A 121,167-nucleotide genomic window follows, 5' to 3' on the forward strand; every position below is an offset into this window, starting at 1 on the left:
GGAATGTGCAATTTGAGTGCAATCACCGTTTTTTCCCACAATGCAGTGTTTTTCCTAGAATTCTGGCATCACTGCAGCCAAATAGTGGTGATGCTCTTCACACAATTGCATTGTGCCCACCAAAATGGCATCCAATTCACCAAAATTGACACAATTGTGTGTGCGCTTCATTACAAATCAGGCACAGCTGCAGCAAATATTTCCAAAGTCTGTCTGATGTAATTTCTGGTGTTTACACTATGAGCAACACGTGTGTCTTAAGGTGGGCATACACGTTAAGATACGCTCACTTGGTGATAACGGACAAATGTAGGCTAATTTGATTGTTTGGCCCTGGGGCGCAGATTCGACTAAATTTTTAACCTGCCCAATCGATATCTGGGCAATTTCAGGCCAGATATCGGTCGGCAGGCCCCTCGTTGCTGCCCCTACACAGGCCGATAAGCTGCCAAAACGGTCTAAGGGACCGATATCGGCAGCTACAATTGGCCCATGTATGGCCACCTTTACCATTTCAGGGCAACTGAACTGAGGGGCACTGAGGTAACCCAGGAACTACAGCCTGGTCTGGAGTTGGCAGTGGCTCCAGGGTTCCCTGCATCAATAGGCACAGCAGCACTACATTCAGAACAGAAGGCAGGGAGGACTCAGCAATTTGCGGCAAAAACTTTTCAACTTCTGTGTTTACAGATTTTAAGGATTCGGTTCGGAGTGGAGCGTGGATTCAGCCAAATCCTGCTGAAAAAGGCAGAATCTTGGACAAATCCCAAACCTAATCCTGGTGAACTTCTAATATTATGTAAAGCTGGGCTTTTGCCAGTTAAAAGATAAAAAGCCAAATTAAATTTAAGATTTGTTAAAAATACTGCAACTTGCCTCATTGTTTTCACCAAAGTCTTCAGTCCTAGCTTTATTATGGTTGAAAGTTTCAGGAATATCTACAAAGTAAAACAAACATTTTTAATACAGATTATAAACCCTCACAAGCAGATTTTTGGTGTGCTTTGTCATGCACATATTAGTAGCCCCATGTGGACTATTAGTAAAAACATGCAGAAATGTTGTGGTCACCCCTGTACACACAGTACTTATAGATTTTTCAGGGGGTTGCTTAGCCTCCAGGTAGCTTCCTGCTCTATGTCCTGCTCAGAGAGACCACCCTCACGTTCTTATCACAATTAAATACCTTTCCACAGGACAATCTTCTTATGGAAAGTCTGCTCCAATATGTAATCTGGACCAGTGGAAAGGTGTATGGCCTGCCCATTCCATCCACTCTAGCTCCAGGTCCCAAAAGCAAGATTCTCTGAACAGCCAAAACATATTCCCTGTTTAATGACACCTCCCCTGGAGGTTAAATCTCCCTTTATGGAGAAATTAAAGGCAAAACTGACGTTTTCATGTAAGAGTTTTCCATATAAATCGGGGGGGGGGGGGGGGGCACTTTTCTCTGACTTTAGCCCTGCCTACTGCAGAAATGTAGGAAATCTATAAGCCTCCTACATTCAAAAATCATGTTTACCATTACAAAAAGGGATATTTATATACAAAAGTAAACTATGCCATATGAGTTTATACCGTACATATTGTTCTCTTGGTGGCAGATTTATCTAAGGTTGAGTTGTTATCAACAAAAGTCACATTTTTTATATAAACTTTACAGTACTGTCACTTGTTTGGGGCAGGCTCCATCTAGCTGAATAGCATTCTGTGTGCCATTAGCGTATGGATTGTGTGTATAACAGTGAATCATTATTTCTGTGTATGTACATGTCTATGAAGAATAGGTTGTGGTTATTCTATACAATATATAAGCACACCTGGCAAAAATGTAATATGGTGCAGAAATTTAAGTCAAGAATCTACATCCATATCAGTTGCCCTTAGAAGCAACTGATATGGATGTAGCCAAAGAAATGACAGACACACCTTTTTAGTCTGTGACTCCCACAGAGAAACTTATTACTAATGTATAATATGAATAACAGGTAGGTTTCTGCACCCTTTAGACTGATGATAATATATACGTGTGGACTGTTTCACCTCAACACCAGACATTTAAACATGGGACTAGTAGAGTTTATTTTTACAAGATCAGTTTTATACACATACCTGTCATCTGTTCCAAATTCTTTCTTATTAAATCAACAGGCCATTCCTCAAGATGGCACTGCCCATCTAAAGAGCATTGTACCATTTCCTGATCAATGGATGAACCAGCCGAAGGTTGATTTTTTGGCTCCAAGATAGTTGCATGCACATTTGGCCTTAAAAATGAATATAAATATTTCCATTTAACATACATCATAACTGCGCATGAGAAGGATGAGTTTTATTATATTATAGTCTTCACACTATGAAAACATGACTACCAGAATGAATGTGAAATTCTAAACCTCTCAGCTGTCCCTCTTTATATGGAATATGGAACAGCATGTATGTATGGAACAGCATGTATGTATTGAACCATGTCACAGACCTGACAATGGGTAGGGCATGCCTGAAGCATGGAAAGTTTCAGATGACTCAAGGGCCCTGGGTTGATTGGGGTGTTGCTGGTGTTAGCAAACATTATGTTGTAGATGTCTTCACTGCCGACCAACAATAAATTGGAAGCAGTACATTTGAAATCCAATGTTTCATCTGAAGAAAAACTAAATGGACCCTTTTAGATTCAACAATCAAGTATTAAGGAGCCATTTCAGTATAGAAGAAGATGAGACTGAAATGCTAAACAGGGCCCATGAAGAGAAAGAAGGGACGATTCTAATTGATCTTATCTTGAGTAAGGAGGGACTTTTTGAGATGCACTATTTAAGCCTGGTCAATTCATTCTATGCAAAGTGAGTAAGGAGTGAGTTTTTTAACTGATCAAATGCAAAATACCATAACTATATTCCTATCCTCATATGTAATAAAAGGGCACTAAGTTTGCCCAGTAGCAGTAGGCAAAGGAATTTCATTAGTTCCTCAGTACTGGAAAAAAGAGGGTCTGTCAGGTACTCTACAATTAATGTGATAGTCAGGCTTTCAGACCTGGCCTCTTACAATGGGTTTCCCAATCCTTGCCTGTCACAAACCTGATTGGTCATTTAATTGACTATGAAGTAACTTGGCCAGTCAGAAAACTGAATAATTGACTATTTCCTAGTCCTGGTCTCCCAACCCTAACTTACCTTGAGCCATCAGCTAGTTTCCTGGGAAAGAATGGCATTATTAAAACATTACAACATATCCTTCAAGATTTGTTAGGAATTGGATATAAGAAATGAAGAAAAATGTGAAAATAAACATTATTCCAAGGCAGAGTACATTCAGTGAAGAAGAAGTAGTAAACTGGAAATAATTCTTACTTGTGTTTTGTGTCTGCATTAACATCCCGACAAAGTTCTTTTTCCCAAAAAACATCTTCGTCTAGAATAAAACATTGACAACATTTAGAGATGTTTTCTTAGAACAATATTAACTAAACTACAAAATCTTACCCTCCCTATTCAGTCCTGGGGGACTTAACAGATTTTTCAAAGTCAAACTCTGGCACTCTAATTTTTATATTAAAAAACTATAACATCTTCAGTTGTGATTTCTGAATTTGTAGACTGGGGGTGGGGGTTACCAGAATGAGCAAAGTACTGTCTGTTAGTATTTGGGCAGAATTAGCTTAATACAGTTAAGACAGTCTCCCCCATTTTTCAGCATTGCTCAAGACTCGCTACCAAATTCCTAGATGGAGAGAAGACTGGACTGGCAAACAGAAAAAACAAAGACTAGATTTATATATGCTCAACTTTCCCCTTCACACAACATATTCACTCTGCTCACCCCATGTTGCATTCTGGTCTGGAGGATTATACTGTAGAGCTGTCATAATTTTTCCAGCAGTGTCTGACAACGGTTCTTTGTAACTGTAGAATCCAAAATCTTGCCTGTATTTCTCCATTTTCCCTTGTCCTTCACACCAAAGATGACTACAAATGTGTTTAAGTATTAGTAATAAAGCAAGTATTACAATAATTAGTAAATAAGCACTATGCAGGAATTCTGAACTATTAGAATTTTGGCTTGAGATAGCCCTACCAGTCTCAGTCTCACACTGGAAAGTAGAAGAAGAAGAGCTAAGAAAGCAAGAAAAACACAGGCCAAGTTGGAGGACCAAACCATACAGGACTGTTTTGCCCAGAATTAGCAACATGTCTGGATGTAAGAAGCCTACAACCTAGAGGAGATATGACTAAGATTTTTCGAGCAAAGGCTCCTTTTTGCACTTAAGCAAACTTTTGGTCATAAGAAGGGCATATCACTATAGGTAAGTTTGTTCTGTGTTTAGTACTGTCTGTTAGTTAGTACTGAATTGTTTAGTACTACCTCATTTTCAAGCACTGGAATTCATTTACCATTTACTGCAACTCAGCACTGTGTACTTGAGAGATGTGCGAGCCAGGCCAAAACCCGGCCACAGGACCCACGGGTTTACCTAACAGTCAGGTGGGTTTGGGCCGAAAAATTGGTCTGCACATCAGGTCCAGGTCGGGTGTGGGTTAAACTTCCCAGCAGTTTGGTTCCTTCCTCATTGGTGCGTGGTGGTGAAACTGTTAAAACCCGCCACTTGTAATGTCCCGCCACTTCTGATGTCAGCCAAGAGGGCGATAGGCTCGGGTTCAAGTGGAAAATTCTCTTCTAAACCTCAGGCCAGGTCAGGCTCTGGGTTGATAAGAAGCAGGTTGATAAGATAGGGTTCAGGTGGAAAATTATCTTCTAAACCTCAGGCCAGGTCAGGCTTTGGGTTGATAAGAAGCAGGTTCAAGCAGGTGCAAGTCAGAAAATTTGAAAGATGGATGACAGCTGAACAAATTAGGGAATGTTATTGCCACAGTGGAACCACTGTATGCTAATTTTTTTTAAAGGTGTCACCCAAGATCCAAATAAATGATGTGAGAAAATGCAGCCAGAGATATAAATTCCTAATAGTTGTGCAGGCCGGACCAAAACCCGTGGGTCGGATGAGTTTGGGTCAACATGCACAGCAAATATGCGGGTCACAGGCGGATGCAGCTTGAGCTCTTCCTGCCACCCTTCCCGCCCACGACCTGTGCCCCCCCCACCCACTCCGTGATGTCAGAGGTGGGGCTGAGCAGGCACAGTTATATAAATGGACACAGCTCAGTGGGCCAGGTCAGGCGCGGTCGCTAGAGAATGAGTTAGGGTCGGGTGCGGGACGAATTTTTTTCCACCTGCACATCACTGCTACAGTTTGTAAAGAACTTATTTAAATAGTTTTAATTAACTGTCATTTGGCATGTGGTTTGACATTTAAAAGAAAACCCCTGAACAATGTCTATAAAAGTATATTGCATAAAACAGCTCATATACTGTATGTGTTGGGTGGGCCCCTGGGGTGAGATCCTCTGGTAGGCCCCAGGTACCCCAGTCCAACACTGCTTAAGTATTGTTCATGGCACCAAGTGTTGAAAGTAATTATAAGGCCTAACAACAAGATGTATTGTGATATGTAGGAATGGATGGCAAACGGCCAGTTTCTGAGAACAAAACACAAAGTAACAGCAATTCACCACAAATCTAACGCGGTTAGATAAACAATGATACTTAAGTGGGAAGACAAAATGACAAGCAGCTCACATTTGTGTAAGGTCACAAAGAGGGTTCTGTAGTGAAACTGGCAACACTTTACTCTGGTATAGAATCCTACAGCAACCAATCAGCAGTGTGCATTTAGTGCAGCTATAGGTTACTGACGTGGGATGAGCCCTAAATACTTTGACATTATCTCTGCCTTACTCATGACTCATTTATAGAATATTTCAGAAAGGTTGAACTTGAGAGACTGTGTTATTATTTACATTGTTGTATATTTCTGCAGATATATTATTTAGTTCATTGTATATATTTGTTTCTTTCCATGAGGCTTTATTATCAAGTCAATAAGTAAAGTAGCAAAAACAACTGGTAAATTCTATTAGGTTTTTTTAGAGGATGCAAACTGAAAAAATAATATTATGCCTAATAAAACAATAATGTAATTCTTATCAACTTTCCAATATACATTACTTGTTTTTAGTGATTTGTAGTTGTAAAACAGTTCTTCACGGGTCTTTTAATCAGCAAGCTTCTGCTACACTGTTTCAGTAGTCAGGAGCAGCAGTGCAGAGAAAACCAAGGGACCATTTACAACCACTGAAAGTAATTAATGTATGTACTGTGTGTATGGGACCTCTTATGCGGAATGCTTATGACCTGGGGTTTTCCAGATAAGGGATGTTTCTGTAATTGGGATCACCATACCTTACATTTCCTTCAAGGAGAAGGAAAGGTAAAAACTAAGTAAGCTTTATCATAAAGGTCTATATAAATACAGCCATACGCACTCACAGTAATGCTGCACTGAGTCCTCTGTCAAAAGAAACACAGAATTTCTCTCAGAAATATCCTTAATTCCTGTTACATAGTTACATAGGGTTGAAAAAAGACCAGTGTCCATCAAGTTCAACCCATCTAAGTAAACCCAGCAACACCTAACCCACACCTACCAATCTATACACTCACATACATAAACTATATATACAACCAGTAATACTAACTGTAGGTATTAGTATCACAATAGCCTTGGGTATTCTGCTTGTTCAAAAACTCATCCAGGCCCCTCTTATAGGCACTAACAGAATCTGCCATTACCCCATCACTAGGAAGGGCATTCCACAACCTCACTGCCCTCACCGTGAAAAACCACCAACGCTGCTTCAAATGGAAGCTCTGTTCCTCTAATCTAAAGGGGTGACCTTTGGTGCGTTGATTGTTTTTATGGGAAAAAAGAACATCCCCATCTGCCTATAATTCCCTACAGAGTAATCATGTCCCCTCGCAAGCGCCTCTTTTCCAGAGAAAACAACCTCAACCTCGACAGTCTAACCTCATAGTTTAAATCTTCCATCCCCTTTACCAGTTTAGTTGCAGTCTCTGCACTTTCTCCAGCTCATTAATATCCTTCTTAAGGACTGGAGCCCAAAACTGCACTGCATACTCAAGGTGAGGCCTTACCAGGGACCTATAAAGGGGCAAAATTACAGTGGTGTGAAAAACTATTTGCCCCCTTCCTGATTTCTTATTCTTTTGCATGTTTGTCACACAAAATGTTTCTGATCATCAAACACATTTAACTATTAGTCAAAGATAACACAAGTAAACACAAAATGCAGTTTTTAAATGAGGGTTTTTATTATTTAGGGAGAAAAAAATCCAAACCTACATGGCCCTGTGTGAAAAAGTAATTGCCCCCTGAACCTAATAACTGGTTGGGCCACCCTTAGCAGCAATAACTGCAATCAAGCGTTTGCGATAACTTGCAACGAGTCTTTTACAGCGCTCTGGAGGAATTTTGGCCCACTCATCTTTGCAGAATTGTTGTAATTCAGCTTTATTTGAGGGTTTTCTAGCATGAACCGCCTTTTTAAGGTCATGCCACAACATCTCAATAGGATTCAGGTCAGAACTTTGACTAGGCCACTCCAAAGTCTTAATTTTGTTTTTCTTCAGCCATTCAGAGGTGGATTTGCTGGTGTGTTTTGGGTCATTGTCCTGCTGCAACACCCAAGATTGCTTCAGCTTGAGTTGACGAACAGATGGCCGGACATTCTCCTTCAGGATTTTTTGGTAGACAGTAGAATTCATGGTTCCATCTATCACAGCAAGCCTTCCAGGTCCTGAAGCAGCAAAACAACCCCAGACCATCACACTACCACCACCATATTTTACTGTTGGTATGATATTCTTTTTCTGAAATGCTGTGTTACTTTTACGCCAGATGTAACAGGACACGCACCTTCCAAAAAGTTAAACTTTTGTCTCGTCGGTCCACAAGGTATTTTCTCAAAAGTCTTGGCAATCATTGAGATGTTTTTTAGCAAAATTGAGACGAGCCATAATGTTCTTTTTGCTTAAAAGTGGTTTGCGCCTTGGAAATCTGCCATGCAGGCTGTTTTTGCCCAGTCTCTTTCTTATGGTGGAGTCGTGAACACTGACCTTAATTGAGGCAAGTGAGGCCTGCAGTTCTTTAGATGTTGTCCTGGGGTCTTTTGTGGCCTCTCGGATGAGTTGTCTCTGCGTTCTTGGGGTAATTTTGGTCGGCCGGCCACTCCTGGGAAGGTTCACCACTGTTCCATGTTTTTGCCATTTGTGGATAATGGCTCTCACTGTGGTTCGCTGGAGTCCCAAAGCTTTAGAAATGGCTTTATAACCTTTACCAGACTGATAGATCTCAATTACTTTTGTTCTCATTTGTTCCTGAATTTCTTTGGATCTTGGCATGATGTCTAGCTTTTGAGGTGCTTTTGGTCTACTTCTCTGTGTCAGGTAGCTCCTATTTAAGGGATTTCTTGATTGAAACAGGTGTGGCAGTAATCAGGCCTGGGGGTGACTACAGAAATTGATATTGAAATTGAAAATTGAAATTGATAAACCACAGTTAAGTTATTTTTTAACAAGGGGGCAATCACTTTTTCACACAGGGCCATGTAGATTTGGAGTTTTTTTTCTCCCTTAATAACGTAAACCTTCATTTAAAAACTGCATTTTGTGTTCAATTATGTTATCTTCGACTAATAGTTAACGGTTTTTGATGAGCAGAAACATTTAAGTGTGACAAACATGCAAAAGAATAAGAAATCAGGAAGGGGGCAAATATTTTTTCACACCACTGTATGTTCTCATCCCTTGAGTCAATGCCCTTTTTTATACAAGACAGCACTTTATTTGCTTTAGTAGCCACAGAATGACACTGCCTGGAATTAGACAACTTGTTATCAACAAAAACCCCCAGATCCTTCTCCATTAAGGAAACCCCCAACACACTACCATTCAGTAGATAGTTTGCGTTTATATTATTTCTACCAAAATGCATAACTTTGCACTTATCAACATTGAACCTCATTTTCCAGTTTGCTGCCCAGTTTTCTAATTTTGTCAAATCGCTCTGCAAAGTGGCAGCATCCTGCATGGAACTTATAGTTTTGCACAATTTTGTGTTATCAGCAAAAATAGAAACAGTACTGTCTATGCCCCCCTCCAGGGCATTAATAAACAAGTTAAAAAGCAAAGGACCAAGGACTGACCCCTGCGGTACTCCACTAACCACACTGGTCCAATTAGAAAATGTTCCATTTACCACCACTCTTTGTAATCTATCCTTCAGCCAGTTCTCTATCCAATTACAAATATTATGTTCTAGGCCAATATTCCTTAATTTGATCATTAACCTTCTGTGAGGTACTGTATCAAACGCTTTAGCAAAATCTAAGTAGATGACATCAACTGCCATTCCAGCATCGAGGTTCCTACTCACCTCCTCATAAAAGGCGACTAAATTAGTCTGGCAAGATCTGTTACGCATAAAACCATGTGGCACAAACTAATAGTATTGTGAACTGCAATGTATTCAAGTACCCTATCCCTTATTACCCCTTCCAAAAGTTTTCCTACTACTGATGTCAGACTAACAGGCCTATAGTTTTCAGGCTGAGAACGGGATCCCTTTTTAAATAACGGCACCACATTAGCAATCCGCCAGTCTCTCGGCACCATGCCAAACCTCAATGAATCCTGAAAAATTAAGTGAAGAGGTTTGGCAATCACAGCGCTCAGCTCATTTAATACCCTGGGATGAATCCCATCCGGCCCTGGACCTTTGTTTACCTTTACATGTTCAAGTTTCTTTTGAATTTCCTCCCAAGTGACCCATGTGTCAGTAGCTAAATTACTAGAACTGGGCATATCCTTAATTCCTGTGGCCAGAGTCTGCACAGTTCTCTCCTCTCTCCCCTCTCCTGCTCCCCCCTCCCACGAGAATGCTAAGAACTCCCTCCCCCCTCCCTTAAGAATGTGTGATCTGAGCTATAAAGGCTAGAGCTGCAGGAAGGAAGCTACTTAAAATGGCAGCTGCTATCTTGAGCAAACGGAGAAAGCTTCTAAAGCACTAATGTGGCAAATCTATTGGCAGTAAAATGCCAAAATGACTTCCCTTCTTCTTTAAAGTTATTTAAACATTAAATCCACTAATGTGGATTTATGCTGCTTAGTTACCATCAATTACAAGATACTATTTTATTATTACAGAGAGTCTGGAGTGGTGGAGTCTGTGGGAGATGGCCTTCTTGTATTTTGGAGTTTTCTGGATATTGGGTTTAACGTATAAGGGATCCCATAGTAGGCGCCACAGAATGAGATGCAAGCATTTCCTGTATGTTTTAATGAATGCAAGTTTCAGGGCATTTGTGTGCCTAGCAGTACCCACAACAATAGAAAATGTTGTATAAGTTAAATGTAAAACAATATATACTGGTATAAAGCTGCACATTTTCAGGTGTAAATAAAATAATCTGGGATGCTGTTGTCTCATTTTGATACAGCATTTTAAAAACAACTTAAAGGAACAGTAACACCAAAAAATGAAAGTGTTTTAAAGTAATGGAAATATAATGTACTGTGGCCCTGCACTGGTAAAACTGGGGTCTTTGCTTCAGGAACACTACTATAGTTTATATAAATACCCTGCTGTGTAGCCCCGGGGGCAGCCATTCCTGCCCTGGTACAGCTGGGGTGTTTGCTACAGAAACCCTACTATAGTTTATATAAATACCCTGCTGTGTAGCCCCGGGGCAGCCATTCCTGCCCTGGTACAGCTGGGGTGTTTGCTACAGAAACCCTACTATAGTTTATATAAATACCCTGCTGTGTAGCCCCGGGGGCAGCCATTCCTGCACTGGTACAGCTGGGGTGTTTGCTACAGAAACCCTACTATAGTTTATATAAATACCCTGCTGTGTAGCCCCGGGGGCAGCCATTCCTGCCCTGGTACAGCTGGGGTGTTTGCTACAGAAACCCTACTATAGTTTATATAAATACCCTGCTGTGTAGCCCCGGGGCAGCCATTCCTGCCCTGGTACAGCTGGGGTGTTTGCTACAGAAACCCTACTATAGTTTATATAAATACCCTGCTGTGTAGCCCCGGGGGCAGCCATTCCTGCACTGGTACAGCTGGGGTGTTTGCTACAGAAACCCTACTATAGTTTATATAAATACCCTGCTGTGTAGCCCCGGGGGCAGCCATTCCTGCACTGGTACAGCTGGGGTGTTTGCTACAGAAACCCTACTATAGTTTATATAAATACCCTGCTGTGTAGCCCCGGGGGCAGCCATTCCTGCCCTGGTACAGCTGGGGTGTTTGCTACAGAAACCCTACTATAGTTTATATAAATACCCTGCTGTGTAGCCCCGGGGGCAGCCATTCCTGCACTGGTACAGCTTGGGTGTTTGCTACAGAAACCCTACTATAGTTTAAATAAATACCCTGCTGTGTAGCCCCGGGGGCAGCCATTCCTGCACTGGTACAGCTGGGGTGTTTGCTACAGAAACCCTACTATAGTTTATATAAATACCCCGCTGTGTAGCCCCGCGGGCAGCCATTCCTGCACTGGTACAGCTGGGGTGTTTGCTACAGAAACCCTACTATAGTTTATATAAATACCCTGCTGTGTAGCCCCGGGGGCAGCCATTCCTGCACTGGTACAGCTGGGGTGTTTGCTACAGAAACCCTACTATAGTTTATATAAATACCCTGCTGTGTAGCCCCGGGGGCAGCCATTCCTGCACTGGTACAGCTGGGGTGTTTGCTACAGAAACCCTACTATAGTTTATATAAATACCCCGCTGTGTAGCCCCGGGGGCAGCCATTCCTGCACTGGTACAGCTGGGGTATTTGCTGCAGGAACACTACTATAGTTTATATAAATACCCTGCTGTGTAGCCCCGGGGGCAGCCATTCAAGCTGGAAAAAAGGAGAAAAGGCACAGGTTACATAGCAGATAACAGATAAGACACCATTGTATTCTACAGGGTTTATCTGTTAGCTGCTGTATAACCTGTGCCTTTTCTTCTTTTGAATGGCTGCCCCCATGGCTACACACCAGGGTTTATATAAACTCTAGTAATGTTTCTGAAGCAAACACAAAACTTTTACCAGTGCAGGGCAGCAGTACATTATAGTTTAATTTCTTTAAAATATATACATTTTTTTATAAAGTTTATATTTTCAAGGGTCTCTAACTCTGTACAGACGATGGCACATAAGATGAGTCCCATTATTAGGCCACCGGTGTGATTTTTAGTCCAGCAAGTGGTGAACAAATGCTGTAATGGTAATCACCTAGCCCTGTCTGGTCAAGTAATTATTGCTCATAAATACTCATGGCTTCCAATAATAGCCTGACCCCAAGTGCACTGCAGAGTCCAAGTAATTACCACTGTTAAGTTAATTGCTGCTTATCCACCATGTTGGAGACAGGCTGAAAAATACTGGAAATTGCCAAAATCTCTGGTCTTGCCTTTTACAAAGAAAGCTCAAGGTCTACATTAGACAAAGTAATGTCTACAGTAGACAATGTAAACTACCCACACAACTCTCCACAGCTTGGCCTGATAAAGGAGTGTGGGGCTGAGGGGAACACACTGACCTACTTCTGTATAACAAAATGGAGTTGCAAGGCCCTTAATTAGGAGAGAACCAGGAAGTGATTAATTATTGGTTACTGCAACACTAAGGAAAAGCAAAGTAGCCAATCACAAACACAACGTGATGTCACATGTCCTGAGAGTGGGAAAAGCAAAGGCAGCAATGCTTGTGTTTATGAGGGTCTTCTGCAGGAAGTGGCTAAAGGCATTTTGTAATAATATATAATAAATGGTAATATAATATACAATAAATGGCAATATAAAAAATATTTTTATTCTATAACTAAAAATGTTTTTTTCATTCTATAACTAAAAAATATTACAAATTACCTGAAATGCAAACTACCCTGATGCAATGGTGCAATAACCTGTAAAATTAGCTAGACTGAGATCAAAACACACACATATCAATGGGGGTGGAATTATGTCAATTACATATTTATAATCAACCAAAATTGTGCTTATAATTAATAAATAAAGCAAACTGAAAGGTGAGCTCAGTGTGACGCAACAAAAAGGCAACAACACGTTCCAATAAAACACTTGCTACCGAACCTCATGTGCAGCAGGGAAACAATGAGAGAACACGGGCCTTTTGGCCGTTCTGAGCTTCCGTACAGAAGGGGGCGAGTCAGGGCGGAAGTCTCTCCACTGCGGTATGGGCAATCGCGGGAAAGACAAAAAACAAACCAGGTTGGACCGAAAACAGTGGAATACGCCTCATCGACAGCGCTTGGATTTGGTGAGTGTCCTTCTGAATATATATGTTAACTAAACCCTCGGCCTTCCAGTTGTTGCATTTCGTGCTGCTCACTTTACGCTGGTTTTACGACAGGGCAGAGAGGGCTGTGCTTTTGGTTGTCAGTTCTGGTCACTTGGGCGACTGTACATGTTCTGAGCAAAGGACTTACAGCTGTATAAATACAGACTGGACTGTGATTGAATATAGACCCTGGCATTGCAAATATACAGAGGCCCAAACAGCCCCCCCAGCCCAATAAATAGTGAGTGACTATGGCACCTTACAGCAGCCCCTCTGGCATTTGCCAGAACCCACAGATTGCCAGTCCAGGCCTGCATAAATGTATATTGCTTAGGAGTAGTCCATATCTCATTATTTTTGTATTTGCACTTGTATATTAGTATTGTAATAAAACTAAATCCACCTATTTCTTTGTCATTTTCAGACTCCTAATCATGAGTGGCGGGGACCGGTTTGTCCAAACACTAAAAAAACTAAATTATCCCAAAGCAGCCCAGCTCGATGGGGAGGATTTTGATTGGCTGTTTGAAGCTGCTGATTTTAAACCTTTCCTAGACTGGTTTTGTTCTACCACAAGTGAACAGAATGTGATGTCTGAGGAAAAACTGCAAGCTTTTAACACACTGAAGGAGTCAGGAAAACCTATACTGGATGGAAAGGCCTTAGATGAAGTACTAAAGACAGTCTCCAGATCAAAAGCACCTGCTATAGAAGAAGTGGCCATAGAGAAACTGGAGGAAGAACTACAAGCTTTGCAGAATGTAACAAGTCTACATCTTAGGAGACGGAATAAGCTTCAGATGGTGGCGTCCAGCAACAGCCAAACATGCTTGAAATCCAAAGATAAGGAAGAAGAGGATGGCAGAGCTCTCCACGAAGTACTACGTCTCCTTCAGGTCACAAACAAGAAGCTGAATCATGAGCTGCAGAGTGTTGTTGATGGTGTCCAGATGCTAATGTCCTTCTTTGCCGTTCCCGAAGCAGTCGGTGAGCTGTCACATCAGCCCATATTCCTGTCTCAGGTCCTCCTTGATAAGTACCTGTCACTTGAGGAACAAAGCACGGCTGCACTTGCCTCTTTTACCAAGGAACATTTTTTTGAGGGCATGTCTAAATTAGTTGAAGGCTCTGACAAGGACTTCCAGCTGGTTCAACTGAATGTGAATGGCTCAGGGGAAGATGACACACTTGAGGACAAGTGCAAAGAGATGATGAGACTTCAGTTGACGTATATTTGTGCCAAGCACAAGCTGATCGAAATGAAGGCTAAAAGTGGAAGTTTGAAAGTCGGCCTACAGTGGGCGGAAAATAATGCCTGTGCCATGCAGGATAAGGTAAGGCGGCCTTGGGTACAATGGGATAAACCTTATCTGTAAACAGGGCAAATGGAAACATGCAAGATGTAACACCCTGGATACCATATTTATTACTGGAGTTACATGGACTTTAATTTTAGTATATGTCTTGTGTAACAGATGGCATAGGTTATTCCTTGTTTCTGTTTATATTTGTATTTAGTCATTTAGTTGGCAGATGTCATCCAGTTGCTTTGACAGGTGAGTATGTTGCATCTGTACTCTTTAGCAGGGCAAAAAACTTAGATTCACCCCATCTCTGCCCCCCCCCGCCCCCTTCAGTCATCAGGCTGCCCCCTCCACTCCATTCACAGTTTGTAAACCGTGCCCTAATTATGTTAGTATAATGTCCTATTAAAAGACAAGTAAAGGAAATATTACAGGGGTTGCCAACTTGTATCCTTTTACATGATTTGAGTCTGGTGGTGCCACTTTTAATCTGCTCCCAGTGGTCCCATGCAGTGGGCATGGTCCATGTGCAGAGTAGTACTTGGAAGCCATGCTGTGCTGCACATATGCCCAGCTGAAGCTGCCACAAGGGACAAAGTCCCTTAGGGCTCTGGTACACGGGGAGATTAGTCGCCCGCGGCAAAACTCCCTGCTCGCGGGCGACTAATCTCCCCGAGTTGCCTTCCCTCTGCCATCCCACCGGCGAACATGTAAGTCGCCGGCGGGATGGCAGACGCGGCGAGGCGATTTCGGGAAATCGCCGAAAAAGCCTCGCGAGTCTTTTTCGGCGATTTGCGCGAAATCGCGCCGCCGCGTCTGCCATCCCGCCGGCGACTTACATGTTCGCCGGTGGGATGGCAGAGGGAAGGCAACTCGGGGAGATTAGTCGCCCGCGAGCAGGGAGTTTTGCCACGGGCGACTAATCTCCCCGTGTACCAGAGCCCTTAAGAATTCAATACAAATAACCTGGAGAGTACACATGTTCTTCAGTGCAACAGTGTAATTTATTGAGATATCACTGCACTACATGTTTCAGCTAACAGCCTTCCTCTGGTGCACCTGAGGAAGGCTGTTAGCCGAAACATGTAGTGCAGTGATATCTCAATAAATTACACTGTTGCACTGAAGAACATGTGTACTCTCCAGGTTATTTGTATTGAATTTGAAAGGTGTACAGCCAGCACGGGGCCTGTTACCTGTTGACGAGTACTCTCTTTGAATACTGGAACCTACGGCAGGACTTTGAATTTTCAATTACGGACAAAGTCCCTTAAGATCATACTTTAAATTTAAAGATTTAATGTGTATGTTCATCCCTTTTAGTCATCTCGGAAAGAAGAGAACCTCAAAGCAAGAATCACAAGTTTAAAAAATGAGACTTTACAAATTGAGAAGCACATGGATACAATTACCAGCGAGAAGCTTCCTGGCTTGGTGCGGGAGAATGCCCAGCTGTTAAATATGCCTGTTGTGAAGGGAGACTATGACCTACAGATGGCACATCAGACCCTGTGTTCCTCTAGACAAGACCTGGTGTGTGACCACCTTATGAAGCAGAAGGCTGCCTTTGAACTCCTTCAGCTCGGATATGAGCTGGAACTGCAGAAGCACAGAACTGTGTATCGGGAGCTAGGAAGCATCATACAAGGACTACAGGAAAGCAGCAATAAACTGGAGGAAAGGTTAACGATGATATCCAACGTAGACTTGCTGTCCTCCTCCAAACCCCGAAGCAATATTGATTCTAAGGATTTAGCTTCCCATAGGTAGGATCTTTTCTTCTGTAATCTGCAGTGTCCATTCAAGTACATACATAGGTCATGACAAAAGTGTAAAATACAAGTAGTTAAATCTTTTCATCAAGTTTACCCTGTAGTTCTTTCAGTGTAATAATGAATAAATGTGGTCTGTAATAAAAAAAAAAATATCACTTTGAGGTATCCTCAAAAGGGTATTATTTTCTATATAGGCACCCAAAGGCCCATGCCTAGAGCAGCTGCTTCAGGGGTGGTGTCCCCTTCTGTGCATAAAAGAAAATTTCCAGTTATTTTGTAATCCCCTATTCCACCAATGGACACTACTGGCTACTTCCAGCAGTAGAGCTGAGGAGGGTATTCCTCTGCAACCCAACTGGCACAGACACATAGACTGTTGCGCATGCACCAAGTTAGTAGGAGAGGTGGTGAGTAGAGCAGCCTGTGCCCAGTGCAATGCCCAATATAAGGCTACTGCCACACAGGTCTGGACTGGGATACAAAATAGGCCCTGGCATCTCAAGTACACAGAGGCCCAAACAGCCCCCCAGCCCAATAAATAATGACCGTCTGTGGCATCTTACAACAGCCCCCCTGGCATTTGCTATATGCACAGGTACCTCATTTCTCAGTCATTTGTTCGGCATAGGTTCCCATTTTTTTCGAATACTACAGGTTATTTCAGCTGTCTAACCTAATGGTACTGATTATAAATACTGCAGATTGTACCAGCTGCTGGATGGAGACAACACTCAGAAACTGTTCAGAACATACGATGGTTTGGAATCGGTGGCCCAGAAGTTAACCCAAGACATTGCTTGCCTGAGGGATCAGCTGGAGGTTTCTGAGCAAGAGCATTCCCTTCTGTTTTCCACTCTGGACTCAGATCTGAAGGAACTCCACAACTTTATGTATCCTGAAGGAAACGCCCTATTGTTAACCACCCCGGTAAGTGACCAAGCATCCAATTACTGACCTTATTAACTAGTTATTTGACCCCCATTTTGTCTTCGTTCTGATCATAGTCTTTGTCCATAAGACACCAAGTGTCTTGTTGTTATATCCATTTAAATAGAAATTTTAGACTTAAAATAAGGATTTTTTTTGCCTTTATAACCAAAATTCAACTTTTTTTGGTAATAGAACATAGCACATGAGTCTGTTGAGGTCAGACTTATGGATTTGGGCTGTATTTAGGTACATGACCTAGTTATGCCCCTAGGTAATGGAAGTGATGTCACCCATATGGGTGTGCGTTATGTCGCTTTTTTTTATGAGTGATACCACTTTTGATGATGCAAGTGACATCACATGCCCCCGCGATTGTCATTTTTTTTTTTTTAATTATCAATTATATAGGCACCCACCCTAGGCACAGGCCCTCGAGGGGGTTCCTATATATAGATATGGCCCTGAATATGTGGTTAAATCTCTCCTACTTCTGTTCTGCTGGAGTAAGATCCAAGCATTTTCCCATTGTTAACTTGTCATGGGGCCTCTGTATGGCACCACATATGCAGGAGCATTATGTACTGGAAAATACCCTATAAGCCAGTGTGACGTCAGCCTAATGTACATTTCTTGAACTAAACTCTCACATAAGGGAGGAGGGACATTCAAATTGTTTAGAGGGATCGGAACTAATAATAGTTATTCTTTTTCTTATTAGGAGCTTTCAGGTCAGTTTCATGAGTTCGAGTCCCAGTTGGAGAAACTAAACCGCATCACAGTGGAAATCCTGGGAGATGTGCAGCTGAAGAGGAAGATACTGGAGTGCAATAAGCTGCAGCAGATAGAGAAGCAGTTGTATGTGTATTTCTTTCAAAATGAGGAGCATCTCAAGAGCATTGTGGGGAAACTGGAGGCCCAGACAGGCGGCGGTACTTCTGCATAAAGTCCACTAATCAGCAGCTGAAACCCAGTGAACTCTATCAGGTCCCAGATTGATTTTTAATGAAGTTTATAGGTTTTTTTGTTTGTTTTTTTTAACCCTCATATATTTATTGATGTAAATAGGATTGCCCTGTGATACTGGTAATGCGGTATTAGAGGCTCCATAACAATTTTTTTTATAGCATTTTAATCTACACTGCTCACAGTTTATAGAATATTTTATTTTTCAGAAGCTCTGCTAACACGTGGGGTTAGGGTTAACAATGAAAGTGACCTTTTTTTAATTCATTTCTTTTAGTTTAAAAGTAAACATTTTTCTTGGAGAAATGAGATCAGCAGATTAAGTGAATGTGTATTTATCCATTATATCTATAACATGGGCAGTATTTGTACTACTGCCAGTTCCTTCACTGTCTGGTTGCTGTTCCATGCATGCAGCTAAAGAAGTAAGGGATCCAGAAGGTAAGAAAAGATTGCGTGGGTCAGAACTTTTACTCTGCTGACCTGCTGTATATGAGAAAGTGTACAGTAGCCCTATGAAGTAGCAGTAACCAGTACAGATAAAATGAATACAGCTCCACCGAATGCAGGCAATGTTGTATTCATGGGGTATATGCAGCTCTCCAGAGGCCTGTGGTAATTCTGTGTATGAACATGCCAGTTTGCCCCTTTTTTTAAACTTTGCACCCTATGGGTCACTTAGTAAATTACCGCTTAAAATTCGATATAGATATACAAGTAATGTCCAGATCACAAGCCAGCAGCAGCTGTTACAACAGTGAGCTCTGGCTGAGGATGCTGGGAAATGTGTATGCATTTACTATAAATATAGAACAAATGTTTCACGGCACCAAAGGAGCATTTGCTCATAGCTGCTAATAAAATTAAATGTAAGTATAAAATAGGGTTATCTATGTAAATGCACGTTTCTAGGCCACCATGCACTTAGGCGCCAGGTTCCAGGCCTGACCTTATTACGTTCCCAAGCAGTTAATGAGAAACCGATGAAGCAGCGACCGACGACCTCCAGCACTTCCCTGAAATCTTCCAGTATGTGGAACCGTCGGATGGTTTCTCGTAAAACGGGATTCTGTGCTGTGAGGCTTCTTGTAAACCTTCCTCAGCTCATAAAATGGAATCGGCAGGGGGGTCTGAACGTGCAGGGAAAGCGTTATTTAGAAACAAGCATGGAATGGAAAAATCAAGGGTAATTGTCAGGCTTATTCTAATGGGAGAGCCCCGAGGCACAGTGTAACTGCAGCTCCTTCCAATAAATCTTATTATCTGAAATTGTTTCACTTAATTATATGGAGACTTCAGCAGCTGAATCCTTTCTTGTCAAGTCGCATTCTCTGTGTGTTGTGTTACGGGTAAGAGTTGCCTGATGGTGTAGCTAACCAGGATGTAGGCAGAGTAATCTTTATAGGTGGCAGGGCCACGGCCACATCAGGCTTTAAAGGAGAAGGAAAGATAAAAACTAAGCTTTATCAGAAAGGTCTATGTAAATACAGCCATAAGCACTCACAGAAACGCTGCACTGAGTCCTCTATCAAAAGAAACACAGGCTTTCTTGTCTTCTTTTGTGTAAACATGTTCTTAGGGTATCTGACTTAGGGAATCCTTCATTCCTGGTTGTAGTCTGAGCAGCTCTGTCCCTTCTCCTGTTCCCCCTCCCATCAGAATGTGTGATCTGAGCTACCAGCCCCTAGAGCTGCAGCATGGAAGCTATGACCACCACACTAAAATGGCAGCTGCTATCTTAAAACTACAGAGAGAGCTTCTAGGACTGTTACTCAGGTATGGTAAAGCTTTCTGCAGAATAAATATATTGTTCTAGGTGGCACTAATGGCCGGGGTCAAAATGATATAGTTGGTAAATTTGTAATATTCTATAAATCCCTGCCTTCCCTGACCCTCTCTGCTTCTGGATTCCCCCTTATAAGGATTGTCCTGCCTATGTCCTGCCCTATTCCCCCCCCATTCTACCCTCTCCCTGCCCATATCACGGCCCCCATGTGACGTCACCTCTTAATCCTTAATTACAGAAAAGGTGGCAACTTGCAACCCTATTTACAGAGTAAGGGGGGTACAAATACAAGACATAATGGTTACATATACAGACAACATTTCACTAGTTACATCTGTGTATTGTTAGAAGGCAGTGGGGGAGGGCCCTGCTCGCAAGAGCTTACAATCTATGTGGCTTTTAGTCTGCTCTTCATCAGCAGGGATTGGGCATCTTGTTACAGAGGGACGAATGGAAGGTGCAAAATAAAGTGTCATCCGACCAACCTGAATGACATAGAGAGTATCTGCCCAGGAGAATAGGGAAATAATTACTGTATTGTGAGTTGTAGCAAATGATAACCCCCCCCAGCCCAATAATACTGTCTGCTCACCCAATGGGCCTTCAGAATCTGCACCATCATAAAATACTCAGCAATGCAATTTATCTGAAAATCAGGAAAGGAATAAAAAGGTTTGTTAATTTCTTCAGTAAAATTGCATTTCATCCCCCATGTGACTGAAGGTTGCTGTTCCCGTGCAACGCCGCTCGCCAAAATAACGTGGCTGCCCCCTGCTGACAGCAATCAAAAATTTGTGGAATCTAAAAGAAAAACAAAAATATTTATTAGTCTGAGCAGAAATGTGGGAAGATTAACTGGATACAGATCAGTTTTTTGAACAGTCTCGACCCTTAGAGCTTACAGTCTAATTAAAATAAAGACATTTGTGCATTCACTTTTTCTGCATCCTCTGTGCAATTGTATTTAGGGCTGCCTTTAGGGGCCCAGTTATTGTACCTAAAACCATGTTCATTAAGGTTACTTACTGAGGTGTCATAGAGGAAGCAGACCCTGCTGGTGCTTGGGGGGCCCAGGTTGGGGGCGGCGGGGAGTGTGGATTCATATGCAAGTGGGCAGGGGGACTGGTAAGTTTGCTACTCTGTGCTGGGCCCCTTTAAAGTTTTTTTTTTTTTGCAGGGGGCCTGGCACAGAGTAGTTCCGCCACTGGCTTTTCACAATTCCCTGATACGTCGCTCAATCCTTCCTGCTTTCCGTTCCCAATCAGGCACTGCTGAAGGTTAGGAAGGTACCACCACCTCCTGGCCAGACCGTAGCTCCAGGGTACCCTCAGCGCCCTTTGTCAATAGATGCAGCACATTTAGGGCTCTGGCACACAGGGAGATTAGTCGCCCGTGACAAATCTCCCTGTTCGCGGGCGACTAATCTCCCCAAATTGCCATCCCACCAGCAATTTACATTTTCACCGGTGGGATGGCAGTTCGGGGAGATTAGTCGCCCGCGAACAGGGAGATTTGTCCTATAGGATCAGGCACAGATGTCATTTGCCAGACAAAGCACCCATGCAATGGCATCCACTTTGTCAAATCGGATGCAAATACTACACACTTTGCACACTGCGCCCTTATATCTGTACAAGGCAGTTTGAGAATGCAGTGGCACAAGACAGTGGCACCTGGGTCCCCCTTCAAAAAAAAAAATCTTCAGGAGGCCAGGCACTAAGCTCCGCAAATAGCATCAAATTGTATCATGGCGATAAGGGGGGGTTACAATACAGCAGACCCATTGGTTTAGCCCCCCCCCCCAGGTCTGCTGTATTGTAGTTATGCCACTGGCACAAGATACAGACAAACAAGCACCAGTACCCAGAAGGAGATGGAACTTGCAAAGGCTTAAGGTTCTTAGTAGAACGCTACTTTTAGTGGTCTGGTCCTTCAGTGGAAGGCACTTAGGCTACTGTCACATGGGGCAGTTTATACACACGCTAAGAAACAATCCGTCTGCTCCAATTCACTCTCGGGATCAGATTGAGGCGGTGGGGAACTGGTGGGCCCCACGGCCTTCACCATCCCAGACCCACACCTTCCACCAACTGCAGGCACTAGCACATACCCCGCTCCCTATCGTAGCCACAAGGAGTAAATGAGATATGTGCTGAGGTGGGGGGGGTCCCAGGGTGACAGTCCTGGTGGGCTCCAGACACCCCAATCTGACCATGGCTCATTGAGGACTTACCTCCATATTTGTGTATATTTATGTAGTCATAGAACCCTATGTTGATCTCTAATGTTGATCTGTATTATTTAGAAAAAAGGGGGTGCACTGTCTGCATTTACCATTCAGTTTATTGTCATGCAATCCAGCCAGTTATATCCCCCATGTCTGCCTGTGCTCAGAACCAAGGATAATATCAACAGACACATCAGAACCAAATAAGGCTGCTTTTAGAGAAGATCAAGCCTTTAATTATGTCTGGGACACTACAGGCAATCTCCGCTCTTTAGAGACCAGCTCCGAGGCTGCATTTTCCGCTCACATACCATAAAATCCTTTAATCTGCAAGAGCCTTTATAAAGGCTGATGGACCATAAGATTAAGAGACGTGTGGAATGCTGATTGGGAAAAGGCTCGATATCCAGCGATGATGGCTGATAAGTATGAGAGATGTTAACGTGTTCCTATTATAGTCTAGACTGCAGACTGTGGGCTAATGTATGGGAGGGAATACTATCAGCCCCTGGCATCAGTCCCAAGTGCCCCTCCATCAGCTTTTAATTCAACGTCAAGGCCTGACTGTAATCTTTACACACACTCGAAATGACGCTGAGTGACCCTTATATGTAAATGTATGTGAAATGCTATTGTTATTTCAGTTACTGCTGTAGGACAATTGTTGGGTTAAAGGAGAAGGAAAGTAAAAAAATGATATTAATATATTTGGAAAGGGCACCAGCCCCTGTCATGAATCGCTACATTACAAAGTTACCTGCTGCTTTTGGATCGGCGCACCATCCCTAAGAAGATTTGCCCGTGTTTGTTGTTTGGCGCCGACATTTTCAAAACCCTTGACGTCACTTCCCCCTTCGCCTGATCTTACTGCGCATGCGCAGCTTCGTGACCCCTTCGACGTAACGCTTCATACTGGCGCGCTCGTCATATTGGCGCGCTCGTTTGTCAGGTCTCGTCTTGCCATAGTTGCACTGAGTAAGTTTGGGGAAAGAAGGGTTTGAAGCACCCAGATTTTTATGGGGATGTGGGACTGTGGCTGTGGGATGGCTGGTGGCTGTGCGATAGTGGGACTGTGGCTGTGGGATAGTGGGAGTGTGGGAAGGCTGGGCATGTGGAACTGTGGGATAGTGGGAGTGTGGGAAGGCTGGGGATGTGGGACTGTGGCTGTGGGATAGTGGGAGTGTGGGAAGGCTGGCGATGTGGGGCTGTGGGATAGTGGGAGTGTGGGAAGGCTGGGGATGTGGGACTGTGGCTGTGGGATAGTGGGAGTGTGGGAAGGCTGGGGATGTGGGACTGTGGCTGTGGGATAGTGGGAGTGTGGGAAGGCTGGGGATGTGGGGCTGTGGGATAGTGGGAGTGTGGGAAGGCTGGGGATGTGGGACTGTGGCTGTGGGATAGTGGGAGTGTGGTAAGACTGGGGATGTGGGACTGTGGCTGTGGGATAGTGGGAGTGTGGTAAGACTGGGGATGTGGGACTGTGGCTGTGGGATGGCTGTGCGATAGTGGGACTGTGGCTGTGGGATAGTGGGAGTGTGGTAAGACTGGGGATGTGGGACTGTGGCTGTGGGATGGCTGTGGGATAGTGGGGATGTGGGACTGTGGCTGTGGGATAGTGGGAAGGCTGGGGATGTGGGACTGTGGCTGTGGGATGGCTGGTGGCTGTGGGATGGCTGTGCGATAGTTGGACTGTGGCTGTGGGATAGTGGGACTGGCTGTGGGATGAGGGACTGTGGCTGTAGGATGGCTGGTATAGTAGGGAGAGATGGTGCCTATAGTAGCAGTGGGGGATAATAGCCTCTGGGAATGGACTGGGGCTGTGGGATAGCAGGTATAGTAGGGAGAGATGGTGCCTATAGTAGCAGTGGGATAATAGCCTCTGGGAAGGGACTGTGGCTGTGGGATAGCAGGTATAGTAGGGAGAGATGGTGCCTATAGTAGCAGTGGGGGGATAATAGCCTCTGGGAAGGGACTGTGGCTGTGGGATAGCAGGTATTGTAGGGAGAGATGGTGCCTATAGTAGCAGTGGGGGGATAATAGCCTCTGGGAAGGGACTGGGGCTGTGGGATAGCAGGTATAGTAGGGAGAGATGGTGCCTATAGTAGCAGTGGGGGGATAATAGCCTCTGGGAAGGGACTGGGGCTGTGGGATAGTAGGTATAGTAGGGAGAGATGGTGCCTATAGTAGCAGTGGGATAATAGCCTCTGGGAAGGGACTGGGGCTGTGGGATAGCAGGTATAGTAGTGAGAGATGGTGCCTATAGTAGCAGTGGGATAATAGCCTCTAGGAAGGGACTGGGGCTGTGGGATAGCAGGTATAGTAGGGAGAGATGGTGCCTATAGTAGCAGTGGGATAATAGCCTCTGGGAAGGGACTGGGGCTGTGGGATAGCAGGTATATTAGGGAGAGATGGTGCCTATAGTAGCAGTGGGATAATAGCCTCTGGGAAGGGACTGGGGCTGTGGGATAGCAGGTATAGTAGTGAGAGATGGTGCCTATAGTAGCAGTGGGATAATAGCCTCTGGGAAGGGACTGGGGCTGTGGGATAGCAGGTATAGTAGGGAGAGATGGTGCCTATAGTAGCAGTGGGGGGATAATAGCCTCTGGGAAGGGACTGGGGCTGTGGGATAGCAGGTAGCAGCTTTCTGCTCTATCCAGCTCGATTTCAGCACAGCAAATGCAGCCAGAGGCACTGTGCAGGACTAGAAAAAACACAGGAGCATTCCGATTGGACAGTAGAGTGAAGTGGGCGGGGCTAAGGGGGGTCAAACATTTCTTCAGAGACTGCAGATCTTGAAAGGAAAAAAAAAAAAAAAAACAGAGCTCTCTGCTGTGCACTGAGCATGTCTGTGTCCTGGACAATCTGTGTTCAGTGAGACAGGAAGCTGCACAGGCTTAGAGCAGGTACTGCATTTACTGACAAGACTTTTCCATGTCAGAGCCAGATTAAGCAACAGCACGGTGAGTTCAGGAAATATGTTAAGGACTGTGTTAAGGCTAAGTTATTGAGCTCATGTTGTTTTTAGACTTTCCTTGTCCTTTAAAAGCACAGAGTGACTTACACCCCCTTAACTTACTATCCCAGCAGCCACTTGGCCCTGCAAATCTGACCAGTTCCTGGCTCAACACTAAACTAATGGTGACAATTATTATTATTATTATTATTATGTCATATAACCTTACATTCTCTGAACTGATGAAAAGGCAACCAACCCATCCTCCAGGATCCTTTAGAGCTAAGACACACAGAGCTACTTGACACAACTACAAAATAGACAATATAATCATAAAATATAAATGATCATAATTTAATGCTAATTGTCTCTACATGTGTGTTAGCAGAAGTCATTCTCAGTAATGGCAGGGGATTTCCTGGAGTTTTGTAACCACGGGCTACAAGTAGCTCTGTGTGCTTTAGCCCTTAGGGCAGGGGTGGCCAGACTTCTTTCCTTCCCAATCGACTGACGACTGGGGAATGTGGAAGTGCGGCGTCAATGCGTACGTACGTGACGCAGCATACGTACGCATTCACGCAGCACTTTCACATCCCCCGCTTCATCGCGGTCCACCAGAAATCCACAGGGGATCGACTGGTGGACCGCGATCAACGTATTGCCCACCCCTGCCTTAGGGTGAAGACACACGGAGCTACTTAGTAGCAGCTATTTGTCACGGCTACTAAACTCCACAAAATACCCTGCCATAGACAATACTGAGAATTGCCTCTGCTAAAACACACGTAGACACAATTATCAGTAAATGATCAGCATTGTCTATTTTAGTAGCCGCGACAAGTAGCTGCAACTAGTAGCTCCGTGTGTCTTCACCCATAAAGGGGAACTTCAGCTTCCGAACCAGTTGTATTGCCAGTAAATTTGTAATATCGGCCCTAGCGGGGGTCAAAAGAGGGGTCAAATGCCATTCATGGCTCTCTACTGAACTATGGTAGCATTTTTCATGTAAAATAGGACATTTGTCGCCAAGGATAAGTGCTTATTTGTAGGTGCTGGATGAACAGATAAGAGGGTGGCCAAAATATTATGGTCTGTTGCAATGACAATTTGTAAGGAATATCTATCTGGCATTTGTTGTCTGCATTTCCGCCACTTAGCTCCATCTCCTTCCAGCATTTACTTAGTTAATGCCACGACAAGTCATTATTTGCCCCCAGAAACATGGATAGGAGTCTAAATAAGATGCTCATTGGCATCATGTGACCCATATGTCATACAAATATAATTCTTTCCTACTTCTGACTCCTAAATGTTTATACAGACAGGCGAATGCACGGCCATGTAGATCCGTATCCAGCTAATATGAGGCTAATAGGAGGTAAATGCGCTTTTTCCTTTCCCTTATGCAGTTATGAGTCTGAGAGGAAGAAATTGCAGCTTGGAGATCATATGACATAGCCGGTGTTCCCTGCAGACATTGTAGCGAGACTTCCGAATTCCTCCCGGTGGGAATCCTACTTTTGGGACTCCAACCGCCTGCCATCTGGACTCTGGTGCTGTAATTTAGTTCTTTACAGGGGATTAAAGGATTAAAATAACCGAGTAACGTCTTTATTCTTGAGGGGCCCTAAATCATGAATGTGGTTCTAAAAACCCCCTTGTAAGTACCATCGCTTAAATATAAAGCAAATAAAAGAGTCTATGTTATTTTATGAGATGTACATTTGGGTTAAATCGGGAGAAACTGACACATATACAGGTATGGGACCCCTTATCCAGAAACCCATTATCCAAATTACGGAAAGGCCATCTCCCATAGACTTCATTTTAATCAAATAAATCACATTTTTAAAAATGGTTTGCTTTTTCTCTGTAATAATAAAACAGTACCTGTACTTGATCCCAACTAAGATATAATTACCCCTTATTGGGGCAGAACAGCCCTATTGGGTTTATTTAATGGTTAAATGATTCCCTTTTCTCTGTAATAATAAAACAGTACCTGTACTTGATCCCAACTAAGATATAATTACCCCTTATTGGGGCAGAACAGCCCTATTGGGTTTATTTCATGGTTAAATGATTCCCTTTTCTCTGTAATAATAAAACAGTACCTGTACTTGATCCCAACTAAGATATAATTACCCCTTATTGGGGCAGAACAGCCCTATTGGGTTTATTTAATGGTTAAATGATTCCCTTTTCTCTGTAATAATAAAACAGTACCTGTACTTGATCCCAACTAAGATATAATTACCCCTTATTGGGGCAGAACAGCCCTATTGGGTTTATTTCATGGTTAAATGATTCCCTTTTCTCTGTAATAATAAAACAGTACCTGTACTTGATCCCAACTAAGATATAATTACCCCTTATTGGGGGCAGAACAGCCCTATTGGGTTTATTTCATGGTTAAATGATTCCCTTTTCTCTGTAATAATAAAACAGTACCTGTACTTGATCCCAACTAAGATATAATTACCCCTTATTGGGGGCAGAACAATCCTATTGGGTTTAATTACTGTTTAAATAATTTTTTTAGCAGACTTAAGGTAGGAGATCCAAATTACAGAAAGATCCCTTATCCGGAAAACCTCAGGTCCCAAGCATTCTGGATAATGGGTCACATACCTGTATTTCCTTTTAAATTAAAAAAAAAAAATGGAAATCTTGTGTCATGTAGAATACTGGGCATGAATCTGTCGCCGACTGGTTAAGGGGTTACAGGGACACAAGCTGACATTCCAACCTCCAACAAATGGATACCATTTTAGCCCTAATTGAGCTTAATTATGAGGCATAAGGAAGTTCTACAGGGTGCAAGCTCATGTGGCACACCAGGGGTGGTCTACAGGGGGCAGTGTTTTTGGACTACTTAAAAAATAAGCACAAAGCACCCAGAAATTCCCCCAGGTGCCATCTCCCTGCAGGCTGTAATCACAGTGCCAACAACAGATCAGAAGAGGGTGGGAATCCAGCACCCACAGGTCTCAGAGGAAAGGGGGCAGATTTTAAAACAACAACAACAAAATAGGGCAAACTCTGGAAACATACTAATGTCAGTTTTACTTTAGAGCCACTGATCCATGTATAAACAATACTATGAAGCCATATAGGCACAATGTTCATCCTGGCAAACCATCTCGGGAAAAGCCATCTGCTGCTTCTGCTGAAGATCTACTTGGAGAAATGCACTCGTCACTCCCTGTAATCCCACCGCGCAAATCCTTCTCATGGGCAGAAGGCCGCGGAGCTCAGAAAGGAATCCAACACAAAGCTCCTCACATAAACAACATAAATGCTGGCAGTGCCCCAACTGGGCACAGGGATGTCTCTCATTGGGCGATGCTGCTCACGTACTCACTTCTTTATATAACACAATACACACATACAGGGCCGGCCTTTGGGTGCCACAGACTGAGCATTCTACTCCCAAATGGAGCCTTGTAACACTCAGCACTCACAGTAAGCAGCATGGATATTATGTTAGCAAAATAAAACTCTTGAGGGATCAATTAAAACCTCTAAGGCAGTGGGCAGAGTGCAAAAAACAGCCCCCCCCCCCCAATTCAGATGCACAAGTTGGGGGCCCTGTTTTTTTCCCCTGGTCTGAGTAAATCACCTCATTGGTGCTGAGTTATAGAAAGTGTTACTGGAGAAAATATATATTTTTTGTTATAACATAGCAAACTTGTGGCTAAAACACCACACTTGAGTTTATAATTGAGTTATCATGTCTTATATGACTCCCTAGGAGTAAATGGACCCCACAAAACAATATTGGGGTTATGTAATGACAGGGAATAAGTTTGCCCAGGATTAGACATATCACCCAATCAGCAGTTAGTACTTACTGGTCACCTATTTAAAAGCTTACATCTTATTGGTTACTGTGGGATACTGCTCCTGGGCAAACTTTTATTACAAATGGGGGTATATTTCTAAAATACACATTCTGATAAATATAAAATGGGTAAAGTAAAAAAGTAATAGCGCTAGCCATTTTTATATCGGAAAATTAGCACTTGTCCTTCACAGCATGTTCCACATATCCGGGGTTAGACTGGGTTGTACAGGGCCCACAGAGACTGCCACCCCCTTGCCCCCCAACCCCGAATATGCATACATTATACTTATCTTTGACTCAATTGGGGAGGGAGATCTGGCCCAGTCCGTCCCTGCACATATCCTTAGATACAAAGATAGACATTACAGTACTATAGGGCATGTAGAATGCAATAAACAATGCAGAACGCAATAAAATCACTAAAAATGCAATAAAACAAAGCCATTTAAAAAATGATTACACAGTGAGATTGGTGGCCAAACAGAATTCCAGTTTGCACTGTGGAATGAACATTTTATGGGCACAAACAAGCAATCAACAATGTTGCTGACTGAAAATGAAATAAAATCTGTTAACATGCAATAAAACCATCAAATTACAATAAAACAAATAAGCCCCAGTGGGCCCTGCACCCCCCTGTCCGCACTACTTCGGAAAGCTGAATTGATGCGTAGGTCCTTCCACTGCCAACTATTGTTGTAGTGGACAAGACAATGCTGATCATTTACTGATAATTGTCTCTGTGTGTGTTTTAGCAGAGGCAATTCTCAGTATTGTCTATGGCAGGGGATTTTCTGGCATTTAGTAGCCATGAAAAAGTAGCTGCTACTAAGTCTTCACCCTAAGGGCTCTGGCACACGGGGAGATTAGTCGCCCGTGACAAATCTCCCATGTCTCGGGCGACTAATGTCCCCGGATTGCCATCCCACCGGCGAAAGTGTAAATCGCCGGTGGGATGGCATACGCGGCGGCGCGATTTCACTGAAATCGTGCAAGTTGCCTTAAGAGGAAACTTGCGCAATTTCACTGAAATCGCGCCGCCGCGTATGCCATCCCACCGGCGATCTCTATCATGATCTCTATTATTCTTTCATTTTTTTAAATGGTGTTTGAATGGTCTTAATTGAATTATTACCTTTTTTTTCTACACCTCCTCAGCTTGAAATATAAAATATATATTTGCCTTTTTAAGGCACCCTTGTCCTTATCTGCCCTCTATCCTCCCTTTGCTGCTAAAACAAAGTGTACCCTCATGGTTGGACTGGGCCCAGGGGGTGTGTGTGGGGGTCATGGAGGGGGTCCCTTGGGGGGGTGCAGGGCCCCTGGGGTGGCAACTCCGGTGGGCCCTTCACCCCCCAGTATGACCCTGTGTACCCTACTTCTAATCTTCTTGGAAGCCTTTCCCCTAGATGCTGAAACCACGTTGTTGGGATTTGCTTCGATTCATACTATCTGGGCAGTGATGTTGGGGATCAGGTCTGGCTCACAGTCAGCATTCCAGTTCATCCCACAGGGGCTCAGCTGGCTTGAAGGCAGTGTTGGACTGGCCCACAGGGATACCAGGAAAACTCACAGTGGGCCCAGGTGTCAGTGGGTCCTCCTGGCTCTTACCATTTGGCCTAATTTATGGTCATTCCCTATTTCTCTATGGGAACACAGAGACTAAATATAAAAGAAGAATAGATTATAGTATGAAAAGATAAAAGACTAGGAAAATATAGAGGTTGAGTGAGGAGTGGATGAAAAATAGTTTGGAGAGTGGGCCCACGGTCTAGGGTTTTCTGGTGGGCCCCTGGGGTCCCAGTCCGACACTGCTTGAAGGCTCTATGCAACCAATCAACTTCTTCCTGAGACCTCCGCTAGCCAATTTTTCAAGGACCTTACTTCAAACAGTTCCTGCTTCAAACAGGAAGAAAGGGCCGGCACGACGTAGGAATCATGGCACCAAGCATAAAATATCAAAGACCACAGCAGTCAATTAGGATATAAAAATTTATATTTATATTACAACGAAAGGATGTTACAGCACAATGCCTTTAGCGCGCTACAAGCTGTAGCAAGCACCATGTACGCGTGTTCAAAATGAAACTTTACAATATTATACATCTTACAAGCTCTAAAGCATTTTGTTTACAGATTTCCAATTGGATCGGGCACGGAACCCACCCAGTGCAGGTCTACAGTTTCACTAGCCACAAGGGCAACCATTCCTGGTCAGAACGAGCACCGCCGTTATGGGACGTGTTGGCTTCCAACACTAGTGCAGAGTAACAGTGAAGCAGTTGGATAAAGCGGACGCCTCTACCTTACACCACTATACGGATGCCATTTTGTCTTGGTTATACATTCAATTAGGACATGGTGGCGTTTGCAAAACTCAGTTTCAGTGGTTGAAAAAAACAGTGCTATGATCAACATCCGGGCAACATATTTCACGCTGACATCAACCCTTCCTGTCCAGGGTTAATTGGGGCGCCAACGTCCCGTGATATTTTCCTTTTGGGGTGTAGATTTTAGTGCAAAGTAGCATTTTGTCTTGTAATTTAACTGGAAGGACTGGAATGACAACTTCTAGTTCTATAAAGGTGACAGCTGTTTCATTTCCTTTAATGTCCAAACGTGAATTCCAAAATTCTATCTACTAGCCAGCAGCCCAGCTGGTCAACAACTGGCCGAATTGTGCAGATAATCTTTATCTTTAAGGAGGATATGGGTGGTAGGAAGCACACATAGGGCAAGGGTAGGCAAGTTGGCTCAACAACCCCTAAACTGGGCAATATTTGTGCTTGTTGAACCAGCTTTATTCTGATTAAAAGGTTATAGGGCTCATTTACCATTGCGGTTGCAGTCAGGCACAAATGGATGCCGCCATTGAACTAACTGACCCCGTTCATTGCATCCAAAGTTGCTCCCTATAGTTGTATTAAGCACCATTGCATCTGTCCCGCCTCCTGTTCTGAATGGCATGTAAGTGTACCCTGAAGCTACTGCCTCAATCAGGCAATAATTCCATGGTTCCCCTTGGGAGCTTCATCAGGAGGCACAGCTGACTTGCCTGGAAAGAAAATGGCATTTTGATGCCGAGCGACAGAAAAGATGCAATCCAATTACATATAGCGGCTTCCTCTTGTCCCCACAATTACACTTGAATTATGGGAACAAATGCTGCATTCTTGGTAAAAAAAAACAACATGGCGGACCATGTCCAAAATTGCACACTGCATGTGCGTAGGTAAATGAGCCCTTGTATCTGAGGAAAGGAACAAACATTTTGCCACTAACATGGCATAGGATAAAAACGTTAATATATTACTTAAAAACTGGAATTAAATTGGGATAAAGGAACATTATGAGTTAAATGAAAAGTCCGGCAAGTCCCAACTGGGTGGGATTAGGAAGAAAGTTGTAAATGGAGCCGGTAATGTGCACAATAAGACATGAATACATAGATAAGGCAAAGCACTGCATGATGAATTCCTTCCAATGGTCAAACCAATATCCGCTCATGGGATCAGTGTATTCCAATTGGAACCATTACCCTGTACACAACATCCAGCAATCATCTCCAGCACGACTCTCATTGAGGGTTATAATAAAATATATATCGACTCTGTACATGGAAGACTAACATCGTCGTCTCTGTGAAATAAAAATATAGAGATTTATCTCAGTCTGACACTCGTAAGACGGACGCGGGGAATGGCGGGGGCTACAGTACGTTTCTCAAGATGCTTTCCGGTTGTACAAATAGATTTATCTACCGAGATACAAAAGCTGAACTGAACATAAGGGAAATATATGGTCGCTATGCAGTCTGGTGCAGACACATTTGGCAAAAGATACAAACACGAAAAAAAAAACGCAACTCTGACGGCGACAGGGCCAGCAAGTAATGGGGCCAGAGGTTTGGTATCAAGCAGAAGGGTTTTTACTTTTTTAGTTGTAACAACTGCTCATGGATCTTGGCCCTGATGGTCAGGTGTAGCAAGGAAGGTCCTTCCACCTCAACCACAGTCAGGTAGCCCAAATTGGAACTAGGGTTGCCACCTGGCCGGTACTTGACAGGCCCAGCCGGTAAACTTCCAGCCAATGCCGGTGCTGGAATTACTAATTTACTGCTGGATTTCCCCTTATAAGGACAGTCCCACCTATGCCCCACCCATTTCCCCGCCCAGTGTGAGATCACCTCCTACTTCCTCACCCAAAGGCCGGTATTACGTCACAAAACAGGTGGCAACCCCAATTGGAACTCATTTATAAACACTGAGCAAATTTGCACATGGACAGAAGCCCATAGCAACTAATCAGTGATTGTTTTTTATTTTTCAGCCACTTGAACAATCAAACATTTGATTGGTTGCCATGGGTTGCTGGGTAGCTGCATATTTTCCCTATGTTAATAAATGAGCCCTACCAAGTGATCTATGGTGAGCACCAAATGGGCGACTTTCTGACTTCCTGGGGCTCAGTTATACTAACTGCATTTACAGCCTACACATAATCATCTTCTTCATACAAGTGATCCCCAAACTAATCACATATTTTTGCTCTCCCTTGAATAAAAAAACTGACCACATTACTGTGGTTACTAAGATGGTTGAGCCTACTTTATGTAAAGGATACAGTTACTGGAACATATACAACTTATGAGTACTTAGTAAGTAGTAGTTTCAGTACCCAGCACCGAGATCTCTGTTCATAAGTATATCCCAAGTATCGCACCCAGATGGGTGATAAAAATATTTAGTTGGACCCCCCATTGCTTCTAAACCATCTAGACACTTGTCTGTGAATGCCCCCTATACCTAGAGCTGGTTATCTCTGCTGCTGGGCATAATCCAGCCATGGAGACCAGTCAGATGTATTTTTTGGGAAACAGCCTATCACAGTCACTATTACATGTGCTTCCCAAGACCTGCTCACATGTCCTCACCCCTTTCTGCAGCTCTGCCAATTGCTGGTAATGTATCTGCTATTCTGATTACTGCCCAAGGAAACCCAACCAAATATCTGCTAAATGCTCTAACATCTAACTAGGGTGGCAGTCTACATATTATATTCCAGTACCCATAAATATTTACTAAATGAGCGCAGACATTCCTAGGTGAACATAAGAACCAAGGAGAAACGTTGCTAAGGACCAGATTCTTCACATTTGGCAGTTTCCTACTGGTTTTCTTTTGGGTCAAACACAGTAGGTACAATGGCATTATGAAATAACTATAGGATTCTTTAAAAACATTAAAATCTGACTGTTGGTTAGATCAGGTCCACTAGTCTGTGCTTCACTGACCAATTCCAATCATTGTGATACTAAAAATGTTAGATGTTATACTTTTATAACAGAGGCACATCCAACCCAATTTGTATCTATAACAATTCATTCAGTGAAAAGGTGAGAAGTATTTGGGTTGTAGTGGTGGAACCTGGGGCACTACAGACTAACCTCCATATGGAATAAAAGGCACTAAATTTGCCCAGGAGCAGTAACCCATAGCACCAATAAGATGTTTGATTTTAAACAGACGACCAGTAAATTCTACCTGCTGATTGGTTGCTATAGGTTACTGCTCCTGGGCAAACGTACTGCCTTTTATTATCAAGTGCCTATTTTTTGTATAAAGAAGGAGATCTGACCTATGAACCTTTGGCTGCTGATGGAAACCGAGGGGCATTAAAATCTTCAAAATGGAGTTGCTGTCCAATCCCTACTCTACTATACTCGCTTGGTACCTACAACTGATGTTCTGTAGGGCCCCAGCAGTATCATTGGAGTATATTGCAGTTTAGCATAAACCTAACGAAAACACAAGATTCACTGACGTGAGAAATCAAATCCAACTGATGATGAACACTGACTGCCATCTAATGTGGCCTCAATACATGCACAGACAGAAAACAAAGCTCTAGGATGGTATTAATCGGCCATGAGTAAGGGTAACATTAATTTTTATTATATTCGTACATCAAAGCACCATTTCCCCGACAGCAGCGAGTATCTGCCAGCAAAACTGTATTATAGCTATAGGCCTTGTGCACACCAGGGACACGTCACATGATTCAGAGAGACGGCAGTTGCAAATATTGCAAGCAGTTCTTCCCCTGCCATTATAATGGGATCTGCTAAATTCCAACACTTTTCACGCTTTTTTGGACAATTCGAGTGACATCGTTCTAACTTCCTGGCTTGCTTAGTGCATACAATGTAGTACAAAAGTGACATTTTTGTCATATTGCACAGGATTCCTATACAGCTGGCCTTTCACACTTAAGCTTGCCATATACAGGCAGACGTAAAGGAAAACTATACCCCAAACAATGTAGGTCTCTATAAAAATATACTGCATAAACCTAATATATAAAACCCTGCTTCATCTAAATAAACCATTTTCATAAAAATATACTATTTTAGTAGTATGTGCCATTGGGTAATCCTAAATAGAAAACTGCCATTTTAAGAATTAAGGGCCGCCCCCTGGGATCATAGGATTCACAGTGCACACAAACAAGCCAAGGCACACACACATGCTAGGCCCCATCAGCCAATGAATGGGCAGAGTTCTGCCTTTTGCTCCCACACTACTTCCTGTAGTTAGAGCTGCATTACTTCCTGTCAGCTGATCTCTGAGGGAGCACACAGCATATCACTAAATGGCGGCTCAAGGGAAAGGATGTAAAAGGGCAATATTTACTGATATATATATTCCAGTTTGACGAGATTCTTTAATAGGTCACTTAATATGATATAAACTGTCTGCTGGTTAAGTATTCATTCTGGGGGTATAGTTTTCCTTTAAGCCGCTGCCTTTAGACCAAGGGACGTGTTTACTAAGACTGGAGATAAATATCTCCGGTGATGTTGTCCATAGCAAACAATCAGCAATAAGATTTGAACAGTCATCTACAAGTTAGAAATCAAAGCAAATACCTAATTGGTTGCTACAGGCAACATCACCGGTAATATTTATCTCCATTCTTAGTAAACATACCCCCAAATCAGCAGTTTGTCTGCCTATGTACAAGCCCTCCCCCCCAAAAAAATCAGCCATATATCATCCAGCCACATTTTAAAAATCCTGTTGGACGAGGACCACATCGGCATGTTGATGCATTTCCCTCCCAACAGACTTGCATAGGAGTCACTTATAATCTAATTATTGGCCCATCATGTATATGGCCAACTCTAGGTATATTGCCCTGGCCCAGTCAACTGGATTTCTTAGGCCTATGAGCAGATCACTCAGGGAAGCTCGGGAAGTGTGATTGGCTGCAGCCCATGTAAATAAGAATAAAGTAGCAATACCTAGCTAAAATTAAATAGATTCCCAATTTTTTGGTCCAAAAAAAATAAGTCAAGTCTCCCATAACCCATATAGAATTGCATGTAGCTGCAACATAAGGCTGAATGTGATTAATCACCAGTGTACACCAGGCCTTGCAATGGCATTTGCTCATTCAGTGATGATTGATGGTAGCGATATGATTGACACAAACTCAAAACAACTTGCATAGTAATATGTGACAATAAAATGATGCTAGAAGAATGCCATGCTATGTATAAACGTGTCCGACTAAAGTCTTGCACACCCTTGAAGAAATCAGTGCCTGGGTATTCCCGGTTTGGCATCACAAAAACATACATTTTCTCTTGCCGTAGTGCAACAGTGCATTTTTATTCATGACACATTTGATCTCCTACAGATCATATTCAGCTGAAGGAATCCCATTACCCCGTAAGGTAGGTTAGTGCTACTAACAGTCTCCAAGAAAACATTATTGTTCAGTGATCTGGAAAGAAAAAGATATTGCATGCACCAAAAGTGATTCATTTCTGCTTGTCGCGCAGACATTGTTTAAATATTGCTATAGGCCCCCGACACAAGGGCGACTTTTGTAATAATTTAACATAACACCAGGACCTGTATCAAAGACGGTAACGAACCCCTTTAGCATAGCCACTAATGAGGTTGTTGTTCAGCTGCCAAATGTAATGAGCGGGCACCTCGGTTACATAGCTGAGAGGTGAGCCCCAAAATTAGGACATGTGATTATGAAAGGAAAAGGTATTTCCTCGTTGGCAAGTTCCATGCCAAGGTAAGTGCAAACAAGGTCCGTAAGCTGCCACAGAATGGACACAATTCCGTGTGGTTCTAACATTGGCAAGCACCAGCAAGTTGGTAGAGTAACAACTACCTTGAGCATGTATTTAAACAGCTAAACATGGCACTCAAGTACAAACAAAAACGCCCAATCAGAATCCAGGCGGCGGGAGACGAAGACCCAAAAGTAGATACCAGCTATTGGTGAATGGAGATACTTGCAGACCAAGTGATCATTTCTCCATATAGTTTGTACAAGTAATTGGCAGAGGCAATAATAATATTATACCCCAAGAGAGCCCTTCAACATTTATGGTTCCTGTTGGCTGCCAAGTGATATATAAAAGGGTCTGCATTGATCCCCTAAGTTGCAAGATGAGAAAACATTACAGAATGCAAGCCAGCAACATGTTATACAGTGTAAAGGTCACCATACACCTTAAGATTTTGGCCCCGGGGCCAAATGATCGAATCATATAGGCGGCAATGGGGCAGTCAGTTCGGGGACTGCATCAACGAGCCTATGTGGTCCCCGATCCGACTGAATCTTTCAGGCCAGATATCGGTCGGGCAGGTCCCTCGTTTCTGCCCCTACACGGAATCTGTCCAAGGGACCGATATCGGTCCGTGTATGGGGACCTTTAGCCACTGAGAGGAGCAGGATGGGGAGGGGGGAAGCTAACAATGCATTTTGAATAACAAGCTCTTAGGACAAATGCTCTCGGCCCCTTCATTAGACATGGTATCATGCAGACAACTAGTATTGGCTCCTCTCACACAGTCAGGGAAGAACTAGTAAGAGAGATATGGAAAGCTGATATGAGGAACCCAGGAATGCCATCTAGTGAGTTGTGCCCAAAGAGTAACTGGCAACTGCCCTACACCAGTCACAGTTAAATGCTTATTGCTTGTTATAGGCCTAATATTGAAAATATACTGAAAAAGAAAAACAATGACTCTGGCATTGCTGTTACTATTGCTATGGTGGACACTTATAAATAAAAGAGCCAAAGGCTACTCCCATTGGACTGGTCACTCTACCATAGAGGAACATGTACCAACCGGTATTGATTCATCTTTGGACATAGAATATTTAAAAGCCGGTTCGATCCCTATGTATTTGGTTATCGATACTAAGTAAAAGATAATATTGAAGGGCATCTCTTGGGTTTCCATTATAGAACCTGCACTGAAAAACAAACTGCTAATAGGACCAAGGGTGTGACGGAAAAAAAAAAACAACCAAAAATAAAATCATTTGGGGAGGCATATGAAAATGGTACCAAGGCACAATATATGACAAAATAGGAGAGTCCCTGAGACTCTGATTTGGATCTGTTCCATCCCACCCAGTCCCAAGAAAATGAGAACATTTAGGAAAATATAATACAAAATCTTTTACAGGAAATATACACTACACTTGCTAATATCACTTGTCAGAGAGGTGTTAGTAGCTTCTTTTGCCTTCCTTAACGGGGGTTTTTTCTCAAACGTTCTTTGCAAGAGGGGCCTGATGCAGGCTGCCCTAATGAACCAGCCTTAAGTGTTTGAAGGTCATTGCCCTACTGAACCAGCCAGGCCAAAGAATATGAAGATTATTCCTCTAAAGAACCAGCCTGACTGAAGCATCTGAAGGTCATTTCCCTAAAACAATGAGCCTGACTGAGAGATATGAGGGTTATTCCTTTAGAAACGAGCCCAACCAAAGCATCTGAAAGCCATTCTCCCTAAAAAGTGAGCCTCACCAAAGTGTTTGAAGGCCATTATGACACATACGTTCCTCATTACTCCTCTTATCTATCAAGTCTCGCTCTAGCAGACTTCCCAAGAGAAATGAGGCTGTTACACAAAAACTAAACTACGACTTCATAGTATTGCTACAATTATCATAGATACACATATTTAAAGTATACAAAATAAACAGTGCCGTTTCACAGCAATTTTTTTTTCCTACTATTTTTTTTTTTTTCCTTTTTCAAATGTCAAAACGTAGTTTCTAGTGTGCAGAGGAAACAAAATGAAATATGCTGTAAAAACTGCTGCAAGTTGCAAGCCATGCCTTTCGGGAAGATGCAGCGAAAAAAGAAATGAAGCAAAAAAAAAATGAATTCTACTTGTATTCAAGGATCTTAGAGATTTTTCTGGTTTGCAGTTGGAGGTACAATAATTAGATCTTTATGTCCAATCAGCCTTTGGTTACTGGAAGTGCATCTCATGTGATGGAAAGGAGTGGGGGGGGGGGGCTATAATGAAAATGAGCCCTAAGGTTTCCACTTTAACATGGAAAAGAAGCACAGTGAACTCTAGGGTAGGGTAAAGCCGCCCATTGGCAGCTTATAAACCCATGTATGGTGTCCAGCAATCAGCCTGCCAACTGATATCTGGGCTAAAACCTAGCAGGTATCTATCAAGCAGGTTGGAAAATGCCAACAGATCTCCACATGATTTGTGCCTGTGAAATCAGCCCAACTTGTGAGTGGAAACACCTGTTTATTTGGCAACCTCAAAAAACTACCAGATCTATTTGTGTATGGGCAGCTTAACAAAAAGACATCACTATTTAAACTTAGTAAATCCTTATCCCGGAATATAACACTTTGAAGACACACTGGGCTACTAGTAGCAGCTACTTTTTCACGGCTACTACCCTGCCATAGACAATAATGAGAATTGCCTCTACTAAAACACATGTAGAGACAATTATCAGTAAATGATCAGCATTGTCTATTTTAGTAGCCACGACAAGTAGCTGCTACTAGTAGCCCTGTTTGTCTTCTCTCTTATAGCTGCATCATTTAAGTAGCATCTTGCTCATGTTCAAGTGGGCAGAATGACAACACATCACAACAACATTACATTCTATGAGTTCCTGATATTTCCTTTTTTTCCCAAGGCATGCCTCTTTAAAGGAAAAATATACCTACACTTTATTTTGTCTTTAAACAGACATGGAAGCCATGGCTTACATGCATGGAACAATTCACCATCCATGCACGGGCATATATGTGGGACTGTCGTATAACTTGCTTAAAAGACTCTCCCTGGGCAGCAGTAAAGCCATTACAGTCTACTAGAGGTGCTATTATTGCTGTGTATGAATTCTAAGCAAGCTTGTGGCCAGTACCATCTGTAAGTAGGAACACAACTATGAAAAGAATGAATATTCAGCGTGCACTGTAAGCTCCAGATGGCATGACCCTTAATGGAGTGCAGCTGGAGCAATGCGCTTTGCTGCAGGATAGCAACACTCTCAGCGCACTTACAATGTGGGTGCTCTGCACGATTAAAGCTCCATTAAAGGTACCTCCACCTGTCCAGGTATAAAGCTGAATTTAAGTGGACATCATCTCCAAACATGAAATGCACATTCTTTTCCCTTGACCGTCAATGCACAGCAAATGGATGCATCTCTGGTCGCTCAACAGTGGATGGACAATAATTTGAATGGAACAGAATAATATCCCATAAAGTCTCAGAGCAAACACCTTTTTTTTTTTTTACAGTAAAGAGTCTGAAAAATAAAATCTCCTATCAAAGATCACCTTGACATACAAAAGTCATAGAAATTGGACTTCTCTCTTCCTCTCCGAATCCAAGTGCTTAAAATACTGACGCTACAAAATTCATTTACCTGTACTTCAAGAAAATGTAGATTTTTTTTATATAGATATATATATATATCTTTATATATTCTTACGTATAGCTATGAAATTTGACCAGCATTGTACAAATTCTTCTTCATTCTCAAAACTAAATGGTTCTCTGGTAATCAAAAATAATCCGACCTGCGCCTTTTCTCTGTTTCTGTGTAATACTATATAATGGAATGATATGATTGTAGAACAGGGCTTTGTTGAGCTTCTACTTTATATTTCGTTAATGTCCCCCCCCCCCCCCCCCATTACCTCACACCAAAACTCACGGCCCAAGTTAGAGAAGAGGGGAGGGGGCTCCAAGGCAACACTGAGAAGTTGGGGGCTAACAAACATTTTGGGGGCTGATATCCTTGATACATGTGCTGTTAATATCTTACAATGGGGCTCATTTACTTTATGACTGGGAAAAAATTACCTCACTGTAGGACTCACAGCAACCAAAATAACTTGCTTGGATCAGTCTGCTGAACACTGAATGCAAATATCTAATCTGGTTGCTATGGTTTACTGCACTTCGGCAACAGTGCCCAGTGTGGTAAAAGAGCTCCAGTATATATTCCACCCAAGGTCCCCCCCCTTCTCTCCTTGGCAAGTGCCCCTATGCTAAAACTTGGCCGTTCCACAATGTACTTTTTTTCTCCCCTGCAACATAGTGCCTTGTTGCAATCTGTAGTGGTGTGGTTACAATGCAAGGGGCCTCAGCACATAAAAGCTCCTTGTCGGGACTGAGCATGTTCAGCCCTTGCCAAATGGCAGTTGACATATCAGTAACTTTCTTTTTTGAAATTCTTTTTTTTTTTAAGTTTTTTTTCCTTGTTTTCTCTTTATAAGTGCCTTCAGCTTGGTGGTCCTGAATTGGTCCAGTGTTCAGGCCACTATGAAAGTCTGGAATTGAGCCTCAGGGAATGTGTGTATCCACTACTGCTGGAGCCGCTTTGCAAACTGTAGTGGTCATCAACGTCACTGCCAATACTGTCTATTTCCCCTGGCGTGAACTCCATGCCTTCAATATCGACCTCTGAGGAGAGAGGAAATGGAGAGGTTCAGCCATAACATTTGCATGCATCGGTTGTAACATTTGTAAATATTAATTAGGTGTATAACTAAGATAATGATGTGAAATGTACGCTGAGAATGGGGACTGGCATGGCCTCAGAAAGGCTCACTGTGATCAGGGTCGGACTGGACCACCGGGACACCAGGAGAAATCCCAGTGGGCCCCGGCGGCCCAAACCCGACCCGACCCTTGCCAGCGCTCCCATTGTGTGACCGTTCCTCCCCTAATGCGTTAAAGTTATGTGCGCTCAGCGAGGATGCCGGGTTGGGGACCCTGCAGGATCCATGATGCAGGAGGCCCGGTGGGCCTTGCAACCCAAGTCCGACCCTGACTGTGATTGGCTAACTTGCTGCATGCAAATTATGATATACCAAGCTATCATTAAAGGGAACTAAAGCGCAACTAAAGAAGTAGGGCTTCTGGGCTTCTGTACCAGCCCAAGGCAACCATAGGCCTTTAGCAGGGAAGGTCTGTGCCCCCATAGATGCCCCAGTAGCCCCCCATCTTCTTTTCTGCTGATTCCCTGCCCATACTCTGTGCTGCTGTAACTTACCTGAGCTTAGGGGCCCACTCACTATATACTGTATATATACCGAGTATAAATGGCACACTATACTGTATATATAGAATATAAATGTCACACTATACTGTATATATAGAATATAAATGTCACACTATACTGTATATATAGAATATAAATGTCACACTATACTGTGTAGCAGGGAAGGTCTGTGCCCCCAAAGATGCCCCATTAGCCCCCCCCATCTTCTTTTCTGCTGATTCTCTGCCCATACTCTGTGCTGCTGTCACTTACCTGAGCTTAGAGACTCACTCACTATATACTGTATATATAAAATATAAATGTCACACTGTACTGTATATATAGAATATAAATGTCACACTATACTGTATATATAGAATATAAAGGTCACAATATACTGTATATATAAAATATAAATGTCACAATATACTGTATATATAGAATATAAATGTCACTATATACTGTATATATAGAATATAAATGTCACACTACACTGTATATATAGAATATAATGTCACACTACAGTATACTGTAAATATAGAATATAAATGTCACAATATTGTGACATTAGTAATTTATGTGGATTTACATTACATGGCAGCCCAGAAACCAGTGCAGTAAACAGAATTTAATAATCAGCCCTATAGCATCACTTTATATGACAGGCCAACCTCATACTCTGTAATAATTTCCTATGACCCCTAAGCTTAGCTTCTCAGCTGCTGCCCTGAGAACACCAACGGGGTTATGTAAAAAAGGAACCAAGTTTGCCCAAGTGCAGTAACCCATAGCAACCAATCAGCAGGTAGAATTTTCTGGTGACTTGTTTAAAAACACACATGTTGATGGGTCTATGAATAACTGCTCCTGTGTCCTGTATTACATATGGTGGTACGCATGAACCACCTACGGGTGGGCGATATCGGGAGAATCCCTGGGGCCAAACGATCAAATTATAATGGCGGGTATAGGAAAAATCGGTCCGGGAGCTGCATCAATAAGCCGATGCGGTCCCCGATCCGACTAGATTTTTTAACCTGCCCGATCGATATCTGGCAGATTTCAGGACAGGTATCAGTTGGGCAAGCCCGTCGGTAGGGCCCAATTAGCTGCCGAATCGGTCTAAGGGACCGATATCAGCAGCTAGAATCGCCCCGTGTATGGGGACCTTTAAGCAACAGAAACTGTCATCTTAGTATTTCTCAGTGACAAGTATTACTAGGGTAACGAACATGTTACTTAGCAGAAGGCCTTTCGTGATTATTACATAGCCGCACATCTGTGTGCTCTATTTTGAACCGCCGCTTCCCCTATGATTACAATGATGACTGAGTTCATCATCAATGTATTGCAATAAGCAGTAGGGTGCAGGCGTGTAGGGACCCTAGGGCAGGCAGTAAGGACAGGGCTCCCCTGTGCCCCCCGACGCTGCATTCTGTACCTAGTACCGGATTTTCAGTCCAGCTCCAGGTGCAGAGTGCATCATTCCCAGGGCGCAATCGCTTGTTAAATGAGTGTAGCCCAGTGTAGCCCAGCCATAATTAGAATTATATAGAGCCAAAATAGGCAAGGTGACCAATTATTCTCCATTACCTTGCTCCGAATCTGTGGATATAATGGAGCCCATGCTGTCAGTGCGCATTCGTTCCATCCCGTGCACGGAGAGCTGCTCTAAACGGCGCTTGAGGTAGCGATGTTCTCTCTGAAGCTGTTCTTTAACATTGAGAGCTTTTCTGTCCTGTTCTTCTAGTTTCTACCAGAATTACCAACAAAAAAAAAGACAGACTATGATAAGCAGCAGCAGCAGCATATATTGGCCATAGATGAATACCAAACAGATAGACGGGGAGTGGGGGAAATAACCGATTGACAGCTCCAGGTCTAGTAACCCATAGGAATCAATCATATGTTTGTTTTTAATTAGTAGATCAATAGATGCTAACTACCGATTGGTTGTTACTAAACCTAGAGGAAACTCAAATGAATTCCCCAGTTACATGTCCAAGCTAAATTACCCATCATTCTAGCTGAATGCGTGTCTAGCTAAAGTACCTTTATGTGCATTTTGGCTCTTTTCAGAAGGCTTAGAGTAGTATGTCTGTTGCTATCTGGCCCAAGAGGCACGAGTTGCTTTAGCTGCTCCAAATATAATCGTAATTTTGCTCGCCTAAAAAGAAAACAAGAAGAGAATGGTTGGTCAGCAGGGAGTGCAGAGCAACGTTTTCCTAGCCAATAAGATCTCTTGCTGATCGCATGACATAATCAACAGAACAGCATATTCACATAATGACGCAGCACCACTAATAGAGGCGTCAGATTTGGTGCATGGTCTGAAAAACCTGTCAATCAGAAGTGAAAGGATGTCACATGACTAAGTAAGCTGCTAGCCAAGCGACCAATTAGGACTGAATAAGTTCCCTGCCTTATGAGCCAAACTCTAGCACAATGGAACTGTAGGTTTTGTAGTTTGAACCATGGTTACAGCGCTTGGGTCCTGGGTACAATTCCAATACAATTCCAGCCAGGGGACTAATTGCAAGGAGTTTGTTATTCTCTTTACATAGTGGGCTTCCTCCCACACTCCCAATACAGGTTAATTGGCTCCGTGGTATACTGACCATAGTATGTGTGTGTGACAGGGGCCTCAGACTGTAAGCTCCACTGGGGAGGGGGCCAATGGGAATAATGTATCATGTCTGTAAAATCCTATGGAATAGGTTTGTGATATTTTACAAAAGCATATTAATTAGAAAACTTACTATATGTGAGACTTATGCTAAGCAAAGCAGACACTGCCACAACAGCTGCTAATTTAAAGGGGAAGTTTACCTTTCAGTTAATATTTAATATGTTACAGAATGTCCTGTTCTTAGTAACTTTTCAGCTGGTCTTTATTTTTTATTTGTTATAGTTTCAAAATTATTCGCCTTTTTTTCAACCTTTTTACCACTTTCATATGAGGGGGGTCACTGACCCTTTGTGAGACAACGGTTTTATTGTTAATGTTTACTATTTATGATTATTATTTGTATTCAGGCCCAGGGGGCGGCCCTTAATTCTTAAAATGGCAATTTTCTATTTAGGATTACCCAATGGCACATACTACAGGTATGGGACCTGTTATCCAGAATGCTCGGGACCTGAGGTTTTCCAGATAAGGGATCTTTCCGTAATTTGGATCTCCATAACTTAAGCCTGCTAAAAATCATTTAAATACTGAATAAACCCAATGGGGTTGTTTTGCCTCCAATAAGGGGTAATTATATCTTAGTTGGGATCAAGTACAGGTACTGTTTTATTATTACAGAGAAAAGGGAATCATTTAACCATTAAATAAACCCAATAGGGCTGTTCTGCCCCAATAAGGGGTAATTATATCTTAGTTGGGATCAAGTACAGGTATTGTTTTATTATTACAGAGAAAAGGGAATTATTTAACCATGAAATAAGGGAATCATTTAACAATTAAATAAACCCAATAGGGCTGTTCTGCCCCCAATAAGGGGTAATTATATCTTAGTTGGGATCAAGTACAGGTACTGTTTTATTATTACAGAGAAAAGGGAATCATTTAACCATGAAATAAACATATACTATACCATACCTATACTAAAAGTATATTTTTAACAAAATGGTTTATTTAGATAAAGCAGGGTTTTACATATGAGCTTGTTTATGCAATATATTTTTATAGAGATTGTTTGGGAGTATAGTTTTCCTTTAAAAAAAAAAACTATTACAAAATAAATAATGAAGACCAATTGAAAAGTTGCTTAGACTTGGCCATTCTATAACATACTACAAGTTAACCTAGATATAAAACACCATTTGTAGTATCTCCTTCCTTCCCGTGTCCAGTCCAAATGTGCATCTCCTAAGGTCCCTATCCTGCCCACATAAGGATTCACCCCCTGAAAATTAATCATGAAATTTAAGAGATTAAATACTGGTTTTTTTTTTAAAGCCACTCTATTTTTGGGTTTGCTTTCCCAGTTAGCACAAGCCGCTGCAGCTTTTCCTAGACAGATTATACCAGTTGCTGTTTAACCTGTTTGCTGCCAGGCAGCGAGGCAAAATATTGCACTGGAATTCATCATAGCCCTCCGCCCTGCTGTCTGACAGCAAAGGGATTATTTTGTGGCGCTATAATCCTCTAGCCGGGCCTATTCAATGCCTTTCGTCTCTCCAAAGTGAAACACAAGACTGAGTGTGTGCTGCAAAGGGCACATGAGTCACTGGTTACACGCTGGGAGCCCAAAATAGATCTGGGAGCAGGAAGTTCTGCGTGTAGAAATGTCATATATTATAGCCATGGGACTACGGAAACATGTAGCTGTGTCTCTTTACCAGGGGAAAGGGCTGCTGTGCAGATGTTGGACTACAATTCCCAGCATTCCACTGTTGCTAGCTGGGGAGCGCCAATTTCCATCACTCCAGCCGGTTGGGGGGGGGGGGGGCTGGAGTGCTGGAAATTGGTGCTCCCCAGCTAGCCACATTGCAATGCTGGGAATTGTAGCTTTTTCAATTTGCTAGAATCAGTTTGTCTCTCATACTCTGATGTAGTTGTTGGGGTCACTGACCCTAGATGGTAACCAGGCATTGGTTTGAATGACAGAATGGAAACCAGTCTGCGATGAGATCAAGCTGGTAGAAAAGAAACGTACCTGTGTTTTTCTAATTCGTTGTGCGATGACCTGTAGGAAAAGGGAGAAAGAAGTATTATACACTGTAAATTAGGTGGAAAAAATGTATGTATTATAATATATGTGTATTAAATATACCCTATACCCAGGGTAGCCTGAGTCTTCTCATCATTATAAATAAAGGGAGCACATTGGGAAGTGGAAATGAGAAAGGACAGATGCCATGCAGTTAAATAGGATTTGTGACAGCCGGTCTGGCAGGGCTCACAGCTCAGCAGGAATGTGGCGTGCATTCCCGGGCACGGACTGACGGCATGGCATTACAGGGCAGGCACAGGGAACACTATGTTACACGCACAAGGGCCTGCCCCCGGAATCACAGCAAAAGGCTTTCGTGTACTGGTATAGGAGCTGTAGTAAAGATGGAATAATGGATTATTATTATTAACATTTATTTATAAAGCGCCAACATATTCCGCATCGCTGTAATCCTAGACGGTCCAACTACTATCAGCTTAGCTAAGATTCCCTATGTATTATCTGAACTATAGTAACGAGGCTTCCGGGCTTCATCTGCAACCGTCTTGGGGTGAGAGGGGGCCCCTGAACTAATGTTGCAGTTCTCAAAACGTCCAATTGGATAACAGCATGGACCAATCACAAGAGATCTACTTTAACAAGCATTGCACAAACCCAATGCATCACACACAAAGAAACATTTCATAGAGCTTTGAGTCTATAGGTGAGACAGAATTCAAATAGAAATATAAAACACTCTGGCTATGGGAGATATAAGCTCCGTCAGACAGGGGGGTACCCACAAACCAAGTGAACCAAGAAACCTCTAAAAGCTCCGGCATCTTCCACAGGCAGAGCCTCATACAGAAGGCAATGCATTCGCTGAAGACTAGAAAGGCCTCCTCGCTTGCTGTGTTGTTCCCAGAATGGTGGTCAAAACAACTTGTGTGCCTTAATTCCATTGGCTGCTGGGATGTGATTCACCAGAGACCAATTATAATAAGTGGCTAGAATTTCCCATTCACTCCCTATAATGGGGACTCCAATAACTGTAGTTGATATTTAATAAATGAGTTTTACAAATAGTGTTCTGGAAGTAGCATGCTGCATTGTGGGTAGAAAGCTTTGAGATTTGCATCTGTACTTTATACATGGAACTTGTGCTTGTAAATGAGCCTTTAATAAGAATGTTGGTAGAGGATGCAGTTGGCCATTTCCAAACACATTCCCTCAACCTAACAAGTTTGAATTGGTGAAGCCAAGTGCCGAGCTTGTCTGCAGGGGTAAAATAGTGGGCTGAGGGGGCAGCACCCTAATTAATCCTTTAATATCTCAAAAATCATAAGGAAAATAAATAAAATCTGTAAAGCAGAGTTATTAAATATCAGCTACAGTTTGGAAGCAGATGACAGGTATTATCACAGAATATTGCCTCCCCCCGGACAGTGCTCCTGCTAAAATCTGCCCCGCCCAGGGTATTTCTGGAGAAGCTCATTATGGGCAATCTTCTTCTGCTTCTGTCTTCTTTTACCGGGCACCAGATCAAAGAGAAGACAGAATAGGCATTGCATAAGCCCCCCAAGCAACCCATAGGCACCCTGATCTGCCAAGCCACACCCCTGATCCAACCCACTGCCGCTCTGTTTACACCTTCCCTCCAGTTCACATCGCTACCATATTAATAGCAACCCTATTGACTTCCTTTGGGCCTAAATGTAGGAAGCATTGGTATTTAATGAATGATATTACTTCCCTATTACTAAGTCACCCATTCTGTATGGCAGTCTCACCAGAATCCCATTACAGGGGACCTGTCATCCTAGGAAACTATTATAAATCCTTTTCTATTATGTTAGTTAAGCAAAATAAACTTCACTTACACTATATAAGTTATTTAGATTTTATTTTCTTCAGTCTTAGAAGTCACAATTACAGCAAGCAGAGAGGCGCCATTTTGTGGACACTGTTATTAAGGTAAATTTTGTATACCCCAAAATGCCATCTAGGTGACATCTAGGAAGTGCTGAATAGAAAGTTAAAATAATGGTAATTAAAAATCTAAGCTGTCAATCATATATTGCCTGCCCCGCCTCAATAGAGGCGGGGCAGGCAATATATGATTGACAGCTTCGATTTTTAAATACATTTAATATAGGTATGGATGATTTAATAATAAAAAGAGTTTCATGTGACTTTTTCATGTGTAGGTGACAGGTCCCCTTTAAAGCCAGACAGCTTCAAACCATAGCAAAGGGCCACGCTGCACAGGAAATGCCTGCAACCGACCCTATAAGGTAACATGCAAACATTGCGACATTTCCCGTGTTTGCAAGCAAATCCCATTTCCAAGGCAGTTTGTTTGCAAACACACCCAGGGCTCGTATTCGAGAGCTTCCACGCAAACAAACACTACAGTCACAATGTCGCCAAAGATGGCTTGTTTCCCGGAACGCCGTACTATCTGAGCCTGCCCAAATTAGAGTGCATGGAAATGCTCCTGCTGGCGCTGCTGTGTGCAATGGAAATGTACCGAGTTGCTATGAGCCGCACCAAATGCTACACGTCCCCGGCTAATTATTGCCCCAAGGCTTTCACTTCATCTGCAGTAATGGGCCCTTATTATCCACATCTATCCGTTTATTCTCAGATACAGACACGCACACTATATATTCCTTATATCCAGTGATGGAACCACATGTATATATAGAATATATGTTATTCACCAACACTATAAACACCACCACAATGGTTCATAAATAGGTCAGTTCCCCTTTAATAGCTTCCATCTGTACTAATGAGAATGCTATACAGTGGTGTGAAAAACTATTTGCCCCCTTCCTGATTTCTTATTCTTTTGCATGTTTGTCACACAAAATGTTTCTGATCATCAAACACATTTAACTATTAGTCAAAGATAACACAAGTAAACACAAAATGCAGTTTTTAAATGAGGGTTTTTATTATTTAGGGAGAAAAAAAATCCAAACCTACATGGCCCTGTGTGAAAAAGTAATTGCCCCCTGAACCTAATAACTGGTTGGGCCACCCTTAGCAGCAATAACTGCAATCAAGCGTTTGCGATAACTTGCAACGAGTCTTTTACAGCGCTCTGGAGGAATTTTGGCCCACTCATCTTTGCAGAATTGTTGTAATTCAGCTTTATTTGAGGGTTTTCTAGCATGAACCGCCTTTTTAAGGTCATGCCACAACATCTCAATAGGATTCAGGTCAGGACTTTGACTAGGCCACTCCAAAGTCTTCATTTTGTTTTTCTTCAGCCATTCAGAGGTGGATTTGCTGGTGTGTTTTGGGTCATTGTCCTGCTGCAGCACCCAAGATCGCTTCAGCTTGAGTTGACGAACAGATGGCCGGACATTCTCCTTCAGGATTTTTTGGTAGACAGTAGAATTCATGGTTCCATCTATCACAGCAAGCCTTCCAGGTCCTGAAGCAGAAAAACAACTCCAGACCATCACACTACCACCACCATATTTTACTGTTGGTATGATGTTCTTTTTCTGAAATGCTGTGTTACTTTTACGCCAGATGTAACGGGACACGCACCTTCCAAAAAGTTCAACTTTTGTCTCGTCGGCCCACAAGGTATTTTCCCAAAAGTCTTGGCAATCATTGAGATGTTTTTTAGCAAAATTGAGACGAGCCATAATGTTCTTTTTGCTTAAAAGTGGTTTGCGCCTTGGAAATCTGCCATGCAGGCCGTTTTTGCCCAGTCTCTTTCTTATGGTGGAGTCGTGAACACTGCCCTTAATTGAGGCAAGTGAGGCCTGCAGTTCTTTAGATGTTGTCCTGGGGTCTTTTGTGGCCTCTCGGATGAGTTGTCTCTGCACTCTTGGTGTAATTTTGGTCGGCCGGCCACTCCTGGGAAGGTTCACCACTGTTCCATGTTTTTGCCATTTGTGGATAATGGCTCTCACTGTGGTTCGCTGGAGTCCCAAAGCTTTAGAAATGGCTTTATAACCTTTACCAGACTGATAGATCTCAATTACTTTTGTTCTCATTTGTTCCTGAATTTCTTTGGATCTTGGCATGATGTCTAGCTTTTGAGGTGCTTTTGGTCTACTTCTCTGTGTCAGGTAGCTCCTATTTAAGTGATTTCTTGATTGAAACAGGTGTGGCAGTAATCAGGCCTGGGGGTGACTACAGAAATTGATATTGAAATTGAAAATTGAAATTGATAAACCACAGTTAAGTTATTTTTTAACAAGGGGGGCAATCACTTTTTCACACAGGGCCATGTAGATTTGGAGTTTTTTTTCTCCCTTAATAACGTAAACCTTCATTTAAAAACTGCATTTTGTGTTCAATTATGTTATCTTTGACTAATAGTTAACGGTTTTTGATGAGCAGAAACATTTAAGTGTGACAAACATGCAAAAGAATAAGAAATCAGGAAGGGGGCAAATAGTTTTTCACACCACTGTATATATAGTGGGCCCATGGCAGTAAGTTGTAGTTCATATTGTAACATGCAGAAACAATTACAGAATGGGAAGAACCAGGAATAAATCCCTTTATGGACTTTCAGAATTGTTCTGTAGTGAAAAGGCATAGACCTGTAACTAGCAGCTCAAGCGGGATGAGTTTTTTTTTATTCAGTATAAAGACCCTTTAATGTAGGGCAATTCTCAACACGGTTTTACGGCCTAGAATCCATAAGCCCCCCCCCCCCCGATATGATAACTACATTCGAAACATAACAAATTAACAAAAACAACCCCAACTGTAAAAAAAGAAAGGCTGTGTAGGAGTTTAATGGCTTTAGAACGCTACTCTTACACATAGCACATTACTTTACTGACTGACAGCTCTGAGTTCAACCCTCAAACATATCCAACCAATATCCTGCCCACAAAATGTCTGCTCCCGCTAACAAGCCCCCATTAGTCAATTCATCCAAGTCGGCTAACCACAACATCCCACCACTCTCTGAACCTCAACACAGGCTGCCAGCCCCCTCCCAAATGCTAAGGGCTTCCTGGATCTCAAAATACAATGAGGTTTTAAATTTTCCAGACATATCTGTAGATAGAAAGAACTGTTTGAGTTAGTTTTATCTTCTAGCAATGTATAAGGCTTACATTATAACCCAGGTGAGCTAAAGAAGAGCCAGTATTTGGTGTCCATATTGAAACTGAAATGAACCTTCAGTCTTTGGCCCTGTCATGGTGATCCCTCAGCCTTTGCAGTTCTAGATGGATGGTCAACGTGTATATAGACATAGTCATAGTTCAGTTGACCACACAGAGTTGGGGGGGCAACAAAAAGCTTATACAGAGTGCCATTTATTTTTATTCTATTTATGGCTCACTGCACCAGGATTATGTTCAGCACCTCTGTATAATCCGCAGCCTCACGATGGAGCCTATTTATCAAGCACACACATTATTATGCTAACAAGTAGGGCAATGTCTTCAGAGAACCATGGGATTTCCAATAATGTGAAGACGTTTTGAGCCACTTAGCGTTTTCCCCCTCTGAATTATGCCGGTTATTCTCTAGGGTTGTTTCAGCGACACCTTATAATAAATCTAAATTTTATTTATATATATATATATATATATATATATAAAAGAGAGACTTCTACCTTACAAAGCCACCTGTGCCCATGGCAATAATACCCAATTACAGAAACAAAGAGTACTGCATAAAGGTGCAGCTTTCTCTGGGATACTGTATTTCTGGCATATTAATATTTATTTCAAAGACAAGTAATGTCTAAAGTGGACATAACCTTCTTTTAACTAACAGGTCCCCATACCCGGGGGAATACCTGGAGGTAGTGCCCCAGAGCTAGAGGAGGAGAAGTGCTGAACCAAACCAGAAGGTAAGTGAGGCAAGAACAAGGGTCTATACCACATTTCTCTAGATAAGTCACAGAACCACAAATATAGGAGGAAGAAAGTTCCCTATAACTATCTACTGGCTAGAGGCTTGGGCAGGTCTAACTGAGTGACCCCACTCGACTCATTTCAGAATGAGTGAGATAAGGCACACCAGACCCAGATACAGGAAAGTGTAGATGGCAAGAGTTTAGGGCTCTGGCACATGGGAAGATTAGTCGCCCGCGACAAATCTTCCTGTTCGCGGGCGACTAATCTCCCTGAATTGCCATCCCACCGGCAAAAATGTAAGTCGCCGGTGGGATGGCACACGCGGCGGTGCGATTTCGGCAAATCGCCGAAAATGCCTCGCGTGGCAACTTTGGTGATTTGCCGAAATCGCCTGCGCAGCGTGTGCCATCCCATCGGCAAATTACATTATCGTCGGTGGGATGGCAATTCGGGGAGATTAGTCGCCTGCGAACAGGGAGATTTGTCACGGGCGACTAATCTCCCCGTGTGCCAGCGCCCTTAGGGTGAAGACACACTGAGCTACTAGTAGCAGCTACTTTATCATGGCTACTAAACTCCAGAAAATACCCTGCCATAGACAATACTGAGAACTGCCTCTGCTAAAACACACGTAGAGAAAATTATCAGTAAATGATCAGCATTGTCTGTTATAGTAGCCACGACAAGTAGCTGCTACTAGTAGCTTTGTGTGTCTTCATCCTTAAGGTCCCCATACACAGGCCGATAGTAGCTGCCGATAACGGTCCCTTGGCCCCAGGGCCAAACGATCAAATTATTTATTTTTTTTACCTACACGCTCCCCGATATCGCCCACCCGTAGGTGGGGATATCAGGTGAAGATCCGCTCGCTTGGCGCTTGGAGGCCTTAATTCTTTGCCTTGCTTACCTTTCTTATATCTTATCTCTTTGCTTATTAATCCTGATAAGGATCCAGAATCCCACAATATCTCTGACCACTGTTGTCTGAAGGTTCTGCTATAATAAAAGAATCTCTAGAATATCTGCTGCAAAACATGGCAGAACATCTGCTTTATGAGAGACAGGAAGGAAAGGGCTATTGGATTACTGTATTTTTTTCCAAAACAAACTAAATAATGTGGTACATTCTGGTTTTTAGGCACAAACACAATATTTGTATTTTGAAAATAGTGTTTATTTAACCAAAACAAATGATTGTAAGGCTGATGGTTGAAACGTAGGATATTTTTCCCTTTCGAGCAACCCAATCTCTGCTAATGGCCCTTCTGTTGTGCCTTACTGTCCTTCCCAGCCGCTCCGCCGCAAGTCCCCTCTATAAACGGCTCAGCTATTTATAGGCATGGCCACCACTTTAAAGTAGAAGTTAAAGAAAGTAATTGCCCACAGCCTACTTTTAGCCTTGGTTTCAATAATAAATGAAACAGAATGCCTCCAGAAACATCCTGGCACGGGAAAGTGCAAGGCCCCATTTAAAGGCAAACTAGCAGACTGGGGTTTGGGTCACAGAATAAACATTTTTATTAAAGACCACAGTATGCTTGTGCCTATATTTCTATATAGCCCGTGATTCTGCAATGGAAGCTAAATATGTAAAACCACTCTTGTTCAAACCACTGCCTGGTTGCTAGGGTAAATAAGATCCTAACGACCAGATAGCTGCTGAAATACCTAACTGGAGCTGCTGAACAAAGCGCTAAAATAGCTGAAAAACTATAAAGATATGAAGACCAATTGCAATTTATCTCAGAATATCAATGTCTACATTACAATAAAAGTTAATTTAAGGTGAACTACCTTATTAAGATATGTGCTTTAGGTAGTGGCTTTATTACTAATAATGCTGCCATCCTGCCCAGAGAGCCAGCTATTCTCCCACAGGCAGTATAAATCAGGGCAATCAGTCAGAGCAGTCGGCACAAAATGCCTCCAGGCTAAAAGTGAAGCTTATTTCCTGGTAATCATGTGACGTGAAGTTCCTTCCTGTTCCTGTATACGGGCTAAACCACACTTCCCTATGATATACACAGCAAGAGCATAAAGGGCAGCTCAAGCCACTCATCCCAGCAGTAAATCATTGTATCTTACTGCTTATCAGTAAATGAATATATTCTCAGTACAGGTATGGGACCTGTTATCCAGAATGCTCGGGATCTAAGGTTTTCCGGATAAGGGGTCTTTCTGTAATTCTGTTCTCCCACCTTAAGTCTGCTAAAAAAAAATGTTTAAACTGTAATTAAACCCAATAGGGTTGTTTTGGCTTCAATAAGGATTAATTATATCTTAGTTGGGATCAAGTACAGGTACTGTTTCATTATTACAGAGAAAAGGGAATCATTTAAACTAAATAAACCCAATAGGGCTGTTCTGCCCCCAATAAGGGGTAATTATATCTTAGTTGGGATCAAGTACAGGTACTGTTTTATTATTACAGAGAAAAGGGAATCATTTAACCATTAAATAAACCCAATAGGGCTGTTCTGCCCCAATAAGGGGTAATTATATCTTAGTTGGGATCAAGTACAGGTACTGTTTTATTATTACAGAGAAAAGGGAATCATTTAACCATTAAATAAACCCAATAGGGCTGTTCTGCCCCCAATAAGGGGTAATTATATCTTAGTTGGGATCAAGTACAGGTACTGTTTTATTATTACAGAGAAAAGGGAATCATTTAACCATTAAATAAACCCAATAGGGCTGTTCTGCCCCCAATAAGGGGTAATTATATCTTAGTTGGGATCAAGTACAGGTACTGTTTTATTATTACAGAGAAAAGGGAATCATTTAACCATGAAATAAACCCAATAGGGCTGTTCTGCCCCAATAAGGGGTAATTATATCTTAGTTGGGATCAAGTACAGGTACTGTTTTATTATTAAAGAGAAAAGGGAATAATTTAACCATTAAATAACCCCAATAGGGCTGTTCTGCCCCCAATAAGGGGTAATTATATCTTAGTTGGGATCAAGTACAGGTACTGTTTTATTATTACAGAGAAAATTTTTTTTTAAAAATTTGAATTATTTGTTTAAAATGGAGTATATGGGAGATTGTCTTCCCATAATTCGGAGTTTCTGAATAAACAGGTTCGTGTAAAATGGATCCCATACCTGTATACTGTTTAATGGTACAAGGAATATAATTTAGCTTTACAGTCTGATTTTTTCTTCGAGGAAAAGAGGAATCAGATAAACCTTCCGGAAAATAAAAGGCTTTATGAACAACTCCGCTGAACTAGATTCCAACTCCCAGAATGCCGTGTAAAAAGACAGATATTTTGGGAAACTTCTTTATCTGCTGTTTTCTACTGGGGGAACAGCGGGCTGATACAGTCGAACAATAGGCGCATTTTTTCTGTACTCCAAGCCGCGGGCTCTCGGCCAAAAATTTTAACTACAATCTTAGGAGATGTAAATCAAATGGAGCTGGATATTTGGATTAGATGGGACTCCCCCTTTCTGCTTACTCTGCACATTCTGGCTCCCTCCCCGGGCTGGACGTGAAGATGAATTACATTTATCTGGCAAAATGATTTCCATGTGTAAAAATGCTACTCTTTCAAACAAAAAGAGAGAGGGGGCGGTGTTTGATACACAGGAGGAGTTTCCAAGTGAGAGCCAAACACAGAAGCATGGAACATAATGGCAGGAAAAAAGCAAGATGCCCACACAGGGTTTATATGGTGTGAAGGTTCAACCTGCACTCACAGAACTGAATGTTATTAAAGGAACCGAAAATGTGTTAAAGAGCCCCACACAGTACAGACACCCCTAATGTACCTATTACTGTAATCTGTTCCTTCAAATTGTATGAACAAATACCATTTTTATATGCTGAAATCCAGCTGCAAACAGTTCTACCCTTTCTGCATCATTTGAAATCCTGGCAGGGGAGGAGAGACTAAAACATTTATGTTACAAATTGTAACAACTTCTCCACAGCTTACAGACAGCATGCAGGAACTACATAACCCACAATGCATTGCACTGTGATGTTCCTTTCCTTAGTGACATCATGTGTGCAGGGAATTGTGGGATTGGGAGGATGCAGGCTGAAGGCAGGCTGAGGACAGGCGACTACGGTTACATTTTTTTTTTTTCACAAAGTAGTCAGCCAGATCAGCAGGGGAACAGGGGGCGGGGCTTGGGGAACTGTTCCAAACTATATTATTAAAGTTAAAATTCATGAAAAGGCTGAATATTTTTTAAATTATGTTTATCGCAAAGTTGCTTAAAATTATGTTTGCTTTTCAAAAAGCTTAAGGTGTGTTTGGGTGGAGTTCCCCTTTAAATAGCCTTTGAAAATGCACTGAAAAGGCAAGTTTTCCTTTATTAGCATTATTATGTTGGTCTTCTTAGGAACACCCGCTGTAATATTATGTGCTCAGGGAGATTTATGCTGGAATTCATGCTGGGGTCAGCCAGTTACAACCATGGTTGAACTTGGCCAGCAGGACACCGGGAAAAACACAGTGGCCCAGGCCAATTCCCCCCACTGAAAACTTGTTGCTCCTCCTCACCCCCAATCACGGGTTCAAGAAGAAAGTGAAAGGTATGCGGAGGGTGGGGGTACAGGCTGGCGGGTGGGTTTGACAAACAGAGGAGTTAGTGACTGGGGTGGGCCCTAAGGTGGCAGTCCGTTTGGGCCCTGGACACCCCAGTCTGACACTGGTTAGATCCAGGCCTGGACTGGCAATCTGTGGGTTCTGGCAAATGCCAGAGGGGCTGCTGTAAGATGCCATAGACACTCACTATTTATTGGGCTGCTGGGGGGCTGTTTGGGCCTCTGTGTACTTAAATGCCAGAGCCCAGGGTTGCCACCTGTCTGGTTTTGACCCAGACAGTCCGGGGTTGTCCACGTCAAACCTAGCTGCCCACCAGGATTCTCAAAGATTGATGCAGCGATTAACTCCTCTGTTTGTCAACCCCCCCCCCAGTGAAATCTGTCAGTGGCTCACAGGGTTGGTTGTGCCTGGGAAAAAATGTAATGCTTTAAAAGCAAAACTTCTTTGTCTCGTCCCTTAGCCCTCCTGCAGTGCCACCATTCCATGCAGCCAGCAACAGGACAAGGCTTAATAAACGATAAAGCGTGATGCCTTTGGGGGAAAGGCCAGCCTCTGCATGAATGGCTTACACTGGATTGTAAGCTCTTGTGGACAGGTCTGTCACTCCTTCATTTCCCAGTGTGTTTTTCCTACCAGAGCAGTGCACTATAAATACATATGGCAGTACATGGAAAGTCTTCTGATCTGCAGTCTCAGAGCACTTAAAACTTTGCTTAAATCAGCTTTTAGTAGCTCCTGCACCCTAAAGGTGGCCATACACGAGGCGATTTCGCTCGTTGTGCGATGAACGATTATATCGACAAACGATCGTATGGCGATCGAGTTCCCATACGATATGCCATCCACGGGCAACGATAATTCGGGAAAGATTTCGTCGCATCATTATCGTAAAATACGTACGATCGTACATCTACGTACGATCGAATGTCGTTGACTTCCGCTGCTGGCAATCGTGACATGCGCAGAGAACAATCGTTGAAAGACAAATGTCTGACACTCACACCAACTGGCAGATTTTATCGTTAAACGACCAAAATTTTTAAACCTGGCCGATCGATTTTGGGGACGATAATGTCGGCTCGTTTAGTGGGCCGACGATCGTTCGTACACCACCAACTATACGATAACTTAACGATAGCATCGGATTGTTCGGGAATCGGTCGTTTGTAAGTAAAAAATCGGTCCGTGTATGGCCACCTTAAGCAATAGCAGGGCTCTATAAAGCCAATGTTTTCTATTCTTAAAGGGGAACTGCACCAAAGATAATGAAAACATTTCTAATTCTTAGCATCTCTCCAAGTAAACATCTTTCATGTTATTTGTAAATGTGATAAACAGTGAAAGCAGAATCTGTCTGGTTATATTCACTGCTCTGCAGGTACTCACACCTAAAGCTGAACGGACCTGGAGCGGAAAGGACTACTGCTACATCTTTTCACAAATCAGAACCAGAGAACAGAAAGCGATAAACAAAGAAGTGAGAACAAAGAACTGGATTTCTGGTTCATAAGATCACAGGAATCCTCCTGTGCAGTTGGTCAGTATTAACAGCCTTGGATAGAGAGCCAGAACCATGTAGATGGAAATTAGGTGCCATTGGCAACTTTGTAACAGACAAGAGGTTGCAGGCCCGGACTGGCAATCTGTGGGTTCTGGCAAATGCCAGAGGGGCTGCTGTAAGATGCCATAGTCACTATTTATTGGGCTGCTGGGGGGCTGTTTGGGCCTCTGTGTACTGGGAATGCCAGGCACTATTTTGAATCACCTAGTTTAGCTATAGAAGTTATCAAAAAACATTATTATAGATGCAAGAAAATTCACCACAAGCATTCTACTGCCCAAAAACCTCATTATAAGTGTAAGAGAAGTGACCAATGAGAACGCTGATTCCCAGCACTATGTCAGGCATCTTGCTGTTATCTTACATATAGAGATAATTATGTCATTTTCTTACTTCATTATATGGCACAGGAATCAGACATGGGGATAAAGGACAGGTTTGTTTAATGCTGGGAAACTGTGTTTAAAGCTTCCAACTCCAATTGTAGCAACAAAGAACATGGAGCCAGATTTGCACAGATCAGCTGGGATTCTCATTGGAGGATTTCTTGCATTTTAATGCAGCCGCTGGCAGGGTCGGACTGGGCCCGGTTCTAGTGGGCCCCGGCGGCCCAGACCCAACCCTTGCAGCGCTCCCCCTCCCGACTACTCCTTCCCTGACGCGTCAAATTTACGCGCTCGGAGGAGGACATCGGGAGGGGGGCCCTGCGAGGGGGGTTAGGGGGCCCCCTGCAGGGGGGGGTAGGGAACGCGCCTGGCTGGGGGCACCTGCAGGGCCCCTGGGACAGGAGTCCCTGTGGGCCCTTCACCCCCCAGTCCGAACCTGGCCGCTGGAGATTTGGGGAAAAGTCTTGGAAAAGTTTTATTGCTTTAAGAATACAACCCTGATGTCACTGGACTACAGCTCCTAGCATGCCGCAACCTTCATTATATGTTAAATTGTTCTGGGATTTGTAGTCCAGCAACATCAGAGTAACACTTGGTCAAGCAGTGCTGTATAGCAGGGTTTAGTTCCCCTTTAATAGCTGAAATCTGCTTCTGTACAGCCACACACCTCCCTCTCAAAGATAAAATGTGTTGAGGTTTCAGATGAATGTGCCTAAACCACTAGATCAGCCTTTGATGTGGGTGCAGGAGCGCGGCGTGGTACATGGCCCATAAGCAGGTCTGTGTGCAGAGGAGCCCAGATCTACAGCATAACAGTCTGTGTGGCAGTCTCCTATAAACCCTGTATGTATGAGCTATATATTATATAGGACAGGAGAAGCTAATCTCTGGCACTGGCAGTGCTGTACGATTACTTTTAAAGGAACAGTAACACAAAAAAGTGTATCAAAGAAATTAAAATATAATGTACTGTTGCCCTGCACTGGTAAAACTGGTATGTTTTCTACAGAAACCCTACTATAGTTTATATAAATACCCTGCTGTGTAGCCCCGGGGGCAGCCATTCCTGCACTGGTACAGCTGGGGTGTTTGCTACAGAAACCCTACTATAGTTTATATAAATACCCTGCTGTGTAGCCCCGGGGGCAGCCATTCCTGCACTGGTACAGCTGGGGTGTTTGCTACAGAAACCCTTCTATAGTTTATATAAATACCCTGCTGTGTAGCCCCGGGGGCAGCCATTCCTGCACTGGTACAGCTGGGGTGTTTGCTACAGAAACCCTACTATAGTTTATATAAATACCCTGCTTAGTAGCCCCGGGGGCAGCCATTCCTGCACTGGTACAGCTGGGGTGTTTGCTACAGAAACCCTTCTATAGTTTATATAAATACCCCGCTGTGTAGCCCCGGGGGCAGCCATTCCTGCACTGGTACAGCTGGGGTGTTTACTACAGAAACCCTACTATAGTTTATATAAATACCCTGCTGTGTAGCCGCGGGGGCAGCCATTCCTGCACTGGTACAGCTGGGGTGTTTGCTACAGAAACCCTACTATAGTTTATATAAATACCCCGCTGTGTAGCCCGGGGGCAGCCATTCCTGCACTGGTACAGCTGGGGTGTTTGCTACAGAAACCCTACTATAGTTTATATAAATACCCCGCTGTGTAGCCCCGGGGGCAGCCATTCCTGCACTGGTACAACTGGGGTGTTTGCTACAGAAACCCTACTATAGTTTATATAAATACCCTGCTGTGTAGCCCTGGGGGCAGCCATTCCTGCACTGGTACAGCTGGGGTGTTTGCTACAGAAACCCTACTATAGTTTATATAAATACCCTGCTGTGTAGCCGCGGGGGCAGCCATTCCTGCACTGGTACAGCTGGGGTGTTTGCTACAGAAACCCTACTATAGTTTATATAAATACCCCGCTGTGTAGCCCGGGGGCAGCCATTCCTGCACTGGTACAGCTGGGGTGTTTGCTACAGAAACCCTACTATAGTTTATATAAATACCCCGCTGTGTAGCCCCGGGGGCAGCCATTCCTGCACTGGTACAACTGGGGTGTTTGCTACAGAAACCCTACTATAGTTTATATAAATACCCTGCTGTGTAGCCCCGGGGGCAGCCATTCCTGCACTGGTACAGCTGGGGTGTTTGCTACAGAAACCCTACTATAGTTTATATAAATACCCCGCTGTGTAGCCCCGGGGGCAGCCATTCCTGCACTGGTACAGCTGGGGTGTTTGCTACAGAAACCCTACTATAGTTTATATAAATACCCTGCTGTGTAGCCCCGGGGGCAGCCATTCCTGCACTGGTACAGCTGGGGTGTTTGCTACAGAAACCCTACTATAGTTTATATAAATACCCCGCTGTGTAGCCCCGGGGGCAGCCGTTCCTGCACTGGTACAGCTGGGGTGTTTGCTACAGAAACCCTACTATAGTTTATATAAATACCCCGCTGTGTAGCCCCGGGGGCAGCCATTCCTGCACTGGTACAGCTGGGGTGTTTGCTACAGAAACCCTACTATAGTTTATATAAATACCCTGCTGTGTAGCCCCGGGGGCAGCAATTTAAAGGAGAAAAGACACAGGTTACTTAGCAGATAACAGATAAGCTCAGTAGAATATAATGGGGCTTTATCTGTTGTCTGCTTTGTGCCTGTACCTTTTTTCTTCTTTTTCACCTTGAATGGCTTCCCCCGTGGCTACACTGGAATTCATTTATATAAATTATAGTAGGATCTCTAAAGCAACACAAAAAAACTTTCACCAGTCCAGGGCAACAGTACATTACATTTTATTTGCTTTAAAACATTTTCAGTTTTTGGAGTTACTGTTCCTTTAACTTCCATACTTGGCTGCGCAGGGGTTGCTGGGATATGTAGTTCTCCAAAAGCTGTCAGTGCTTTCTACTCTTTTATGCAGAGGCATAGATAGATAGGATAGATAGATCTATCTATCTATCCAGTATAGATAAATATAGTAGTAACGAGTACTGCAGTCAACAAATCAGTGCTAATTAAGCTGCTGCCATAGGCTGGTTTTTAATGACACCACGTAAAATCACACATAACTCTAAAGCTGCGTAAGGAATTCTGGCGAGTGTGTAGCGGAGTGTAAAAATCCTGCTGTAAAATGAGGTGTTAGCTTGGAAATAGCTTTGTAAATACTGGTGTTATGTTGCACCGCTTTCATACAAGAATTCCTTCCCTGCCTCAACATGCGCCATTGACTTTAATGGGGGGCACCAGGTTTCGGGTAGTTTTAAACTAATGGTGTAAATTTCCATAAATTTGCTGTGAGAGAGATGTATGCAGACACAGCAGCTGCCGGCCTCTCGGTGCTACTCAGCCTGTTACTACCAGCTACAGTGAATGTGTATTAGGGAGAGTGAAGCAGTCTGGGAATGGGAACTTAGCATAGGCCTTATACTATATACAGCTCTTTACGTCCCCTTTAAAGTGGAAAACAGTTGGATCCAAACCCAAAATACAAATTGATGTATAGTCACTCACAGTGGTCACTGTTGCAGTTTACATTCATTTTCTGCTTTCAGTGGTTTCTGAGATAATAGCAGTTTTAAGTTTAGACTGCTAATACTAAGGGGCTGATTTACTTACCCACGAACGGGTCGAATGGAGTCCGATTGCGTTTTTTTCGTAATGATCGGTACTTTGCGATTTTTTCGTATGTTTTGCGATTTTTTCGGATTCTTTACTGCCTGCACTGTATTTACATCACTTACAAGATCCATATCTTCAAAGCCATTTATGTTCCAGGCTCCACAGTGGTTTAACTCCCCAGACGGGCCGATGTTTGTGGGAAGGCCAGACATTTCCAGGCTTGTATAACTTCCAAACAAACCCTGAGCATAAAGAATGGTATCTTTTTGTAGCAGCATTTGGGAGGGAATTTTGTGCCCCTTTCTTAACTGCTGGTTCTGCCTTTTGCAACAATGCAGTAGAAGTCTAGCCGTCATGCTTTTTCACAGGTCTGTCAATCAGCTGGCTTTGGCTACATTGCTGCAAAAGTCAGAACCACCAGGGCAGAGAATAGAAAGGGGCAGACAAATACGGCTTTCAGCAGAAGACAGATTTACAAATAGAGCCCAAAAATCTGAAATGAATGCATAATGGAAAGTTTCTTAGAATTACATTTGCTTCTTATAGGGTGAAGACACACAGAACTACTAGTAGCAGCTACTTTTTCATGGCTACTAAACTCTATAAAATCCCCTGCCATAGACAATGCTGAGAATTTCCTCTGCTAAACACACATAGAGACAATTAGCAGTAAACGATCAGCATTGTCTATTTTAGTAGCCACAACAAGTAGCTGCTACTAGTAGCTCTGTGTGTCTTCACCCTTAGGCAAAAATAAATATTTCGGTTTACGTGTCCTTTTAGCATCTCATTATCAAGTTAATCATTAATTTATGATTCTTGGGGTGTTAGAGCTTGGTGGTGCTGCTGCAGAGTTCTAACACATTACGAGGGTAATGTGGCCAAGGTGTGCTGCACAGCACAGAAAGTACAGTGTCGAACAGAGAGGACTGCGAGTATAAGTGCTCCCCTCGTGACAGCCAGGGAATAGGGGGGTGGGACAGGGAAACAATAGGTTCTGGCACTGATCCAGCCTGTGACTCACATTCTACACATCACCTTTGCACGAATATGGGAAATAACTGGCTCCCAGTGTTGCCTTTGCCATTAGACGTTGCTCAGCTGGGAACTAGTTTAAAGGAGAAGTAAAGCCAAAATGAATGTATAAAATACAGCATCTTTAAGAGTAAACTTACTGTAGCAGCCCATCAATTAATCAATTCTGATGCAGAATGCAGTGGTTTCCATAATGCCATGGAATGTGACTTTGAATTAACTATATGAATATATTGTATTGTTCCTTTTAGACAGAATTTGTATGGAGGGCCTGGTCCCAGTGGGTAACTGCAGGGCTGGATCTAGGGGTAGGTAGCAGAAGCATGTGCCTTGGGGCCACAAATGGAAGCCTTTTTTTTTTACATTTTTTTGCATGATACCCTCTGAGTGAGTAGGTGGGTAATTGGGTACCAGCACTTACTTGCCTGGCTCTGAGTAACTGAACCAGGTTCTTGCAAGCAATTCCTATCCAAAGTGATTGGACTGATTTAGAAACATTTTCTTTGCCCCCACCCCACCATACCATGGAGCCATAAAAAGCATAGGCCACAAAATCACTGTGTTCTATTACCCTCACAAGTTCAGAGCATATCCCCTTAATTATGTTAAGTTCTCCACCTCTGTTATAAAACACAGCAGTTTATGGCGGACTTACTAGTTATACATATGGGTCACGTTAAGTGGCAATAAATAATGTAACAACTGAATGGAGATGCAGAAGTGGTCCAAACACTACACTACAATTTTTTAACATTTCCTAAAAGCCAAAGCTGAGACGCTGTAGTTGAACAACAGCGGAAGACCAGTCAACAGTTGGACTGCAAGATGCAACCGGCTCTACAGACTGCAAACACGTCTAAGGCTTAGCTTTATTCTGTGGATTGTTATGTTCTCCTTGAATGGCCAAAATGGGTACAACAGCCCTAGCGCCAATATGTTCCACATGCCAACGACTCTCCAAGTGCTTGGGCTGAATGCGGTCTCAGCGAGACTACAGTGCCGCTGGCATAATTAAGGGGGATGGGTGGGAGTTGTCTAAAAGACATAACGAAGCACTATTTATTTATTATAATCGGCCACAGTTCTTCGTTCCCCCTATGGACACTTTTTTTTTGTTTATAAGTACTTGCTTTTCATTTGACAGCCAAAGCCTGGCCATCAAAGTGAGCCAGCCCCGACTAAAAACAATGGCGCCAAGTGATGTGTGAATGTCCACTATTCATCCCCACGCTGAATTACAATTCAAAGCCTATCTGAGAATTTCTCTATGAGAAAACGATTAAACAGGCAGGCGAAACACAAACCCTCATTCTGAAAGGCAGAGCCGCCACTAGGAACCGCCTCGTAAACAGGACCACAATGTGTCTGTCTGTCTTTCCACTGTGGCAGGGCGAGAAGGAGCGCTCTCTGATAATATGGAATACAGAGATGTGCCGGGGGGAGCCCATATGAAAATAAGCAATAATATTGACACTGTATCATATTAACTTAGGCATATAAATATCACTAACAGCTTTAAAGGAACATGGTGCCTTCTAATTGTGCCCTAAAAATGAAACACAATGTGGGGGTACCACCCCAAAAATGATTTCTCTTAGATCTAAGTCTAAGCAACTTTGCAATATACATATTTTAAAGGTCTGGTTCTTTTACATTATTTGTAAATGTAACTGCACCTAAAAGCATTGTCTGCTTACATTCTCTGCACTGCGGGTTCTGACTTCAGCAGGTTAGCAGACCTGGAGAACTGCCCTCTGTTAGACAGATACGGCTTTCAATAGCAGTGACATTTCCTAATAACTTTAAAACCCCTGAGAATGTGGAATGACTGTAAAATGAAAAGGAGCACATTTTTTCCAGATTTTTATTTAACTTTTTTCAAATTTAATCAATTCGTATTATTTGTGGAGCACTGGGTATTTGGTCAATTCCAAAAAAAAATTACGTATTTCGTACATTCCTAAATCAGAGATGCATGCAGATCCAGGTTGACATGTTGATCGTGGCCACTCCCCCCAGCAATGCCCCTTTTCTGCACAGGTCACACCCACTTTGCCAAGCCACGCCTCCAGCAGGCTTCCTTTGCTACAACTGCTTCTGAGGATTCAGTTGATACGTCATTTAATTTGAATAGGAGGTATAAATTACGATTTGGGAACAAATATATGACAGCAGGTGACTGGACTATTACTGTGGGTAACTGGGTTAGGGGAAGGGTTAAATTAGGGCAACGCCTGAACTAATGCGGGTAAATTACAATGTCTGCTAAACAGAACTATAGCCCTAGATTATGTAAAAGGTGGCCCTGCAGACATTGTTGAACTGCAGCTTCCAGTTAGCTGAAGTGCTTAACACATGGGTATTGTATGGGACTCGTACTCCCTGCACTTCTTTCTAAACTACTATTTCCCATTAAGCATTGGGACTGGGATTCAACACAGAATCTGTACAACGGTCTCACTAAACCCAGAGCCAAGGATTTTAATTAGTTTATATATATACATAGTTTATGTATGACTATTGGTGGGATGCACTTAGCATTAACCCCCTTAATAAAAACAGAGGCAACTGACCTTCAGACTCTAAAATGCAATGTTTTTGCTTTTCTATTTACATGGAAGAAAACTTGCAGACATTCTTCCGTCTCTCTCGTTCTGTACCCATTAAATTCACTCATTAAAGGGGACCTGTCACCCTAAGAAATAACTCCAAATCCTTTTCTATCATGTAAGTTGAGCAAAATAAACTTTACTTACACTAATTAAACTTTTTTTCTTTTTCTACTTTAGTATTGGAATTTACAGTCACAGTAAGCAGGCCGTGCCATTTTATGAATTGTTATTAAGGCAAAGCTTTGTATCCCCCCAAAATCTTATGCATTTGCCATCGAGGTGATGTCTGGGAAGGGCTGAATGGAAAGTGAAAGTAATTGTAATTAAAAATCTGAGCTGTCAATCATATATTGCCTGGCATAGAGGCGGAACAGGCAATATATGATTGACAGCTCAGATTTTTAAATTAATTTATAACAGGTATGGATGATTTAGGATTTCGTTTATCATGTTTAAGTTTTAAAAGGCCTTTTATTATACAGATTTGTATGTGCGGGTGACAGGTCCCCTTTAATGTGACTTTATTCTCTATTAAGGTGTAATAAATAGGGTTGTGTTCATTATACAATGGATATAATTGCACAAACAGCCTGAATATATAATTTACTCTTTACCTGCAGTGACTCTGTAGCGCCTAGAGTCGGGGTAATTAGTTCATGCAGCTTAATACAAATTATATTCTGTAAACTATAGATTTCCTTTTAAAGAGGATATAGGGGGATTAAGAGGATTAAACTTTGCCTAGCAGAAGAAAATGTAACTCTAAACTGCTTTCCGATATACATTCATTACATACAGTCATTGGTCTTGAAAGTTGCAACTACAGTATATCTCCTCCAGGTGGTTCTGACTTTTAAAACAATGTAGCATAAGTTATCTGATTAACATGCCTTCTGCTACATTGTTTCAAGGGTTAGAACCAGCAGTGCAGAAAAGGGACTGGGCCCTCTACATACTGAGTAGCTCTATATGTGAACCACAGTGGATCCATTGAGCGGCAGGGGTGCTCATCACCTACTGGAAGCTGTAACATTTGGCACGTGAGAGAGCGCAGTAGAGGGTTTGGAATCCCGTGTTTAGGTAAAGCTTATTTGTCACAGATGCCGCTCTGAGCAGAGATGGTCTCGGCGGTGCATGTAAATAGCTTCCATACGTACAGGCGCCATACATCTTGTGGTACCAAAAACAGGCTTTATTCTGTATATTTTATACTGTGAGTTCAACGTGTGCTGGCATAAAGTGTAAAATACAATATTTGTTATACAGAAGTACAAGTAAACAAAGGGATCTGAACCATCGCCTCACAGGGCCATATTATGTCACCAAGGCGAAATCGACAATCTGACTCTAAAACAGTGCGGTTGAGAAACATGCCTGATACTAGCAGTCTAAAACAGCTAATATCCCAGAAAACACTAAAATGCAAAATGAATATAAAATCCACTGACTCCAACCCCTAATTTGCATATAGAAATAAAGACAAGAAAAAAAATTGCAGCACGTGAAAAATAATCATTACTTTAAGTGGTCACGTGGACATAACCCATGTGATATTAAGGGTCCAGATTTAGTTTGGCCAGGACCGAGGAGTTGGCCGACTCCTGCACAAAAAGGCTTGGACTTGTCCGAATCCCAAACAGAATCCTGGATTGGGTGCACCCCTAATACAACGACTGCATAACTACACCTGCTTAGTCTTATAGATATAAAAAGACACAAAGTGACATAGTAGCTGAGCTTGAAAGAAGACACATGTAGATCAGTTGAAAAATAGAACTATTCCACTGCCTTATAGCAGGATGCCTACACTCACACATATGCCCCTACACCTGTTCCAAAATGCTCTTTAAAATCCCATACCCCTTCTGCACCATATAAACCAGCCACATGTTGCTCGTTACTCTGGCTGCTATTAAATCACCTAATTAATGTCAGGCTTAGCTCTGTAAGCTCCAATACAGGGGAGTCTATTAGGTATATATTTCTCTGCTGCTCTGCAGCCTACCCCCACCAACCCCTCCTTCCCCTTCATATCAGTATCTGGTGGTCAGCGTCAGCTACACTTGCTTGAAAGCATTAATATCCCCTTTAAACTCAGCACGTCTCCTGTTGGAAATGTCAGCAGCATCTGTGCTTCTCTGTTTGGAGTGGAAAAACTAAGAAAGGGAGAGGAAAAAAAAAAAAAAGCAGATTTTGGCCGGCGTTCTCCTTAATAATACCACAACAATGAGACGGAACAAAATGTCCCAGTTTGTCTGACACTGAATGGATTGCAACGCTGCCCAAAAAGCCCCAGTGCAGAGCCACAAAGAATGCACTCACTGGCTGCGCTCGGGAACCAGTGTATTTGTACTGGGGGGGGGTACATATACAGTATATTGAGGCTGGGGGAGTATACAGTATGTGTCCTGTTCATAGCTATACTCACCTCTGATACTGAGTTACATTAGTACATACAGGGCCAGATCAGTTTATAAATATATTCATCATAGGCCAGACACTGCACATGCCCAGGCACTTGTACCCAGATAATTACCCGATGTACCCCAAACCCCACCCACCTTTAAGCCCTTTTTTAGTGCCCACACATTGGCACTGTGCTGTGTAAATACTGAGGAGCCAACTTGCTAGCATAAGTGCTGAACTGCACCAGTGCAATTGCCCAAATACAAATATACTGCTAAATCAGCTCCTGCTTATGCAAACTGGACACAGGCTCGTTTCCCACTATTACTGGTTTGGGAAAATTCACAATAGATGTGAGAGAATCTGAAACCCATGGAGGCATTAATACATGTGCAATAGTAGTAAATGGGAGAGTTGTGGGCTCAGGATAACCGTATTGGGTATAGGATACAGGCCCTTTGGCTCTAAGGGCTCAGGGCAACCCTGTTAGGTATGGGATATAGGCCCTTTGGCTCTAAGGGCTCAGGGCAACCCTGTTAGATATAGGTCCTTTGGCCGTAAGGGCTCAGGGCAACTCTGTTAGGCATAGGATATAGGCCCATTGGCTGTAAGGGCTCAGGCTAACCCTGATAGGTATAGGCCCTTTGGCTCTTGAGACTAGACTGGGATAGGCCCTGGCATTTCAAGTACACAGAGGCCCAAACAGCCCCCCAGCAGCACAATAAATAGTGAGTGTCTATGTCATCTTACAGCAGCCTCTCTGGCATTTGCCAGAATCCACAGATCAGGCATGCTTGGGGCAACTCTATCAGGTATAGGATACATGCCTTTTGGCTGTTGGAGGATGCTGAGAGTTGTATTATTCTTTCTACCTTGCCCTGTTATATTACTCACTATATGCACTCTCATTCTGCCTACAACTGCTGTTCTGCTTGGCCCAGTTGCAGCCACAGGGTGGGGCAGGCGCCAAGGAAGCTTGAAAGCCCATACAGTAGGGTGAATAGATGGGGGTAAAGCATGAATGCACCACTGCACTAAGGGTGAATGCACAGCAGGAGATGGCATTTAATCATGCCAGTCAGAGTCACAAGGCTTTGCTAAACATGACAATAAGCCTGGATTCTCTAAAGCAGACAGAACAATGGAGAGGCTATATGGACAAACTGAAGAGTCAAAGGAGATAGATAATATATATTTATTATCAGAGTTTAAACAAGAATCCCTACTATAAAAAGCAAACCCAGGACTCCCTGTCTTCAGCTAGCCCCTACATATGCAGAAGATATTCGGTGTCTGTTTGTATAGGGAGTCTGCAGCCAGTGGCAATCATTGGCCCATCCAACATACAGATCACTCAATTTCTTGGACATGCCAAGGTGTGGGGATGGGCAATATGTACGGTCGGCCTAAAACCCAGGGGCAAGGTGGGTGGGTTTGGGGGTGACAAACAAGTCCACCCTCAGTTCCTGGGCAGGTACATTACATTACATTAACATTTATTTATAAAGCGCCAACATATTCCGCAGCGCTGTACAATAAGTGGGTTACATACATTGGACATACAGAGTAACATATAAAGCAATCAGTAACCGATACAAGAGGTGAAGAGGGCCCTGCCCAAAAGAGCTTACAATCTACAAGGAGAAAGGGTTGAGACACCAGGTGTGGGAGTAGTGGGTTAAACCATTTTTCCCGGTGAAATCATTGCACATAATCCAACCCCTTCAGTGGCCATGAATACCGAACCCTAGATGTATATAAAGCAAGGGCAAATACTGGGGACCTCCAATGGACCTTCTATACATCCTCTATAAACAATGGTTTACAGATTTTTGGATTCAGTCCCAAAGACAAGACTAGGCAAACCTGTAGCATTAGAAAAGTCACAAGACTTGACAAACCTCTAGCCAATCAGATTGTTAGATTAGATCAACACTGTTTGTAGAGAAGAGTCGGGTTGGGTGGAACGTATGTGTGCAAACAAAATAAGACTCGTGATGTAAAGATGTATAAGGCCCAAAGTACTGCATTCTATTCTATATATACATAGCCAGACCCACCGCCCTATCCCAAACTTCTCCAATCAGAGAAAATGAAACAGGGATTTCTAATCTTCCTGATCTTGGTCAGCGGTAACATAGTGACTATATCAAGTGTACCCCGACAAACAAGGCGTTTCATCTAAACAACGAGCAGCTATTTGCCACGAAAGATACTTTGTATACACAACACCAATAGTCGCTGAAAAAGACCAAACCTCTATCTAAGGGCAGAGCTGAAAGTGGCAGCTTGAACCTTTATTTCAACATGAACCCAGAGTTCTTTAAAACAATAATTTGCCATATAACATGCTTTCTCTTTCCAGCTTTCAAATAGGTCACTGACCCCCCAGCAGCTAAAAACCTATTGCTCTGTGAGGCTACAGTCTTATTGTTATTGTTACTTTTTATTATTTATCTTTCTATTCATGTCCTCTCCCATTCATATTCCAGTCTCCTTAATTTGACCAAAGAGCTGCTGCACAGAAACAAAATAATTCACAAACCACAAAAATGAAGGCCGATTGCTAATTTTTCTCAGAATATCACTGTTTATTTCATACAGGTATGGGATTCTTTATCCATAAACCTTTTATCCAGAAAGTTCCAATTTACAGAAAGGACAAATTTCTTCCAATCGTGGTTTAATGAATGGGCCCCTAGGTCTCTTAATCAGCTTGTTTCTGCAGAGAATATTTCCACTTTCAATAGCAAGTATTAATACAGATTAGAAAGTTACTTCCAATTAAATTTTATTTCACTTTGCAAAAAAACATTTGTGGGTGGAATTTCACTTTAAAAGTGAACAACGCCTTGAAAGGGGTTGTTTACCTTTAATATAATGTAGATAATGCTATTCTGAAACAATTTGCAATTGATCTTGAATATTCTATTATTTGAGGTTTTTCAATTATTTTCGTTCAGCAGCTCTCCAGTTTGGAATTTCAGCAGCTATCTGGTTGCTAGGGTCCAATTTAATCTAGCAACCAGGCAGTGATTTGAAAGAGAGACAGGAATATGAATAGAGCAGGGCCTAAATAAAAACATAAGTAAAAAAAAAAGGAACAATAACAATAAAACTGTAGCCTCACAGAGCAATAGTTTTTTTTTTTTGCTTCTGGGGTCAGTGGCCTTCATCTGAAAGCTGGATAAATAATGAAAACACAATACAAAATAAAAAATGAAGACCAAATGAAAAGTTGCTAAGAATAGGTCATTCTATAGCATACTAAAAGTTAACCTGAAGGTGAACCACCACTTAGGGATCATCAACAAAAATACAAGATGAAGTGGTGGCCGACTGCCTGCATTTCCCTAAGTAGCATTTCTCTGCTTGGCAGTGCATTAGTGCTCAGGAAGTAAGAAGTTCTGTCTCTTTAAGAGAGCTCTGCACGTACACATAGAGCTGAGCATTCTAATGGGAGCGGAGCTTTCTGCAGAGCGCACTGGGCTTCCTTGCTGCAAGGGTAAAATGATAGGGAAAACTCAAAGGTATGGCCAGAGCTCCCTATAGGGGTATCATGCTGCTTACTCAGTGCTAGGAATATCTGGCTTATTTATGACTTCTGCACACGCTGCATTGCCCCTGGGGGTACCCGAGGTCATTCTAGCATACTCTGCTAAACACATCCTGCGAGCGTTATGTAACAGCTATGTAACCTACACTACAGCGTGCCTTATACACTACAGTACAGAAATGTCAACGAGTGCAAGGGTGGGGAGTACAGTTCTACTAAACCCTATGTTTACTGTTCGCCGCCATCATTCCCCCACCCAGCTAGCCAGCCCCAGCTCTTGTTTTAGTGTTGGTATGCCATGTTGTGTATAAACACAGTTTGCCTGTGTGCTAAACGTTCTACAGACCGCCCATTCTTGCTTTATTTTATACCCCTCCAAAGTCCCAGCAGGGGTGCTGGGACTTTGGAGGGGTACCATTATGACAGTGGTGCCTAAAACTGGGGCAAAATGTTTGTTTATGCTGAGAATTAAACTTTGGACAAATTCACAAACCTTGGCACTGCTTTTGCTTTGCCTCTCCTTCAATTTCATTTAAAATTTCTGAAGTTATTCACTCAAGGAAAATAAAGGCAAAAAAGACAGATTGCAATGATTCACAAAAGTACTACAAATTCACAATTTAAAGAGACAAAAAGCCCAAATTCACAAGACTCTGGGTGGGGGGGGGGGTGACTACACAAACATGGCATTGAGATAAATTAGGTGTAAAGCAAAATGTTCATTTATGCCATTAAACCCCTTTACAACAAACTCCTAAACTAAAGTTTATTTTATTTATGCCACAATGTGTATAACTGGTACAAAAGGCTTCTTATTGCAACACAATAATGCAAAAAAAGACTTCTATTCTATACTGGCACAAGCCAAATAACGCAGCAAAGATTTTCCCTTCATGTTGGTATCACATTTTGTGGATTTAACAAATTCACAAATTTCTTGAAATAGGTAGAAAAATGAATCTGGGCACTTGTTGGTGCAATTATGACATTTTTGTTTACTCAAACAAAAATTTATTTTTTTTGAATACCTAAATTTCCCCCAGAAAGGCAGAGATCCATTGTCACTTTATTGCACCTTTCCACCACCTCCCTAGTAACATAACTAGTATTGATGGGATTTGGGTGCAGGCCCTCAACCCCTCCTCTGAACACAATTTTCTCGCTGGATTTGCCCCAAGGGGGTGCAGGCCCAGGTGCACCCCCTGTATCCCTGGTAATTCCACCACTGCACCTCCCTACTGTGATATTTTTACAGCTAGGATGCCAGAAATGTTTTACATTTTATGTTTGTATAATGGGAATTTTTTTCTGCGAGTTGTAATTTCCAAAATTTCTTTAAAAAAAATAAATAAAATTTGATATAGGAGATCGGTTATGTGGAATGCTAGAGGGCTGGGGGCTTTCCGTAATGTGAGCCCCATTTCTTAAGGCTAAAGCAAATAAGCAGCCTGAATGGGTTCATGACATCTCAATTCCCATCAAGCTCTAAGCAATGGCTTATTATTATTATAATTATTTGTGTAATTGCATAAATAGCCCCAATATTTTGCAAAAAAGACATTTTTAATGAATGGGAATGTGACCCCTACACCCCAGTGCCCACGTATTTCTGGATATCAGGTTCCTCGCTAATAGATACCATACCTGTACTGTATTGAGGCCTCAGAAAAAAATTTGCTTTTTTATATTTCTTATGTTTGAACTGTATCAGTGACACAACAAAAAAAAAGGGAAAAGGCAAAAATGCCCATTTTTAGTTGCAATGTTTCCACTAGTTTTTTTATTTCTAGTACTTTGCTAAGCCAGTTAGTGATCTAAGCACAAATGAGGTGGAAGAGCCAAATCCTTGGGACTAGGGTGCTATTATGTAATGCACAGCAGTGAAGCCGGACAAGTCAGTTACTGTATGGAGAGCTATTTGCTGTTATCTCCCCATTAGGAGCCAGGCTATCGATAACAGCGGCACATTATAAATTATGGAAAAGTCCATGTTTATTTGTATAATTGGTAATGACCCAAGGACAACCCTCCCAGCAATAACACAACGAGACACTCTGTAAGGCAGAATCATTCCATCTATCACTGTAGAGACTTAGCACAACATGTAGCACATTGGCCGCTATAAATACACTTGGTAGTGGCAAGTCAATTAAACAAGGCCGGGCCTCAAGCAGTTAGTGATCATCAATAACACAGCAGTGCCACACAGTGAAGCTCAGGGGCAGGGGTACAGGACCGGGCACATTTAAAGGGACCGGCCTCGGACAACAAATCTGAATGATTGTTTTAAACTGACTTTGCAGCTATTTTTATCCTGTGCAATTTATTTAAAGCAGATGTCACCCTCGCCGCCGCAGCCTGTTTGCTATCAGTTCTGGCGTCTGCAGACGTCTTTTATCTGTCGCCTAAACCTAAGCAGACACCCGCCCTGTCTATTGTGTGGGGCATCGGCGAATGCACTTTAATGATGACTTACCCGCCAAGCGCTGCACCATCTTCACTGCCTTCCCAAGGATCCCTTGCGGCTGTCCAGGGCCGTCCACATGCAGAGTATAAGAAAAAAAAATCGGAAATCGCCAATATGCAGTACAGGTATGGGATCCCTTATCTGGAAACCCGTTGTCAAGAAAGAAAATAAGAAAGAAAAAAGGGCCAACTCCCATAGACTCCATTATAATCAAATAATTCTTATTTTTAAAAATGATTTCCTTTTTCTCTGTAATTATAAAACAGTACCTTGTACTTCATTCTAACTAAGATATAATGAATCCCTATTGGAGGCAAAACAAGCCTATTGGGTTTATTGAATACGTAAATTATTTTTAGCAGACTTGAGTTATGAAGATCCAAATTATGGAAAGATCCTTTATCTGGAAAACCCCAGGTCCGGAGTATTCTGGATAACAGGCCCCATACCTGTATAGTAAAATCGGAAATGCTACCGCTCCGTGCATGCCAGCGATAATGGACAGCTGCAAAGAATCCCTGGGAAAACAGTGAAGATGGGGCTATTACCCCTAGGTAAAAAGTAGTAACAATGTATTTAAACCCCAAGTGAATTGATATTGTTCGCCTTTGAGTTAACTTTAAGTATGATGTACAGAGTGATATTCTGAGACAATTTGCCACTGGTCTTCATTTTTTAATATTTGTAGTTTGTTAGTTATTTCACGTTTTGTTCAGCAGCTCTCCAGTTTGGTGTTTCAGCAGCAATCTGGTTGCTAGGGTCCAAGTTACCTTAGCAACCAGGGAGCAGGTTAAAAACAATACATCTGTAGCCTCACAGAGCAATAGTTTTCTGGCTGTGGGGTCAGTGACCCCAATTTGAAAGCTGCAAAGAGGCAGAAGAGGAAGGCAAATAATTTAAAAAACTATAGAAAAAATAATGAAGACCAATTAAACAGTTGCTTAGAATTAGAAGTTTTATAACATACTAAAAGTGAACTTATAAGGTGAACCACCCCTTTAATGACAATATTGTATACATATACTGTGTACACACACATAAAAACACACATACAGTGTTAGATTATCTATGCAAATATATAATGGAAGCATCTACAAAGCATCAGCATGTTATTTTGCACCGTACAACTACAGATATGAATACTCGGGCATTATGTAAAGTGAAACAAAGCACTGCGGTGGCTCCCCTCACAAGAGCTTTCAATTTCAGAACAACAACAACCTCTAAACATGACGTAGGATTATTGTGGAAACAAAGAAGCAGATATAGAAAAGAGAGCAATGGACATAAAATGAGCAAATATTCGAGAATATAGGTGTTGAGTTGCACCAATGCAGTAACACCAAATCCGACTAATCAGATACTGGCTATCAGGATGGTAACGGCACTACACGCATCAATGTCAACTGCTGATTGGTTGCTACAGGTCACTGGTTGATGCTAGCATAATGCGTTACAAGAGCTTCTACTAAAGGTGATTACTTTTGGACAAGTAGCCCAGAAATGTTTCCATCTGAGTGTGCATGCAGTGGCACGACAATGGCACATTTGGGGTTAAATACATTGCTTCCATTGCTGTCAATGGGAAGAGGCTCAAGGCGATCAAAACAGCTCGTGTGAATTACCAACAGGAATAGGAAGCTCAAAAGAGTCAGTAACAAGCAATTGCCAGGATTCATCCCACCCAGGAACCGCAACCTCTTCTTAACCCCTCTTATGCCACCACTGTACCTGCCCAAGGATCCATTTTGTGCCCATTTAAGGATCACACCAGCTAACTAACTTAAGCTACTTGCTTACAGCACCTGAAAACACTGTAACTATTTGCATCTGGCTAGGTCGATTCTCCCCAATGAGCTTGGGAAGGGTTAAAAAGTAGCATGACAAATGACTTAAAAAAACAGGATACATATTGAAAACACACACACAGCAGGATTACATGGGAATCAGGCACTTTAAATGCAATTAGCGCTGCCCGGCTAATTGCAATTGTTTTTATAGGTACTGTATCCCGCAGCCATCGGTTTATCTGGTAGCCCACTTGCTCACGCGAGTCCATGAAACGTACACATTAAGTTTCAAGATCACTCCTGTCCCAGAGCCCTAGTCACTGAGCGCACCCACTGGCTTGCAGAGTGGGAATAAAAACATCAGCAGGACACAGCTCACATGATCCAATTAAAGCCATACAAGCAGGGGTTGTTGCTGCATGACTAGGCTGCACAAGGGGTTAAGGCAGCAGCAGGGAACCTTTGGAGACGGGACTAGATTAGTGCAGATGACTGCAGCGAGCAAGGCACGGTCTGCTGTGTGTGCTTGGTGTACGCGTGGCAGTGTTTATATGAGATCAAAACAGAGCCAAGCCCAGGCAGGGAAGAGAAATGGCGTCTGCACACAGCACCACCCCCCACTCATTTCATGTGATTTGCAGCCCCCTTGACCCACACATAACTGCACCCTCCAGGGCTCTCTTTCACTTACCTGTTGTTCTGAGATTTCCTAGATAAGGAGGAGGCTGCTTTGGTTTTCTTCATGGAGTAATCACTGTCAAAAGGTAAAACTGATGCATAGCCATGTTCTGCTTCTGCCACAAGGAAAAGGAGAAAGAGAAGGGGTCATTATTAAATACAAATATATAGTTGGGCACCCCTGTAGGTGCCCCAAAAACAAGCCTTCAACTACAACATGCCCGCTCCCAGCAATGGGGCAAAGTAAAGCTCACAGCAGTGGCATGTTTTGAAAAGTGCTGGATTTAGCATGATGGGACCCACTGACATGTAATGTAAACACAGAAATTTAACCATGATCAGGTACAAATAACCGCAGCCCTGATGCACTGCCCTCCTCAACATACACACACATGAACATACATAGCACCGCTTCATGCCTGCAGCAGCGTGTATGGGCTAATGTGTATGCATGTAAGTGTGTGAAAGTTTACATACAGTATGCATGTGTGTACCTCTGTATAAAGCATTGTGTAGCTGAATCTACATGCAACTTTACATGAGAACAAGTTGATGTGTATGTGTGTATATTATATATGTGAGGTTATGTATGCATGAAGTGCATGTATGCAATAAAAGCTGTCACATGACATGACAGGAATGTAAGCTCAGTGTGTGTCTTGAAGACCACATAGCATGCAATAGCCATGATTAGCGTGCAATAGCCATGATAAGCGTGCAATAGCCATGGTTAGCGTGCAATAGCCATGGTTAGCGTGCAATAGCCATGATTAGCGTGCAATAGCCATGATTAGCGTGCAGCTCTGTAGGACAGGTAATGAGTGTATATACTTGGGTGTGTGTGCTACCTGTGCTCCATAATTAGATCTGGTTTAAAATAAACACAGTCTGCAGGCAAAATAGCAAACATTCCTGGCAGTTCCAGCTGCTGTTGGACTACAACTCCCAGCATGCTCTTCCAAAGTCACAGGTTAAAGCTCCCTGGCCTAAGCCCCAGTACCCACCCACAGTGTGTATTTGTGGGGGGCAGCCCCCCTCAGCGTGTCAGTAAGTGCAATGTGACAAATACCTCGATCTCTTCTTTCCAAATATTCAGCTGCCTCCAGAAGGATTAACAGAGAGTTCAACTCCATACTTGCTATATAAATAGATTTATACACAGGCAGGTCTATGCTGCTGGATACTGACAAGGAGAAAAGCAATAAAGTTGTTCCCTTGGAACTCTTGCAGGGAAGGTCTGAAAAAGCAAATGAAGTGGGAACCAACTACAAAGAGTTCAGGCGCTTTGGGGACTTCTTAGTCCATATAAACGGCACAGCAGCCTCGATTGACACAGGGATACGGGCAGCCGGGACTGCCAATGAGAAAGCGGAGATTATACAAAGGCGTGTCTCCTTCCCTTCTCACAGCCAATCGCAGAGCCGTGCATCACGAAGAAGGGGCGGGGCATTGAGAAAGGGTCTGAGAAAATGTTGACAGATCCCAATCAACTTACTCAGAAGGGGAGATGGTAACGATTGAGATGCCGAAGCCTAGCAACAACACTAAGGTCCACGCCCACCGCATTCGGAATTGGTCGAAATCATGCATGTTAAGTAGTTACTCGGCGATGATTGGTCACGTAAAGCGCTTAGGGCAGAGGAGGGCAGGGTTAGCCCATAGGTGATGGCCAATGGGCGCCGTTGAACTTGACGTTGCTGTGAGGAAGAAGAGAGTTGAGAAGGAGAGGAGAATTAGAAAAAAAAACAAGGGAACGCTGCCGGTTAGGGATCGCGAATAAATATCAAAGCGGTATCAAAAGCGTGCAAAGGGCTGTATGTGACGGCTTATGTTCCAAACAAACTACTGGAGTGTCTTTGCCGCAGTTTCATGTTTATAATTAATAGTTAAAGGTAATTAATTTGGTAAGTGACTTTACATTGTCCCTTTGTGTTGCCAGATCGCTTGAGAATCGGTGTCTAATAGATTCACAGATTGTAAACTACTTTGCGTTGAAATTAAATGCAGTCAGAGTAGTTGGTTGTGGAAATGTCTTTTTTTTTATTCTGCCATTTAAACTTAGGTATTTATCTGCTGGGTAGAATTACACAGACATTCACTGGAGGCACCTAGGATTGCCACCTTGTGGGGTTAAATGGTGCTTGATGGTGCCAATGATATCAATAGGGGAGAAAGATTAAAATATGGTAAGGCAATTATATATATATTTTTTATTTTATAGAAAAGGCGGCAACTCTAAACACACATGAAATGAGCCCTGTTGTGCCCGCGGAATTACTTCAACACATGCAATTTTAGGTGAGCCTTTCCCCCATTTCTACTACAGGTATAGCATGCCTTATCCGGAAACCCGTTATCCAGAAAGTTCTGAATTACAGAAAGGCCATCTCCCATAGACTAATTTATAAGCAAATAATTCTAATTTTTAAAAATGATTCCCTTTTCTCTGTAATAATAAAACAGTACCTGTACTTGATCCCAACTAAGATATAATTACCCCTTATTGGGGGCAGAACAGCCCTATTGGGTTTATTTAATGGTTAAATGATTCCCTTTTCTCTGTAATAATAAAACAGTACCTGTACTTGATCCCAACTAAGATATAATTACCCCTTATTGGGGGCAGAACAGCCCTATTGGGTTTATTTAATGGTTAAATGATTCCCTTTTCTCTGTAATAATTAAACAGTACCTGTACTTGATCCCAACTAAGATATAATTACCCCTTATTGGGGGCAGAACAGCCCTATTGGGTTTATTTAATGGTTAAATGATTCCCTTTTCTCTGTAATAATAAAACAGTACCTGTACTTGATCCCAACTAAGGTATAATTACCCCTTATTGGGGGCAGTACAGCCCTATTGGGTTTATTCAATATTTAAATGGTTTTTAGCAGACTTGTATGAAGATCCAAATTATGGAAAAATCGCTTATCTGGAAAACCCCAGGTGCCGAGCATTCTATATAATAGGTCCCATACCTGTACCACCCCATTACCCCATGTCTGCTAGTGGAATGGGGGGCTATTTTAAATTCCAGACCTGAAAGAGAGATAAGGAGGTGTTATTGATAGTTTATTGGATTTAGACAATACAACTGCAATAAGCCACAATAAACATTTTCTGCAACTGTACCCCAACTTTTTTAGAATCGATGCCTTTTGCCACCTACCCCTGTGAACTGGGTTAACATTGCCACAAGATTCTTGTAGTATCTTTGTGGAGAGAATTTGGCCAATTTTGGGCATCTGAACCTATAGTACTGTGTGCCATGGCATGCAGATAGTATGTATGTATGTGTAACTTTATTTATAAAGCGCTATAAGGACACGCAGCACTGTACAATCTTACAATATACACAATTACAGGGGGACAAGCATCATAATACATAAAATAAAAAAGTATAAATACAGAGAGATTAAGTGCCATGTGGTATGAGACAGTAGGAAGGAGGTCCCTGCCCCGTAGAGCTTACAATCTAAGGGACAATAATAGTGTTGTAGCCAGCCTAGTTGTGAATTGGACAGTCCAGCTTTTACACAAGAAAGCAGGTAGCTGCACTGGGGATTTGGTGGGTGAAAGAATCCATTGAGCCCTATGGGAGACTTTCCTTGGGCCAGGTTGGAGCTGCAGAGTGCCATTGAGCCCTATGGGAGGCTTTCCTTGGGCCAGGTTGGAGCTGCAGAGTGCCATTGAGCCCTATGGGAGGCTTTCCTTGGGCCAGGTTGGAGCTGCAGAGTGCCATTGAGCCCTATGGGAGGCTTTCCTTGGGCCAGGTTGGAGCTGCAGAGTGCCATTGAGCCCTATGGGAGACTTTCCTTGGGCCAGGTTGGAGCTGCAGAGTGCCATTGAGCCCTATGGGAGACTTTCCTTGGGTCGGGTTGGAGCTGCAGAGTGCCATTGAGTCCTATGGGAGACTTTCCTTGGGCCGGGTTGAAGCTGCAGAGTGCCATTGAGCCCTATGGGAGACTTTCCTTGGGCCGGGTTGGAGCTGCAGAGTGCCATTGAGCCCTATGGGAGGCTTTCCTTGGGCCGGGTTGGAGCTGCAGAGTGCCATTGAGCCCTATGGGAGACTTTCCTTGGGCCAGGTTGGAGCTGCAGAGTGCCATTGAGCCCTATGGGAGGCTTTCCTTGGGCCGGGTTGGAGCTGCAGAGTGCCATTGAGCCCTATGGGAGACTTTCCTTGGGCCGGGTTGGAGCTGCAGAGTGCCATTGAGCCCTATGGGAGGCTTTCCTTGGGCCGGGTTGGAGCTGCAGAGTGCTATTGAGCCCTATGGGAGGCTTTCCTTGGGACAGGTTGGAGCTGCAGAGTGCCATTGAGCCCTATGGGAGGCTTTCCTTGGGCCGGGTTGGAGCTGCAGAGTGCCATTGAGCCCTATAGGAGACTTTCCTTGGGCCAGGTTGGAGCTGCAGAGTGCCATTGAGCCCTATAGGAGACTTTCCTTGGGCCAGGTTGGAGCTGCAGAGTGCCATTGAGCCCTATGGGAGACTTTCCTTGGGCCAGGTTGGAGCTGCAGAGTGCCCTTGAGCCCTATAGGAGACTTTCCTTGGGCCAGGTTGGAGCTGCAGAGTGCCATTGAGCCCTATGGGAGGCTTTCCTTGGGCCGGGTTGGAGCTGCAGAGTGCCATTGAGCCCTATGGGAGACTTTCCTTGGGCCGGGTTGGAGCTGCAGAGTGCCATTGAGCCCTATGGGAGACTTTCCTTGGGCCGGTTGGAGCTGCAGAGTGCCATTGAGCCCTATGGGAGGCTTCCAAAATCATGCACTGAAGGATCAAAGTCAGAAAGGTTTTTGCGCCATTTACGATGGTTCGGATATGAAAATTTCGTAACTTTCAGATCGTACTACGCTATTTTCGTACAAGCACAACGCGACTTTCCACAAAATTAACGCACATCAAATATTTTCGTATTTAATGCAAATTTTCGCAAATAGTACTTGTAATTTGTACTTTAATGAATGTGCCCCTATATTTCACCCTTTGGCTGCTCTCCAATTACAGACATGGGGTGCCAACCCCACAATTTGGGGACCTCTGCATTTCATTCACTACCTCTGCAAAAATATTTGCTTTTCCTACCTCTGTTATTTTTGCTACCTAATACTAATATGGCTGTCAGGGCTGATTTTTAAAGGCCATGTTGATAAAATGATGGCAAAGTGGCAGCTTTACTAGGAAATATAGAACAGCAGCTTTGTTGTCATGTCCTGGGTATAACAATATTTCCTTAGAAATACAGTAGTTTATATTGGTGCAGCTGCCCAAACTTTCAGCCTCCACTCCTTGTAGAGGCAGTGACATCTGGGCAGCTGACATTTGTGTTGGGAATTAAGACAGAAATTCAATTTCCTCTGTGGCTAAAGCAAGTCAGGCCTGAAAGTTTACATTTACATGGGATGATGGGAATTGTATTTCAACATCTGGAGGGCAGCAGGTTGCCCCTCCTTTACTTTTATTGAAGTAAACTGTGTTTTACTATTTAATATCCCTGTCCAGTCTGCCTTGGTGTCCAAATCTTTACACAGGAAGCTGGGTTTCTTTCTGTTGCTTTTGATGGAGACTTGCCCTCTTAACCCAGCAGCTCACATATTTATGTACATTGAATTTTTCATGAATAATCTGTAAGATATATGCTTAAAGGAATACAGTCATGGGAAAACATGTTTTTTTCAAAATCAGTTAATAGAGCTTCTCCAGCAGAATCCTGCACTGTAATCTGTTTATTAAAAATACAAACAGATTTTTGTATATTTTATTGTGACATTTCACATGGGGCTAGCCATATTCTTTATTTCCCAGGGTGCCACAGTCATGTGACCTGTGTTCTGATAAACTTCAGTCACACTTTACTGCTGCGCTGCAAGTTGGAGTGATATCCCCCTCCCAGCAGCCGATCAGCAGAACAATGGGAAGGGAGTAAGATAGCAGCTCCCAGTAGGTATCAGAATAGCACTCAATAGTAAGAAATCCAAGTCCGGCTTGGGACTCCTCCAGTTACATGGGAGTAGGAGAAACAATAGGTTAGCTGAAAGCAGTTCTAATGTGTAGCGCTGGCTCCTTCTGAAAGCTCAGACTCAGGCACAATGCACTGAGATGGCGCCTACACACCAATATTACAGCTACAAATACATTTGTTGGTTCAAGAATAACATTTTCAATGGTAGAATGAATTATTTACTATATAAACAGTGTAATTTAGAAATAAAATGTACACCATAAAAACCATGACAATATCACTTTAATATCTAATACCCTTAGGGCTGTGGCAGACGGGGAGACTAGTCGCCCACGACAAATCTCCCTTGTTGCGGGTGACTAATCTCCCCGAAATACCATCCCATACCCCATACCATGGCATACGTGGCGCAGCAATTTTCCCGAAATCATGGAAGTTGCCTTGAGAGGAAACTTCTGCGATTTCCACCACATGTGTGGCTACTAAAAAAGACAATGCTGATCACTTACTGATAATTGTCTCTATGTGTGTTTTAGCAGAGGCAATTCTCAGTACTGTCTATGGTAGGGTATTTTCTGGTGTTTAGTAGCCTTCAAAAAGTAGCTGCTACTAGTAGCCCAGTGTGTCTTCACCCTTATATTTTACAATAGGGATATATTATTCACTATAGAATTTACATTAGGGAAGTGATATGAGTAAACTCAAAGTTCACTGACCTGTAGCCTTGTGCCTTGATGTTCATAGTGACATATTTCCAATTTGTGGAGACATACTCAAACCCTGCACAGAAGTCCATCTTTGTTTAAGCTAAAAATGTAATTCAAAATTTCTGAAGTTTTTGACTCAAGGAAAATAAAGGCAATATTCACATTATAACCAGTGACTCCTTGGTGGGATTGTGTGCTATGAGCTTTGTATTATCACATCACAAAAAGGGGTACTATAGTCCTTCCACCTCCTCACTCATTGCAGTTGGCCTCAGTCTGCTTTGGAGCAACATGAGTGCCGTATCATGGAGGAGTTATAGTAATAGTAAACTTTCCAATTGATACCATTTCCAATAAGAGAAGGCTTGTAAGTTCTTGCCATATCATGGCTACCTGCTTTTGGTAGCATTCCCAGCAGGCAATTAGAACAAACATAAGTGTACAGTGTAGTGGGAACTGTATATACCACTGTATGCCAGGCTATCCCTGGTTTTAAGATGTCTGTCATCAAGAGCGTTGACCTTCTGTTACTGGGATTATTACATTTCAGGGGAGATAGATAATGAAGTTTAAGCGGCTGAAGCAAAGCCTTTCCTCAACCCCACAGGTTGTCCTTGTTGGAATGCTGATGAAATTTAGGGGCTTAATTACTAGAATTCTGCCCATTACAGCACTGAGGGCTCCATGAATGGCCGCAAACCCTGTACATATGATACATTCACTTAGTAAAAGGGATAGAACCAAACTCCTGCTGGAATTTCAGTTTTGATGGATTGTAAGCAGTAAAGGGCAGGGTTGCATTTACATTTCTTCTGGTCAGTATTTATAGGTTTTGTAATGCAGGCCCTTCTGCTTCAGTAGGGCAGTCATGGCACAGGGATATGCCTCGCTTTTTTGGTCCTAAATTAAATCAGGTCCCCTTAGGCACATTACAAGCTTACAGATATATAAAAGTGCTATTGTAGAAGTCCCCCATAATAGTTCAGGTGTATCATTGTAAGCAAATTCAACCCAAAACTGGCCTCCAGGCTATTCCTCTATGCCAGTGCTGTTCAACAACTTCTGTGGTACCGAGGACCGGAATTAGTAACATAGTAACATAGTAAGTTGGGTTGAAAAAAGACATACGTCCATCAAGTTCAACCATAATGCCTATATATAACCTGCCTAACTGCTAGTTGATCCAGAGGAAGGCAAAAACCCCATCTGAAGCCTCTCTAATTTGCCACAGAGGGGAAAAATTCCTTTCTGACTCCAAGATGGCAATCGGACCAGTCCCTGGATCAACTTGTACTAAGAGCTATCTCCCATAACCTATGTGGTGGAGGGATGATAATGGAAATGAGTTTTGACCACACCCTTTTAAACCACACCCACTTTAAACTACACCCATGTTAGCACAAACATTTTTAACACCATATCCACATGAATGCAATAATGGTGGTAGCACACCAAGACAAATGGTTGGTGCTCACTGCAGGGACATCTCTTTACCTTAAATCTATGGGGCTTCTTCTCCTCTGTGGATAGCAATGCAACCCCCAGCATATAATTACATAAATTAGGGACCCCCTAACAAATATTTTTAAAAGCGAACAAACCCCTGCTAGGTTCACCTTCCACAGGCAGTATAGGGCAGGCAGAGTATGGCACACACAGGCAGTATAGGGCAGGCAGAGTATGGCACACACAGGCAGCATAGGGCAGGCAGAGTATGGCACACACAGGCAGCGTAGGGCAGGCAGAGTATGGCACACACAGGCAGCATAGGGCAGACAGAGTATGGCACACACAGGCAGCATAGGGCAAGCAGAGTATGGCACACACAGGCAGCATAGGGCAGGCAGAGTATGGCACACAGACAGCATAGGGCAGGCAGAATATGGCACACACAGGCAGCATAGGGCAGACAGAGTATGGCAGACACAGGCAGCATAGGGCAGACAGAGTATGGCACACAGGCAGCATAGGGCAGACAGAGTATGGCACACACAGGCAGGGTAGAGCAGGCAGAGTGGGGCAGACAGAGTACTATGGGGTATACCATGGAGAGACTGGGGTTCAAAGTAGGCCCTGACATTTCACGCACAGAGAGACCCAAACAGCCCACACTAAATAATGACTTCTATGGCATCTTACAGCATCCCCTCTGGCATTTGCCAGAATAAACAGATTGCCAGTCTGGGCCAGCATCCTACCCCCTATCCCAAACAATTCTGACAATGACCCAAGTTGCATGCATAATAATGATATTGTATGTAATCCAATCATGGTTGAAACAGACCTCTCCAAACAAGTGAACAGAAAAACATGGGTCACATTGTGCTGTTGTGGAACTACACCTCTGCTGCTGTTGTGTAGAGATAAAGATACTGGACGCCAGATGTTCTTGCAAACAAAATAACAACAGGCTTTATTGTCAAAGTGCCACAGGGTTATACTCTGCATCTGCTTCATCAATAGTTTTGCCCTGCCTCTATAGTTATTGAGATTTCCTTCTTCAACTAAAAGCTCCATAGCTACTGTTTAAGTTACTTGCTGTGTGTCTTGTGGTATTATTAACATTTCCACTTGTTGGCTGGTGTTAAACCCTCAAGGTTTCAGGTGAATGTTCCAGCTTGCTTTTGTATTTTTAATTAAAAATTGCTATTAGAATGCCAAGTCAGTCTGTATATGTTAGAATAAGAGTAAGGCGTATCCTTATGTAAATCTGAAAGCATATCTGATATGGGTTAGGAGAGAATATTAGGGCTGTCACATAGGTAACGTAGAGGCAATTTCAGAATCATACCTTGCTAAAAACTAGAAAACAATGTTTATACAACATTTTGGAGAAGTAACTTTCCTCTACTAGCGTCAGCATTAATCTCTGCATTCGAAAAAATAACTTTATAAATATATATTTATATTCCAAGGTATGAATTGGTGTGTATGTTATATTAATGTGGTAAGAGCTGAATGAATGCTTTCCTTGGGGTTTGTAATTATATAGCTACACACACAGTCATGGTCTGCATACATTACTGGTGAGTACACAGTCACTTTGGATAGGTTTAATGGGATTTATTCTTATTGCCTCATCCCATGAACTTACACTTTGGGGACATTCTCTACACTTACATGTCTGTCAGTTTGGGGCAAAACAAGATACAGGTATGGGATCCCTTATCCGGAAACCCATTATCCAGAAAGCTCCAAATTACGGAAAGCCCGTTTCCCATTAGACTCAATTTTAATCAAATAATTCAGAATTTTAAAACTGATTTCCTTTTTCTCTGTAATAATAAAACAATACCAACTAAGATATAAATAATCCTAATTGGATGCAAAACAACCCTATTAGGTTTAATTAATGTTTTATTGATTTTTTAGTAGACTTAAGGTTTCCGTTATCCAGAATGCTCGGGACCAAGGGTATTCCGGATAAGGGGTCTTTCCGTAATTTGGATCTCCATACCTTAGGTCTATTAAAAAAATTATAAAATATTAACTAAACCCAATAGGATTGTTTTGCATCCAATAAGGATTATTTATATCTCAGTTGGGATCAGTTACAATTTACTGTTTTATTACTACAGAGAAAAAGCAAATCAGTTTTAAAATTCTGAATTATTTGATTAAAATGGAGTCTATGAGAGACAGGCTTTCCGTAATTCGGAGCTTTCTGGATAATGGGTTTCCGGATAAGGGATCCCATACCTGTACCAGTAATACATCTTTCCAGTACTAAAAAATGGTAAGAACCCTTTGCTGGGGACTTATATCTACAACAATGATCCTCTGCCCCAAAATAATTATTATTTATCTTTGAAATATATATTCAGAGATAACACAATCAATACAAATTCTGGGTTCTTCTACTCTCATGTGGTTCCTTACTATAGTGCTGGAAAGAAGGGTTTCCACTGTGACTCTCATACACACTGTAGCTGGCAACAACTTGGGTGACAGTGTTTATTAAAGGAATACTGTCATGGGAAAACATGTTTTTTTCAAAACACATCAGTTAATAGAGCTTCTCCAGCAGAATCCTGCATTGTAATCTGTTTTTCACAAACAAAAACAGATTTTTTTATATTTAATTTTGAAATTTCACATGGGGCTAGCCATATTAATTATTAATTTCTCAGGGTGCCACAGCCATGTGACCTGTGCTCTGATAAACTTCAGTCACACTTTACTGCTGTGCTGCGAGTTGGAGTGATACCCCCCCCCCCCCCCCCTCGCAGCAGCCGATCAGCAGAACAATGGGAAGGGAGCAAGATAGCAGCTCCCAGTAGGTATCAGAATAGCACTCAATAGTAAGAAATCCGGAAGTCCGGCTTGGGACTCCTCCAGTTACATGGGAGTAGGAGAAACAATAGGTTAGCTGAAAGCAGTTCTAATGTGTAGCGCCGGCTCCTTCTGAAAGCTCAGACTCAGGCACAATGCACCAATATTACAGCTAAAAATACATTTGTTTGTTCAAGAATAAAAATTTAAATGGCAGAGTGAATTATTTGCTATGTAAACAGTGTAATTTAGTAATAAACAGTATACCATAAAAATCATGACAGTGTCCCTTTAAAGGCAACAGTTTAGTGGTATATTCCTGGGACCTGTTCTCTAGTACAGGTATGGGATCTTTTATCTAGAATGCTTGGGACCTGGGGTTTTCCGTGTAAGAGGTTTGGATAACTATACTTTGCCTACTAAAAATTATTAAATAAACCCAATAGCATTGTTTTGCCACCATTAAGGATTAATTATATGTTACTCATGATAAATAACAAGGTACTGTTTTATTACAATATTTTTAAAAATTATTTGATTAAAATTGAGGCTAAGAGAGGTGGCCTTTGAGGAATTTGGAGCTTTTTGGTACAGCCAGGTATAGTACTCACACAGATCTCATCCCTGGAGTGCAAGGCCTGAAACTAGTGCTCCAAGAGAATTCTTTCTACCCATTGCCTTTCCACATTAGTTTCTATAGTGAAGGTTCATATCAGGGGTATAAAGCCATCTGTTATGTAAATATTTAACTGCTTAGCCTACTTAAGCCTATCTCTCATCACTAGAGTGAGTTACACAAAGGGGCTAATGCTCAGTGGGCCAAATTGCACAGGAGCAGTAATGCATAGCAAGCAACTAACATTTGCATTCATTATTAGAATATTTCAGATTTTAACACGAGTCCCATGTCTCAGCGTCCTATGGGCCAAGATGATACCCCCCACGGAGTAGTCTCTGTCTGCCAAGCTAAAGGCCATACTTGACTATAAGCCATGATCAGTCAGCTGCAGTGAGTCTAATGAAGACAACATTCTGATTGGTTGCTGTGGGTTACTATGGTACAAACTGCCCTGATTTAGTGTCAGATTTTCACAAGGTCACAGACATCCGGTCTCTCAAGTGTTAAACAGCTCAGCGTATTTACTCTTCAGTTTCAAGTCATTATCCTGTGTTCTTTCTTTCTGTTTCAGCGAAAGGCTTCTGCCCTGGAGAACAAACGGAGCACAAGGGGTGTTCAAGAAGTTATAAACCCGTTACTAAAATGCATATTGTGCATATGGAAGTATAGGAATAATCTGAGATATCAGCGGATCCGTGAATAACATCTAACCAGTGCTCAGGATAAACTGGTATTCCTGTTTGCCTATTGGTTTGTTTGGTTTATATGCCAAAACTTGTATCTGACACTGAATCATAAGTGTTTTGATGGTGATGACCGAAAGTGAAAGAAAATGAATACAGTGTGAAACCATTGTAGGGTTGCAATCACTATCCACTGTGTGACCTTCATAAATGGGTGTAGAATCAGGCCCAGACTGACAATCTGTGGATTCTGGCAAATGCCAGAGGGGCTGCTGTAAGGTGCCATAGTCACTCACTATTTATTGGGCTGCTGGGGGACTGTTTGGGCCTCTGTGTACTTGGAATGGCAGGGCCTATTTTGAATTTCAGTCTGGACCTGTGTAGGCATTAAAAAGCCTTGTATGAAGTACAAGGTCCAATGCATTTCATGCTTGCACAAAACGCACCTGCCTTGCCCATGCAGTAAGTATAGGGCGCCGTTTGCCTACAGGAGCGTCCATGTTGCCGCAGTATACTAAAGGTGGCCATACACGAGGCGATTTCGCTCGTTGTGCGATGAACGATTATATCGACAAACGATCGTATGGCGATCGAGTTCCCATACGATATGCCATCCACGGGCAACGATAATTCGGGAAAGATTTCGTCGCATCATTATCGTAAAATACGTACGATCGTACATCTACGTACGATCGAATGCCGTTGACTTCCGCTGCTGGCAATCGTGACATGCGCAGAGAACCATCGTTGAAAGACAAATGTCTGACACTCACACCAACTGGCAGATTTTATCGTTAAACGACCAAAATTTTTAAACCTGGCCGATCGATTTTGGGGACGATAATGTCGGCTCGTTTAGTGGGCCGACGATCATTCGTACACCACCAACTATACGATAACTTAACGATAGCATCGGATCGTTCGGGAATCGGTCGTTTGTAAGTAAAAAATCGGTCCGTGTATGGCCACCTTTACTCTGTGGCATGTTTTCAGCAGTAAAGGCTGTATAGTTGCCCTTTAATTAATGCAGAGATGGCATTTTTCTCAACCAAGAAGCATGATTTATAGTGTGGTGATCTTGGGTAAGAATGAACAGATTTTTATAGATTTAATGGCCTTTTGCTTAGGATTCCAGCCTCAGTAGCTAATTTGGGGCTTTGATAAGGAAATGTTCTGTACTTAAATGAAATGTTTAGTAAGGGCAATTTGTAGGCATTGTCTGATTTTTTTCTTTTACTCAGCAGAAAACTTGTTTGCTATATCTTTCCATTAGAACAAGATACCGCAGCAGGGTAATTCCCAGCAGAGCAGAGCTTACTCTATACATGCTTAATTCCTACCACATGTGAGCCGGATCAGCCTTGCTTCACTGCTCCCAGGGCTGGCTCAGGGCTTGTGCTAGCATATAGGCTAAACCCCCGAGCTTAGGCCATAGCATACCCCTGACACAACACAAATGTGGATAGAGATCTCTATTAAAAGCAGCTGCAGCACTCCCCCAAATTACCCTGACCCCCATTAAAATTAAAAGGAAATGCTGACTTGCTTCTTGTTCCTCTAGCAATCCTTCCAATCTTTTGTTGCAGTTAAATTGCCCAGTGTTCATAAGGGAGCCCCACTTTTTTTGTTTACAAAGATCAGATAGAGGGGGAGTCCAGGGTAGTGTGTCTAGGCCCAGACTGGAAATCTGTGGGTTCTGAGAGGCTGCTGTAAGATGCCATAGACCAGTGATCCCCAACCAGTGGCTCAGGGGCAACATGTTGCTCCCCGACCCCTTGGATGTTGCTCTTAGTGCCCCCAAACCAGGGAGTTATTTTTGAATTCCTGACTTGGGAGCAAGTTTTGGTTGAATAAAAACAAGATTTCCTACCAAATAAAGTCCCTGTAAGCTGATAGGGTGCATAAAGGCCCCTAATAGCCAATCACAGCCCTTATTTGGCACCTCCATGTACTTTTATGGTGCTTGTGTTGCTCTCCGAGTCTTTTTACATCTGACTGTGGCTTACAAGTAAGAAAGGTTGGGGACCCCAGCCATAGTCACTATTTATTGGTCTGCTGGGGAGCAACTTTTTTTTCCTCATTGATTTACATTGGCAGTCCGATGTAGATGCTTGAACAAAACACACCATTCAACTTTATCTGCTCCAACTTTACATTACAGCCTATGCAGTTTAGATGCAGAGGATCCTACAGAATCTCGTGCCCACAAAATCTAATGAAAGTCATGTGGTTTAACCCTTAGTGGCTCCTCAGGTAGATATCCACTTCCTAATACAGGGGAGCCAGACCCTGAAGCAAACCCAACAATGAAGAAGGTTATAGGAGTCCAACCTTTGACTCTCTATTAGTTGTTCAGCTACATCTCTCTCATGGTACTGTTCTATGTATGCCAAGTCCCACCCAATAGCTGCACTGTTGCCTCATCTCCAACTACACAGTGGTTGGCACAGGATATGGTGCTTAAAGGGTTACACACGATAAATGTAAACAAGGCACCTGGGCCAGATGGAATACACCCTCGGGTACTGAGAGAGCTAGGGGCAGAATTACAGTGGCCCTTGTTTCTGATATTCTCAGATTCTCTTTCATCAGGTATGGTACCTAGGGATTGGAAGAAGGCGAATGTCATTCCTATATTCAAAAAGGGAGTAAGATCTCAGCCTGGCAATTATAGGCCTGTAAGTTTGACATCCGTGGTGGGCAAGTTATTTGAAAGCTTGCTAAGGGATCACATACAAAATTATGTAGTGGAGAATGGCATTATGAGCAGTAATCAGCATGGCTTTATGAAGGACAGGTCATGTCAGACCAATTTAATTGCTTTTTATGATGAGGTAAGTAAGAAGCTGGACAGTGGGGATGCAGTAGGTATCATCTATTTGGATTTTGCCAAAGCATTTGATACCGTTCCCCAGAAACGACTGCTTTCTAAGCTAAGGTCTATTGGTCTTAGTGAAGTCGTTTGCACATGGATAGAAAACTGGATACAGGATCGGGTACAGAGGGTGGTTGTTAATGGCACATTCTCTACTTGGAATAAGGTCCTCAGTGGGGTCCCTCAGGGTTCTGTACTGGGTCCACTTTTGTTTAATTTGTTCATAAATGACTTAGGGGAGGGTATTATGAGTAATGTATCTGTGTTTGCAGATGACACAAAACTCTGCAGACCAGTCAATTCTATCCAGGATGTGACATCCCTGCAGCAGGATCTTGACCAACTGGCAATCTGGGCAGCTAAGTGGCAGATGAGATTTAATGTGGATAAATGTAATGTCATGCACCTGGGATGTAAAAATATGCAAGCCCCGTATACCCTTAATGGGACTGCACTAGGCAAATCCATAATGGAGAAGGATCTTGGAGTCCTTGTAGATAATAAACTTGGCTGTAGCAAGCAATGCCAGGCAGCAGCTGCAAGGGCAAACAAGGTTTTGAGCTGTATTAAAAGGGGTATAGATTCACGGGAGGAGGGGGTTATTCTTCCCCTTTACAGAGCGCTGGTAAGGCCCCATCTAGAATATGCTGTTCAGTTTTGGTCTCCAGTGCTCAAACGGGACATTATTGAGTTAGAGAGGGTCCAGAGAAGGGCAACTAAGCTGGTAAAGGGTATGGAAAGTCTCAGTTATGAAGTAAGACTGGCCAAGTTGGGTCTGTTTACACTGGAGAAGAGACGCTTAAGAGGTGACATGATAACTATGTATAAATATATAAAGGGATCATATAATAACCTTTCTAATGTTTTATTTACCAGTAGGTCCTTCCAACGGACACGAGGGCACCCACTCCGTTTAGAAGAAGGGAGGTTCCATTTAAATATTCGGAAAGGATTTTTTACTGTGAGAGCTGTGAAGTTGTGGAATTCCCTCCCCGAATCAGTAGTACTGGCTGATACATTATATAGCTTTAAGAAGGGGCTGGATGGATTCTTAGCAAGTGAGGGAATACAGGGGTAGGGGAGATAGCTCTCAGTACAAGTGAGGGAATACAGGGGTAGGGGAGATAGCTCTCAGTACAAGTGAGGGAATACAGGGGTAGGGGAGATAGCTCTCAGTACAAGTGAGGGAATACAGGGGTAGGGGAGATAGCTCTCAGTACAAGTGAGGGAATACAGGGGTAGGGGAGATAGCTCTCAGTACAAGTGAGGGAATACAGGGGTATGGGAGATAGCTCTCAGTACAAGTGAGGGAATACAGGGGTAGGGGGGATAGCTCTCAGTACAAGTGAGGGAATACAGGGGTAGGGGAGATAGCTCTCAGTACAAGTGAGGGAATACAGGGGTAGGGGGGATAGCTCTCAGTACAAGTGAGGGAATACAGGGGTAGGGGAGATAGCTCTCAGTACAAGTGAGGGAATACAGGGTTATGGGAGATAGCTCTCAGTACAAGTGAGGGAATACAGGGGTAGGGGAGATAGCTCTCAGTACAAGTGAGGGAATACAGGGGTATGGGAGATAGCTCTCAGTACAAGTGAGGGAATACAGGGGTAGGGGAGATAGCTCTCAGTACAAGTGAGGGAATACAGGGGTAGGGGAGATAGCTCTCAGTACAAGTGAGGGAATAGAGGGTTATGGGAGATAACTCTCAGTACAAGTGAGGGAATAGAGGGTTATGGGAGATAGCTCTCAGTACAAGTGAGGGAATACAGGGGTATGGGAGATAGCTCTCAGTACAAGTGAGGGAATACAGGGGTATGGGAGATAGCTCTCAGTACAAGTGAGGGAATACAGGGGTAGGGGGGATAGCTCTCAGTACAAGTGAGGGAATACAGGGGTAGGGGAGATAGCTCTCAGTACAAGTGAGGGAATACAGGGGTAGGGGAGATAGCTCTCAGTACTAGTGAGGGAATACAGGGGTAGGGGAGATAGCTCTCAGTACAAGTGAGGGAATACAGGGTTATGGGGGGATAGCTCTCAGTACAAGTGAGGGAATACAGGGGTTATGGGGGGATAGCTCTCAGTACAAGTGAGGGAATACAGGGTTATGGGGGGATAGCTCTCAGTACAAGTGAGGGAATACAGGGGTTATGGGAGATAGCTCTCAGTACAAGTGAGGGAATACAGGGGTAGGGGAGATAGCTCTCAGTACAAGTGAGGGAATACAGGGGTAGGGGAGATAGCTCTCAGTACAAGTGAGGGAATAGAGGGTTATGGGAGATAGCTCTCAGTACAAGTGAGGGAATACAGGGGTAGGGGAGATAGCTCTCAGTACAAGTGAGGGAATACAGGGGTAGGGGAGATAGCTTTCAGTACAAGTGAGGGAATACAGGGGTAGGGGAGATAGCTCTCAGTACAAGTGAGGGAATACAGGGTTATGGGAGATAGCTCTCAGTACAAGTGAGGGAATACAGGGGTAGGGGAGATAGCTCTCAGTACAAGTGAGGGAATAGAGGGTTATGGGAGATAGTTCTCAGTACAAGTGAGGGAATACAGGGGTATGGGAGATAGCTCTCAGTACAAGTGAGGGAATACAGGGGTATGGGAGATAGCTCTCAGTACAAGTGAGGGAATACAGGGGTAGGGGAGATAGCTCTCAGTACAAGTGAGGGAATACAGGGGTATGGGAGATAGCTCTCAGTACAAGTGAGGGAATACAGGGGTATGGGAGATAGCTCTCAGTACAAGTGAGGGAATACAGGGGTAGGGGAGATAGCTCTCAGTACAAGTGAGGGAATACAGGGGTAGGGGAGATAGCTCTCAGTACAAGTGAGGGAATACAGGGGTAGGGGGATAGCTCTCAGTACAAGTGAGGGAATACAGGGGTAGGGGAGATAGCTCTCAGTACAAGTGAGGGAATACAGGGGTAGGGGAGATAGCTCTCAGTACAAGTGAGGGAATACAGGGGTAGGGGAGATAGCTCTCAGTACAAGTGAGGGAATACAGGGGTAGGGGGGATAGCTCTCAGTACAAGTGAGGGAATACAGGGGTAGGGGAGATAGCTCTCAGTACAAGTGAGGGAATACAGGGGTAGGGGAGATAGCTCTTAGTACAAGTGAGGGAATACAGGGGTAGGGGAGATAGCTCTCAGTACAAGTGAGGGAATACAGGGTTATGGGAGATAGCTCTCAGTACAAGTGAGGGAATACAGCGGTATGGGAGATAGCTCTCAGTACAAGTGAGGGAATACAGGGGTAGGGGAGATAGCTCTCAGTACAAGTGAGGGAATACAGGGTTATGGGAGATAGCTCTCAGTACAAGTGAGGGAATACAGGGGTAGGGGGGATAGCTCTCAGTACAAGTGAGGGAATACAGGGGTAGGGGAGATATCTCTCAGTACAAGTGAGGGAATACAGGGGTAGGGGGGATAGCTCTCAGTACAAGTGAGGGAATACAGGGGTAGGGGAGATATCTCTCAGTACAAGTGAGGGAATACAGGGGTAGGGGGGATAGCTCTCAGTACAAGTGAGGGAATACAGGGGTAGGGGGGATAGCTCTCAGTACAAGTGAGGGAATACAGGGGTAGGGGAGATAGCTCTCAGTACAAGTGAGGGAATACAGGGGTAGGGGAGATAGCTCTCAGTACAAGTGAGGGAATACAGGGGTAGGGGGGATAGCTCTCAGTACAAGTGAGGGAATACAGGGGTAGGGGGGATATCTCTCAGTACAAGTGAGGGAATACAGGGGTAGGGGGGATAGCTCTCAGTACAAGTGAGGGAATACAGGGTTATGGGAGATAGCTCTTAGTACAAGTTGATCCAGGGACTGGTCCGATTGCCATCTTGGAGTCAGGAAGGAATTTTTTCCCCTCTGCGGCAAATTAGAGAGGCTTCAGGTGGGGTTTTTTTGCCTTCCTCTGGATCAACTAGTAGTTAGGCAGGTTATATATAGGCATTATGGTTGAACATGATGGACGTATGTCTTTTTTCAACCCAAGTTACTATGTTATGCATTTTCACCTTATGACTAGCTTATGGTTGTTTAAAAACACAGACACAAGGGCTCAATTACTAAATAAGTGCAAAGTACAAAATATCAAGGCAAAGTGCCATGTTTTTCATCCGCAATGCAATATTATTTTCCAAATATTCCAGCATAATAATACTTGCTGAGGCCTGCCAGATACAGCAGCTACTTAGGCCAGGTTAATAACATTACAGAAACTTGGAGGGAAAGCAATATAAAGATATATGTGCCCTTTGAACTGTACCTTCCATTAGTGAATTCATTTGCATTGAACATTAGCACAGGATTATGTCACGCTGATAGGGGAGGCCAAAACCAAGGTACACAATATGGTAGGACAAGATGGAAACAGGGACAATTATATACTTACTGAATAAGCCTGATATTGCCAACCATAGGCATATTGGGAGGCATATTGGGAGCAAGATCCATTCGTTTGGTGACCTCGCCAAACAAGCAGATGTTAACTAGGGTTACCACTTAGCTGGTATTTAGCTGGCCCAGCTGGTTAATCACCCACTATGGCCAGGGTGGAATTACAAATTTACCAGAAATGGAATACCCTATGAATCCCTTCCTTCCCTGACCCTCTCAGGTGAGAGATTACCCCTTATAAGGCCAGACATCCCAGCCTACTCCCCCGACCCAAAGGCCGGTATAAACAGGGCTGTGGAGTCGAGGAGTCGGAGGCAATTTTGGGTACCTGGAGTCAGAGTCAGCAAAAAATGAACCGACTCTGACTCCTACTAAATTTAAACAGGAATAAAAAAAAAAAATAAAGCAAGTTTAAATGTCCCAATTCACAAACAGTCATAATTAATTACTTCTTGAGGGACCATCTTGAGTGACCATTACACGTTGAGTGACCATGAAGCATGCTTTACATTGACTGTATGCTTCACTGAATGGGACGTAACGCACAGTTAAGGTGCGGCAGCTCCACTGCGTCGGTTCCAAGGGACCGATATCGGCAGCTTCTATCGGCCCGTGTATGGGGGCCTTAACTCTCACTGATAACTAATTAAGTCTTTTGCTTTAATTGGGCAATACAGTTGAGTGTTGGCTTCCTAGCCAGTACTTCTGTGGTTAAATGACATGTAAAATATATTAGCATATTAAAAACAGAGGAGTCGGAGTCGGAAGTATCAGAAACTGAGGAGTCGGAGTCGGAGAATTTATCTACCGACTCCACAGCCCTGGGTATAAATGTAAAAAAAGGTGGCAACCCTAATCTTAAGGTATATGGCCACCTTAAGTCATTATTGGGCTTGCATTTCTCCACATCAGAACTGTCCAAGGGTCCACCCTGTGTACCCTTAGTATAATCTGGACACTTACCCTTTTTAAAAATAATTGGGTCCCACAAAGACTCTTAAGTAGTTTACAATTCTCACAACCAGGTAACATGTTAATTGAATACAGAGAGGAAGAATAGGAAGGAAAATGCTAAAAAGAAGATAAAGGAAAATGTAGGAGGCCGGGTGCAAACGCGATTAATGTTACTTTTAAAGGTGAACTTACTGTTTTATTTACTCAAATATCATTTGTTTCTTTCAAAGCTTATTTTGCTCCCAAGTAGCAAACGCTATAGCGTGGATGCCCTCTGCCAAGATTCTATCACCAAAATACCTGACTTTCACTGTTATCACGCAGGGGGGTGCCGGTTAGGACTGACCTACTTTCACAAGACTGATAAATGAGCCTTAAGATCGTTGGACATTTGGTCTCCGAAAATGTAAGGATATCTTTTCTGTCAGGCATCCGAGGTATGAAGCATTCATCACACAGCTGCATATGCCATGTAGATTTATAACCACCGATTTATAACTAAATTGATTAAAATGGCAGTACCCCATATTAAAGGCAAAGCAAAGACATTAGTTACAATTAAAATTGCATTCAGTGAGAAGTTTCAAAATTTTATATAAAGTAGGATTGTCTAGGCTCTGGCCTATAAGCTGTTTTTCAACTACAATTCCCAACCTTCAGCACAAGTTGTGAAAAAAAAGATGTGTTGCTGCTACCATCACATCACTATATCTTGTATTGCAGACCCTGAGTCTGTGATTAGTGTCTTTTGTCTAAAGTTCTACTAAAGACACCATGTCTCCCTACTATACCTGCTATCCCACAGCCCCAGTCCCTTCCCAGAGGCTATTATCCCCCCCACTGCTACTATAGGCACCATGTCTCCCTACTATACCTGCTATCCCACAGCCACAGTCCCTTCCCAGAGGCTATTATCCCCCCACTGCTACTATAGGCACCATCTCTCCCTACTATACCTGCTATCCCACAGCCCCAGTCCCTTCCCAGTGGCTATTATCCCCCCCACTGGTACTATAGGCACATCTCTCCCTACTATACCTGCTATCCCACAGCCACAGTCCCTTCCCAGAGGCTATTATCCCCCCACTGGTGCTATAGGCACCATCTCTCCCTACTATACCTGCTATCCCACAGCCACAGTCCCTTCCCAGAGGCTATTATCCCACTGCTACTATAGGCACCATCTCTCCCTACTATACCTGCTATCCCACAGCCCCAGTCCCTTCCCAGAGGCTATTATCCCCCCACTGCTACTATAGGCACCATCTCTCCCTACTATACCTGCTATCCCACAGCCCCAGTCCCTTCCCAGAGGCTATTATCCCCCCACTGCTACTATAGGCACCATCTCTCCCGACTATACCTGCTATCCCACAGCCCCAGTCCCCTCCCAGAGGCTATTATCCCCCCACTAGTGCTATAGGCACCATCTCTCCCTACTATACCTGCTATCCCACAGCCACAGTCCCTTCCCAGAGGCTATTATCCCCCCACTGCTACTATAGGCACCATCTCTCCCTACTATCCCACAGCCACAGTCCCTTCCCAGAGGCTATTATCCCCCCCCCCACTGGTACTATAGGCACCATCTCTCCCTACTATACCTGCTATCCCACAGCCCCAGTCCCTTCCCAGTGGCTATTATCCCCCCCCACTGGTACTATAGGCACATCTCTCCCTACTATACCTGCTATCCCACAGCCACAGTCCCTTCCCAGAGGCTATTATCCCCCCACTGGTGCTATAGGCACCATCTCTCCCTACTATACCTGCTATCCCACAGCCACAGTCCCTTCCCAGAGGCTATTATCCCACTGCTACTATAGGCACCATCTCTCCCTACTATACCTGCTATCCCACAGCCCCAGTCCCTTCCCAGAGGCTATTATCCCCCCACTGCTACTATAGGCACCATCTCTCCCTACTATACCTGCTATCCCACAGCCACAGTCCCTTCCCAGAGGCTATTATTCCAATTGGAAAATTAAGAATTTAGTTTGTTGTGCATTATTAAGCTTTCTCTCAGTATTCCTAGCTACAACTAGAGGACCCCATTATCATGGTTTTCCAAAAATAAATGTCAGGACCAGTTTATATTTGCTTCTTTGCTCTTACAAGGACTAAGTTAAAGGAAGTATAACATGATCAATGCTCACAGCAACAGTACTAACTGATTTCAAGCCACAATGTAAGAAAACAATATTTTTATAAAGGCATACATATTTTTACTCATTTTTTTACTTTATTTTTACATTTTACCAGCCATTTCGTATGTAGCTAGTGCGGTTAGATTATCAATGGAAAGATCTCATTGACTGTTATAAGTCAGAAGAATAGGGCCAGCTCTGCCTATGTCTGTGGCACTGTACATAAACCCGTTAATGGCAGCTCTGCTCCGTGGAGCACCTGCTTACTGCTTTTATTTATTTATATTAAACACTAAATAATAAAATGTGCACAGGAAATCCCTAAAAGGAATATTTAATTCAATGAAAATAAATAAGAGCAATTAATAACTTAACAGGCAGTTAGAGAAGTGTGCAGTGAGTTCTTTCTGGTGCCGTGCCATGTTTGTGACCACGAATATGGCAGGGTGCCACAGAGTTTCTACAGTGTGCATTAGAGTTATGGATTTACATGAAGGTGTAAGATCTCATATTTGTAACCAGTTTGGTGGAGTGATTCACTGAAGCAAAACTGCTGTCTAGTCACCCCTTTTGCAGTTTAAATTTCAGTTCTTGGCTTATTACTCACACAGGAAAATATCACCTGTTTCTCCCGTATGTTCTGGTTTTCCCAGGATTGTCTCCCTTTATAACACTGGGGTATATTTATCATGCTGTGTAAAAAGTGGAGTAAAACATTACCTGGGATGTTGCTCGTAGCAGCCAATCTGATGCTTTGCTTTGGTTTTCTAACTGTAGATTGTAAGCTCTTTTGGGCAGGGCTCTCTTCACCTCTTGTATCGGTTATTGGTTGCTTTATATTTTACTCTGTATGTCCAATGTATGAAACCCACTTATTGTACAGCGCTGTGGAATAGGTTGGCGCTTTATAAATAAATGTTAATAATAATAATTATAACTGTTGAAATCTAATTGCTGATTGGTTGCCCTGGGCAACATGACTGGTAATGCTTCACTTCACTTTTTACACAGCATGATAAATATACCCCCTTGGTCACTGCATTGCGTCGGTAAGATGAAATATCCCAGTTTTTGAGTGTTCTAGTTTCATATTGAAAGACATATCTAAACACATGTTAATTTTAAAATGTTTATCTGAAGTTTAAAGACTTATTTGCCCTTTTTATGGTCTTGATAAAGTGCTGCATGGCCATTAAAGGACAAACATGCTGTGCCAAAATATCAGTGGTGCTCTTATTTCCAACCCTCCCTTTTTAAAATCTAAAGTCTGGGAGCATATTTATCATGCTGTGTAAAAAAGTGGAGTAAAGCATTATTGGTGATGGTGCTCATAGCAGCCAATCAGATGCTTTGCTTTGGTTTTCTAACTGTTGAAATCTAATTGCTGATTGGTTGCCCCAGGCAACATCATCAGTAATTATTATTAAGATTTATTTATAAAGCGCCAACATATCCCGCAGCGCTGTACAATAGGTGGATAACATACATTGGACATACAGAGTAACATATAAAGCAATTAATAACCGATACAAGAGGATAAGAGAGCCCTGCCCAAAAGAGCTTACAATCTATGATTCACTCCACATTTTACACAGCATGATAAATATACCCCTTAGATTTCAACAGTTAGAAAACCAAAGCAAAGCATCTGATTGGCTGCTATGAGCAACATCACTGGTAATGTTTCACTCCACTTTTTACACAGCATGATAAATATACCCCTTAGACAAACTTAGTATACTCCATACATGCACATGTGATAAGGTATATAAAACAGCTCTTCAGGCCCGGACTGGCACTATTTATTGGGCTGCTGGGGGGCTGTTTGGGCCTCTGTGTACTTGAAATGCCAGGGCCTATTTTGAATATCAGTTCAGACATGTAGCTCTCCCAATACCATCTATTGTTGGAGTATAAACCTACATGTAGGATGAGCATTTTACTATCTAGGAACTAGGTGACAACCCCCTCCAGGTATATAAGGAATGGCAGTGGTCAAAATTATCTCTTGGACCCCCATACCTGAAAGTGTATGGATAGAAACCTATTTTTAGTGTAACCAGAGCCGGGCAACCCAGCCGACCACCCAGCACGCACACACAGTAACATTGCAGGGGGGAACTTGCACTGGAGGGGTGTCAACAAGCGGCAGTGGGGAACAAGGGCCCAGACTAAGGTTAGGCAAAGGAAGAGGTATGTGCCTAGTAAACCCCACCCCATTGGTTGCACCCTAAGCACATACCTCTTCTGCCTACTCCTAGTTCCAGCCCTGAGTGTAACCCATACCAGCTGGCATGATAATAGTTTTATGCAAGCACTGAAGGTTCTATAGCAGGGGTAGGGAACCCATGGCGCGCGAGCCAGATGTGGCTCTTTTGATGGCTGCATCTGGCTCACTTCCAAATCTTTAATAAAAAAATAACGAGGGACGTGGCCTACACTCGGCGGATAGAAGACGTGGTTGCATTTGGACCAGAGCCCAGGGAACTGAGAGGGACATTGGAGCAGAAACCTGTGACAGTTCATGCTTGAATTGAAATTAAAATGTGGCCAGTATGTCTCTGTTAGGGCTACAAAGAGCAGCCAACTGTGCACTGTGCTAGGTAGCCGAACGGGCCTGAAGCCGCATCGTCCTACACAGGCAGCCGAAAATCGAGGCCCCAGCTTCGGCCTAGCTCCCGTCAGCCATTGTATGGCTCTCACGGAATTACATTTTAAAATATGTGGTGTTTATGGCTCTCTCAGCCAAAAAGGTTCCCGACCCCTGTTCTATAGCATGTGGCACATAAAAGGTCGAAAGAGGTGGTTATGCCCAAAATGTACTTTTTTTTATACCTAAAACTATTTTTTGGATGGTATTGGCCATTTAAGAGTTAGTGGAGAGAAAATTTTTGGGGCAGGGCAGAGTGGGCATTTGTAAAGCCAGTCTTCAGAGCGGTTGTTTGTGTGAATGGGTCCCTGTATTGTACCAATGTGCTGGGACTTCACTCCAGCAAACATGTGACTGCTGCCTTTGCCCCGGCTTGTCTCTGACGTGCATGAGTTATACTGTCCAATGTCCTGTGACCGCAGTCAGAGAAAGCTGTAAGTGAAAGGTAAAAGGGAAATATTGACATTTACGGCCTTTGGGATGAATTTATCACAGCAAACACTAACTTTAAGGAGCAGCACCTTCCCTATAATATGCCTTTTAAGCAGTCATTAAGCAAAACAAATGCAGCTGCTTGTTAAATATTTGCAGGCACCCACGGAATGAGCACCATTTGCTGTCCCGGGTGAACTAAGGTTCTTGGTGACACTTGTTTCCACCAGCCCTTAGCCAATGCAGACTAGATCTGATGCCGTGAGAAGCTGGAAGCAGCAAAGGTGATGTCAATGGGTGAATAAAGCCCTTTTATTTGTTTTAGGAAGGAAGGACTTAGTGGCAGAGCTATTACAAAATAACAGTTTGCATGTATATTATGGCCTTCCCTTCATTTACAGGAGCACTGGCAATTGGCTCTGCTGCCATTTAACTGTGAACATTCTAAAAATCTGATTGGTCTGTTATGCGGATTCTAAAGGTCCCCATACACGGGCCGATTCTAGCTGCCAATATCAGTCCCTTGGACCGATTCAGCAGCTAATCGGCCTGTGTATGGGGACTACCGACGGGCCTGCCCGACCGATACCTGGCCTGAAATCGGCCAGATCTCGATCGGGCAGGTTAGATCGGGGACCCAAACGATCCAATTACCCTGGATTCTCCCGATATCACCCACCCGTAGGTGTATGGGGACCTTTAAAGAGGCCATAGATGGACTGAGTCACCAGTTGTCAGGGATAAGGACCACCGTGATCCTGCCCACTCACAAAGGGCAGACCTACACTGTCATCCATCCCGGGGCCAAACAATTGGATCAACCCAGTTTACTCTGTGTACAGTGTTGGACTGGTTCACCAAGATCCCAGGAAAAATCTTGATGGGCCCTATGTCAGTGGGCCCTCCTGTGGTTATTCCTCTTATACATAGAGGATGTAGAGGACAAAGAGGAGCAATTGGGATAAGGTTAGTGATACCATAGAGCAGTGTTCCCCAACCAGGGGCTCGTGAGCAACATGTTGCTCCCCAACCCATCGGATGTTGCTCCCAGTGGCCTCAAAGCAGGTGCTCATTTTTTAATTTCTGGTAAAGAGGCAAGTTTTGGTTGCATAATAACCAAGGATAATGCCAAACAGAGCCTTCTGTAGGCTGCCAGTCCACTTAGGGGCTATTATGTAGCCAATTATAGCTCTTATTTGCACCCCCAGGAACCTTTTCCATGCTTGTGTTGCTCCCCAACTCTGTTTCCATATAAATGTGGCTCGCGGGTATAAAAGGTTGGGGATCCCTGCCATAGAGAATAAGGGCTCTGAGAGAGAAGGAAATCACCCTTCTCTGATAGGTTGTTTGGAAATAATTAGAAATGTACATAAGGACCGCTGACCATGAATAATTGTTTCTGCTCAAGTACATGGACAGCTAAAATCCTGTGACTGGATGGCAGTCTGATTAAAAACATTTTCTTATGCAACAAGAAAAGGTACCTTAGGGCAAATAGATGCCGCAACTTTTAGGAAAATCACGGCACACCAAAACAACGCGTGATTAGTCGCAAATGACTCCTGTATTAATCTATGGCAGCTAAATCCTTGCGACCGAGTTTTTTTAAAAGTCATGGCAACTAATCGCCCCATGTGTCTTTGCCCTTATATGTTTTATGTTTATATGAGTATAAAATTAATCCAGTTTTTTAGTAATTAAATAAACCTGTGTTTATGTGCTGTAAATAATGTATTTTATTGTAATGTAACTATAGATTTATAGATGATATCGTTGGGGTGGGTCATGTTACACTTTTACTTTTTGTGGTCCCACGGGCAAGTGTATTTTGCGTGGGTCCAATTTTTAAACCTGAACCTGGCAATGTATTTGTCACAACATCATGGCTCCGCCCCACATCATCACAACTCCGCCCTTTCTCAGACCCATCCCTGATTTCATCAACTGGTAGTTGCCAGATGAAAAGGTAATTAAACACTAAACACTAAAAAAACACTAATTATTAGAAGTAAAAATAGGGGGGGAGTTTTAAAGGAGTAAAACTTTCTTCTATTAAGTACCGCAGACCCGCTGACCTGCAACCCACAACTTACCCACTTTTTGGTAAGTAACCTGTGGGTACCCAACTGGATGCAGGACTATCTTTTCTGCTTCCTTCCTTAAAGTAAAGAAGTAGATGAACTGGATGTTATTGTGCCCCCCAGGCAAAGTCATTTTGGGCCTCCAAAGTGTCCAGAGGTTGGTCAATTTTACCAATATTTATTTAAATTCCTCTGTAATTAGGGCCTCATGGGGCCCCCTATACCTTCTTGGCCCCCCTGCAACTGCAGGGTCTGCTTCTGCTATAGTTACGTGCCTGGTGCTGCCTAATATTGCATTCTTTAGAACAAGAATGATGTAGCAGTGTCATGCATGCCAAAATCAATAGGAATTTCTTGTCTCTAAAAAATAATTTCTCTAAATTCACCTTGTATGTTGTGCCCCTTTGCAGAAGTAGAGACACTCGTCCCTTCTCTGTCAGAATGACTGAGGGAGTGCAGAGTTTACGTTTACAGCACCGAACGCTAGGCAGCCTTGGATAGATTTAAACAGACACATGGGAGAGATAAGAAAGATTAGGCGAAGCAGAGCAAACAAAACTGCTATATGTTACAATAGCCAAATAAATGAAGCCCTTATCTCTAATGTGACAGAAAATAATAAGGCACTATCTAGTTATGGCTGAGAGATTAGCTGAAGCAGAGCAAACACATCCACCGGGTGTTTAAAATATGTAACTGTATAAATAAAAACCTTATCTGTTTGATGTAATAAAAACGAATAAGCGCTATATATAAGTCTGTCTCTATGCTCAGGGGACGGAGCTGCTATTTAGTCATTACAAAGACAGTAATAAAAGAGCGACTGGCAACATTGGAAATGAAAAAGTGAAATGATAAGGGGAATTTTCATAAATGTTCACAGGTATATAAATAGCAAGAGAATCTGCCTGGTTGGTATGGTAGGAAAATCAATGAAGATGTGAGCACTTTAACTCTTTCCTTCACATCATAAAGAAATGAAAACACATGGTTTTGCCAGGGGCAGTGGCTCGTAGGGAGATTATGGGGGCATTTCACCAGCTGTGTTGTATGGCACTGAAAATGTCCCTCCATTGGTACAGGTATGGGATCCCTTATCCGGAAACCTGTTATCCAGAAAGCTCTGAATTACGGAAAGCCTGTCTCCCATAGACTCCATTTTAATCAAATAATTCAGAATTTTAAATTTCGTTTTTCTCTGTAATAATAAAACAGTACCAGTACTTGATCCCAACTAAGATATAATTACCCCTTATTGGGGGCAGAACAGCCCTATTGGGTTTATTTAATGGTTAAATGATTCCCTTTTCTCTGTAATAATAAAACAGTACCTGTACTTGATCCCAACTAAGATATAATTACCCCTTATTGGGGACAGAACAGCCCTATTGGGTTTATTTAATGGTTAAATGATTCCCTTTTCTCTGTAATAATAAAACAGTACCTGTACTTGATCCCAACTAAGATATAATTACCCCTTATTGGGGGCAGAACAGCCCTATTGGGTTTATTTAATGGTTAAATGATTCCCTTTTCTCTGTAATAATAAAACAGTACCTGTACTTGATCCCAACTAAGATATAATTACCCCTTATTGGGGGCAGAACAGCCCTATTGGGTTTATTTAATGGTTAAATGATTCCCTTTTCTCTGTAATAATAAAACAGTACCTGTACTTGATCCCAACTAAGATATAATTACCCCTTATTGGGGCAGAACAGTCCTATTGGGTTTATTTAATGGTTAAATGATTCCCTTTTCTCTGTAATAATAAAACAGTACCTGTACTTGATCCCAACTAAGATATAATTACCCCTTATTGGGGCAGAACAGTCCTATTGGGTTTATTTAATGGTTAAATGATTCCCTTTTCTCTGTAATAATAAAACAGTACCTGTACTTGATCCCAACTAAGATATAATTACCCCTTATTGGGGGCAGAACAGCCCTATTGGGTTTATTTAATGGTTAAATGATTCCCTTTTCTCTGTAATAATAAAACAGAACCTGTACTTGATCCCAACTAAGATATAAATAATCCTTATTGGATGCAAAACATTATTTTACTTTTTGTTCCGCAACTCTCCAGTTTACATAAGTAACCAGGGAGGGATTTGATAGAGTGACTGATATGAATAGTAGAGAGGTTGAATTAAAAGTTAAGTAATAAAAAGTAACAATAACAATAAATTATAGCCTCACAGAACAATAGTTTTTTCATTGCCGGGGTCAGTGACCCCCATCTTTAAGCTGAGAAAGGACAGAAGAAGAATACTAATAATTCAAAAACTATAAAAGATAAAAAATGTAGATCAATTGAAAAGTTGCTTAGAATTGGCCATTTTATAATATATATAACATAAAAGTTGACTTAAAAGTTTGCTACCCCAAAGGGTTTGTGTCTGGGGTTCCAGATAAATGAACCCTTCATTGCTGGGATGCTGCTTACATATACAGATACCTCTATATCTTTTAATAATAATAAAACAGTACCTTGTACTAAGATATAATTAGTACTTATTGGAGGCATAACAATGCTTTTGGGTCTAATTAGTGTTTAAATACATTTTTGGTAGACTTAAGGTATGGTGATTTAAAAAGACAGAAAGATCCCTTATCCAGAAAACCCCAGGTCTCTGGATAACAGGTCTATGGTGTGCGATTTCAGTAGGTTGTTATCGGTTGTTTACCCTAGCAACCAGAAACCAGTTTTAAATTGATATGATGTAGGAATAACAGAAGGGCTCACAAAGCCTCCCCCCCAAAAAAATAAGAATAGAAAAAGTGAAGCCTCACAATCAGTGTAATCTTTTGCTGCCAAAATCAGTGACCTTGACAAGCATTCAGCATTTTCCACTGTAGGCTATAAAGGGCCAGACCAGGAAAGCTAATGTACGGAAAATAGTACGAAATAAATACACATTTTTTAAAAAATGCTTATACTTAATGTATAAGGATGAACGTTGCCTTTAATGCACAGTTTCATTGCTTTAGGCTAAAAATTATACATTTTATACTTAAACAGTAATAGCCCAGAGGTTCAGAATCACATTAACATAACATTGTTGTAGTATCGCCCCATGTTGGATCTTGTTAGGCCAAGATTAGTGACACCGCTCATGCTCGGCTGAAAGAGACTCGGCAGTTATCACTGCTGCAACACTACGGGGTCCTCAGTTGACATGTTTTGTATGTATGTATTTCCTCTGGCAACCCTTTATTTATCCAACTTTCCATATACAGTACATACAGGCACATTAACTGGTTCCTTATGAAATGAACCATGGTGTGGGAATGTGATAGGGACCTTAGATTGTAAGCTCCACTGGGGCAGGGGCTGATGGGAATGTGATAGGGACCTTAGATTGTAAGCTCCACTGGGGCAGGGGCTGATGGGAATGTGATAGGGACCTTAGATTGTAAGCTCCACTGGGGCAGGGGCTGATGGGAATGTGATAGGGACCTTAGATTGTAAGCTCACTGGGGCAGGGGCTGATGGGAATGTGATAGGGACCTTAGATTGTAAGCTCCACTGGGGCAGGGGCTGATGGGAATGTGATAGGGACCTTAGATTGTAAGCTCCACTGGGGCAGCGACTGATGGGGATGTGATAGGGACCTTAGATTGTAAGCTCACTGGGGCAGGGGCTGATGGGAATGTGATAGGGACCTTAGATTGTAAGCTCACTGGGGCAGGGACTGATGGGAATGTGATAGGGACCTTAGTCTGTAAGCTCACTGGGGCAGGGGCTGATGGGAATGTGATAGGGACCTTAGATTGTAAGCTCACTGGGGCAGGGACTGATGGGAATGTGATAGGGACCTTAGATTGTAAGCTCCACTGGGGCAGGGACTGATGGGAATGTGATAGGGACCTTAGATTGTAAGCTCACTGGGGCAGGGACTGATGGGAATGTGATAGGGACCTTAGATTGTAAGCTCCACTGGGGCAGGGACTGATGGGAATGGGATAGGGACCTTAGATTGAAAGCTCCACTGGGGCAGGGGCTGATGGGAATGTGATAGGGACCTTAGATTGTAAGCTCACTGGGGCAGGGACTGATGGGAATGTGATAGGGACCTTAGATTGTAAGCTCCACTGGGGCAGGGGCTGATGGGAATGTGATAGGGACCTTAGATTGTAAGCTCACTGGGGCAGGGGCTGATGGGAATGTGATAGGGACCTTAGATTGTAAGCTCACTGGGGCAGGGACTGATGGGAATGTGATAGGGACCTTAGATTGTAAGCTCCACTGGGGCAGGGGCTGATGGGAATGTGATAGGGACCTTAGATTGTAAGCTCACTGGGGCAGGGACTGATGGGAATGTGATAGGGACCTTAGATTGTAAGCTCCACTGGGGCAGGGACTGATGGGAATGTGATAGGGACCTTAGATTGTAAGCTCACTGGGGCAGGGACTGATGGGAATGTGATAGGGACCTTAGATTGTAAGCTCCACTGGGGCAGGGGCTGATGGGAATGTGATAGGGACCTTAGATTGTAAGCTCACTGGGGCAGGGACTGATGGGAATGTGATAGGGACCTTAGATTGTAAGCTCCACTGGGGCAGGGACTGATGGGAATGTGATAGGGACCTTAGATTGTAAGCTCACTGGGGCAGGGACTGATGGGAATGTGATAGGGACCTTAGATTGTAAGCTCCACTGGGGCAGGGATTGCAGGTAGAATTTATTGGTCACCTGTTTAAAAGCAAACTATAGGTACCTGCTCCTGGGCAAACTTAGTCCCTATTATTACATATAGGGGTTAGCATGTTGGTGCTACTGTAATAAACAGGGTCGAACTGGGGGGGGGTGTAGACCCACTGGTGCTGCCGCCTGGGGCCCCCCACCCCAGTCACAACATCAAACCCCCTCCCCTGCTACTGCCTACTGTACTGTGTGGCCCCATGAAGGGGAGATGTGCCGGCACCAGCAGTTGGCAGAGGGAACGGACTGGGTCGGCAGGGGCCATGGGGCCCATAAGGGCCTGGGCCCACCTGGTGTTTTCCCGGTGCCCTGCATTAAGCCTCATTAGCACAGCAGCTGATTACACATTCCTCATTAAATACTGCTGTATCTATACATATAGGATGTTGATAATAGTAATGTTCTGCTGAGTAGCCCCATTGTTGTGTGTATACAGTATTTCTAGACATTAAACTGGAATTCTTATGGCTCCAGCAGGTTACATGTTTGCACGGTTACCAGGAAAGGGTTAATAAATCCCGACCAGGAGGCTATTTGTCTTGCAAGGGATATATGAACAAACAGGGCATATGGGTAGAGAGAGGATCACTAGGCACAGCTTTGCTATTGTGGTTTGCTGCAATAAACCTAACAAGCCGCCTATGACTTCCTGCCTCTAATGGTTATTTTTCCTTTGGGTTAGTTACCAGCGTTACATGTCACCTAGAGATTCATGTCGTCTCTGTATTGCCTTAGCTGGGGAGAACAAACCTTATGACTGCTAAAGGACAGGAAGGATTCATTCTAAAAAAAATCCCATGTTCAAATGCCCAACTGAATTTGGGTTCATTTATCAAGGAGACTTTACTATGGGTATGGGTGCAAGTGCTGGCCTCCCTAGTTTTGCAGGCACCCATAGGCTAATGCTGTTCATTGACTGCCCCTCTATGTCTATAGAGATGTGTATAGAGATAGTGCAACTGTTTGTGCCCCATTCTCTCAGCCACCCCAGGGAGGGAATTGAAAATGTGTAAAGCAGGGGTCCCCACCTGTGAGCCACATTCAAATGTAAAGAGAGCAACACAAGCATGAAAAATGTTTCCGGGGTTACATATAGGGGCTCTGATTGGTTATTTGGTAGCCCCTGTGTTGAAGCCTACAGGAGGTTCTGTTAGCAGTACAGCTGGTTTTTATGCAACCAAAACTTGCTTCCAAGCTAGGAAATCAGAAATAAGCACCTGGTTTGAGGCCACTGGGAGCAACATCAAAAGGGATAGTGAGCATCATGTTGCCCCCGAGCCACTGGTTGGGGATCACTGGTGTAACGAATACGATCCTTTGCCTTTAAACTCCATTTCTTTTTCAGAATTCCATTGTTTATGGTTGGTGTAGGCCAAATCAATATAAAAGATACAAACAGGCAGGGCTGTATTTAAGTCCAGTGCCACCCTAGGCACCGCACCTAAATGTGCCCCTCAGGTTTGCGGAAGTCACACTGTGTGTGATGTCACTTCCTCTATGTGTGTGCCTACGGTCGCCCTGTACCCCCTGACCCCCCAGCTCCGCTGCCGGACTTTAATAGGTTTGATCTGGCGCCAGTCGGGGAGGTTTTTTATTTTTTTTAAACTTTTTTATATAGGCTGACCCTCTAAAGCTGCCGCCCTATGCACAGGCCTATATATAAATACACCCCTGGTGCATAACTCTGTATACAGCTCTGTCTGTGTTCTCTATACATAAGGGGCAGGGGTTGTGCCACACTACACCCTTTGGGAAAGGACACTATTAGGAGTGTTATTCAGAACGTGCCAGCTGGGGTGCCCCATGGCGTGTAAAGTTATGGGGGAGCCCTGTACTCAAAGCCTATAGGGTCTCATAAGCCTAAAGCTTTAATGTACCTCCAGCACAGAGTACAGAACAGCCCCAGAAATACTGCCTATTATTTTTCCCACGACTGAGTATTTTGTTCCCCTTTTCAATGCCATTTATCTGCCATCATCAGATCATTAGGCTTGTGAGCTGACACTGACAGGATGTATATCAGGCAGCCAATCACAGAGCGGCATTAGGCCGCCTAGGAACAACATTCTTTGGCTTTTAATTATTATACTTTGTTTATGTAGCACTAAAATATTTAAAATATTTATGCAGAGCTTTACAGAGATGGTTTATGATTCATATCAGTCCCTGCCCCAGTAGAGGTTACAATTTAATTTCCCTGACAGATTTACACACACATTCACACTGGGGTCAGTTTTAACCGGAGCCAATAGCGGCACAAAAGCAAAGTCCCCAGAAAAAACCCCAAGAAGATTTTACAGAGGGGCTATTTTAAAATCCAAAGGCACAAGTGCTCAAGCCGTAAGAAAGTGCTAAATTGAACCTATTCAGTAAATGCATTTGTGGGGTGCAGGACTTTGAGAGCACAATGAAATGCACCCCAATGCCCAATAGGCAGGACAACATGGTTTGTTACTTGCATATTTTTTGCATTTTACTGTGAAAGAAGCTGAAACTCTATGCAGATGTGCCCAGCTGAAATTGAACTGAAGGCAAAAGTGCTATCCTCGGCATACAGACTAGAAAGGCCCAGTGGGGGTTGTTTTCCATAAGTGCAAATGTAGAGCTGCTGCTGCACTTTATCCGTCTGTCTGTGCCCATGCCATGCTCTGTATTGAATGGTGGTGAAGGGGTATTTAGATCCACCAAGTGAGTGGATCTTCTCCTGATATGCCCACCTATAGGTGGGTGATATCGGAATAATGTATCGATGAATTAGAACAGCGGGTATAGGTTGATTGAGGAGGTCTGTCGTTCATGCCCATACACGGGCAGATAAACTAAAAGACTGATATCAGCCACCTTTAGAGTATGATGGTGTAGGAAGTGGCTTAACTAGATATTACTGGTCCTCTCAGGGGTACTGATCTGCAATGCTGAGGGTTCCAACACACTACAGTTTCAAATCGGGACAATTTAGACCATGTAGCTGAATCTATGAGCAACTGTAAATCTTGCCTCTTTTGAACTCATAAATCCAAACTGTTTTGCCTAAACAGTGACAGTTGGATTTATGATGTACTATGGCATGTACTATGGGATGTGCAATGTACTACAGAGACATTGGATGCTGTGCATATTAGTTCCGTGATACAGGGGCGGTGGGGTCCTACTCAGGGCTTGTCCTCGTATTAAACCATGTATAAACATGAGAGAGATGAGGCAAAATGCTTATTATTACTGTTGAATGGAATATTCTAGCTCTGGCACAAAGATGTGTTGTTCTATGGAGGAGAGCTTGAGTATGACTTGCCACTGTATGATGTTTTCCACAATTTTTCCAACAATTTCTTGAATTTCCATGGGTCCCTATTTTGTATTAATAACCTTGACCTCCCCTGCAACATTTGCTCAGCTGGAGCTGTTTCTCTCAATGAATTGCACTGTGTATGCTCATTAGAGACACAGCTATAGATCATAGTTATATCTGACAATGTTGCCCAGGAAAGTAGCCGCTAAAGGAAAACTTGAGCCTCACAAAAATATGGCTAGAACTGTTATTTTACATGCTAAACTGTACCAGCCCAGGGGGTCACCAGTCCTATGGCAGAAATGAGCCAGGCCTTTAATGTTGTCCACAGCAGCTCCCCAACTTCTGATCTTGTGAAGCTCTTGGAGTGTCAGTGGCACTGCACATGCTCAGTGTGCTCTGAGAAACTAAGCTTAGGGGGTCATCAGAAATATTCATACTACTAGTAGCAAGTGAGGTAATATTAGATCATACTATATGGCTGATCTTTATTTAGTTCATTATTCAGTGAATACTAATGTATGTTTATATATATACAGTTTATTGTGCCATTTATATTCTATATATACAGTATAGTGTGCCATTTATATTCTATATATACAGTATAGTGTGCCATTTATATTCTATATATACAGTATAGTGTGCCATTTATATTCTATATATACAGTATAGTGTGCCATTTATATTCTATATATACAGTATAGTGTGACATTTATATTCTATATATACAGTATAGTGTGCCATTTATATTCTATGTATACAGTATAGTGTGACATTTATATTCTATGTATACAGTATATAGTGAGTGGGCCCCTAAGCTCAGGTAAGTGACAGCAGCACAGAGTATGGGCAGGGAATCAGCAGAAAAGAAGATGGGGGGCTACTGGGGCATCTTTGGGGGCACAGACCTTCCCTGCTAAAGGCCTGTGGGTGCCTTGGGCTGGTACAGAAGCCTAGAACATGAAGTACAACATTTCTACCCTAACCCTTTGTTAAGCTTTAGTTCTATTATTATTTACTATTTCTCCCCCTGCCCCTGTATATGTTGTAAGGTCTGTGGGTTTGTTTCACGCTTAGCACAGTACATGTGTATCTTGCATTTGGCCCTGGGAGCAAACGTGGCAGCTCTGCCAGCTTCCCTGTAGTTACACATTAAGTAATCACTTCTCCTTTCCTACATCTTTTAACTTCTCTTGTACATTCTGTAGTTTCATAAAAAGACCTGCTTGCAAATATATATAGAGAGAATTCTGCCCCCTGCCCACCCCCAATCTACCCCAAGTTCTCCTTTTTACCCCCCTATCCTCTGCATAACTCCTCCATTGGCCCCTGACTCATAGCCCCGCCCAAGGTTACACACTGGGGGATTCTGTTTAGGTTACACACTGGGGGATTCTGTTTGGGTTACACATTCTGTTTAGGTTACACACTGGGGTATTCTGTTTGGGTTACACATTCTGTTTAGGTTACACACTGGGGGATTCTGTTTGGGTTACACATTCTGTTTAGGTTACACACTGGGGGATTTTGTTTAGGTTACACACCGGGAGATTCTGTTTAGGTTACACACCGGGAGATTCTGTTTAGGTTACACACTGGGGGATTCTGTTTAGGTTACACACTGGGGGATTCTGTTTGGGTTACACATTCTGTTTAGGTTACACACTGGGGTATTCTGTTTGGGTTACACATTCTGTTTAGGTTACACACTGGGGGATTCTGTTTGGGTTACACATTCTGTTTAGGTTACACACTGGGGGATTTTGTTTAGGTTACACACCGGGAGATTCTGTTTAGGTTACACACCGGGAGATTCTGTTTAGGTTACACACTGGGGGATTCTGTTTTGGTTACACACGGGGGTTCTGTTTAGGTTACACACTGGGGGATTCTGTTTTGGTTACACACGGGGGTTCTGTTTAGGTTACACACTGGGGGATTCTGTTTAGGTTACACACCGGGGGATTCTGTTTAGGTTAAACACTGGGGGATTCTGTTTAGGTTACACACCGGGGGATTCTGTTTAGGTTACACACTGGGGGATTCTGTTTTGGTTACACACGGGGGTTCTGTTTAGGTTACACACTGGGGGATTCTGTTTTGGTTACACACGGGGGTTCTGTTTAGGTTACACACTGGGGGATTCTGTTTTGGTTACACACGGGGGTTCTGTTTAGGTTACACACTGGGGGATTCTGTTTTGGTTACACACGGGGGTTCTGTTTAGGTTACACACTGGGGGATTCTGTTTTGGTTACACACGGGGGTTCTGTTTATGTTACACACCGGGGGATTCTGTTTTGGTTACACACTGGGGGATTCTCTTCATCCATTCTCTTGTTGTTTCTCAATACTGTGAGGGGCAGATTTATCAAAATGGCAGTTTACTATGTAAAAACACAGCCAAGTTCTATTCATTCCCATGGGATTTTTAAAAGCGCATTTATCAAAAGGATAACTCTAACTTTCACCCATTAATAAATACCCTTCTAAAAATCCCATAGGAATGAATAGAACATTTTTTTTATGCATTAACTCTAAACATTTTGATAAATCTGCCCTTAAATGTAAGAAAGACAGATCTCTACACTTATGGGTTACGACCTGACGGAGAGCACTGCCCTTATATACTATATGTACCTTATATTTTGGAATATACAGTTTTAGTGGAAATGAAAACAACAAGTGAATAGATGCTACAGGGCTCAGCTAAAATATGTGTAGGGCTGTCTGTGATGGGCTTATGGCTCACTGGGTGGTCCCAGTTCAAAACCGCAAAGGTCAATTTAATGTCTGTCAAACTTCCTGGGTATTGCAACTCGTGTAGTGATAAAAGAGAGCTGCCCAACATATGTTCCGTAGGAGTTATATAGCCTAGAAGATCTATGTAGGGACCCTTAACCCCACCACCATTGGGAAGATGATCCGTTCTACGTATATATGGATGTTGTGAGTAAATCTGGAACCTCTCTGCCCCTGGATTTCCCCTGGAGCCACTGGGTCTGCAGTCTTTCAGTTCCAGATCCCATTATCTAATATTAATAGACAGGGGCGGGCCAAGCCAACCGGGTGCCCTAGGCAACCCGGTCGGCCAACTCCGCCCACCTCCCCGTGCAATTACATCGGTCATTGCCTCCGCCACTAATGACAAGCGGCGGAGGCAAAGACAAAGTAGCACTAGGGGTAGGCAGGAGAGGCTTCTGCCTGGCGCCCCTCAATCGTTGCGCCCTAGGCAGCTGCCTCTTCTGCCTACCCCTAGTTCTGGCCCTGTTGATAGAATTCTTAACCTAGCAATGAAAAAAGGGGCATTAGATTTCTCTTTAATGAATTCAAGGGCCACACACTAGTGCTTATGATATGTATGCTCTCGTGATTTGATGGTAACTATCCATGTAGGACATAAGAGAACTCACAGAATTGTCACTGTATGGGGAGTAGTACAGCCCTTTGCAGTTTGCTGCTCCCCCATTGATTCCTCTTGACCTCTAGGCCCATGACTCCTTCTGCTTCCAGCCAGTCAGACAGAGGGCCCACCAGAGGAGATGGCATTTAGGGCCCACTCTCACAACAATTGTATGTAGAATGTACTAAGGGGCAGATTTATCAAAATGTCAGTTAAGAGCTTAATACATAAAGAGACACCCACATTCTATTCATTCCTATGGGATTTTTAGAAGCGTATTTAGCAATTGGTGAACTCTGATTTTCACCCATTGATAAATAAGCTTTTAAAAATCCCATAGGAATAAATACCAGAGCCCAAACTGGTAAAAATGATGCTTGATACAAATGTTATTAATAGGGAAGAAAGATACATACAGTATATAGGATGGCAACCCTAGGCATACCCTGGCCTATTTGGCATGGACTTCCTGTGTTCCTTCAATGTGGTTTCACTTGGCTGCAGTGAGAAGAGCATCATTCATCTTTTTTTTGCCTCTTTTGTGGTTTCTGCTGTGTTACAAAGATTCCATTTCAGACATTTTAGTGTAAAGCCTGATAATTGTACAGATATATCTCAGCAAAATATACGTGGGGTCCAGGTTCATATCACAACCAAAACAGCAGGCACTCATGGATCCCAAGAACAGGCTTGTATAAAAGAATTGCAAACTTTATTGTAGGCCAACAGGAGGCAACCTGTGATTAAGTGCTTTATGCATGAAATGCGTAAGGCTATGTCTTCTGTTGGCCTACAATAAAGTTTGCAATCCCTTTATAGAAGCCTGTTCTTGGGATCCATGAGTGGCTGCTGTTTTGGTTGTGTTACAAAGATAGCTAAAACCGCAATATTGTCAAAAAGATGGTGATAGGGTTGCCATCCAGCCAGTATTTGCCAAATTGCCTTTATTACAAATTTACCAACAACACAAGTGCAGGTACATTTGTAAGGGTGGCAACTCTACCTATAATGCCTCCCTTCCCTGACTCTTACCCTGGCAGATCACCCCTTCTATATAGAGGCCAGCCTCTGCCCCGCCCATTGCCTAGGGTTGCCAGCATGTCGGTATTGAAATGGCTTAGCCAGCAAATCACCAACTAGGGCCTGTGCCAGTATTACAAATTTACCAGCAATTTTGCTGCCGGTCCCCCATCCTGAAGGCTGGTATTAATGCTGAAGAATGGTGGCAACTAGGGTTGAGACCTTCGCTAGGTTTAAACCCAGACAAAGGGGCGCCCATGATGAACTCCGCAACGTGATGATGTTTCTTGCCACGTGCTGACGCCAGGGGCGGGGTTATTGCATCCCAGTTATTGCAGCCCAGTTTTCAGAATGTTGAATTAATAACAAAAAAAGTGGCAACCCAAGATGGTGAAAGTGCTGTTGCTTGACAGGAAGTAGGTCACATGTTTAGCAGGAAATACATGTCCTCAGGCAAGCAGCATAAAACTAAAAGTAAATTATGACCTCATTATTATCCTCTACATTTTCCTGGCAGTTTTCTATGATTATGCCTATGGAACCCAAACCTCCCGTATATACTGTACATTGCCTTACCTACGCAGCATGACACAAGGACAGATACCTTTTGTGTGTGACCTTTGGAAGCATTTCTGTATAAACTGTATTAGATCAGATTTCTATCAATGAGGTGTGTATGTATCAGATTGACTCCTACTGGCATTACATTGACTCCCACTGCCTTTCTCTACTTATTCCCTCCCTGTGTATAACTGCAAAACTAACCATAAACTCTTTCCATGAATCTGCAGCCTCTGCGTGTTTCACTGCACGTTTACTGTAATCATTGACAAAAGGGACAGCAATGCCAACACCAGCTTAAAGGGACCAGAGACAAAATAGGCAGCACAACCAGGAGCAAACAAAGAGCTGAATGAGCTGGTCTTTATCTGATTTGGCCACCAACACCATGGGCCAACGTGGGATGATTTAGTGCTGGGGCCTATGAAGTCCCATCCGGGAAGGACCAAATCAATGCACCAATGCCGTCCTTGCTCTACAGGATTTTTTAACCCTGCCAAATTAATACCTGGTCGATATCCAGCCAGATATCAATCAGACAGGGCCCTCAGAAGGTGCTCTCGCCAACTGACTGTGCAACAATCATGGAACTGGCACCCCCTACCCCTCAGCTCTAATAGCAAATTTATCCTTAAGTGTCTGTTGGCAGGCTTGGAGGATTTCTCTGGGCATTATTTTCATACATAGTTACCCGAGAGCCCATTCCCTAGGCACAAGCTATTGGGTAACTATACAAATATACAGTCAGGGAGAAATGAGAGCTAATGTTTTCCCAGTGCAAGATGATATATGATTGGGTGCCTTTGGGTGGCAAACCAAGCTGCCCACCATCAGGGTGCCTTCCCATATCCAGTTGCTAGGTGGGACACTTTACACACTGCCCTATTAAATGCATTAGGTGATCCGGCAGGGCATTGAGTATGGGGTGAGGGGGATTCTAATGATTCTGCCCTGGTTCTGAATGTAGCGATTCCTATCACAGATTTAATGCTACAGGTTAAATATCAGTATGTGCTGCTGTACAGCTGAGTCACGGCTTTTTATCAGTATCCCACAGCCTACTGTACATTATGTGCTTTCACTTTCATAAATTAAAGGGTAACTTTGATGCAGGCACAATGTATCCTGTAAGGCAGGAGTCCCCAACCTTTCTTACTTGTGAGCCAAAGTCAAATGTAAAAAGACTTGGAGAGCAACACAAGCACCATAAAAGCTCATGGAGGTGCCAAATAAGGGCTGTGATTGGCTATTAGGGGCCTCTATGCACCCTATCAGCTTACAGGGGCTTTATTTGGTAGGAAATCTTGTTTGCCCCCAAGTCAGGAATTCAAAAATAACTCCCTGGTTTGGGGGCACTGAGTGCAACATCCAAGGGGTTGGGGAGCAACATGTTGCCCCTGAGTCACTGGTTGGGGATCAATGCAGTAAGGTGATTATTCTCATATTGGCTTTGCTCTTAGGCTACACAGTTTAGCACCATATTGGGGGCACAGCGGCAAAGGAAGCAGAACCCATGGTTGCTGGGGGTGCATTGTGGTACTTACTAATTTCAAAATGTATTTACAAAACAAGTCTTATTGCTGAATGTCTGGGGCCCATTTAAAGATTCTATTATGACTCCTGGAAGCTTTTAGGGGAAGTCTAACAAGATGAACATCCAGATTTTCTGACGATGGGATTGCCCTATACACATTTCAGTCTTACAGACCCCTAGGATTATATGGTCATTTCCTAAATTGATTTATTCCGCTTTATCTCTCTGCTGCCAGTAATGTCACGAATACTGTACGTGGGTCCCAAATAATGCAGCATTTCTTGTTTTCAGATCTTTACACATCCTTCAGGCCCGGACTGGCAATCTGTGGGTTCAGGCAAATGCCAGAGGGGCTGCTGTAAGGTGCCATAGACACTCACTATTTATTGGGCTGCTGGGGGGCTGTTTGGGCCTCTGTGTACTGGAAATGCCAGGGCCTATTTTGTATCCCAGTCCGAGCCTGCTGTTATGAAATATTTCTGCTGTAATATAGCGACTGGGGAAGAAAAGTCCCTATTGAAATGTTGTTGTGTTGCCCCTATTCTATTGCATGCACCCTATACAGCTGCAGTAGGGTTAGGTGCGGCCATTTCTGTTTATGGATGGCTATAGTGATGGGGACAAACAGGCAAAATCTTGGGGAGCCCAGCACACACTGATACACCTGACAGCAGCCCCCTAATCCGACCTTGTCCCCATAACGTCTGGCGATATTTTACGGCAGGCAGCACACTCAGAGGCAGGAGAGAGGCTGGGGAGGGCAAACCGTTATACAGAAGACCCCCCCTGGGGCCCTGCTGTATTAAAGTTACACCGCTGGGAACTGACTCTGATTTCACAGGTCATTCTCCCCGGCAGAGGTAGGAAGGGAGGCTGCCAGGAATTCCACACATGCCATAGTAACTTGCATTATAGCAGATTTCATACCGTAAACCCCCTGAGTGGTTTTAAATACTGGAGGGTGGGGGCCTAATTCATTAGTGTCCCATACGCTGTTTATTATAACCCTTCCAATGGGGAGAGGTAAAACTTTTACACCGTGCTTTGTTATTATAGGCTTCATCCTAATGACTTGCAGATGGATTGCAATGCGCCCGGATTAAATTCCCTAGAATTCTATTGACTTTAGTTCATTTGAGTTCAACTCTGTCTGCCCAAGGCATAGGGCTCCCTTCAACTGTGCCTGCCCAAGGCATAGGGCTCCCTTCAACTGTGCCTGCCCAAGGCATAGGGCTCCCTTCAACTGTGTCTGCCCAAGGCATAGGGCT

The 121,167-nt window shown here is 43.0% G+C and overlaps 2 protein-coding genes and 1 long non-coding RNA gene across 4 annotated transcripts; 2 read left to right on the forward strand and 1 right to left on the reverse strand.

Moving 5' to 3' along the window:
- Positions 1-13,063: 13,063 nt before the first annotated feature.
- Positions 13,064-19,520, forward strand: haus3 (HAUS augmin like complex subunit 3). Of its 2 annotated transcripts, none has more exons than XM_031895302.1 (5): positions 13,064-13,258; positions 13,704-14,613; positions 15,907-16,349; positions 17,060-17,285; positions 18,007-19,520. In XM_031895302.1, the coding sequence occupies exons 2-5, from the start codon at positions 13,714-13,716 to the stop codon at positions 18,229-18,231; spliced, it is 1,794 nt and encodes a 597-aa protein (XP_031751162.1). In that variant the 5' UTR covers positions 13,064-13,258; positions 13,704-13,713; the 3' UTR covers positions 18,232-19,520. The 2 variants fall into 2 exon arrangements, with proteins under 2 accessions (XP_031751162.1, XP_031751163.1); XM_031895303.1 differs by lacking the exon at positions 13,064-13,258 and adding an exon at positions 13,374-13,520.
- A 22,112-nt stretch (positions 19,521-41,632) lies between these two features.
- On the reverse strand, positions 41,633-78,887 carry mxd4 (MAX dimerization protein 4). Its single transcript, NM_001102769.1, has 6 exons — positions 78,679-78,887; positions 77,623-77,725; positions 47,079-47,108; positions 44,467-44,581; positions 44,008-44,167; positions 41,633-41,834 (listed from the first exon to the last, which is right to left on the reverse strand). Exons 1-6 carry the CDS (start codon positions 78,740-78,742, stop codon positions 41,692-41,694), a joined length of 615 nt encoding a protein of 204 aa, NP_001096239.1. The 5' UTR covers positions 78,743-78,887; the 3' UTR covers positions 41,633-41,691.
- Positions 78,888-79,038: 151 nt separating this feature from the next.
- LOC116408435 lies at positions 79,039-90,136 on the forward strand. The gene is made up of 3 exons (XR_004220924.1): positions 79,039-79,513; positions 79,831-79,907; positions 89,735-90,136. It is a non-coding gene; the product is annotated as an uncharacterized LOC116408435 (long non-coding RNA).
- The last annotated feature ends 31,031 nt before the right edge of the window (positions 90,137-121,167 follow it).

This window comes from Xenopus tropicalis, chromosome 1, assembly GCF_000004195.4.
Source record: "Xenopus tropicalis strain Nigerian chromosome 1, UCB_Xtro_10.0, whole genome shotgun sequence".
In the NCBI taxonomy this organism is placed as follows: Eukaryota; Metazoa; Chordata; class Amphibia; order Anura; family Pipidae; genus Xenopus; species Xenopus tropicalis.

Coding starts and splice junctions, on each gene's coding strand:
- haus3 (XM_031895302.1), top strand. CDS start 13,714: ATGAGTGGCGGGGACCGGTTTGTCCAAACACTAAAAAAACTAAATTAT. Junction 14,614..15,906: donor CCTGTGCCATGCAGGATAAG/GTAAGGCGGCCT, acceptor CATCCCTTTTAG/TCATCTCGGAAAGAAGAGAA. Junction 16,350..17,059: donor AAGGATTTAGCTTCCCATAG/GTAGGATCTTTT, acceptor TAAATACTGCAG/ATTGTACCAGCTGCTGGATG.
- mxd4 (NM_001102769.1), bottom strand. CDS start 78,742: ATGGAGTTGAACTCTCTGTTAATCCTTCTGGAGGCAGCTGAATATTTG. Junction 44,582..47,078: donor AACGAATTAGAAAAACACAG/GTACGTTTCTTT, acceptor TTTTCTTTTTAG/GCGAGCAAAATTACGATTAT. Junction 44,168..44,466: donor GAGCCAAAATGCACATAAAG/GTACTTTAGCTA, acceptor TAATTCTGGTAG/AAACTAGAAGAACAGGACAG.